The 144179-nt window shown below is 38.5% G+C and overlaps 4 protein-coding genes across 4 annotated transcripts; 3 read left to right on the top strand and 1 right to left on the bottom strand.

Moving 5' to 3' along the window:
- Window positions 1–869: 869 nt before the first annotated feature.
- Window positions 870–3260, top strand: LOC118995661 (ubiquitin-conjugating enzyme E2 variant 1-like). The gene is made up of 2 exons (XM_037058774.1): window positions 870–1036; window positions 3113–3260. Exons 1-2 carry the CDS (start codon window positions 870–872, stop codon window positions 3258–3260), a joined length of 315 nt encoding a protein of 104 aa, XP_036914669.1.
- Window positions 3261–51635: 48375 nt separating this feature from the next.
- On the top strand, window positions 51636–52019 carry LOC118995660 (60S ribosomal protein L32-like). The gene is given in 1 exon segment (XM_037058773.1): window positions 51636–52019. A coding segment is annotated over 1 exon segment (384 nt).
- Window positions 52020–56815: 4796 nt separating this feature from the next.
- GNB4 (G protein subunit beta 4) lies at window positions 56816–106301 on the top strand. Its single transcript, XM_037058781.1, has 10 exons — window positions 56816–57049; window positions 81996–82093; window positions 91892–91930; window positions 92666–92772; window positions 93804–93867; window positions 95312–95474; window positions 96317–96383; window positions 96482–96683; window positions 100081–100297; window positions 102702–106301. The coding sequence occupies exons 2-10, from the start codon at window positions 82037–82039 to the stop codon at window positions 102806–102808; spliced, it is 1023 nt and encodes a 340-aa protein (XP_036914676.1). The 5' UTR covers window positions 56816–57049; window positions 81996–82036; the 3' UTR covers window positions 102809–106301.
- A 937-nt stretch (window positions 106302–107238) lies between these two features.
- On the bottom strand, window positions 107239–142538 carry MFN1 (mitofusin 1). Its single transcript, XM_037058780.1, has 18 exons — window positions 142475–142538; window positions 142236–142354; window positions 139882–140017; window positions 138090–138252; window positions 135099–135223; window positions 132629–132737; window positions 131105–131212; window positions 127963–128116; window positions 127777–127844; window positions 120868–120989; window positions 119284–119410; window positions 119000–119104; window positions 118511–118613; window positions 117648–117877; window positions 115857–116009; window positions 114408–114604; window positions 112451–112585; window positions 107239–109391 (listed from the first exon to the last, which is right to left on the bottom strand). Exons 2-18 carry the CDS (start codon window positions 142345–142347, stop codon window positions 109310–109312), a joined length of 2229 nt encoding a protein of 742 aa, XP_036914675.1. The 5' UTR covers window positions 142348–142354; window positions 142475–142538; the 3' UTR covers window positions 107239–109309.
- Between the last annotated feature and the right edge of the window lie 1641 nt (window positions 142539–144179).

The raw sequence follows: 144179 nt of genomic DNA, 5'->3' as shown, positions 1-144179 counted from the left end.
AGAGAGGTGGGTTTGGATGCTTTTACTTCTGTCAATAGCTGAATGCAGAACAGCCAGATGGAAGAGATGCACAGGGCATGACACGGGAGAGGGGTGTGGCATGACCATGCCCTCTCCTGGCGCACCACTCTCCCAGGACCTGTGCATGTTCACCTACCCAGAAGCTCTCGGAATTGAATGAAACTTTCTATGTTAGATGTCATTTAAGAGTATATCTGATGTCCATGTGGTCATCATTTAAAAATGTTTCATTGTTATTTCCAGTCAGAAAGGCATCCACTGCCTTATTTCACCGCTTCAGGAGTAGAATGTTTATATTTTCTTCTAGATGTTTCTTAACTTTTTAAATAGAGAATTGCTTTTTAGTTTTAGTGAAACTTGTTTCCTAAGATGCTAGTAATTAAAATGTAAATACGGTGACTTTGCATAATTACAATCAGGGCAGAGATTACTAGCACAAAGGTGACTTGTTTCCTGATATGTAGGCCCATGAAACAGTTAACCTTTACTGTCTCAACATAACTTTGTTTATAAAGATATCGTTGATTCAGCTATTAAGGAAAGAAAGGGAAACTAAGAGAAAATTTTGCTACTCACTTTGGTGTGCCTTACAGCAAATGTTGAAATTGTTGGATCCTAAGATCCTTAAGAATTTCTAGCTCTGTCATTTGCCTCTGTTACTTTTCTTCATAAATCTATACAATTACATGAATAAATATTTCATTTTCCAAAGAAAAATATTTTAACAGGGGCCAGCTTCATGAGCATGCAAACTCTGCAGTTGAAAAAGCCCTGTGCTTCTACCCAAAGCAATCTATAGAGTCAACCCAATTCCTATCAAAATTCTAATGATGGGACACCGATGCAAGATGGCAGTCACCACAGGCTTCAGGGTAAAAGTTCTTTGCAATTTTCAACTGTTGGAAGAACCCGAAGAAGGTCAGAAAGGAGTAGGAGATGGCATGGTCAGCTGGGGTCCAGAAGATGATGATGTGACACTTACCAGATTGACAGGGATGATAATTGAGCCTCTAAGAACAATTTATGAAAACCAAATATACAGCCTGAGGACTTCTGGCCAAGATGGAGGCATAGGCATACACTGTGCCTCTTCACACAACTAAAATAAGGACAACAACAAATTAAAAAACAAAAAACAACCAGAACTGCCAGAAAATCAAACTGTATGAAAGTCTGACAGCCAAGGAGTTAAAGAGGAAACAGTCATCCAGACCAGTAGGAGGGGCGGAGATGGACATCTGGGCAGAGAGAACTTGAGGTGAAGCAGCAGCTTGTGGACCAGGGTGGGCAAGGCGGTGGCTGGCAGACTGGGCAGTTCCACATCGGCATGCAGAAAAACTGGGGGGAACAATTGGGGAGCGAGACAGACCATGCAACCCAGGGTTCCAATGCTGGGAAATAAAGCCTCAAACCTCTGTCTGAAAAACCTGAGGGTTGCGGTGGCAGGAGAAACCCCTAGCCTCATAGGAGGGTTTGTTGGAGAGGCCCACAGGGTCCTACAACATGCACAAACACACCCACCCTGGAATCAGCACCAGAAGGGCCCAATTTGCTTGTGGGTAGCAGGGGGGAAGTGATTAAAAACTAGCAGAGAGCAGAGGAAGTATCATTGTTCCCTCCCAAACACCTCCCCTACAGACACAGTCACAAGGCAGTGACATGGGTTACCCTGCCCTGGTGAACACAAGGTTCCACCCCTTACTATGTAACATGTATACTGAAACAAAAAAACATGGCCCAAATGAAAGAGCAGATCAAAGCTCCAGAAAAAACACAACTAAGCGATGAAGAGATAGCCAACCTATCAGACACACAGTCAGAGCACTGGTAATCAGGATGCTCACAGAATTGGTTGAATGTGGTCACAAATTAGAGGAAAAAATGAAGGCTATCCCAAGTGAAATAGAGGAAAATGTACATGGAATCAACAGTGACAGGAAAGAAACCAGGACTCAAATCAACAATCTGAACAAGAAAGAAGAAATAAACAGCCAACCAGAACAGAATGAAGAAACAAGAATTCAAAAAAATGAGGAGAGGCTTAGGAACTTCCAGGACATCTTTAAATGTTCCAACATCTGAATCATAGGGGTGCCAGAAGGAGAACAGGAAGAGCAAGAAATTGAAAACTTATTGGAAAAATTAATGAAGGAGAATTTCCCCAATCTGGCAAAGGAAATAGACTTCCAGAAAGTCTAGGAAGCTCAGAGTCCCAGAGAAGTTGGACCCAAGGAGGAACACACCAAGGCACATCATAATCACATTACCCAATATTAAAGAGAAGGAGAGAATCTTAACAGCAGCAAGAGAAAAGGAGAGAGTTACCTACAAAGGAGTTCCCATAAGACTCGGCTGATTTCTCAGAAGAAATCTTGCAGGCAAAAAGGGGCTGGAAAGAAGTCTTCAAAGTTATAAAAGGCAAGGACCTACATCCAAGATTTCTCTATCCAGCAGAGCTATCATTTAGAATGGAAGGGCAGATAAAGTGCTTCCCAGATAAGGTCAAGTTAAAGGAGTTCATTATCACCAAGTCCTTACTATATGAAATGTTAAAGGGACTTGTCTAAGAAAAAACAAAAGATCAAAAATATGAACAGTAAAATGACAACAAACTCACAATTATCAAAAACTGAACCTAAAAAAAAAAACCAGAAACAAAAATGAACTAAGCAAACAACTAGAACGAGAACAGAATCACAGAAATGGAGATCACATGGAGAGTTATCAGCGGGGTGAGTGGGAGGGGGAAAGAGAGGGAAAAGGTACAGGGAATAAGAAGCATAAATGGTAGGCAGAAAATAGACAGGGGGAGGTTAAGAATAGTGTCGGAAATGTAGAAGCTAAATAACTTATATGTTTGACCCATGGGCATGAACTAAAGTGGGGGAAGTGGGTGGGAAGAGGTGTGCAGGGAGGAGGGGAATAAAGGGGGAGAAATAGACAATTGTAATAGCATAAGCAATAAAATATATTTTAAAAACCAAATATACAGCCTTAAAATAGAACGTGCACCTAAATACCCAGAAACACCCCCTTTCGAAGATCTGTAACAAAATATTAATGTGAATGGAGCTAATAGTTCTAGTGGAGTGGTGGACCCAAGAGTCATATCAGTGCTAGCAAAATGGAAGGGTTCAGATAGGATCAAAGTTGTCCTGCAGGAGCTGAAGCACCTAACGATGTCTAAAAAAAATATGAAACTCCTTCAACCACCTGAAGGACACTGTTACAGCAATTAATCAAAAGAAAAGCCACAGGCCCACCCCTTGCCCCATTTGCTGTGAGCAGTCCTCATTTTCCACAGTAGTAAATTTTCTAGATACATCTTGTAGACCTCAAAGTACTGGGAAGGATGCTCCCATTCAAAGGCAATTTATCTTAAGATACTGTAAATGATACTAATTTTGTCCATTTGAAATATATAAGTTATGCTATAACAAAAAAAACATTCTAATGATATGTTTCACAGAACTAGGACAAATATTTCAAAAATTTATGTGGAACCACGAAAGGCCCTGAATAGCAACTACAATCTTTTTTTTTTTTTAGTTGCTCTAGAAACAGGCATGAGTTTTTTTTAATTTAGATCTATTTAATTATTGTTCAAGTACAGTTTTCTGTCTTATATTCCTAACCCTGCCCACCCCACCCCCAGTGCCCCCCAACTCCCTCCCATTCCCCCCCACCTTAGTTATTGTCCATGTGTCCTTTATACTTGTTCCTGTGAATCCTTCCCCTTTTCCCCTGTGATTCTCTCCCCACTTCCCTCTGGACCCTGTCAGCCTGTTCTGTATTTCAGTGTCTTTGTTCATATTTTGCTTGCTTGTTTGTTTTGTTGTTTAGGTTTCTGTTAAAGGTGAGATGATATGGTATTTGTCTTTCACTGCCTGGCTTATTTCACTCAGCATAATGCTTTCCAGTTCCATCCATGCTGAGCAACCGCAATCTTGAGAAAGAAGAACAAAATTAGAGGAATCACACTACCTGATATCAAACTACACTGCAAGACCATAGTAATCAAAATAGAATGATACTGTCATAAAAACAAACATATAGATCAATGGAACAGAATAGACAGTCCAGAAATAAACGCACACCATTATAGTCAATTAATATTTGACAGAAGAAACAGGCACATATGATGAGCTAAAGATAGTTTATTCAGTAAATGGTGTTGGGAAAACTGGACAGATATGTGCAGAAAAATGAAACCAGACCACCTTCTTAAACCACACACAAGAATAAATTAAAATGGATCAAAGACAAGTGTTAGACCTGAAACCATAAAAACTTTAGAAGAAAAATAGGTAGCAAAATCTCAGACATTGCTTGTTGTAATATTTTATCAGATATATTTCCCCAGGTAAAGGAAACAAAAGAAAAAAATAAATAAATGGGACTATATAAAACTAAAAAGTTTTTGCACAACGAAGGAAATCATCAACAAAATAAAAAGACAACCTACAGAATAGGAAAACATACCCATCAATACTTCTAATAAGGGGTTAATATCCAAAATTTATAAAGTACTTACAAAACTAAAAAAAAAAACCCCAAACAACCCAATTAAAAAATGGACAAAGGACCTGAATAGACATTTCTCCAAAGAGGACATACAGATAGCCAATAGACGTACGAAAAGATGTTTGATGTCACTAATCATCAGAGAAATGCAGATTAAAACCACAGTGAGATATCATCTCACAACCATCAGAATGGTATCATCAATAAATCAACAAATAGGTGCTGGTGAGGATGTGGAGACAGGGGAATGCTTTTGCACTGTTGGTGGGAATGCAGACTGGTGCAGCCACTGTGGAAAGCAGTATGGTAATACCACCAAAAATTAAAAATCTGCCTTTCAACCCAGCTATCCCACTTCTGGGAATATATCAAAAGGAAACAAAACATTAATTCAAAAGAACACAAGCACCGCTATGTTCATGGCAGTGTTAACTTACACTTGCCAAGATATGGAAGCAGCCCAAGTAGATGAGTGGATGAAACAACTATGGGATATTTACACAATGGAATATTACTCAGATGTAAAAAAGGAGAAAATTTTACCTTTTGTGACCATATGGGTGGACGTGGAGAACATTATACTAAGTGAAATAAGCCAGTTAGAGAAAAAGGTAAATGCCATACGATTTCTTTCACTCCCATGTGGAATCTGATGATCAAACTGAACTAACAAGGAAAATGGGGACAGACTCATAGATGGAGAGCAGGATGACAGCTAGTGGGGGGCAGTTAGGGGGTAGAAGGATTGAGCAAAAAGGAAAAAGGACTCACGGACTTGGACCATAGTGTGGTGATTGCTGAGAGGCTGTGGGGAGGGGTGTATAAAGGGACTAAATGGTAGTGGGAAAAATGCAATAAAGATTAAATTTTTTTAAAAAGAAAAGAAAACAAAAAGCCTTATGCTTAGAAGCGTTCTGCACTTAGTTTAATGTTTGGCTGTCACCATCTTGGAATTCTTAATACATTTTTTAAAATTATATTTTATTGATTATGCCAATACAGTTGTCCCATTCCCCCCTTCACTCCCCTCCACCCTGCACACCCCTCCCCCATCATTCCCCCCCTTTCCTTCATGTCCATGTGTCACAAGTTCTTTAGATTCTGTATTTCCCATAGTATTCCTGCCCTCCCCCCTGTCTATCTTCCACCTACCATCTATGCTACTTATTCTCTGTACCTTCTGCCCCCTTCTCCTCCTCCCACTCCCCAATTCTTAATATATTTTGAACAAGGGTCTTGCATCTTCACTTTTCACTGACCCTTGAAAATTATGTACCATGTTCTAATTTTGCCTTTCATCCCTGGAGGTACTGTATTGTGTTACATGGTTGAAGTTGGGGGAAAGATTCGACAGAGGCAAAGTAAATGTCGGGCACACTAATACTACAGGCACTGAACATAGGCACTTGCAATTTGAAAGATGAATGAATTCCTTGGGACGGTTCGAGGGAGGAGGCTCTTAGAAATAATCAGCTTTATTAGCAGGATCTTAAACATACTTTCAGAAATCACAAGAGTAGTTGCCTATGAAGGATGATGGGGTGGGGAGTAAATGGGAAGCAGCATATGGGAACTGTCAAGGGTGACAGTAATGTTTTATATCTTGACAAGAGGTTTTATGCATTTAAAAAAACTCAGCAAATGTACACTTAAATCTTGTGAATTTCATTGTTTCTATTTTTCATTTTATCAAAAGAAAAACTATTGAAGTGTATTTAATGATATTCATGCTAAAATATTTAGAGGGAAGTATATTCATGCCTATAATTTTGATGTTTGAGTTGCATCAAAAAATGAGATGGATGGAAGTATGAATAAAGGGACAAATGGATAGATAGACAGATAGACAGATAGACAGATAAATATGTGATAAGGCCAATAAAGTAAAATGCTAATGGCAGACTGGAAGACTCTGGGTGATATGTAAATGGGGGGTCATTAAAAAGTGTTGTCAACTTTCTATGACTAAAATTTTTTTTAAATAATTAACTGTTGGGAAAATAGACTTTCAAGAGAAAAGGGCAGTTTTCATTTGTTTATGAGATTTACTAGTGCCAACATTTTAGTAGACTTGGCAGTTACTAAGACAGAACAACGAAGCCAATAGTTGAATTGTGCTTTGCTTAAATTAAAAACTCAAAGATGCTCTTTTCAGATTTGCAACTCCATAAAAAGTTTATGAAGAATGCTTGTAAAGTGGAGGATTGCTTGTGCTCATCTTAAAGCCATTTAGTGCTTGCACGTGCCTACGAATTCTAAGTCCTCAGAATGATCTATAATGCATGGAGTGCACGCTCTCAGCAGTGTTTTTCCTCTTTTCTTGACGTCAGTTGGCATTTGTAAGGGTTGCCAGGGTAATAACCAGACACATCTAAAGACAAGCCTGAAAGAAAGAACTGCATACTTATTTTTTCCCTTTCAGCATCAAATACATTTAAAATTCATAACACATTCGGTTTGATGAAATTCTACTTCACAGGAAAACCAGACTTCACAGTGAAGAACTCTCGCATGAACTTCCCTCCTTTGCAGTCCTGCTTTTAATTACTAGATTTAAAAAAACTATTGCTGGACTTTTATATATGCTACAGTTTTTATCTGGGGAAAAATTGTGAGGAGGTGTATATCATAAAATCATTCTGGTAAAATCAGTAGAAAGACCTAGTTTGCCTCACACGCAGGCATGGGACAAATTGGGATCTGTTCAAAAAGAAATATTTCATATTCCTTAGAAAGTGAGTGATTTTTAAAAATTAAGAAATATACTGGGGGTATGAATCAACATGGTTAATTGATATGTTTTTAATATAACAGATCACACTAATTGCAACTTTTATATCTATAAAAGTGGAAGTTTTATAACTTTCATGTTAGCAAGTATGTTTTTATTTTGTGGCAGCACTAAATTAACCATTGTGGATTGAGAAGAAACCCCATCATAGTTGAGTTGGATTTCATTCTGTTTTGAAATACACTCAACCTAATGTTAGAAAATTAAATGCTGCCATGCATCTCAGGTATTATATTTCTGTTCGTTATTCTTCTATTTCAAAATAAGTTTGTACTCTCGTATACTCTGAAGTGTGTATATTTTGGCATTAATGAAATTCACTTATTTACTTTTCAAATACAATTGGAGACATTAAACCAATGTTGTTTTCTAGGGAAATCCTTTGGTAGACACAGAAACCTCTTTATATGCCCTGGCTGGTATAGCTCAGTGGATTGAGCAAGGGCCTGCGAACCAGAGGATCGCGGTTCAATTCCCAGTCAGGGCACATGCCTGGGTTGTAGTCCAGTTCCCTGCAGGCCAACTCCCAGCAGGGGACGCACAAAAGGCAACCATACATTGATGTTTCTCTCCCTCTCTCCTTCCCCTCTAAAGATAAATAATTAATTAATTAATTAATTAAAAAAGAAAGAAACCTCTTTATGTTTCAATAAACATTTGAAAGTATTTTACATGAGAAATAGGAACTTTTGTTCTTGAGCATGCTTCCCTCCAGCATGCCAACTATAGAGGGTCAGGCGCATATCTGCCTTCAAGCACTTTTAAATTTCTTAAATAACCCATTGTGGATTTTAGGATTGAATATAAACCTTTTGGGGGGGGGCAATTTCTATATTTGGCCTGCACCATTTTTTGGACAAAAGATTCCATAAATTTGGCACCAAGTGTATAGCATTGTACATAATGTTTTTGTATGTATCTTGAAATTACTGGATTCTAGGTTCATGTCAGGTACACTTTGGGTGTGGGATTTGATGAAGAATTCTGTGTCCAATCACACAGCTCACTTTTCTTCTGTCTTCTGGACATGGGATCATTCCCACTTTCCTGAGTCTTCACCACAGGCCTCAGGCTCAGAGTCCAAGTCCCTGGAGGTCGTTCTCTATCCTTTGTTTTTTCATTTGTGTTTGTTTTTGTTTTGTTTTGGTTTGGAATTTCTACTTAGGAACTTTCCCAGCTTCATAATGTCTTCCTTGAAAGGAATCAGCATTTTATATGTGCAAACAGATTTTAGTTCGATCCTTAAAACAAATGAATGGATTAATATATGTTGCATGGTAACATCTTCATGGGGTGGAAAAATTGCTGGCATGGGAAAAAGGGCAGGGGAGGGAAATTTTACAATTTGCAATACCCACTGGGTTATGTTAGCTTTCTCAAATCTTCTGAATCTCTGTTTTGCTTGAATTTTCAGGGTAAAAGGTATCTATCAATGAATCCTTTATGAGGAAGTTTATGACAGTGAATTAGTCGCTGAGTATTGATTGAGATCCTGCTTTGTTGCCTGGCTCTGCACTGAAATCTTTCAGTATTTGTGCCTTCCTGTGACTTTCCCAAGTATTAGGCTTCGGAGACCACATGAAGAAAACCAGTATTGCCCTGGCTGGGTGGCTAAGTTGGTTGGAGTGTTGTCTCGTGTACCAAAAGTTTGTGGGTTCAGTTCTCATTCAGGGGACATACGTAGATCGTAGGTTCCATCCCTGGTGGGGGCACATATAGGAGGCGGATCCATGTTCCTCTCTCTCCTTCTCTTTTAAAAGAAAATCAATAAATGTATCTCAGGTGAGGATTTAAAGAGACAGGAAAAGAGAGAGAGAAGGAGGGAAAAAGAGAGAGTAAAACAAACACTCTCCTCATAAAATTTTCAAGAATTAAATGAGATAACAATTATAAAACATTTAATGCAGCTCTTGGCATGCAAAAATTGCTAAATAAATGTTAGGTGTTATGATTATTATTTAGGAAGGCTTTATCAAGTGTATTTCTAGATGTCAAAGGCTGTCAATTCCTACTTTCAAGTCTCTCCATACAAATGCTGGACGTTCTGGGCACAAGTCCTGTACCTCCCAACTTTGGCTTCACTCTGTCTGCACTCAGCACCTTTTCATCCTTTCTGTAACAATGGGAAAGGATCTCTGGCTAATCTCTGGCTTAGGTTTGTACCAGAAAGTCTTCCAGGCTGAGAACAACTAGAAATCTTTGGCTCCAGGCACCCGGCCCTCCTCTCCCTCCCCCTCCCCCTCCACTCTTTCCGGCCAGCAGAAGTCATTGACTCCACACTTCCTGCCTTGCACTGTAAACACTCCCTCCAGCTGCTGTCTGCATGCACTCCATGGTTAACTATTTCATTGCTAAAGACCCTTGTCCCAGAACGGTGTACATACTTACAACATTCTTATCCTCTGAGTCAAATAATTGTTCACAGATTTTTTTCCCTCCATTTCCCACAAGCCTCCTTATGTTCCCTATTCTGCGAAGTCCATTTGTATCATTCATATGTAAAGTTAATTTTTTTGATGTTGTTAATTCCGAGAATGGTGCCAAAAATATTTTTTCTACAGCTCAGAACTGTTTATTGAGAATCTTCTATGTGTGTAACACTGTAATTTATTGATAACCTAAGGAATTGCTTAACAAGGAAAAGGGAGATGAAGAATTTGTTCTCTGGTTTTCAAAGTTTATACAACAGACTAAGAAAATTCAGTCTGGAGCGTAACTTGACAGTGTCTTGGCACAGAAGTATAGTTCAAGCTTTTGCAATAAAGATAATAAAGACAGTGTTGCGTTTGAGAGAGAATAAAATAGAGATCAATAAACCACTCAAACAACGCTTTATAGAGCGGCTCTCAAAGGAGCAAAGGGTATCCTTAGCTCTATGGGCCAAGAAACTCCACGTTTGGTTTACACATTAGAATCTTGTGAAAAATATTTGGTCAGATATCTGCAAATTGAAGTGTAAAATGTTTTCTCGTCAGTGATACTGGGGTAGAGACAAGCAAAGAAAGCCTGAATTCAGTTTAAAGCCAACTACTAATATCTTGCTGTTGACTTCCAACATCACATGTAACAAGCACTTAGTTTCCTCACGGATATTGTGTTCTATTTAAATTTTGAGTTGCCTCTGAAAATAAGTAAATTGTCTTCAACACATTGCCAATTGGCAATACTTCTTATTAGGATGTTAACAATAAGGACAAATGTCTATGTAAACTAGGCCAATTCCAGTCGTAGCAATCTCAGTTCTGAATACTCTAGCCATGAAAACCTGGGACAAGTTACTTAATTAACTTTGTGCCTCATTCCCTCATCTGTGAAATGGGATAATAATAGTAACTACCTGACAGGATTGTTGTGAGAATTAAATGAAGCAATACAAGAAGAGCACTTAGAATGGTGTGTTTGCTACATTGTAAGCACTTAGTGTTAACAGCTATGTGAATTTTATTGCTAGTTTTTAGCCATTTTACCTGAAATCACTCCGTGTGCTGAGAATGGCTTTTGAGTATTTGTATAGAAGTTCGTATACTGTAGAGGAGAAAGGGTATTCCGTACCAGGCGGTGGTACGGTATACTGTACAGTATAACAACGAAACACACCGCTGGAGTCAGTCTCTGTTTTTTTTTTAATGGAAAAGCAAGGCATGAAGGCATAAGAACAGTTTCATCATTTAAAAACATGACCATTTGAAAGTCTACTCCTTAGTAAGAACCAAGAAATGTTCTAAACTAAATGCTAAACTCTGTTAGTTTGTTTGGGCTGCCTCAATAGAACACCACAGACCACGTGCCTTAAACAACAGAAATTCCTTCTTGTTTTTCACAGTTCTGGAGGGTGGAATTCCAAGATCAAGGTGCTGGCAGGGTTGATTCGGGTGAGGACCATCTCCTTGGCTTGCAGGTGGCCACCTCCTTGCTGCATCCTTACCTGGTGCACACATGTTCCTACTGGTCTGTGATATTAAAAAATGTTTAAGTATCTGTAATGCAATCCATTTTGAACTATCATTTTTACCACATATTGAGCCTGCAACTTACTTTTTATTGTGGCCTTTACTTCCACATGGAAAGCTATCCCAGAGTTCCAGAGAAAAAACAGAAATAGTTTTTGAAATTAAAAAACATAGAATCTTTAAGTGATAATTAGGAGAAAATAGAGTAAATGATAGCATGGTTGGGGAAAAAAGGTAAAATCTATTTTAGAACATACCTTCAGGCTGTTATGCATACCTTTAGGATTATTTACACAAAGCCAAATCACACACACATACCCCTTGTACTAAGAGAAGCTACAGATATTTATACTCATTACACTTAATAACACGTATGTGTAGAACCTGGAACTGTGTGTGGTTGGTTACATTTACTCTGAACATAAAGTAGAAATGAGTCCAGAGAAAACATGAAGTGTGCTTTCCCAGAGTCCAATCCTGCCATAGAACACAGTGAATGTTGTCCTCTGGGAGAGAGACAAGCCATTTAAATTCAGAGAACAGATTCTTAACACTGGCAAGATATTTTTAGCTCAAGCTGTAGCTTAATTTGGAATCCAACTAGTTGAGGTCTTGCCTTTTTCTTGGGTTGATTTTTTTTTTTTTAGTGGCAGTAGATAGCTCTACATATGGAGAAAGAGTTCTCCAAAAGTACCATTTTAAATGTTCTTGAAGAATATATATTTTAAAACAGGTTGAAAATAATGTTCATGTTAAAGCTCTGAACGTTTTTTTTAAGCCATGGACTGTTTTTAGAGTTGTGGTGTATGGCCCTAAAAAAAAAAAAAAGATGCTCCTAATGGGTTTATTCAGCTAGGGTTCTAACAGGGTATGCCCACCTGCACAACTCTCTGATAGAGCAGCAATGCTGCCTTGATGCCAGGTGCCTGGCCTGGGAGGCCTGACCTAGATAAGGGTGTGGGGAGTTTCTGCGCTTCTTGGAGACTATGCTACTGATGCTCTGAAGGTTCCCCATGGGCTTAAGGGGTAGCTGATTCTATCAGCCATGATGGCTTGTCTGCTGCAGGGATCCCTGCTCCTGACTGTCCTTCAGAGTGGTCTAAATTCAAATTCTAATAAAATAAAACATTTAATCCCCCCAGTCACACTAGCCACATTTCAAATGTGCAGTAGCCACATCTGTCCAGTGGGCTACCATATTGGAAAGTGTAGAGCACTTCTTTCCATCACGGCAGAAAATTCCATTACCTGGCACTGGTCTACACCAACAACAAAATAACCTTAGGCACTTTTGGGAAAAGCACTAGACAGGGAGCTAACACACTCATAACATGGCCTTATTCCCCCTCTATTTTTTTCTTGACAAACACACAGATATAAGACTTAGGCTTACTATGTACCAAGTACCGTTTTAAACACTTACAAATATCATCTCATCCTTATAATAACCCCATGGGCTGGTGCAATTATCCTTATTTTCCAGATGAGGAGACTGAGGCACAGAGACATGCAGTAAGTGGTAGAACCCAGATACGAACCCAGGCATTCTGCCTTCAGAGCCCGTGGTCTGAACCACACATCCTATTGTGTTTATGAAAATCCATGCGATTTGAGAGAATTGCTTCACCTCACTCATCAAATGAGGAAAGCTAGCTGAATGCTATCTAAGGTCCTTTCCACTGACAATGGTCTAGGATTTATTCACAGTTGTCGTTGAGTGCCTACCCTTGGTGAGGAAAATATTAGATGCTGCATATAACATCACAAACAAAGCAGACATGGTCCTTATCCTTGTAGAGAGAGCAGCAGACATTAGTAAAATACACGGACAAGTACAATGGGAAGCAGTGTGACAAAGGATTGGCTTTCAGCACTGAGAGTGTTTAATGAGATTTGACCCAGGCAGAGAAGCCAGACTGGCTCTTCTGAGCAGGCAGAACTTGCTTGAGCAGTGCAGCCAAGAGGAGAGGAGACCAGGGAGCCTCCACTGTCCTGGCTGCTTTCTGGCAGTTGGGTCAGCTGTGTCCACGTACCTGCATGGAGGTGTGCTTACTGTGGGTCTCTGTGGGGAGGGACAGGGATGGGAGGGTGAGGCTGGAGATAGGGCCGCAGAGAGACAAAACTTGCCCTTCCTCAGGGCACTCTTCCCCCTGGTTAGCCCAGATTCATGTCTCCTGGGCAACCAGGGCATGTGCCTACGTCAGAGTTAAAAATGGAACACAGGCTAACATCTGTAATGGGGACCAAAAATAATTTGGGTTTCAGCCTGTGCACAGCTTACACAAAGGGGATAGTTGAGCACATGCCTATGTCAGGAATGTCAGCGTGTGACAGGAAAATGTGTGCAAAATCTCAGCCAGGGAATCGAGGCAGGAAACTTCAGGTGAGAAAATTATTTGCGTCAGGGCTTTTGACTTCACTCCAGAAAGAGCATTGATTCGCAACTTTCTGGGTGGGAAATTTTGATAAAGAAAAAACAACCACAAGAAAGAGAAGAGAGATTAGGAAACCCATTCTGACTTTTCCTCCTCTCATTTTCCTGCTGTAGATTTTCCCCAAGGCTCCATCTTCAGTGTCCTTCACTTCAGCAAACTCATTCTATTTCATGGCATTAATCAGCTCATCAGTAGATGGTGCAAATGCAGACTGAAGGCCAAAAGGGAGATAGCCTACTCTGGCTTTGAACCTGGATACTAGAAAGAAAAATGGCCTTCCTAGGGTTAACCGCCGAACAAGGGCAATGGCTGAGAAGAGTGACTGATCCTAAAGAAGTACCTTAAAATCCAGGGTGCAAACTCAATACCTAGAGTGACAGGTGGCAGGAACGCGGGACCCAGGCTGGGTGGAGTCCATGGGGAACTGAGGATCATGCCCTGCTACCATTACTCCGCTAACTGGGGCTCAATTCCTTTTTTCTATTCTTCTTCTTCTTTTTTTTTAAAAGAGAGGTCAGAAATCTGAATTTCCATGGGAAATGTGGTTATCTAATGTTATACGTTAAGTGGCACAATACGTCTGCAGGGACAGAAGTGGTCTTTTGCTGCTGCGGCTTGATAGACTTGTTATATCTAAAGAAAGAATTTGTCTGTGAGAAGGGAAGTGGTCGGAAGAAAAGCATGATGAAGAGAAGGTGAACAAGAGTGAGCAGAGGCAATGGTGCTCTAATCCTGCAATACCAGATGAGAAGGGCAAAAAAGAAACCACTCCATGTAGCAAGCACATACCGAGTCTCGTGTGTGGAGACACACGCCTCGGATGATCACCTGTTGATAACACCAGCCACTGGGATCAACCAGCTAACTCCGTCCCACTGGTTTGGTTCACAGCACGCTCCTTCTGCTTATAACTTGGTTTCCCACGATCTGTCCACAGATAGAGAATGCAAATATGAATATCCACTTGACTTGGTAGTTATACTTCACTTTCTAAAATAATAAATATATATTCTAATTGTACAAGGTTATCTCTTTCAGTTAAACCAAGGGTCTCCCCCAGGACCTCCTCATGTAAGATATGCTTGAAAATTTCTGTGTGATGATCGTATATATAATCAGGTCCTAGATCTGGAACCACGCATCCCTCCAGGGGCCTTGGCTTCTACAGTGTGAAATGGTATTTAAAGGCCACAGTCTGTGCTGTCATTCCATCCAGGCCTTTTCAGTGGTCAGAGCTCAGAAATACATATTTCTGGAAATTAAAAAAAATCACAGGCTCATACTCATATTTCCAATTCAAATTTAACATTATAAGGGATACACCCACCCCCATATATATATATATATATATATATATATATATATATATGGAGATGATTCCTAGTAACACAATTATTTGCTTTATCCTGCAATATAAAAAATAGTTTCAAAATAATATATTACTGTTAACAATAAAACTATTCAATGCATGGTTTATGATTTCTTTGAAGTTCTATTTGTCCTTAAAATATATTCCACTGAGAACATATAGTTAAAATACTGTGTCAATAACTCAAAGTAATTATTTTCTCTGTGTAGTTATATTACCAATTTGGTATAGAGTTAAAAATAATAAAATATTTAATTCAATTTAAAAAATATTTTAGAGATTTTTCTCTTTTTGATTTATCTGTTAGATATGTAACATGTTAACATAACACTAAATCTAAAACTACATAATAAAGTACACTCTGGGAAGAATTCCTTCTGCCTGCCTTTGAATTAGTTTTGATTTACCTTCCCAGTGTTTCTTTTTTGCAAGTATAAGCAGATAGGTACCGTATTTTTGGGGGCCATAAGACACCAAGGTTTTAGAATAGGAAAAAAAATTGAAGCAAAATATGTGGTAAAATATTTAGTAACATAAAGAACATAGTGTTTCACCAATGTAAATGTAAACAGAACTCAACAGCAGCATTAACAACCATTATTTCTCCCAAATGGGGGGGGGATGTCTTATAGCCCCCAAAATATGGTATGTATTTTAATCCTATCCCCTTTTTACACGATACTGAGAGGAGAGGTGAGGGAGGGAGCCTTACACTACCCAGGATGCTGTTGCACCAGCGAGGGGTTAGCTGTGCCCTGTGTCTCCCATGGTGTTGTGTTTGACACAGTCTTTGTGGGTGAGAGTATTGTGGTTATATAAGAAAAGATTCCCCTATTTATCTTTTCCCTTTGGATACTCTCAGTTCAAATTTATTACACATAAAGCCAAAGCATCATCCTTCTTGTTGAACTAACTCTGCCTCCAAACTTTCCTGTATCTGTTCTCAGAGCCTTAGTTTTCGTAATGACCCAGTATCAAAACTCTGATCAACTTGGATTCCTCCATTCTGTTTAGTCTTCATACTTTATTAATCACCAAGATATTTAACATTAATGTTTGTTGAGCATCAACTATATGCCAAGCATGGAATAAATAAGACATGATTGGTAATTCCAAAAGCTTATATAACAGTAAGAAAGACACAGAATAAATAAATGATTCCAGTATAGTATAAACTGTTGTAATTAATTCAAAGTAGGATGGAGGTGTTTGGGAAGAACAAAGGGAGTACTGAAAATTCTAACTAAGGAGGATTTCACAGAGAAGGTGATGCCTGAGTTGAATTTTGGAGAAAGATGAGAGTAGAATTTAGTCAGAAGGAAAAGAGGATGAAGATGGAAGAAAGAGCATTCCAGCCAGACAGCACTCAGAGGTACATGAGAGTAGGATGTGTTCCAAGAACTACAGATATTTTCAATATACTTGGCATGTGGTAGTTTGGCAGAAGAAGAAAGATAGAGAGACCTAATGGTGAAAAATTTGTCTACACACCATGAACAATTTTTTCTTTAACCTGAACTCTCTGGGAAGCCTTCTCAAAGAATTTAAAATTGTGGAGTGATGTAATCAGGACTGCCTTGTAAACAGATCACCCTGGGTGTTGGACAGAGAATGAGAATGGAATGAAAGAGGAAAGTCTGCAGGCAAGACTCATGCAGTGATCAAGGGTGGAATGATGAGTACCTGGGCTGGGGGCTGGGCAGAAAAATGAGGGGAAACTGACTTGAGTGACATGAAGGAGACAGAACCAATGAGACTTTGCAAGTTAATGGTGAGTCTAGGACACTCAGACTTCTGGTTTGGCCAACTAAGTGGGGGGGGAGGGCGGGGGGGGCACCATTCACTTAAAATAGGAGCACAGGAGGAGAAGCAACAGGTTGGCGCATGAAGAGCATTGATAAGGGTATGCCAGTGGAATAACACTAAGAAAAACAGCCCTGGCTGGTGTAGTTCAGTGGATTGAGCACGGGCCTGTGAACCAAAAAACTTACCCATTCAACAAATATCTAATGAGCATCTACTATGTAAAAGGCACAGTGCTTTCTAGGGGTGTGCCAGAGTTTATTTACAACAGAGAGAAGATTAGAGAGGGTGATTTAGGGAAAAAATGAGAGGGAAAAGAGCACTGGGATCAGTATTAGTAGGAACAAGAGGATGGAGCTTCCATTTCAGAGCATTAAGGAAGTAACTGATCTAAATATTCAAACAGTGTGTTGACCTAAAGTGTCTTCGCTATGAATGAATGCTGAGTCCCAGAGCATTTCAAAGGCTGATGAACTAAGTTCCTATCAGTTCTTATTGTATATAGCTTCTCGTATTTTCCTTTTTTTCATTGTTATCATGAGAGGTCATACACGATTCTCATGTTCCTTTAATTTGTGTATCTCTCCTGTGTTTGGTTTGTTTTTTTATTTTAAAATATGTTTCCTTCTTTACATCATATAAGCAAAAAGAAGAAATTGTAAATATAACACCCTTGTTTTGCTCAAAGATAAATACTGTTAATATTTCAAGGTAGTTTTTCTAGTTTTTCTTTTGTGCCTAGTAAAGGAGGGAGAAGAAAAACATAATTTTTAATTTACCAAAAGAGGATCACATTTTATATTTTTATTTTTAACTTGCTTTTAAAGACTTAAGCAGTAAGATATGAGCCTTTTTCCTGCCCTTAAAGATCCCTCTATAACATAATTTTGAATAACCTTATAACATTATATTGTGTTTTATTGTTTCCAACATTTTTTAAAATTTGATTTTATTAATTTTAATTTTTCCCATCACCTTTTATTATCCTCTATATACTCTTCCACCTCCACCTTCAACTTTTGTTATTAAGAGCAACTCTGACCATTTCAACATTATGCCATCTTACCCTTCTGTAAATATATAATATTTATTGTCAGTGTCACTTACTTTACCTCTTATCATGAACTACTTAATAATATTTTACATTTTTCAAACTTTTTTAAGCTTGTGTTTTGGTTTTAGCAAATACTGTGTGTATCAGGTAGCTTAGCTTAGTTATGCTGCAGTAACAAACAGCCCCCAAACCTTAGTGGTTACAAAAACAACAGAAATGTTATTCCTCACTCATCATATTTTTTTCATTTTGGCTACAGGTTAGCTGTGAATCAGTTTCACATGTTCTTCACTTTGGGATCTGGGCTGAAGGAGAAGCCTGGAACATGCTGGAACGTGCTGTCCTTGTGGTAGGGAGCAAAGAATGATGGTAGAATCACACTATGACTCGTCTCTGCTTAAAATTGTACATCACTCCCACTCATTGTTTATTGGCCAAATCAAGTAATATGGTTAAGCCTGATGTCAGTGGGTGGGCAAGTATAATCCTCTCACATGGAGAAAGAACAAATTTTCACATGGATGGAAACAGTAATAAAATCCACTTTAGCTCTAAGTTTCTATGGATACATGTATTTTGCTTGTTCTTTATGTATTATCTTTATGAAGCAAAAATGTAGTAAAATATTTAATAACCTGTGACCCCGCTCCACTGCCCACTCCCCACAGTGAGCCAGGCAGACTACATTCGGACTACAAGTTTTCCTCCCAAATTTTGGCAGGGGGCGGCGGGGGAAGGTACGGCAGGGTGCGTCTTATAGTCTGAAAAATACTGTAATGACTTTTTGGGTATGCATTATTTAACAACACTATAATTCTCATTGTTTTATTTTCTTTCGTGTTCCTTTCAAAATATTTTTTTAAGTGAACCCCCATTTTTATATAGCTCTATCACATAAATTTTAGCATGTACCATGAATTTCATTGCATAGCCACATGTACAGAGACAACTGCAAGGTGGTAATTTTGTTAAAGATGTAAGCGTTTGCTTTCACAAGTATTTAGTGGCCTAAAACATCACAGGTCCTGGCTAGTGTGGCTCAGTTGGTTGGGTGCTGCCCTGCAAAGTGAAAGGTCACCAGTTCGATTCCTGGTCAGGGCACATGCCTGGGTTGCCTGTTGGGTCCTTGGTCGGGGAGCATAGGAGAGGCAACAGATCAGTGTTTTCCTCTCACATTGATGTTTCTCTCCCTCTCTTTCTTCCTCCTTTCCCTCTTTCTAAAACTAAAAAAATTTTTTAAAAATAAAAAAAGAAAACCCATTATGGGTCATAAGATTACTGATACGCTCCATAAATCCATAATTTCATATATGTTTTCATAAGATATCTAGTTATTTTAATAAGAATTTATCTTTCTCTCATATATAAGATGGCTGCAGAAAAGAATTTTACCGTTATTTCTAAGAAGCACAGACTTGTGAAACAGCGAACAAGACTAGAAAGTTCTGAATTGTGGTTAATACGAAAAGGATTGTGATATCAAAGGAAAGCAGTTGTGAAAACTTACTCTCCCATCCACGCCTGGAGACTGTGGTCATCTGGGAAAAACCAACACTTAGAAAGATCCATTCCCCAGTTTAGGGCAACTGAACTTTACCTATTGTTAACCATGAAAGCAAAAGAAAGCAATGCAGAGACCCAGAAGTAATATTTCAAATCTTGGCAGCTAGCAAATGAAAAATAGATTGAACAAATTTGGCTCGTGATTCATTCTACAATTTAGAGCCACTGTCCTTTAACTTAATCTTTAGAATAAAACTATGGTAGGTTTTCATCCTTGTAACTTGGATAATGAGCCAACCCACCCTGAAGGCTGATGGCTGTGTCTAGGGCTGTTTGTTGGCACTGGATAACACTCTGACATTATGCTCCCAGCTATGTTAATTATAAGGGTTTTAGAGTAGAAATATAGAACAGAAGATCAAAGAGGTTCCCAGTTCACCACTAGTAAACAAATCGCAGTCCCACATTGCAGAAGCTTTCTTTGTTGGGGATAAAAACCCCTGAAATACTGGTGAGCTATCGAAACTCAGAATACTTTGGTGGACTATATAGTTGATAATAGAATTTTCCCCCTGACATTTTATCAAAGTATTCAAATACAGAACAATTTGATAAAATTGCAGTAACATCTCCTGTATTTATCATCTAGATTCTATTGTATAATTAACATTTTGCTATATTTACTACATTACATATAGACATTTAAATATTAATGTTTCTATCCACCAATATATCTTATTTTTTAATGCATTTCAATGTAAGTTGCAGACATCAGTACACTTCACCTCTAAACATTTCAGCATGCCTGTCATTAACTAAGAGTTCAATATTTGTATATGGGGGCTTTTTTTGGTGTGGTAAAATTATATGCAGTGAAATGCATAGATCTTAAATGTGCCATTTGATAAGTTTTAACAAATATGTTAACCTGGAACCTTGAGTTTTAATCTCCAATTAAAATGACTGTATTTTACTTTCAGGGTTGCATATTCAATCTCAACAGAAGAGCTTGCTGAAGTTTGGTATTTTCTTATAAGCTTGAGTTTCAAAGACGCCCAGACAGATGAACTACAGGCTATCTCCATGTACTCAACTATTCCCTCCACTCATTTAACAAATATACCAACAGTAGCAGACTGAAAATATAATGATAAGAATGATGCTGTTCAAAAAATTTTATTAATTAAAAAAGAATTATGCTGTTTACAATGGCATCCCTCAGAATAAGTTTTCAAGAGAAATGTGCAACATAAATAAAGAAAATGACAAATCTATTTAAAATACAAGGTTTTTAACAATATGAAAAAAAGCCATACTCCTGAGTGGAGAAATTAAACATTGCAACACAGTCCTTCCCCCCCTCGCCCACCTGCTTCATTTAGAGGCTGAAGAATATTGAAATTAAAGTATCAGTAAGACTGTACCTCTACAATAATGAAATGATTATAAAATTTATGACAGAAAAATCTAAAGTAGAAGAATAAGAGGTAATCTAACCCTGTGAAATTATTTCATGTGCCATAATCCCACCAGTAAATAACTCAGGAAAAAAACTTGGTATCACGCTTGAGTTCTTTCTTTTTCTCATGCTGCACATCTGATTCAGCATCAAACACTGTGTCCTCTGCCTTGAAAATGTCCAGGACTGACTACTTCCCATCACTTCCATTATGACCCTCCTGCCCACCTCCCTTAGAGACTTAAGAACATTGAAAGTGAACTGGTGGAGCAGGAAGCTGCTCTCAGTCTGAGACCTAGACGATCTGGAAGATGATGGTAGAACCTCTGTACCCCCACTGCAGTGCTTCTATCCCGATTTACAAGAGGGCAGCAGGGCCAGAAAAATACTGATTTTTTGAGTCTCTGTCGCTCTTAAGCCAACCCAATCCTAACTAACGTATCTATACTGGTCCTTCTCTACCCCTGCACCCCCACCCAGGACTGACGCTCCCTCTTTCTGGCCCTGCTGCCCTTTGCTCCTGCCTCTGTCACAGCACTTCCCACATGATGTGTCATGAGTTAGATATCTTAGTGGGTGCTCTCAATTTGCTGAAATCTGTAACTGGACTTCTGTTCTTTTTTTTAAATCTTTTTTTCTATTTTATTTAATCTTTTTTTTTTACATTACATTTTAGTCTCCTTACACCCCGCTTCCACCAGCAACCCTCACACTGTAGCCCATATCCTTTTTCTTTTTTGCTCAATCCCTCCACCCACTAACCGTCACCCACCCCCAACTAGCTGTCATCTGTTCTTCACCTACGAGTCTGTTCACTTGGGTCTTTATTCTTTTGTGTTCTACTACAACTTAAATATTTCTTACCCAGCCCTGGCTGGTGTTGCTCAGTGAGTTGAGTGCTGGCCTGTGAACTGAAAGGTCACTGGTTCACTTCCAATCTGGGCACATGCCCGGGGTTGCAGGCCCAGTGTCTGGTTAGGGGCATGCAAGAGGCAACCAATTATAGTTTCTCTCCCTCCCTCCCTTACCCTCTCTCTAGAAATGAATAAATAAAATCTAAAAAAATTATTTTTATCCTGGAAATTAGACTGTAAACACTTTGAGCACGAGGACCTTTTCTTATTTATCTTTGTAAAATTTACATTTGGTTCTTCTTTATTTTTTCTATTTCTTTCCATTTGTTTCAAGAGTGTTCACCTTTTATTAAAGCATTTTTAAAACAGCTGCTTCTAATGTATTTGTCATTTTGGTGTTGGCATCTATTATCTTTTTCCACGAAAGTTGACATATTACTGATCCTTTCAATGCTAATTAATTTTGGATTGTGTCCTGGGCATTTAAAACAGTATAGGGCACTGGGTCTTATTGAAATCCTATGAAGAATGTTACTATTTTTATTTTAGCAGGTAATCAAACTGATTGGGTTTAGGTTATAAATTTTGACCACATTTCTGGATTTCTGGCTACCTCAGGTTCAGGCTAGAGGATATTGGAAGAATCAAAATTCTCGCCCTCCCCCCTATCTATTTTCTACCTACTATCTATGCTATTTTCTGTACCTTCTCCCCCCTTCTCCTCCTCCCACTCCCCTGTTGCTAACCCTCCATGTGTTCTTCATTTCTATGGTTCCACTCCTGATCTAGCTGTCCTGTTGGTTTGCTTTTGTTTTAGGTGTGGTTGTTAATAACTGTGAGTTTGTTGTCCTTTCACTGTTAATATTTTTCATCTTCTTTTTCTTATATAAGTCCCTTTAGCATTTCATATAATAAGGGCTTGGTAATGATGAACTCCTTGAACTTGACCTTATCTGGGAAGCACTTTATCTGCCTTCTCATTCTAAATGATAGCTTTGGTGGATAGAGCAATCTTGGATGTAGGTCCTTGCCTTTTATGACTTCAAATACTTCTTTCCAGCCCCTTCTTGCCTGTAAGGTCTCTTTTGAGAAATCAGCTGACAGTCTTATGGGAACTCTGTAGGTAACTGGCTCCTTTTCTCTTGCTGCTTCTAGGATTCTCCCCTTCTCTTTAATCTTGGGTAATATAATTATGATGTGCCTTGGTGTGTGCTTCCTTGGGTCCAATTTCTTTGGGACTCTCTGAGCTTCCTGGACTTCCCAGGAGTCTGTTTCCTTTGCCAGATTGGGGAAATTCTCCTTCACTAATTTTTCAAATAAATTTTAAATTTTTTACTCTTCCTCTTCTTCTTCTGGCACCCTTATGGTAACTCAGCCAAGGGGGCCCCAAATAGGGATTTGTAATGGGGTCCAGAACTCAGGGTGTCCAGGAAATATTAGAAAAACATATATGTAGGATGTCCTCACCCCCACAAGTCTGAGCTGGGGGATGGGACACATGGACCAGGGCCATTGAGAGCTGTTTTCATAGCAACAGCTTTGCAGCTAACCTCTGGCATGGTCATTTAACATATCTATAACTTTTAACTGGTTTCATGGATACATTAAATAGTTGTGGCCATGCTTTGAGCCAGGGGATGGGAGTGACTTCAACCCCTGATGCAACTGGGAGGCAATTCTCCCTGGCTACAGTGCCTGTGTGAGAGCTTGGGGATGATTGGCTCCATGCCATGGGGCCATATTGCCCAGACTTACTACGGCAGCCCAGTAAAGCTGTAAGAATATGAAAATACTGGCAGATGTAACTGATTGTGGGAGGAGTCAGAAATGGTGTTGCAGAGGAAGATTGGCACTGCGATTTAAACCCAGGCACAGCAGCCATGCTGGGGCTTTTTGGTACCATGTGGCTTTGGTGAAAGTTGGGACCATGCAGCTTTAGGGTGTGCCCTTTTTGCCACGTGGCTTATGAAGCAAGAGAGACTTTGCCTGGAAGAAGAGAGGTGAAAGAATTCTTTCTGGTGGGCCATGAGAAGGTGCCACAGGGTTTTGGATTAACTGGATATTGCGGCAGCAACACAGCAGATGGTGCTGGAATTGAGAGGCTACCTGAACCATGGACTTCTAATTCTTTTCCTGAGATATGGTACCCTGGACTAGGCAAAGGGGAAAAGGAAGTACTGTGAGTTTGTGGGCATTCTAAAGGACTTTAGTATTTTTAATGAAGACAAGTCATTACTCTAAGTCTGTATAACTTTTAAAATAAATAATCCCTTTCCTTTTTACCAGTCTCTGGCACTGAGAGACATCTTCCTCTGGTGGCAGGCAAGGCGAACCTAGTACAGGGTGGAGGTCCCCCGGAGCACAAGAGTGGGTCTATTTGGGAATAGTATATCATTTGCCACCCCCCCAAGTCTGTTCTGTAACATTATGATTCGGATGTTGGAACATTTAAAGATATCCTGGAGATTCCTATGCCTCTCCTCATTTTTTTGAGTTCTTGTTTCTTTATTCTGTTCTGATTGAATGTTTATTTTCTTCCTTCTGCTCTAAGATGTTGATTTGAGTCCCGGTTTCCTTCCATTCACTGTTGGTTTCCTATATATTTTTCTTTATTTCACTTTTCATAGCCCTCACTTTTTCCTCTATTTTGCAATCATACTCAACCATTTCTGTGAGCATCCTTATTACCAATGTTTTGAACCCTGCATCTGATAAGTTGGCTATCTCTTTGTTGCTTAGTTGTATTTTTTTCTGGAGCTTTGATCTGTTCTTTCATTTGGGCCATATTTTTTTTTTGTCTCAGTGCACCTGTTACATAGTAAGGGGCAGAGTCTTAGGTATTCGCCAGGGCAGGGCAACTCACTACATTGGCAATCACTACATTGTGGTGCTATATGTGGAAGATGGTCTGAGAGGGAATAATGCCACTTCATTAGCTCTTGACCAGCTTTCAGTCATTTCCCCCACTACCCACAAGCAAATTGGGCTCTTCTGGTGCTGATTCCTGGGTGGGTGGGTTTGTGGATATTCTAGGACCCTGTGGGTATCTCCAACACACTCTCCCGTGAAGCTGGGAGTTTCTCCCACCACTGCAGCCCCCACAGTTTTTTATAGCCAGTGGTTTTGAGACTTTCTTTCCCAGTGCTGGAATCCTTGGTTGCACCATCTCTCTTGCTCCCCAGTTGTCCCTCCCAGTTTATCCGCACTCAAATGTGGGACCACCTGGTCAGCCAGCTGCAGCCTTGCTGCAAGTCTTCTCCACCCAGGCTGCCTGTCTCTGCCCCTCCTACCAGTCTGGGTGAATGTTTCTTCTTTAAATTCTTGGTGGTCAGACTTCCATACAGTTTGATTTTTCTGGCAGTTCTGGTTGTTTTTTTGTTTTTAAATTTGTTGTTGTCCTTCTTTTGGTTATGAGAGGAGGTGAAGTGTATCTACCTATGACTCCATCTTGGCTGGAAGTCTCTGAAATGCTCCTTACAAACTGTCATTCTAGAAAGGACTTTTTCAGTCTGTTGATAGCTTGCTTCTAGGCATGTCTTCTGCTTTGCTCAAATTCTAATAAAGTCATAAAAATTTCTACAGATTTGGATGTTCTTATGTCAATGGTGGAGTTACTTTTGCTAAGCCACTCTTACCAAACCAGAACTTAACTAACCTAATTGCAGTTTCAGTCTCTCCCAGGAGTAGAATTTTTAAACCAACCAATATGGAGTTTTTGGATCATCACCAGTGAGATAATTTGCCTGATAAGGTCCCCTGCCAACCCCTAAAGGAAGGAGACTTTGCCTGAAATAATCCATTCTTTTACCTTCTTACCCTCACCTTTTTTCTTTTTAAAATTTTTTAATAAAAATATTCATTTTTACAGAGATGGAAAGGGAGGGAGAAAGAGAGGAAGAGAAACATCCATGTGAAAGAGAAACATCCATTGGTTACCTCTAGATGTGCCCCAACCCGAGACCAAACCTGCAACCCGGGCATGTGCCTTGATGGGGGAATTGAACCAATGACTCTTTGCTCCGAAGGATGATGCTCAGTTGAGTCACACAGGTCAGGGCTCCCACCCTCTTTCTGTCTTTAGAAACCTTCTACTTCATACTACGCATTAGAGCATCTTTCTGGTTGCTAGATAGGATGCTGTCAGGTCCCAAATCACTTCATAAAACCAATTAGATATTTAAATTTACTCAGTTGAAAAAAATTTTTAATTATTGATTGATTTCAGAGAGAAAAGAAGGGGGGGAGAGATTGATTTGTTATTTCACTTATTTATGTATTCATTGCTTGATTCTTGTATGTGTCCTGACCAGAGTTCAAACCCATAACCTTGACATATTGGGATGATGCTTTAAGCAACTGAGCTACCTGGCCAGAGATGAATTTTGTTCTTTAACAAATGTATCCTGGTCCACTCACTATAGGGTTATGTTTTTTGTGCAAAGCTGTTGGGAATGAGGAAAAAGCATAGATCTAGGAATTAAGTTGTCCTGCATCTGAATCTACATTTCATAGAATGGAAAGTGGATTAAAACAAAGCTCACTGAAAGGATTAAATCACTTCACGTATGTAAAATTTCCCAGCATACATAATAGAAGATAAATGTTAATTCTACTTATTTTTATAATTTAGTTTCAGGAAAAAAACTGCCTTAAGAAATAGTATCTTCTTTTAGTCATATGGTGAGAATCACATAATGTGTACATTTCTTTAAGCATTATCTGACAGGCAGCTCAGAGCTCAGTGTGTTGAGGATCAGTATATTCATTTGTGGAACTGGTATATTTGTCTCTGTAGAGTAACATGGTATTTAAAGTTCCATTTTTTATTGTAATAGCCAAATTGTATAATGTGACTTTTGTAATAAAATATCTTAATGTTTTTGTATGTAGATAAAACATAGCCATAAAAAGCTAGTGTATCCTATGCCTTTTATTTCATACAGTTTACTAAATGTTTTATGTTCCTTAGTTGAAAGTTTGCAGTTATTTCCTCATAAAATAAATCACCTAGAATTAAAGTAGAGATAGTTATTTCAGAGTCATGAAAATTTGGTTACAGAATAGTCACATCTTATAATACAAATTTATATTTGTTTTACAATTAGAGCTAGTATGTTAGATCTCAAAACTGCTATTGCCTCTATGTATGACCCATTTTATTTTCAAATTTCATTCATTGATTTGAGAGAAAGAAAGGAAGAGAGAGAGAGAGAAAAAAGAAGAGAGAGACAAATATCAGTTTGTTGCTTCTCCCATTCATGCACTCATTGGTTGCTTCCTGTACGTGCCCTGATGGACTGGGGATCAAACCCACAACTTTGGCTTAAACCACCTGACCAGAGCTATATGACTCATTTAAAAAACATTTTATATAAGGTGCTGATAATATTATCAAACAGCAAGTAAGGTCCTGCTGCTTGCCAACACCCTCTAGGCAAAATTCTGGAGGCAGAAGTTGGGTAATAAAAAAGTCTTTAATCAAAAGCTACACAATATTGGAATAATAGCTTTCCACATGCATTAGTCACTTAGGCCTATCAATTAAGGCTAAAATCTTTAACTCTTGAGTTCCCCTATCATTTCCCCTATTAGTTTTTAATTATATTACTTCTGTAAGATTTATTTACAAACTAAAACAACATAAGATACAAAAGCTATATAACTTTGGAGGAATGGCAGGCTTCTGCCTCAAAGCCCATCCCCTCTAGAGAGACAAAAGAAGAATAACCCTGCCACATTCTGCCAGGCCAAACCGGTCCTAGCCTGCACCTTGAGTGCCTTCTCCCATTTAAAATACCATCCTTTGTGAAACACAGGCAGCTGCAGCGCGATCATCCAGGTATCCCCAAGGAAGAGAAAGAGAGCAGGTCTCTGCCCTTCTGTTTAAATCTTCCAGGCCATAATTCCCTATCCAGTGGAGACATCCAGCTTCTCAGCCAGTCCTGTCCTAGACTGGCAGATCCGCCCCTCCCCCTTCTAGGTTTCGGCCCAAGGGTAGGGAGATCTGTCACATGCCCGCTCACCACCACCTCTGGCAACTTCCTCCTATGGCCCTTCGCTCACTCCTTCCTAGAGATCTTATCAGATCTTTCTGCATCCGTAACATGTGGAGAATATTTTTCTAACAAAATAAGACATTATTAGCATATTCATCACTGTTAGACAGTATGCCTTTCTTTGTTAAACACAGTAGGAAATAGTTTATAGTCTAAAAACATTCATAGCACATGATGAATTAAATGACTCATTTAAAATAGGTTCGGTTAGATTTTTGAAATAATGAAATGTTTCATGCTTCTGATGAAAGCCTTCTTTTTTCACTCATACTTTCCTTAGAAGGAGCCATTTTTAAATAGGAGTGTTTTTTAACTACAGGCCCAATTTCTCCAGCTTGATGTACGCCAATATGCTTTTAAAAGAGTTGCATGATTATGTTGTGGGGCCAGATGTCTGAACAGGCTTTTTTTTTTTAAATTTGCAGGTATAAGCTCCTTTTCACAGGGCAACACAACTTCCTAATTATTGATTGAAAGTTGTTTTTGAAGTCTCAGATTGTCCCTAGTAATTTCATTTATGGCGACGCAGCCGTATCCTTATGCACCAGTTTACTGAATCTGAGGCAAAACTTTGCTTTTTAAAATTGGTTGGGCCAGACTTTTCTCCCTTCCAGGAGCATGCCCTACCTTTCTCCTCCCCTCTCCTTCCCCCAAGGCATGTTACCTTTACCCTTCTCTCTCCTAAGCTCCAAGGCTCTTCTTTTGTCTCTGTACCTCTAAATTAAGTTCCTCTGAAATAAATAAACAAATAAATAGGGCCAGTTGGGCCAGTTTCACTCCGCTCAGATGTCATTTGGGCTCAAATATGCTTGTACTTTGCCACATCAAGAAAACAGGATTAAAAAAACCTGTCTTATATAACCAGAAATTCCTCTTGAAAATCCACTGGAATCCCATGACTTATTACAGGGAATGTAAGGGAGAGTCTTGTTTTATCTTTATTTTTTCCTTACTCTTGTTTAGCTGAAAGATATATGAATACTCTTCAACTTTAGGCAAATATCAATTACTGTAGTTGGAAATTGGAAAAGCTTGATTAAGAGCTCCTCAAATTAATATCATAATTTTAAGATGGAGAGCACTGCAAATTAAGCGGGGAGATGTTCACCTAATAAGGGATTTATTAAGTGAATCAGCACTTGATTATTTAAAATTGTTTAACAGAGGAGTGGCTTGAAGGATGTTCCCAATTACAGCAGTGGAAAGAAGGCAGTTACAGAACCACACACCCCAGCCCAGCCTCCCCATGAACCCCCATGGTCCTCTCGTCTCACAAGTTTTGCTGTTTCCCAGGCTGACACAACACTATCTTCCAGATGGGCTGTCTTAGAAGCGATTCCTTCCTTCTCCTTATTTTCTTCAAGTTTCAGCTTACACGTTACTTCCTGATCCCTGGTAATAGGTTAGGCCTTGTGTGCCTTATCCTCTTCTAGCTGATCTTTAAAACAATAGTGGGAGGGAACCAAGCCAAGTGGGTATCAACTTCATAGTAAAAATGAAAGCTAGAGATTAGGAAACTGAGGCACAGAGTTGGTGAGATGGTTTACCCAGGATCATGATCGCACAACCAGTAAGTGGCAGAACTTGATAAAACATCTTCTGTTACCAGAAAGGGGACTTGGCCTGGAGCTGGTCTGCCTCAGGCCAGCTGGGAGCCTGTGGGTTTCTCGACTTCATGCAAGAAAAATTTCACAACACCAGTCCAGGTGATTTTGAGAGTACATTTATTAACATTGGGGGCAGTGAAACCAGGAAGAGCTTAGAATATTGGAAGAACAAGAAAGAGCCTTCATGGGGGCTGCTTTGGCTCTCTAGAAATGTTATAGGAAAATAGTGAGCCAAGGTGGGCGTGCTGTGGCTCACTGGGAAGTCAGAGGAAAGGGGGCCTTGAAGGCAGGTTCAGGGGGTCAGCCCAGGATGAGCTGCCACTGCCCATTGCTCTCCTGTTAGCAAGACTCACGGGGTCAGTTAGGATTTAGGAGACGAGTACCTATGAGGGAACAAGAGAGGGAAGGAAAAGTACAGGTGCACTCCCGGGAGGGAGTGTGCACGCTGGGCACTTTGTTTGGAGGGTTTTTGAAGTCTGGGAGTTTAGGGGAGATCGTAGGGGAGGATCTCGATAAAATAGTCATCAGCTTTATGGTAATACCCGCCAAATGAGATTTCTTCCCTTAGCTTCCTCTGCCCTTGTGTGTGGTTGGCAAATGGCAGTAATTGGATTTCTGCTATCTGTCTTTCTCAGTAGGATGATTCCAGCTATGTATCCTCTTGTTGGGAAGCAAATAAATCTGAGGGGATCGTAATATGGTTTAAATCACCATTTTACTTGGGTTAGGAGCAAAATATGGTATCTTAACTACATCACTGAAATACAAGTTTTCCAAAGAGTAGGAATAATACAAAGAGATTTAAGTCAGTGAATAACAGCTTAAATATGTATTTAAAACAATTATATTCAAAGCACAGGAGACGAGGTTTTATAGGTTGGAAGACAATAAAGTCTAGAGTTAGAACTGGGAAAAATGCATTCCACTTAGCACTGGTCAAACCGTTAGTAGCAGCCCTGACTGGTGTGGCTCAGTAGGTTGCATATTGTTCCACAAAGTGAAAGGTTGCTGGTTTGATTCCTGGTCAGAGCACACGCTTGGGTTGCCTGGCTTAGGCACATCCGAGAGGCCATAGGTCAGTGTTTCTCTCATACATTAATGTCTCTCTCCTCTTCTTCCTCCCTTTCCCTCTCTCTAAAAAATAAGTAAAATCTTTAAAAACATTAGCAGTGAAGAGTGTCCTGTTTTATGTTTCATAACTTAAGGAAAAAGCAGAGAACTTTAGTAGAGTCAAGGCATTTTACTAGGCTAATTAAATATCACTAGAAATATCTGAAATTTGGAAATAAGAAAAAAAGGTATCAGGTGATCTTGCAGGGCAGTGCTTTCTATTTACAGGCTTATTTCATAACCTTGCAAGGAGAGAAATTAACTTGTAGATGCAGTTGAGTCTCATCATTCTCAGTGGGGATGTACTATAAAGTTGCCATTAGCAAAGTACTGAATGAACACATACTGACTATTGCTTCTATGGAAACTAAAGGGTTACGGTAGTTTCCTGAGATTTTCTGGTCATAACATTTTCATTAACTGATCAGTAAATAACTTCATTTTTACATGTGATTCTGTTTAAAAACCATATATATGTGTGTGTGTGTGTGTGTGTGTGTGTGTACATACAGTTGTTTGTATGGGAAATAATACAATAATTAAAAAATAATAATACAAGAATAACTGCGTTTTGTGTACTTACAGCTGTAAACACACCTTTGTCCCACCCTGTGTATACATATTTATATATAAATGAGTAGACAGATGAACAATATGAAATTCACAAATAATGAGAATTGACTTTGTTTGTCATACAGAGTTATAAATAATTCCTATTCACTGTAACAGAACCCCACAGATTATGGTGTGTGGCCCTGCTGGAGGGTTAACTAATTTTATACCTCAGAGAGAAATCAATTAAATTGCCTTTATACACATGGTTTCTCAATTTGCTCTTTGAATCAGTTATAATATCCTGCTGGTTCTCTTTCATTGATGAGTAGAATAAGTTTTTATTTATCTGAGAATCATGTTTTTTTACAATTTAAAAAATGAACTTTATAAATTTTCAGAGACTAAGACACTGAGAAAATATGCCCATGGCTAATAACCAAAGAAACTGAACTAGAAAAACTCTAACACCTTTTATTTTAAGTCTAAATTTTGCAATTTTAAGAGATTAACCAATTTGGAGAAGGAATGGGTGAGAGATAATTCAAAATTACTTAAACTATGTTAATTTGTCAATGTAAGAAACATCCAAGCCTGTAAGAATTTTTATGAGTTGTTTTTTTTTGACCCAAACTGACAATTGCTGAAAAGCAAAACCTCAATGGATTGAGAAAATGCTCCAGAAAATGGCAATTTTGCACTATTTTATACATTACAGTAAAAAAGGTATAAGGGGGTTCCACAAAATCCAGTGGTGACAGATGAGGGGGGTGGGAGAAAGCAAAGCGAGGAAACCTCCAGGACTGGCTAAAAAGGTAAAATGATAGACACACACTTCTTTCCCATTGGTGGGTGCAGAGATAGTCAACAGTAGCAATGAGGGGATTTGTGCGGTGCTTGTGCCCCAGGGGTTTGGAAAAAGGGGAAGGTACCTGACATTCCAAAGCTATGTTATCATTGGTGCAAAAAGACAACAGACAGGCTCAATTAAGGCAAAGATTGACTTTTTGTCATGGAAGATTCCAGCCTACGGCAATGACTGCCCACCATGACTTGCCTTTGGTTAATAAATTTTAATTTCAGACCATCCTTTGTGGTTACTTTAGGTCTCTGAGTTCATAAGGCTGTCACACAGGCCTCTTCTGAGATTGTCAGGTTTGGTATGTGTCCCCTTTTCATCCACAGATTGTAATAAAATTTGTTAAATATTTTTACTTTAATGAGCATTTTCTAACTAATTTTACTAGGAAGGATACTATCAGAAAAGAAAAAAATTTTTTCTAAAGTCAAAATGGAAATAAGCCATCTAAAACTACAGAAAGTAGCAATGGATTACTTAAACTATTATCTGGTAAAAGGTAACAATTTTTTCAGTCTTAATAATAGAGGTCATATTTAGTATCATGATAAGCAATTGCCTAGGTCTTACAGGTTTTCTGCCTTTTGTAATTTCAACAATTTCTTCATCATATAAATCTGATACAGGTAGATGGCACAACCGTGCCCTGGAGAGAGGGAGGGTTTGCAGGAAATGCTGGAGGTGGCGGGGGTGAAGCTGAGCGTGGCACACGATGACAGATTGTCCTGCCTCTGGGGTGAGACACGGTTAGAAGGAGGCCCAGTGCAAAGACTCTGCAAGATGTAAAGGTGACTGACAGAAGGAAAAGCTTTCCTACTTCCTTTCAGAACATGGCAGCAGGATGGGGAGGTGCTGACCTGCCAGTCTAGCCTGGAAAAAAGGACATTTTGGCTGTGGAGCTGGACCCTTCCAGAGTACATCAAATTTTGGGATAGGAGATTTAAATGGAGGGTAGGGAGAGACACATGGTGCTTCTTCCCCTCACCCACCCAGTGGGGTCTGGCTCTCACTGAGGCCACGTCCCAGGCACTAGGCCACACCCCAGGGACAGTCCTGGACCACACCGCTTCTCTTTCTCAGGGATCCATGCACAGATGCACATGCTGCAGTGCTTGCTGTTCCCAGGGGCTAGGCCAGCTCGGGCCCCAGGCCCCATGGATGGAGCCCCTGCATGACCAGCTGCAGTGGCTGGCAGCAGCTCAGGCCCCTGGTGTGGGAAGCAGTTGTCACATGGCAATGGCAACACTGGTCCCCCACGTGTGGACTCCAGGGAGGAATCCTGAAGTCAGAGAGCAGTCCATTTAGCAGCCTCGTACTTCAGAAGGACATATACCAGAAAGAATGGAGTGAAACTTCTGGACATGGTTTTAGGGCTCAGTCTTTTGGGGAACAAAAGGGTTTTTTTTTCTATATTTTGCAGAAGAGAAGAACCTGGATCCAGGGAATTTCCCACTCCCCCAAACTGCGCAACATTTTAATACAGACCTTTTTACTTCCCCACCAAGCTTTGTCTTATACTTGTGTTCAGCAGCGAGCAGCCAAATCCCACTCTTCTTGAGTACAAAATCTACTACACAGTAGTAGATTTTTAATTCCCACTGAATTAATGGAAAAAATCTTTAGCTCGGGATGTCATATATTCCTCATTTCCCCTTTTTGTCTTTGAACTGCTCATGTATATGGGGTTTCCATGTATATGTAAGAATTAAATTTGATTATTTTTTCCTCCTAATCTGTCTTGTGTCTGTTTAATTGTTAGATCAGCTGAAAGAACCTTTAGGATAGAGTTTCTTCCTTCCCCTTGCTTCAAAAAACTTTAGAATAATCCAAAAGTTTTTCAGAAATATAAATGATTTTCATTTTGAATTGCAAATGAAGGATTAACTGCACTGTGATGGCCAGCAGTAGAAGAGGTTCTACCCTTGAATAATGGGTGTTTTAGTAAAGAGAGGAACTAGCCTCAAGGCCACAGGATCTTGGTGGGAGTTGGGGTTATGAAGAAACAGAGTAAAAAGAGAATTCTGTCTTTTTTTAAGGTAAATATTTCTTATTTTAAAAATAAGATGTACTAGGTCTGACTGATATTGTTCAGTTGGTTGGGCATCATTCTACAAAGCAGAAGGTTGCTGGTTTGATTCCAGGTCAGGGCACATGCCTGGGTTTCGGGCCTAATCAACTGATTGGTGTTTCTCTCTAACACTGATGTTTACCTACCCCTCTTTCTCCCTCGCTTTTCTTCTCTTTAAAAGTAAGTAAATAAAATCACTTTTAAAAAACAGTAGGATTTACTCATTTTTTAAAAAAAATATAGAAAAGTTCACGAGAGAAAATAATAATCACTCGCCACACTATCACATAAGAGATAACTTTTTATTCTAACAGTTTACTCTATGTCCTTTGTCAACATAAAAATGGACACAAACTGGTAGGGGATTTTTGTTAAGGGCTTAGTTGAGCAAAAACTGACTGATGATGATTGTTGGGAAGCAAGCTCTGGAGAAAGACAGTTTGTACTTCCTTCTACACATTTGGAATTAAGGGGGAAACTGTAGGGAAGATGGCCTGGAGGTGGGAGAAATCCAGGTAGGGAAATCTATATGATTAGATCACAGGATAGTTAATAAATTAGGAGCTTCCTGAAAGTGGTTATCTCACAAAGATATGAAAAAGAAGATTACTCTGGCATTTCAATGGGGTGTTACCCTATACACACAAGAACAACGGACAGGGTTTGGTTGAGGCAAAGAAAGACCTTAAATTATAGGCCTGAGGCATGACTACCCATCCTGACCTGCCCAGTTAGGAATTTGTGATCAGTGTTGAGGGCAAAGGGGAACTATCCAGAACATAGCTGTAAGGAAGCAAAAGGTGTTTTACTAACTAATGCAAAGAGGCTCCGGGACACACCCGAAGAGCGGGGTGTGTTCCAGGATGTGGTGTAAGAGCAACAAGGTTAGTCAAGCAGATAGCCATCTGGACAGTCACTAGGGAGGGAAATTTTGCCCCTGTGCACGAGCTCAACTGACCAATCAAGTAAAGGAGCACAAGCCAGTGCACGAGTTAACTCACCAATAATCAGTAACCCTATTGTGCCCCTGAGCCAACCGCTAACCGCCACATCTGCTTCTGTATCCAGTTTGCTTGCGCACCTCCATAAAACCCCAAGCCTGTAAGCGTTTGGCACGACTCTCATTTGCAGCCCTTGCGGGCACCGTGTCTCCAGTGTCTCCGGACACTTTGAAGAGTTTGCCCCTGTGCAGGTTAAACTTGGCCAATAAAGTAACATCTTTGGAACCCCGAAAGTCTCCGACATTTGTTCTCGTGGTTGGTGAATGCAACAATCAGATCACCCTGTGAGGTTACTTCTCACCACTGAGTTCTGTCAGATTTATTATAGAGCCCCTTTTGTTCACAACTGTACTCACATTCTTCTCACAGAAGTTTACTATATCTAAAAGTCGGGTGGAGATGACTGAACAAGTTATAGATGCTATGAGCAAGGGAAGACCAGGGTTAAATACGAGGGAGTTTGAGCAGTCATTTCATTAGTGAATATCTTCAAGTGTTGATGTAAGAATGTCCAAACCTGTAAAGAATTTTTATTAAAAAGATGTGTTTGAGCCAAACAGAGCCTGGATGCAGAATCTCAAAGACTGAGATCAGTGTTTCCTATAGCAGCTGCTTGCGGCTTCTTTTATGCACTTGGAATTGAGGAGGGAGCCCAAGGAAGATCACATAAAAGCAAGGAGGGGATTAAATTCCAGGACAGTCAACAAGATTGTGTGCTCTCTTGAACATGGTTTTGGCTTATTTCAAAAGTTTGTCAAGCTACAGTCACAGAAACAATAAACAGGGCTTGCTTCAGGCAAAAGTAAAGCTTCTACAAAAGACATTATCTTCCTGGGGTGTGAACATACACCATGCTAGTTCATGATCAGATCACCCGTGAGGTTACATCCATAGAACCCCTTTTTCATCCACACATGTAATAATACATTTTGATTCTTATATAATATCTTATCTGCTTGACCATGGATAGTAAACACAAATCCCACTGTACTTAAGGACAGTGTAAGTAGTGGGTGGGGACATGCGTGCTGTGAGATAAGGCTGTACAGGAGAAAAATTATGGCATTTCCTGGGCTCCTCTTAGAGGAAGTCAGGACCTTGGGAATGATGGAGGCTAGTTTATGTTGGAGAGAAGGAAAAACAGAGACAGTGAGAATTAAAGAGGACATATGAAAAGGTGCTCAGAGTTATAGACCTGAAAATTGTTACTGCTGCTATTACAGGGAACCAGAATATCTGAGTTCAGCTACGAAATGTGTCCGATGCCTTTAAGCAAGTTACTTCCACTGGGGCACTTGTTATTCCTTTGTAAAATGGGCTTCACTATCTTTAGGATTTCTTATGTTTCTAAAATTCTGTACTTCTATGACATGAGAATATGCAATATTTCTAAGGGATACTGGATCACTTAAGGGTATTTAAAACTGTAATAAGCCTGATGTTTGCTATTTAGAAAGTTTGTAGCTATCTAAGTGCATTTTTCCAATATGTGCTCTTATCAATTTTGCAATAACTGCTGCTGATATTTTATTTAAAAATTTTCCATTTTTCTATGTGTACATATTTTTGTATAAAATTTGGATTATATGCCCTGTCTGGTGTAGCTCAGTGGATTTAGCATGGGATGGGAACCAAGAGTTGCTGGTTCAATTCCCAGTTAGGGCACATGCCTGGGTTGTGGGCCAGATCCCTAGTGGGGGCCACGTGAGAGGCACCACACATTGATGTTTCTCTCTCTTTCTTCCCCCCTTCACCTGTCTCTAAAAACAGATAAATAAAAAATAAAATCTTTTTTTAAAAGGTTGAAATTTGATTTTAAAAAATTTTTGGATCATACTTTATTTGGTGAACTTATTTTTACATTTAGCATATTGTGAGCTTTCCCCAATCAAAAATAAGATTTTATTGGCTGCATATTATTCTGTTATTTGGCAACATCATAATCTAGTTATAATTATTCCATTATTTGTTGAATATCTTATTTATAATTTTTCATTAACAAATTTTTCATTAATCAGTGTGTGCATTTTTAATTATGCATTTTAGATAAACTCTTACCAATAGTATGATTGGGTCAAAGAGTTTTAGTATGCTTAATATGTATTGCCAAATTGTCCTACAGAAAGAGTTTACTAATAAATATCCACATGAATTTGAAATTCTTCTAGCAATGGTTTCTCCATTTGACTTCCTTAAGTCTGTGTTCAATGGTCCAACCCATAGCTCTGTTATATGAGACTAATACTAACTCACCCCAAAAGGACATCTATAGGTGACTAGAAAAAAGTCTCCTGATCATAGGTTGCCATTCCTTGGCCCCAGTAGAGTAAAGGTGGAAAAGATGCCATTACTTTGAGAACATTCTTGCAAGCACTTAAACATTAGTATGTTTTTGCATTTTTTCAAACCCATATTAGTCCAAATAGTTACCGGACACCGAAGAATCTCAAATGACTAGGACTGAAATGAAAAGAGAGGAAAAATGATTTCCTAATGTTAAAGATCTTAGAATCCTCATGAAAAAGACTTTATTCATCAGTGTTTCTCAAACTCAAATGTACTTATGAATTACCTTGTGGTCTTTTTATTTAATGGAAGTATAATTGACACACAACATTACATTAGTTTCAGGTGTGCAACATACTGATTCAATAGTTGTATATATTGCAAAATGATCACTACAATAAGTCTAGTTAATATTTGTCACCATACATAATTACAGATTTTTTCCTTACGATAACTTTTAAGATCTATTTTATTAGCAACTTTTAAATATGCAATACAGTGTTAACTATAGTCACTATTCTGTATATTACATCCTCATGACATTTATTTTATAACTCCCAGTTTGTACCTCTTGACTCCCTTTATCCATTGCTCATCTCCCAACCTCACCATCCCGCCTCCTGTGCCATCAGCAACCACTAGTTTGTTCTCTGTATCTATGAGCTTGAACCCAGGGGCAGGGGTGGAGTTGGTTTGGTTTCTTTTTAAGATTCCACGTGTAAGTGAGATCATATAGTATTTATCTTTCTCTGACTTTTTTCACTTAGCATAGTGGTCTCAATGTCCATTAGTTTGTTGCAAATGACAAAATTCCATTCTTTTTAATGGTGGAATAATACCCCATTGTTTAAGTATGCTACATTTTCTTTATCCATTCATCCATCTATGGACACTTACGTTGTTTTCATACTTGTCTGTTGTAAACAGTGCTGCAGTGAATACAGGGGTGCACATATCTTTTCAAGTTAGACTTTTCTTTTTCTTTGACAAATACCCAGAAGTGGAATTGCTGAATCATTTGGTAATTCTATTTTTAAGTTTTTGAGGAACCTCCATACTGCTTTTCATAGTGGCTGCACCAATTTACATTCCCACCAACAATGCACAAAGGTTTCCTTCACTTTCTCATCAAAACTTATTTCTTGTCTTTTTGATGATAGCCATTCTACCAATTGTGAATTGACATCTCATTGTAGTTTTGATTTGCATTTCTCTGACGATGTTCATCATTTCTTCATCTACCTGTAGGCCATCTGTAGGTCTTCTTTGGAAAAGTGTCTATTCAGATTCTCTGTCCATTTTTCAAAACACATTGTTTGGCTTTTTTTTTCTTGCTATTGAGTTGTATGCATTCTATATGTTTTTTTAGATATTAACTTGCTATCAAATATATGATTTGCAAATTTTCTCCCATTCAGTAGGTTGCCTTTTCTTTTTCTTAATTTTTTTTCTTTTATTGACTCTAGAGAGAGGGGATGGGAGTGAGAAAGAGAAGGAGAGAAACATCAATGGGAGAGAGAAACATCCATCAGTTGCCTCTAGCATGTGCACCTACTGGAGACTGAACCTGAAACCGAGGCATTGTGCCCTGATGGGGAATCAAACCTGCAGGTTTTCAGTTTGCAAGGCAACTCCCACACAACCAAGTCACACCGGCCAGAGAAGTAGGTTGCTTTGCATTTTATTGATGGTTTCCTCGGCAGGGTTTATTTTAAAAAGGTAGATTGTATTCCATAGGTTGAGGGGCAGAAGCTTTGTAACAAGCTCCGTAGACCACTCCTTCAGTAGGCAAGTCCTTTGACTATTAAGAAAGGTAAGAGTTTTGGGTACCAATTACTTAACAGGCTCATTATAAACACTTGAAAAATGTTTAGAGTTGTTTTTTTCAATATTATTATTAATATGCACAACAATTCTTTTCTTATCCTGCAGTAACAATGGCAAATTTACTTCAGGAAATCGTCCTTGAAAAATACAATAAATTTCTTCTATTTGGAAGACAGAATAGCTATTCTCCCAACATATGCTGGATGACACTGTTTCTTTTCAATGCCTTATCTCTGAAATGCAGAGTAGAGGAGGGATGAATTCAGAGAGAAGTAAATTTGACATCTTTTGCTTTCCAGGGTCTTCATCGCTTCGAGTGACTACAAATATTGCTCCCTGACTCAGTGAATATATTGGACCAATGAATCTATCAGACCACTAATAAAACTCCTTTGAGAAGTTGGGAGAGAAAATATTTTTTTCTGTTCTTTTTTCTCTTAGCTAAACAACTTTAACTCATTATTTTTCTTTTTTTAAAGATTTTATTTATTTTTAGAGAGAGGGGAAGCAAGAGAGAAAGAGAGGGAGAGAAACATCAATGTCTGGTTGCCTCCCACACGCCCCCTACTGGGGACCTGGCCAGCAACCCAGGCCTGTGACCTGATTGCCTGATTGGAAGTTGAACCAATGACCCTTTGGTTTGCAGGCCGGCACTGAATTCCCTAAGCCACACCAACCAGGGCAAATTCATTATTTTTCTTTGAACTTTCTTAGACTTTCAGTACAAGTTTTTTGTCTCTTTTCCTTCATTGGCCTGGCTACTCGCTTTCTTTTATTTCTTTTCTTTTCTCTTTCTTTCTTCTTATTTATTTATTTATATTTACAAATGGGATCCATTTAGGTGGAATCTTCTGTTTAAGAACAATGATCTTGTGATAACTCAAAGCCTGTGAGAGAGGTGAAATGAATCAATGATTTTTCTCTAAATGGAAAAGAAAAGCTCAGAAAGGTAGGTTATTTGTTCAAGGTCACACAGCTCACAAGTGACAGAGGCTTTGTATGAACTTAGATTTTTTTCAATGTCATGTTCTTTCAGGCATGCCATGCTTACTTGCAAATCTGGGAGATAAAGCAAGCAGACAGATTATTATAATTTAATCCAACATGGGCAGTAGTGACATAAGTATACAAGTGTAGTATAAACCACATGCTGTGAGGATCGGAGACAAGGAGAGATGTGTTCAGCTGGGAAGACCACACATGGCTTTGAAATGAGTCTCTCCATGAGGTACTTAGTTCATGACATAGCACTAGAAAAACTGAAAATCCCAGGACCTCTCCTCAGAAGCAGGAAGAGCCAAGTTTCAGACGAAAAACCATAAAGACAAAGTTGGAAAGGGCAGGTTAGGGCCAGCTCGCAGAGGTCTATGCATGCCAGGTGAGGCAGAAGCCTATTCAGTGAACCACTAGCAGCTGCTGCAGATTCTTATCAAAGACGTTGCTTAAGCATAGCTGAACTTTAGGAGAACAACTTCAGTAAAAATCAAAATTTAATAACGTCCATGATATACAAAATGCCATGCTAATTGTGGGTCAGGAAAGACAAAGATCTGGGAAGTTTCTATGTTTTTAGTTGATCCGGGATGGATTTATTAGGCAATCATTGTCAATGCAGAAAAAACTAGGTCTGATTTCATGGAAAAGAATGAAGTTGGAGACATTTAAACTTGTTTAAAATTTATATTTCAGCTCATATGTGGGCCCAAACAGTTAGCACATCCAAGCAATCCCTCCCAATACTAATACTTGAGATCATTTAAAAATATATATTATTTAGGTATTCAAAAAAGGCAACGTTAAAAACTCGTTTTTTAATTGATTTGAGACAGAGAGAAAAAAAGAGAGAGAGAGAGATCTGTTTGTTGTTTCACATAATGATGCATTCATTGGTTGATTCTTATATGTGTCCTGACTGGGGATTGAACCCACAACCTTGGCGTGTCGGGATGATGCTCTAACTGAACTATCTGGGGCCAGGTCTAAGAGTTTGGTCTTCAAAATAAAAGAAAAAAGAACAAATCTATAGTAAGTTTTATTTTTGGAGTTGCTATTTCATCAACTAAGCTGAGATGAGACAGTAATTCATTAGATAACAAAGTTGTTTTTATTTCTCTTTAAATTTCTTTCTGAGTTAATACAAATCTGACTCATTGTCACAAAAAAAGAGGAACCTTCTTGTAGAGGCTTGTGCAGCTGCCCTGGGTCAGTTTCTACAGAAAAAACTTGTCTTTGAACAATGCTAATAATGTAAATGTTAGTTAATTGAATTCTGGTTTTGATGGTAACTAAATCAGATTTTTTAAAAATATTAATAAATTGGACTGGAATTCTCTTTGAAAAAATTTGATTTTAAAGATGAAGCAACCTACCTGTTACTTGAGAAAATGCAAATTTCAAAACACTGACTCCAAAACACATGTTCCAAAACATTTGCAATGAAAAAAATCCACAAAATTCTCAAAAAATAAGATAGAGTAGTATGAATATCTATAATGAGCAATAGTACCATGTTGTAGAAAAAGAAGGATTAATATCATTCTGATTCAGGTCTTTTAAGCCAGGAAATCCATCTGACAGAAAGGTTAGTAGCTTCAGTTCATTTCAGTCAAATCAAAACAGAAAGAGCAGTAAGTAGTTACTCCAGATAAGACAGGGCCAAAAAGGAGCAGCAAAGAAGTTCAAGTTCCTTAACTGAGAAGGATTTGGTAAGCATTGGGGCAAGTTGGGTGATGGTGGAGTCACCTGCCTGATTTTTATTATGTGATACAACTAAAGATACAAAAACAAAAACAAAAAAACAAAAAACTTATGAGGCATTTGTTAACCAGAATTTTTGCCCTGATTATTTAGAAGGAAATAGAATATTCAAAATGAAACTTAAATTAAAGCAGTCATGTTACTGTTGGAGAGTAGCCTGCAGTCAGACACAGGAACACACCGAGCAACTGTTGGTCAGAAAGTTCTGGCTTCAGATGTCAGCCCCACCATTTATTAGATGTTCCGTTCAATATAGAAAAGTCTCGGGAACTAGGATATTGCTTCAGGAGGGACATGTTTCAGCCACATTTGCATAACATTTTTCTTAGGTTGTGTAGTTGCTGGGGTAGCTGTGAGGGCTGTGGGAGATGGAAGTGGGGGGTAAGAAGGGTGGGGGCCTGAACCCACCATGCCCACCCTCCGGCCCTGCCTCAGGACCTTGAGCAAGATTCTACTCTCTCTAAACCTAATCTCCTCCTTTGAACCATAGGAATAAGATACACTTATAAGTCTGCTGTAAATAACATGAAGTACTGGCTCCTAAATGTTCAATAAACATAAATAAACTGAAGAGATATCGAAAGGGAAATATGAAATGAAGATATCTGTTCCAAGGAAGATTGTTTCTATTAGGGAAGTGGGTTTTTTTTTTCTTTCTGTTAGGGAAAACCTTAACTCTGCCTTGTTCCTACAGCACTGTAGGTATATATTTTCAGATATTTAGTCCCAATTGCTAATTTTTTTCTCTTTCATGTACTTTAAAGAAAAGCAAAGCAATTCGTGTTTAAACCAACATTACTCTACTTGTATTCTTGCTCAAATGTGAAGGGCTGGGCTTTCCCACAGAGCATTTAAAACCAGGTGATGATATCACACCCATGAGCATGCAGCACACACTATGAGAACAGAAGTTGGTTCTGCCCAGTAGTTTTCTTCTATCCTTGGTCCCTGAGGAGAGTGAGCTGTTCTGGAAGCCCTTATTCACTGCAGTCCCATGGATGGCAAAATAGTAGAGAAGTCCCCCTGCCCCTTCCCACACCACATTAAGAACTAAAATGACAGTCAAAGGGAACGTAACTGTTGCGGCAATTCAATGATCGTAAGTTACCTCAGAGTAAAGGAAAAGTATAAATACTGTTCCAAGATTTTACAGGGGTGTCCAAGTTTTAGCATCTCTGGGCGACACTGAAATAAGAAGAGTTGTCTTGGGCCACACATTAAATACATTGCAACACATAATCACAAAAAATATGTAACGTTTTAAGTAAATCTACAATTTTGTGTTGGGCCACATTCACAGCCTTCCTGGGCTGCATGTGGCCTGTGGGCTGCTGGTTGGACACCCCTGTACATGTACCCTCCTTCCACCCCTGCTTTACCACGTCACCTGTCAGAAGACTCGGGTACTAGAAACATTACTGCTGACTCAAGCATTTTGTTAGCCTGATTCTATTCATTCTAAATAACTAAGAAGATGCAGTTTTTGCTTCTAGTCAAGATAGTGAATAGGTAAACACAGTCCTCAAAACTTCCCACAACCACATCACAATCTCAACTAAACTATAGGACAACCATCACTCAGGACCACCTGAAATCAAGCTGAACAGAAGTCCTATAATACCATATCGAGACGGGGAGGAGGTGAGGAGATCAGCATGGTTCAAAATCAGGAGGGATATCTTAGCTGTGAAGGTCCCCGCCTATAGAGCAAGGGGTCCCAGCCCCACACCAGAACCCTCAGTCCAGGGTTCCAATGCTGGGATGAGAAATCCCAATAACTTCTGGCTGTAAATACCAGTGGAGATTGTGGCTGAGTGAGATGTAGGGCTTCTGGAGTCCCAAGTGTTCCTTTAAAAGGACCATTCACTGACTTACTCAGACCCACTCACTCTGAGCTCCAGTGCTGGGGCAGCAGCTGGAAAGTCACCAGGGGCATATGGGGGAGGAACTAAAGTGCCTGGCTTCAGGATCAGGGCTGGAAAGAGAGCTTTCTCCTAGACAGAGGTGCTGGCAGAGGCCATTATTCCTTTGCTGAATCCTCCCCACCAAGAGCCGGCAGGCAGGCTTCATGTCTGTGTCTCCATTAACCTGACTAAAACTTTTCACCTCAACCTGATGATTCCCTTAGGCTGAACCATACCCATATTTCATGCCCATCCAAGCATTTCCAGTGGCTTTCATGCAAATGGCCTCTCTTGGCTCATAATTCAGACTTTCCTAAAATTTCTCAAACAAGCAGTATCTGGTCTCTCTGTACCCTATACCCCTTGCTAAGTGTCCCCAGGCCTGCTACAAATGATAGCCCAACTCAGTTCACAGGGTGGTCTTTCCTGGACACCTCTGAGCCCAGCACAAGTAGCAGCCATGTGTAAAGTGCTCTGTAGTTCATATTGGGTGGTGTTCCTGGGAAGGGCACAGCCAGCACCTGATCTTGGTCTATATCTCCTGGGATGCCTCAAAGCAAGTGCACCTGGTGGACAGCTTTAGACCATGCCAGATTACAATTTACCACCTTCACAAGCAACATAGTCAAGGGGTGGACTTGGTAGGCACCAAAGTCCAAGTTTAGTGAATCCTGCTCTGTGGGATGTGCCCTGGCATAACAGCTCCTCCTCTGTAGTCTCAACTAATCCTCAAAGCTGATTGGCCTGGGGGGAGGGGGGGGCGGTCAATCTCTTCCAATGATGTGCCAACAGCAATCAACTCTCAACTATAAGAGAACAATGCATACAGCACACGCTGGGGATGCAACTGGAGCAACTGGCCCAGGTGACTGAAGAGACTGCACCACTGGCCCATATAGCACACCTACTATATAAGGCATCTCTACCAACACCGAAAAATATAGCAGCTCTACCTAATGCATAGAAACAAACACAGGGAAGCAACCAAAATGAGGAGATTAAGAAATAGGTCTCAAATGAAGAAAACAAGAAAAATACCCAGAAAAAAGAACTAAATGAAGTGGAGACAAGCAAACTACCAGATACAAAGGTCAACAGAATGGTTGTAAGGATGCTATATATAGTGAGAACGTCCAGGAACTTAGTGAGAATTTCAATGGTATTAAAAAGGGCATAGAAACCACTAAAAAGAACCAGTCAGAATTGAAGAATATACTATTTGAAACAAAGAATATATTATAGGGAATCAATAGTAGAGTAGATGAAGCAGATCAGTGATCTGGAATACAAGAAAGCAGAAACTATCCAATCAGAACAGAAAAAAGAAAAAGAATTTAAAAAATGAGAATAGTGTAAGAAGACTCTGGGACAATATCAAGTGTACAACATTTGCACCATAGGTGTGCCAGAAGGAGAAGAGAGAGAGCAAGAAATTGAAAACCTATTTGAAAAAAAAAATGATGGCAAACTTCCCTAGCTTGGTGAAGGAAATAGACATACAAGTCCAGGAAGCACAGGAAGTCCCAAATAAGATGAACCCAATGAGTTCCACAACAAGACACCTTATAATTAAAATGCCAAAGGTTAATCAGCTTAACAATAACCCATAACCTTCGGACCAACTTAACACGCAGTCAGTCAAGTATGGTGGTGGTGGGAGCCAAGAGTTGGAAGCAACCTGGATGCCCATCGGTAAATGACTGGATCAAAAAGCTATGGTACATTTACACAATGGAATTCTATGCTGCAGAAAGGAAGAAGGAGCTCCTACCCTTTGCAACATCATGGATGGAACTGGAAAGCATTATGCTGAGCAAAATAAGCCAGGTGGTGAAAGACAAATACCAAATGATATCACTGTTAACAGGAATCTAAACAAAACAAACAAGCAAGCAAAATATGACCAAAGACACTGAAATATGGAACAGGCTGACAGGGACCAGAGGGGAGAGGGGAGAGAATCACAGGGGAAAAGGGGAAGGACTCACATGAACAAGTATAAAGGACACATGGACAATAACTAAGGTGGGGGGTGGAAATGGGAGGGAGGTGGGGAGCACTGGGGGGCAGGCAGGGCTGGGAATATAAGACAGAAAACTGTACTTGAACAAGAATTAAATAATAAATAAATAAATAAATAAATGCCAAAGGTTAAAGACAAAGAGAGATTCTTTTGTAAAAAACCAATTTATTTATTTATTTTCAGATAGAAGGGAAGGGAGGGAGAAAGAGAGGGAGAGAAACATCAGTGAGTGAGAGAAGTTGACTGTCATATACCCCCCAACTGGGGACTTGGCCTGTAACCCAAGCATAAATAAAATGCCCTGACCAGCAATTGAACCAATGACTTTTCAGTTTGCAGGATGACATTCAACCTACTGAGCCATACCAGTCAGGGCACAGAGAAAATTTTAAAAGCAGCAAGAGAAAGACAGTTAGCCTTGTCTGGTAGGGCTCAGTGGGTTGAGCACTGGCCTGTGAACTGAAAGATCACCTGTTCAATTCCCAGTAAGGGCACACGCCTGGGTTGCAGGTCAGGTGATACGGGGGGTGCAGAAGGCAACTGATAGATGCTTCTCTCACACATTGATGTTTCTCTCCCACTCTTTCTCCCTCCCTCTCTAAAAAAGAAATAAAATACTCTTTTTTAAAAAAGGATAACAGTTATTTACCTATGAGGGAGCTCCCATGAGACTGTTAGCTGATTTCTCAACAGAAACTTTGAAAAAAAAAAAAGAAACTTTGAAGGCCAGAAGGGATTGGCACAAAATATTCAAAGTGATGAAAAGCAAGGACCTCCAGCCAAGATTACGCTACCCAGCAAAGCTCTCATTTAGAATGGGAGGACAAATAAATATCTTCCCAGGCACAAAAAAAGCTCATCACCACCAAGCCAGTGTTACAAGAAATGATAGGGTCTTCTTTAAAAAGAAGAAAAAAAAGATAAAAATATGAATAACACAATGGCAATATATACATATCTATCAATAATTTCTTTAAATGCAAATGAATTAAATACTTCAATCAAAAGACATGGTGACGGAATGGACAAGAAAACAAGATCCTTACATATGCTGTCTACAAGAGCCTCACTTCAGATCAAAAGGCATACCCAAACTGGAAGTAAAGGAAAAAGATATTTCTTAAAAGTGGATACAAAACTAAACCTGGGGTAGCAATACTTATACCAGACAAAATAGATTTTAAAGCTATACTAAGAAAGAAGGATCCCAGAATTCCACTTCTGGGTATTTACCCAAAGAAACCCAAAACAATAAATCAAAAATATATATACATCCATATGTTTATTGCAACACTATTTACAATGGCCACGTTATGGAGGCAGCCTGAGTGTCCATCAATAGATGGATGGACAAAGAAGTGGTGCATATGTCCAATGGAATATGATTCAGCTATAAAAAATAATGAAAATTTGCCACCTGCAACTGCATGGAGGGACCTAGAGGGCATTATGCTAAAAGAAATAACTCAGACAGAGAAAGACAAATGCTAGATGATTTCACTTATATGTGCAATCTAAAAAATAAAATAAGCGAGCAGAATGGGAACAGATACATAGATACAGAGAATATTTTGAGAATTGCAAGATGGAAGGGGCTTCGGAGGATAAGTGAAAAAGGTGAAGGAATTTATAAGTACAATTGGTAGTTACAGAGTGGTACAGTATAGCATAGGGAATATAGTCAATAATATTGTAATTACCGTATATAGTGTCAGATGAGTAATAGATTTATCAGAGTGATCGCTTTGTAAGTTTTGTAAAAGTCTAATCACTGGGTTGTACACATTAAACTAACATAATATTGTACTTCAGCTGTAAGTTTAAAATAAAAAATTTTAACTAAGAGATCTTTTTGTCTAAGAACTCATTAAATACTTACAAATGAATGGGTGAATAACTGAAGTTGCCAGTGACCTCTCCTCAGAGTTCTGCATTCATTAACTCATTCCTTCATAAAACAAACATGATGGATCCCTAGTATGTGCAGGTACTGTGCTAAGACTATGTGTCCATAGCCGTTTGATTAAGTGATAAAACATGAGTCCCCAAGGAGTGAGATTTTGGCATAAAATAGTCATGCAATGGTAAACCTCTAGATCATACAAAATAATATATTGTACTTTAGAGGCTGTAGTTTGGGGCATAATTATACAAGAAGGAAACTATGTATAATATAACTTGACTATGTTACACACTTGACCAAAACTGAATTTGCTATTATTAACTATTTCACTTGGCTTTCTCAGATGGCTTTATGTGGGCTTTTGGAAACATGATTAAAATATCCTGGTCCACTTAGAGAAGATGCCTAAGGATGTCTGAACTCAAAACTCATTTTTATTTAAATATTCTTTTGAAACTTCCGCCAAGATGGAGGCATAGGTGGAAACACTGTGCCTTCTCCCACAACCAAGTTTGAATACAACAAAAGTTTTGGAGAACTAAGACACACCCAGAGACCAGAAAACCGAATTATACGGAAGTCCGACAGCTACGAACCGTTCAACGGGGATGGCACGAACAACCCAAAAGAGGGTGCAAGAACTCAAAGTCCCAGAGCCAATAACTCTAAGCAACCAACAGATTGCCAGCCTCTCAGAAGCCCAATTTAAAACACTATTTATCAGGATGCTCACAGAATTGGTAGAGTACAGTCACAAATTAGAGGAACTTAGTCACAAATTAGAGGAACATATGAAGGCTAAACTAATTGAAATGAAGGGAGATGTCCAGGAAACCAATAGCGATGGAAAGGAAAATGGGACTCAAATCAAGGGAGTGGACCAGAAGGAAGAACGAAACATCCAACCAGAAAATAGTAAAGAAACAAGAATTCAAAAAAATGAGGAGAGGCTTAGGAACCTCCAGGACATCTTTAAACGTTCCAACATCCGGATTATAGGGGTACCAGAAGGGGGAAAGAAACAGCCACGAGTGGAAAATGTATTTGAACAAATAATAAAGGAGAACTTCCCCAGTCTGGCAAAGGAAATAGACTTCCAGGAAATCCAGGAAGCTCAGAGAGTGCCAAAGAAGTTGGACCCAAGAAGGAACACACCAAGGCACATCATAATTACATTAGCCAAGACTAAAATGAAGGAGAGAATCCTAGAAGCAGCAAGGGAGAAGGGGACAGTCACCTACAAAGGAGTACCCATCAGACTGTCAGCGGATTTCTCAAAAGAGACCTTCCAGGCAAGAAGGGGCTGGAAAGAAGTATTCCAAGTCATGAAATCCAAAGACCTACAGCCAAGATTGCTTTATCCAGCAAAACTTTCATTTAGAATGGAAGGACAGAAAAAGTGCTTCTCAGACAAGGTCAAGTTCAAGGAGTTCATCATCAACAAGCCCTTATTATATGAAATGCTAAAGGGACTTATCTAAGAAAGAGATGATGAAAAATATCAACAGTGAAAGGACAGCAAACACACAGTTATTAACAACCACACCTAAAACAAAAGCAAACCAAGAGGACAGCTAGATCAGGAGCAGAACCATAGAAATGAAGAACACATGGAGGGTTAGAAACAGGGGGGTGGGAGGAGGAGAAGGGTGGAGAAGGCACAGAAAATAGCATAGATGGTAGGTAGAAAATAGATAGGGGGGAGGGCGAGAATAGCGGGGGAAATATAGAATCTAAAGAAGTTGAGACACGTGGTTATAAACTAAGGGGGGAGAAGGGTGGGGGAGGGAGTGTGTGGGTGGAGGGGAATGAAGGGGGGAATAGAACAACTGTAATGGTATAATCAATAAACTATATTTAAAAAAAAGAAAAAAATATTCTTTTGAGCAAGCACATGTGTTTAAAATCATTCACTTAATCTTAGAGGTTTGTACTTAAGAACAGGCTTATTAATGTTTGTTGTTATTAATACTGAGAATAGTGTTTCTACCACAAATAAAAATGCTTAGTATAATAGTTGACCTTCCTTCCTTCCTTCCTTCCTTCCTTCCTTCCTTCCTTCCTTCCTTCCAAGCAGAGTTTGAAGACCAAGCTAAGTGGCTTGGTATTATACCAAAGCATTAGTTTCCATCAGGAAATTATTAATATTATTCAATTATTCCCTCTCACCTTTCATTGCTAAAGGGAAGTGACATACTGTTGACAGCTATCAGAGCTCTTCATGCTTTATTGGAAAGTCATTTGAAAAATTACCATATCACTAAAATCAAATCTCAAAAAAATTCAAAAGTCTTTCAGAGAACTTCTAAGATAGGCATAAGATAATGTCGTTACTATATGTTCACTTTCTGCCTTCTAGCATTCAGATACTGGTTAAAGGGGAAAGGGGCTTGAGCAAAATGCGGTGTTTCTGAGGAGGAGCTAGCCCTTTATATTAGCTTCCTTCTCTTCTCCAAGGAAGGGCAGCCTGATAGAATCACTTGGAAGGTTCTCCATCTCTATAAGCAAAGGAGGCTCATTTCCCAGCTGGATACCTGCCTGGTCTTGGATTTGCTGATCTGTGGAGGAAGGTGCTTTCAGAGCCCTGGAATAGAGTGCATGGTCTTGGAGGCATTCCAGGCATAGAAGGGCAAGCAAGGGCAGTCCCTCCAATGTCTTGGGTTTTGATACAAAAGGAAGTCAGAGGAGCCCATTAGGAGAACAGTGCTGACACAGAAGGCAAAGAACCTACTCACAGAAAAGCAAAAGAGTTAGGTGGAGTGAAAAGTACAGTAAAATAGTAAAAGGTGAATCTGAAAAGATAGGCTGAAAGGATAGCCAGATTATGTAAGACCTTGCATATTAGGGCAGGGCAGTTATACTCAATTCAGTAAAAAACTGGAAACCACTGTAGTATTTTTTTAAGCCAAAATGGATCTAATCAGTGATCTGGGTTAGGAAAATCAATGGACAGAAGTGCATGGACTGGGTCAAGGCAGGGAAAGGTAAGAGGTAAGAAACATGCATGTGTGATGCTAAAGAAGATTAAAAATTAAGCACCTTTATGAGATACCACTACATACCTATTTACATGGTTAAAACTAGAAAATATGTGTATATACTGACAATATCAAGTGCTGACAAAGACTCAGAGCAACTGAAACTCCCATACACTGCTGGTAAGAATAAGAAATGGACCAACCACTCTGGAAAATGATCTGACAAGTCCAAGTCTCTTATAAGGTTAAATATACATTGACCCAATGACCCCCAAATCCCACTCATGGTTGTCTATCCTAGAGAAAGGAAAATATATGTTAACATAAGATCCTAGACATTGGTGTTTACAGGAACTCTATCATCATTGCCCCCACATGGAAAACACCCCAAAAGTCCCTGAGTGGGTGAATTGATAACAAAGTGTGGTACCTCAGTATCGTAGAACACTACTGAGCAATGAGGAAGAAGGCATTATGCTGAGTGAAAAAAGCCAGTCTCAAAAGGTTCCATATGGTATGATTCTATTCACACAATATTCATAAAGAGACAAAACTATAGATATGGAGGACAGATCAGTGATTGCCTGGGGTTAGGGGAGGGAGGTGAGGTAATAACAATCATAATAATAGACTAGCAGGAGGATGTTTTCAAGGGGTGATGGAACCATTCTGTATTCTGATTGTACTGGTGGTTACATAAATCTGTACATGTGTTTAAAATCATAGAACTGACCTGTCAGCACTGTGTCTGCAGAGCGAGTAATTAATATTCTGCCACCTTGGGAAACAGGAGGGAAAGCAAGCCTGGCAGAGGTCCCCATTCCATTCACTGCTCAGTGGCTGGTGATTGGAAGACACTCTGCAGCAATGTTCAAGCCCTGGCAGGAAGGCCTCTTTCCAGGACTCTGGTTCACAGTCTCTGCCTCTTTCTTGAAGGCATCATGGCTGCCCTCAGAATCCTTTGGAAGCTCAAGATAGTAAAAAAGAAGACCAAGAAGTTCATCAGGTACCACTCATACCCATGCCAATGTCACTGATGGAAACCCTGAGGCATTCAGAGTTGGATGCAGTGGAGATTCAAGGGTCAGATCCTAATGCCCAACACTGGTTACAGGGGCAACAAGAAAACAAAGCACACGGTGCCCAGGAGCTTTCACACCATCAAGGAGCTTGAAGTGCTGCTGATGCGCAACAAAGCTCACTGTGCCGAGATTGCTCACAACATCTCCTTGAAGAACCTCAAAGCCATCATGGACAGAGCAGCCCAGATGGCCATCAGAGTGGCCAACCCCAATGCCAGGCTGTACAGAAAAGGAAACGAATAGATAGCTGGTGTGCATGCTGTGTTTGTATTGATAAAAACACAAAATTCTTCCATCAAAAATAAAAATAAATAAAATCAGAACCATACACCTAAAAAAAGAAGTCACGTTTATAGTATGATAATTACAAACACTAAAATTCCAAAAAGAAAGCAAAGTAAAAACAAAAACCAACAAATTAGGAAGAAAAGCAAGACATTTTCCATTGTTTGAAATATCTGATAGAGAACAGCAGCAAAAAGAAACAAAGTCAATGCTAAATGGGATGAAGAATAGGAAAAACAGAATCTTAAGTTAGTATTTGGATTCACTGGTTAATTCAGTGAATTATGGGTTAGTGAATATGCTTGTGGCAGATCGTACTTCCAACATGGCTGCAACAATATGTGTCAGCCTTCATGCTCTCCAGGAACGCTGATACCCCTCCATCAAGAGATTGGTGTCCCTATCTTTGAATTTGTGACTGCCAAGACCAAGAGTGTATGGTAGAAGCTATGATGTGAGCTTCCTGAGGCTAAATCATAAGAATGCAATGTACCTCCTTCTTGTTCCCTTAGAATACTTGTTCTTGGAACCCAGACACTATAGTATGAGGACTTTCAAGTAACCTGTGTGGAAAGGTCTATGTGAAGGTTCATGGAGGTCTCTGTCCACAGCCCTGGCTGATCTTTCAACCAAAACCCAGTACCACTTGCCAGCCAACTGGGCAAGCCCCCTTTTTTAAAAAGAATTTATTTATTTATATTTAGAGGGGAGAGAGGGAGAGAAACATCAATGTATGGTTGCCTTTCGTGCGTTCCCTGCTGGGAGTTGACCTGCAGGGAACTGGCCTGCAACCCAGGCATGTGCCCTGACTGGGAATTGAACTGCGATCGTGTGGTTCACAGGCCCGTGCTCAATCCACTGAGCTACACCAGCCAGGGCCTGAGCGAGCCCTTTTGAAAACTGAGTCAAACTAGTTGACATTGCCTGGGGCAGAGAAGAGTGTGTCTGCCAAGCCCTGCCGAAATTGACTGTTATGAGCAGAGGAAATGAATGCTGTTATTCTAATCTACTATGTTTTGGGGTGGTGCGTTACACAGCAATAGATAGCTAACATAATGCATTTACTCACTTATCAACACCAAAATCAGAGTGCCTTCCTGGTTTGTTCAAAAGAATTTTGGGGACAGGATGAGTCCTAAAGGAAAAGAGTGTGGGATTGATTAAAGACGTTAGACACTGGGCATAGTATTAAGTGTTGGCACTCATGCTATCTGCCAATCCTGTTAGAATCCAGAACTCTCATTTCATATATTGAATAAGACAAAATTCAGGTGGGTTGTGACCTTCCCAAGGACAGACAGATATTTAGTACCAGAGCTAAAGATCTAAATCTGAACTTTTGATTGCAGTTTAGTATTCTTTTCACTTTGCCTGTCCCTTCCCAATAACAGATTCCAGAGACCTGAATCACAGGACCTAAAACAGCTAATATATGCCTGGGTGTTTCTACTTCCTCCTCCTATGCTGGTGACATACATCATTAGTTGAATACAGCACTCTCTCTCCTAAGGCCACTGATGTGCATGTAGATAATTGGACCCAAATTGCAATTAGAGACCCTGAATAGAAACATACAAGAAAGATCCTATCACTGACTTGTTATCAGGCGTCAGAAGAACACAGCAAAGGTGGGCCCAAAATATAAGCTATAAAATGATATAATATCAGAATGCATTGTGCACAAGCAAGAGGGAAGGCTTTGGACATGACTGCTCAGGATAAAGTTGTCTGAAAAAAACCTCACAAATTTCTTACAGAATCTGCTTAGGAACACCTTCTTACATCCTTGTGGAACTCTGCTCCAGATCCTATCAGACGATTTCCGTTTAGTATTTTTAAACTTATTTTGTTGTAGTTGAAAGAAAACCTTTACTTTAGTTCTAATGTTGTGTGTAAATAGTTTGGCCTCATCTTGAGTACAATAGAATTGGAACATGTACAACAGGGCAGTACGGAAAAATTGTACACTTTGGTGGCTCTGTTCTTCACAATGCACTTGGCAGTGTCGCAGAGCAAAGTAGGCTCAGAAAAAAATAGACTATTTCTAGGACGTGATTTAAAAGCAGAGGTTACAAACCCGTGGCATTGTGGATTTTAGGGTAACTCACTGAGAACAAGATTCAGATTTATCTAATATAAGACCAAGAGCTGAGCTCCTGTGAACCACATCATAGGAGAGCAAAACACTGCAGTAGTAACTGTACCTGGAATGATCATTGTCCTCTTTCTTGGATTCTGGGTAGGGCATGGATGCAGTTTGGCATTGGAGGTTATTTGTGTAAGATAAATAACCAAGAGCATTCATTCATTCATTCATTCATTCATTTGTTCATTCACTAAGTACCTAGTATGTGCAAGTATTCTGTTACACAGTATGGGGAGTACAAAGATGAAACAGGCAGAGATTTTGTCTTCAAAGGTTCTCTAGCAGGAATGCCACCGTCCTTTCTTAGTAGAATAGAATTTGAGAACATGAGTCTAATTAATGACTCAGAAATCTAAGTATTGTCCAGTGGCGCCCAAACACCAGAACCTTGGGTTTAATCATTAGAAGCAGGATATATCACTACAATCTCCTACACAAACCAGCAATCTTCAAAAATATTAACAGCATGTCCTTCCTTCTCTCCCCTTTTTCTACATTCATTACATTATCATTTGAAAAAATTACTAATTGCTGCATCACTTAGATGCAATACTCTGATGTTAGGAAATTATTCCTGGTAACAAAACTCTTTTCATCGTCTCTGCTTTCAGATTTTTTGAAACACAGGCTCATCCTTTAACAAGTGTTCTTTTCAGAAAAGTATGCAGCAGATGTGGCAAAGCAGAAATGTAATAATACTCGATGAAATGGACTAGTTTGGATAATATTTAAACTTTCCTTTTTTGTAGTTGGGCTTTTTTTTTAATCACAGAACTTTTTCTGTCCACATAAAATTTTCAAGAAGGTTAAGGTCATCGTTTTGTGTACTTTATTCTCAAATCTTCAAAGATCAGTAAACTTCTTCTTAGATCTTTTTCAAGTTTTTGTGCTTAGAAGCTCTTGATTTATATTTTCCCTAATCTTCTCTAGAACAGAATATCTCAGTACTTTCCACTGGATTTTCCTAAATACCAGCAACTTAGTTTTCAGCTAATAATCTAACCTGACCACTTCTCAAAAGACTACAATATCTGTTAAGGATCAGTATCCAAGAGCAAGACAGAAAGAATCTAAAGTGAACTTTGGAGTCAACCCAGTTTGGGTCCCTCATTAAGCTCTGCCACTCCCTGTGCGACTTTTAATGAATTATTTAACCTCGATGAGCCTCAGTTTCTTTATCTGTAAAATGGGGATACAACACACATTGAAAAGTCATTACGAGAATTATGGTAAGCATGGTACAAGAAAGCCAGGGACCTGGTGCTTAATAGACACTCATTAAATAACAATTTCCCTTCACTTCTTCCGAAAAAGGGCAACGATAACGCTCAGTATTTAATCATTAAAACATTAAAACAGTTACAAATCCAAACCACTCAGATACCAATCAACTTTTCTGACACTTTGATATTTAGAAGATTTGGGACTTCCCCCCCTTTCTTCTTAATGGAAGAAAAGCACCACACCTTAGGGAAAATGAAAATTTGCGAGAAAGCTACCTATAATTTCAACACTCTAGCCCCATGACTCTTTCCAAAACAGTCACTTTTTTTCACAGTTGCCATCAGAGTGTGTTTTTTATGGCATCATCTCTTTTAAGGCGCTGAGAGATTTATTCCAGGTCATAATGGGAAGCTGCTGAAGAAGGAATGGAAGGCTGTGGAGGGGTTCAAGTTCACTTATGGTATCGTTCAAATCGTTCTCCAGCAGGGAAACTCCACAAAGAGCTCCTCTGCGGTTTTCCTTACCCAGGGCTATTTCTTTAAATTGTTTGACGTCAGAGAAGGAATGCTATAGCAACAGTGTGTCCAAACTGAAATTAACTCAGAAGAAAGATGGGGGTGGAGAAAGGAAAACCGCTCCCTCGGTGGGTACTGACTTCAGAGCGAGTAAATTGGGTAGATGCATTCACTTTATGACATTTTAAACATCTAATACCCAGAAAAATGGGGGGGAAATCAGGCCGGTTGAGAAGCCTAGGATGGTTTAAGGCAGAGACGAGCGACGTGACAGGGTTATTTGAAAGGCCTGCTCTCATCCAGGGACAGTAGTGAGGAATAACTTCCAAGTATTGATCATTTATTCAGAGGAAGGCTCTTGTGTAAATGTTATCTCATTAAGTATTTTAGCACCTGTATCAAGCAGATGCCATTTCCCCTATTTTTCAACCAGGAAATGGAAGTCCTGACGAGGTCCAGTCGCACAAATAGCGACGGTAGACCTGGGATTGCAATGCAGTTTTGTGTAACTCTGGACTTCAGCTTACTTTCTTACATTTGCAATTTCATAATGTTAAATCTAAATGAGACATCGGGGTCTTCTAAGCCAGCCCCCCTATCCTGCCCACTGGCCAGCTGAGGCTTTGCGGTACCAGGAAGGAAACTGGCCACACCACTTGGGCCCTACTCAAAAGTGTGCGCCGGCGTCCAGGCGCCACGCCGACAAGAAAACGAAACTGCCCGGGAATTAATGTTTTTCTTCTTCTGGCAGGAAACGAGACAAAAAATAGGAAGCAGAAGCTGCGCTCTGCGTCCCCTCCCTTCGCCCCCCACCCAGGCCCCGCGCTCGCTCCAGGGCTTGCTCGCGCCCGCAGCGCGTTCGCGCTGGTTCCGCGCGCCTCGCGCCTCGCGCCTCGCGCCTCTTGCCACGTCCCCGCCCCGGCCCCCGCGCGCGGCAGAGTTGGCAGCTGAGCGGCGCTGGCCTGGGTGTGGCCGGCGGATCTCCGCGGCGCTGGTCTCAGCGGTGCTCTGCGCTCTGCACGCCAGCTCCGCGCGCGTGGGGCTGCTGAGCGCCCAGCGGACTCGGGCAGCGCCTGGTCGACGCCGGCCGGAGCTCACTCTAGGTAGGCGGTGCCCGAGCGAGCTGCGGCTCGTCGGCTCGTCGGTGCGCCCCACGGGGGATCGCGGGCTTCCCACGGGGGGCGTGAGGCGTCGCTGGGCCGCCCCGCCGGAACCGGCCCGGGGAGCGGCGCGGGGCCAGCTGGGCTTCTCCTGAATCAGAGACTAGGGGCTCTGAGCGGTAGACCCTGGCGGGGAGGGACGGGACAGGCGCGCCTGAGTCGCGCTCTGCTCCAGCGAGGGGACCGTCCATATCCTTAGCTTCGTGACCCCCAGGTTTCTCTCGACGCCTCGAACCCTGGCCTCCTGGGGCAGAGTGAGAGATCGTTCTGAAAAAACCGGTTATCTGGGATTGCCCAGAAGGGTAATTGGGTGGAGAGCTCTGTGAAAGCTCAGAAAAGTTCTCCGAGTACTAAAAATGAGCCCATTGGTTTCGTGTTAAATTTATTTTGGAAACGATATGATGCCCTAGCATTTTGGGAGTGGTTGGGTGAAATTAATGGATTTCAAACACTCGTAAATTCAGTACATAATAAAATGTTTTCCTTTAATCCTCACATTCTTTTTCTGCTGCAAAACACAAATGATTAGCTTATACTTTGAAATTTTTTTGTTATGTGGTAAGAGAAGATTGACTTTCCAAGAGCTTAAAAGCAGATGTTCATTTGTTTATAGAAGCAGTGCATTGTTATTTCGCATCTCTCTTCCCCTTTCTCCACTCCTTTTCTCTTCTGGTAAAGGATGTGGCCGCATTTGCCTGCCTCTCCGCCACTGGCAAAACAGCCAGCCTGTGGATTAGCACCCTACTGGGAAGTTTTCTTAAGACATTTAATTGTTGATTCGATCTGGGGTGTATCAGCCCATTTTCGTGTTGTAAACCGAGATGGTGACCTTTAAGTACATCGGTAGAATAGAGATGGAGCGCACACTGCTTATTTAAGATGAAAGCGAAGTGATTTCTAGTCAGGAGGAAAACAAAGGTCTGTGTACACATGATTGCATGCCTCGAGTCTCTGCCAGGCAGAGTGTAAGACTTCCGTGTGGGGCTTTGGGGTTATTACTGATGTTAGGCCCTGTCGACATAAGACTGTCCAAAGCTGTAGAGAATTTTTTATGAGTTTGTTTGAGCCAAATTGACTACATGTGGGGAAGCAAGATGTCAAATGCTTCTGGAGAATTATGGTTTTGCAGTTTCTTTTACACATTTGGAATTAAGGAGGGAACTAAGGAACCCTATGAAGGAACCTGTGGAAGAAAAAAGGCAGGGAAATCACTGTGGTTGGATTACAACAGAGGCTTTCAGCCTTTTCCTCTCATGCCACACATAAAATAATTACGAAAATTCTGTGGCACACCAAAAAATATGTATTTGTTCTGATCTGACAAAACATAGGTATAATTTTGATTCATTCACACTGGACAGCTATTGTGTTGGCTGTTGTCATTTAAAAATGTGACCATCTCAGGGGAAAGAGGTCAGTGCCCTTGATCGAATAGTCAGGTATTGTAAGTTTTTAAAATTCTTGGGGCACACCAGTTGAAAATTGCTGGATTGCAGGATAGTTAAACAAGGTTACGTGCACTCTTGAGGGCGTCTGAAAAGGGCATTTCAAATGTGTGTTAACCTCAGTGCCCAAGAACAATGGCCAGGGCTTGCTGGAGGCGAAGATGACCTTTTAGTTGAGCAATTACAGCCCTGAGGTGTAACTACCTATCATGACCTGCCCAGTCAGGAATTTCTGATCAGATTGTTCTGTGAGGTTACCGTCAGTTAGATTTATTACAGAGCTCTTTTTTTTTTTTTTTTTTTTTTGCCCAGAGGTCTGAAAGTTTATTGTGTGTTTCAGTATTTGGTTAAAGATCATTTTAAGATTTCTTTGTTGCATTTTGGTTTGTAGATGAATTTGGAACTGAAATAGAAATTTTTTAAATGTTGTTTTCTGAACATGGTTAACTCTCTTGTGTGTGCATATTTGTAAAATTATAAAATTAGTTCATATGGCTGTAATATATTTAGATTTATGTCTTTGTGAGCCATAGGTATTATTTAAGAAGTTATTCTGAGTCATTTCTCTTTGTTAACCTGAAGAATTGCTTCTTTTAGTATTTTTTCAGCTTTACTGAGATATAATTGACATATAACATTGTTTACATTTAAGATGTACAATGTGATGATTTGATACACATATATATTGCAGAATGATTACCACAATAAGGTTAACACATTCATTACCTCACATAATTACTTTGGGGGGTGCTGAGGGCATTTAGGATATATTAAGATTACTCTCTTAGGAACGCTCAATCGTGCAATAGAGTATTGTTAACCATAGTCACCATGCTGTACCTACGATTCCCAGGACTTACTCATCTCCTAACTGGAAATTTGTACCATTTAATTGACATCTCCCTAGAACTGTTTCTTTTAAGTCATTGGCACTTTAGTATGTCAGCACATGTTTTTACACTTTATAAATAGTCTCTGGGACATTTTGAAAATTGAGAAGTGCAAGTAAAAGTTAGACATTTTTCTTCCCTTACCAAATACTGCCTGGGATGGTGTGATTTCTCTGATTTCTTTCAGGCATGTATTGAAGTTCACTGTGTGATTAGTTTCTTTAGCTTGCTAACTAGTTTAATCTGCATTCATTATAAGAACATCTGTCTATTGAACATCTGGGTCAGGGGCAGTGCTATGCATTATTCGATTAATATCTCACATTGACTTGGCAAGAAAGGTGTCACACACTTCTCTAGGTAAGGAGGCCACCTCTGAGCTGTGCCGGTGGTCATGGAGTTAAGGAACTCAGTTGGGAGTCAAGGCCAGACCTCTCCATCCCTGGAGTCCATGCTCTCTGTGCCACACTGACTTAGAGCCAGGGCATGAGGAATGGTCCTCAATTACTAGCATAAGTCATTAGCATATTTGTAATATAATGTCTTTTCCAAGACATGTTAGAGATGTAGGCTTGTTCTTCCAGCATGATCATTATTATTCATCTGTGTTATTACACAGATTCTCACATCTGCCATTCTCCTCTGGCCTGTTTTTTTTTTTTATTTCTGATTAAATGTCTAGCTTAGAGTTCAAAATGTCCCTCTTGCTATGGCAGAATTTCTTTTATTGACATTAGTGGAAGGTAGTGGTAGTTCAATTACTCTTCCAAAATAATAACCCCATTTCAGTGTGGGTTCTCTAGAGCCATAGATATAACTAATTGGGATGATTACAAACAGGGTGTTAATCTGTTTTGGAATTTGGTAACCCTTTGATATCCCTCAAATTAAACCAGAAGATATTTGGATGGCTATTTCTCCCTGTAATTATCTCATCCCTCCTGCAGCTTCAATTTCAATTTCTATGGAATCATTTACATTATTATACAAATATTCAGTTATGGCTCCCATCTATTTTTTTTAATCCTCACCCAAGGATATTTTTAATTTGATTTTATAGAGAGAGGAAGGGAAGGGGGAGAAACATTGATGTGAGAGAGAAACACCAGTCAGTTGCCTTCTGTGTGCTCCTGACCAGGGATTGAACCTGCAACGTAGGTATATGCCCTGACCAGGAATCAAACCCAAAATCTTTTGGTTAATGAGATGACGCTCCAAGCAACTGAGCCGCCTGGCCAGGGCTATCTCTCATCTTAAATAAGATTCTTTCTTGATCCAGTATTCTGCCCCATTTCTCCACTCCACATGTGGAAAGCATAGTTTTTTTTTTCATAGAATGAAAATAAATATAGGACTGATTGCCAAAAACTATTGGATTGGCAAAAAGATCCATTATGTTTTTTCCATAGAATAAAAGACAAATTTTTCATATTCACCAATAACTTCATTGATTTGGATATTTTGAGTGTGTTGGCTGTCTTCCGCTATTGGCTTCTAGTGGGTAGAAGTCAGAGGTGCTGCCAACAATCTTCCAATGCAGTCCCACAGCAAAGAATTATTTGGCCACAATGTCAGTGATACCAAGAAACTTTGCAAACCACTTTTGACACATTCAATCAGTCATAGCACTTTCTCCATACACTGCGGGAATCTCGTTTTGCATTTCAGTTGCGTTTTTACCTTTCTTAAAATAGTAAAGCATAATACACCAAAATGTTACTTATTGTCTACCATCTTCAATATTAAAATGGATACACAAAAATCCAATAGTTTTGATAATTGTTTTAAAAAATGTGCGCTTTGAAAGCTGTCACAATGCAGCCTAACAATTGTTCTGAATGAAGTTAAAGACAACTAAGCACTACTAGAGCCATTGTATGGAAAAAAGTAAATGAACTTCTTGGCCAACCCAATAGTTAACTACAGGGGATGGGTAGGAACTAAAAAAAGGGATAATGGAGAAAATGGCTCTGATTATACCTTTTTGTATAGTTTTGAGTTTTGGAAACTTGTCAGTGTTTTATATGTTCAAAAATGAAATTAACAAGATTGGGTGGGGAAAAGCCTGCACCCTGCAAACTGAATACAAATAGCAACAAATGAACCAAATGTATTTCAATGTATAATATCAATTCTCAGGAAAAAAATGAGTCCAAGTATGTTTCTAACATAGAACTTTGACTATATACACACCTTTAATCTAAAGATAAAAAGGACTTTCAAAAAAAATCTTGAACCCTGTGTAATAATCTATTACTTATAGTGGTAAAGATGAGACATAGCAGTTCTGACACTATGTTGTCTATATTGTAGGATTGGGCAAATGAGTAAGCTTATTGATATTTGGGAACCTTGGGTTTTAACTGAGGGAGAAAGGATATAAAAATGAGAAATGGAAGAAGGCAATGAAGAACTCCTTGGTGTTGGATTGGGATTAGGTTTATTAATGTGAATTTGTGATTAAAATGTACACACATTCATAAATACATACGCATAGATATCCCAGTTTTGTCTAATGAAAGGGACTAGAAACGATGGCGTCCTAGCAGCATTTAGCATAACTAGTGCTCAGATCACAGTGGCTGGTTCCAGCCAGAGCTGGGGCAGGGAAAGGGTAAGATGAGCCTAACACACAAAGGAGTGTCGAAAAAATTGACAGAGGCCTGTAAAAAGGACATAGGGCTAACTTGAATGGTCATACTGGGAAAATTTCAGCAACAAAATGAATTGATTATAAAGGTAACAATTGATTATAACCCATTGAATAAAATGAGAAGTCACAGCCATGATAAATAAATAAAGTGAGGAAAGGGGGAAAGCCCAGCTAAACAGACCGTCAATAAAAAAGTGTGGAAAGGACAACAGAAGTCAACAGTTGGTGCCTATCATGGTGAAGTCGGGCTAGTGCTATTAATGGAGAAAGTTGGGTAGAGAAAATAATAGTAATACTATTTCCTGTGATCTCTTTAGAAGTTAATGATCGTAGGGAAAAAGAACTTCACGGTGGAAAAGTCTAGCAAACACGACCTCAACCAACTGATCAAAGTAGATCAAACAACATCACCAGTAGTGGGATAGACATACTTCTCTTGATGTGTTTGATGTACAGACATCATTACTTTTCTGTAGTATTTCTAAAATTCATAACCAAAATCAAACCACAAGGAAATGCTCGAGGAACCGCAATTGAGGATTATTCTACAAAGTAACTGGTTTGTACTCTTCTAGTGTGTTACTGTGCAGAAAGACAGAGAAAGGCAAGGAAGTGGTCCGGATTAAAGGAAGTTTAAGAGTGCTGACCGTGAAACGCAATGCGTAATCCTGGATTGGATTGGAAAATCCAGGTTGCTCAAGAATATTATTGGGACATAAAATTTGAATATGTATTGTATAATAAATAATGGTATTGTATCAATGTTAAGTGTCCTGAATCTGATGGTTGTGTTACAGCTATATGAGAATGCCCTTTTTAGAAGATATTCGGTAAATTATTTAGGAGTAAAGCGTCAACGGATCTTCAATATACTCTCAAATGGATACGTGATAATATGTGTAGAGAGAGTGAGAAAGATAGAGCAAATATGGCAGATGTTAACAATTTGTGATTCTAGGTGAGGATATAAGAGTGTTTACTATACCACTTTAGCACTTTAAGTTTGAAATTTAAAAAAAATGAAAAGTTAAAAATAAGCCTTTAAAGATGTTCCCCAAAAGTCTTTCAAAGGTTTCATGTAGGCTGCCTCCACTCCTCATCTCCTGTCTTCTTCCAAACAGCCCCCCCCCATCCCCCCGCCCTGCCCTGGCCAGCAGGGACTTTATCCTTGGTGTGCCACAAGACCATTCTTCTCGAGTCACCAGAGACGTCACTCTTGCCAAATTAGATCTCTTGGCCACATCTGATGTGGGTGATAGACAGATAGAGCTCCCTCCTTATGGAAGCATTTTTTCCCTTGGCTTCTGGGACCAGTGACTCTTGTTCTCATCCTGCCTCTCTGGCTGTGGTTTCTTACTCTCCCCATCTCAGCGAGTGGCTCCACCACCCACCCAGTCACTTGTGCTAAAAATCCTGAGTTATCCTTAATTCCCCTGTTTACTCATCCTATATCTGCTGCTCCATTGGCAAGTATTATGGACTCTTAACTTAAAAATTATTCCAAATTTGGCTCTTTCTTATCACCTCCACTGCCCCTCCTCCATGTCAAACCACCAGGTTTCCTGGCCTGAATTATTGCAGTAGCTAACCAGTCTTTCAACTTCCAATCTCTATCTCCCAGCAGCCAGCACACACGTCAAAAGATGTAAGGCAATCAGATTATATCTCTTAGTCATCTGAACCCAATACTGTTAGATAAAGTGTGAAGTTTTCCCTATGGTCAGGAGGCCTACGTGATCACATGGCTGGGTTGCTGCTCACCTGCCTAATGGTTTCTGCTTTGCTCACTTCCCTCCAGCCTCACTGTCCTGTCTGCTGTTGATTGAGCAGCACTCCAGGTTGGCTTCTGCCTCAGGGCCTTTGCAGGTACTATTGCTTCTACCTGGACTGCTGTTCCCACCCCATTTATCGCATGTGTCACTCAGTCATTTCATTCAGGTCTTTACTTAGGTTAAGTTATTTGAAAGTAGTCGTCCTTGTCACCTTCTAGTTTCTTGCAGTATTTTTTTTTTCTCCTGGATTGTACTTATCTGTACTCAAAATTGTCATTTATTTATGGGCTTGGTTATCTTTCTCCTAGACAGATATAGAATAAAGCTCCATGACAACGGGAGCTTTTGTTTATTTTGTTTGCTGCTGAACCCCTAGAGCCTGGAATGTGCCTGATATGTGTTTGGAACTCAGCTATTTATTTATTTTTTTATTTACTCTTTATTGTATTTTTTCCGATTACCATTTAGTCCTAGCAGCGTGGCGATTGTGGGAGTGGCGGGAACTCAGATATTTAACTAAATGGATAGCTACCTGAATTGATGCTTGCCAACTCTTTTGCTGTGTTTTCTCTAACCCTATTTCAAATGAAGAGGACTGTCTCAGGGAATCTTAGCACGTTAGTGCCGTTTACAGTTTTCCGGTGCCACTGCCAAAGCTGCTCTGGAAGCCAACGAGATACCAGCGTTGTTTCCCGCAGTTTCATCTTTCTCTTGTCTGCCCTCTGGTGGAGGTAATACGGACCAGCAGCAGGTCAATAGTCGGGTAGGAAGAAACGAAGATGGAAGAACCTCGGTCACAAACTGGATAGTTTACTTTTAAAATACAAAGATTAAAAATTTTTAATTTTAGCTTAGCCCATAGATTAATCATAATAAAATTAGAAAGGAAGAAAAGAGGCAATAGTTAGATCTGAAGAGATCTCTGACTTAGATGAAAAAATACAACTATTTAAACTGCAAAATGTTTTGATAATTTCAGATAATTTCTGTTTAAAAATACTTTTTTCTATTAATATATTTTAAAAATAAAAATCATGATATTATTTGTTGAGACCATGTTCCAATGGCCACTGTGATGAGCATGTTGCCCCCATGCACTAACTTAAACTCTCACAGCAAATCAGTGAGTTACGTAATATTCTCATCTCCATTGAATTGAATGAAGAGACTGAGCTACAGACAGAGCAGGACAGGAGGTCGACCGATGCCACATAATAAATATCCAAAGCCAGAATCCAAAACTCTGTCTGTCTCGTTTCAAAACCCAGCGATACTTATCATTTCACATTAGAATCTGACAGGTGACCCAGTACCAAGCCCTTCACCTCTCCCCAAATCTCTTTTCCATGCTTGAGCCCTTCAGAGACATCTTGCCACCTGAACAACCTGCTTCTGTTTGCCCTCTCCTGGTGATGGGGTGCTCACTCTCTGATGAGGCAACCTGTCCAATTTCTGGACAACTCTCATGACTTGTAAAAGCCCTTCCTCCTCCAGGCAAATCCTCCTCCATGGATTGATTCAAGATTCAAAATTGGTCCTGAGTAGACTCGCTCTTGATGCTGTTAAAATATTTTAAATATTTCCCTTGTTTAGTTCAAAGGCATCTTTCTCCCAGCTGTCATAAGAAAGTCAGTTGGCCTCTGTCGACTCTTCTACATGGCCGTTCGCATAGCCCTCTGGAGGAGGCGCATTCAGACCCCAGCCTTTGGGCACTCGAGGCAGCACGCTGAACTATGCTGCTTCACTACGTTTTGCTAATGTCCTCTGTGTGGTACAGGCGCCAAAGAATTTCCTTTGGTGCAAGCGTTGTGTCAAAAAAAAAGTGCTCGATAAGTTTCTCAACGCCACTTTCCAGCGTGCATCACAGAGAGCCCCTTTTTCTGAGATTGCTGAGAACTACATCTTATTTAACGTTTTGAAGTAGACATCACATGATGTCAACACTTGTGTACTACTGACTTGCTAAAATAATATTAAAATTTTCCTAAGGTCTACGTTTTCTATTTAATGTGGTATATAGCTTTAACCCCCCACCCCCATTTTGGTTTGAGCAGATTTGGTTCCTGTGCCCTATAGTTATGACCAAGGACACGCAGCATATACTTTGCTGGGTCAGGGCAGACTCCCACTGGATGCTTATGTATTGCACTTGCAGTTGGAACCCCCAGAGGGAGCGTTTGTTCGGAGGGTAGCATTAGTGTTGGCATCTTTGCAAGTACTTGGAGCTCTAACGTTCTGTTTTTAATAGGCACATAATGTTTCATTTTACAGACGTACCACACTGCTCTCCTGTTGATTTAGTTTTGTAATTTTGTAGTATATAAACATTTGGTGATCACTACCCTTAACTGTCATTTTTACCTACTCAAAAATATCTAGTTTTTAGGAGCCTTGCAGGTTTTGCTTCATCATCTAACCTGGAACAAGTCCTAACTATAGAGAATCCGTACCATAAACTGAGGACCCTACCTTGGGAGGGACAAAGATGAGAATAATGGTCCCTGTGCTCAAAGAGCTAGTAATCTCTGGGTTCTCACCCAGGAAAATTTGATATTTTTGTTATGGTGACATCTAGCAATGGCTTGACTCCATTTTTTTCCCTTCAAATTTTAAAAATATATTTATTGATCCTCTTACAATTGTCCCAATTTTCCTCCTTGGCCAGCCTCCACCTGGTACCCCCATTCCCTCCAGCAGTCCCCTCCCTTAGTTCATGTCCATGGGTCATGCATATAAATTCTGTGGCTTCTCCATGTCCTACACTGTACTTTACATCCCCCTATCTATTCCGTACCTGCCAATTTGTACTTCTTAATCCCTGTACCTTATCTCTCATTCTCCTCCTTCCCCTCTCAGCTGATAATCCTCCAAATGATCTCCATATGTATGATTCTGTTCCTGTTCTGCTTGTTTGCTTAGTTTGTTTTTTAGATTCAGTTGTTGATAGTTGTAAATTTGTTGCCATTTTAATGTTCACAGGTTTGATCTTTTTCTTACACAGTTCTCTTTAACATTTCATATAATAATGACTTGGTGATGATGAACTCCTTTGGTTTTACCTTGACTGGGAGGTGCTTTATCTGCACTTCGATTCTCAATGATAGCTTTGCTGGGTAGATACTAGGTTGCAGGTCCTTGCTTTTCATACTTCTTGCTAGTCTGTTCTTGCCTGTAAAGTATCTTTTGAGAAATTAGCTGACAGTCTTATGGGAACTCTTTTGTAGGTAATTCTCTGCTTTTCTCTTGCTGCTTTTAAGAATTCTCTTTATCTTTAAACTTTGGTATTTTAATTATGATGTGTCTTAGTGTGGTCTTTGTTGGGTCCAACTTGTTTGGGACTCTGTGTGCATCCTGGACTTGCATGTCTATTTCCGTCCCCAAATTAGGGAAGTTTTCCTTCATTATGTTTTCAAATAAGTTTTCAATTTCTTGCTCTTCCTCTTCTCCTTCTGGCAGCCCTATGATTTGGATGTTGGGACATTTGGAGAAGTCCTAGAGGCTCCTTATTCTACTTGTTGTTTTAAAATTCATTTTTCTTCTTGCTGTTCTGATTTAATGCTTTTTCTCTTCTTTAGGTTCCAAATTGTTGATCTGATTCTCGGCTTCATACCCTCCACTGTTGGTTCCCTATCGATTTTTCTTCATTCCACTTAATGCAAATTTCATTTCTGCCTGGGTCTTTTTTATGCTGTAGTGGTACCCAGTGATTTCTTTGAGCATCCTGATAACTATTGTTTTGAACTCTGCATCTATTAGGTTGCTTATCTTCATTTTGCTTAGTTCTTTTCCTGGAGTTTTGCTCTGTTCTTTCACTTGGGCCATATTACTTTATCTCTCAATTCGGCAGCCCCCCCGCCCCCCGTGTTTGTTACTGTGTATTAGGTAGAGTTGCTTTGACTCACTGTTTTAGTAGTGTGGCTCATTGTAGAAAAGGCACCTGTAAATTGTGTGGGGTGGAGCCTGAGGTCATTGCCTGGGTGGGGCAACCCATTTCACTGCTTTGTGGCTCTGTGTTGGGGAGGGCTCAAAGAGGGGACGCTGTCTGGCCTCTGGAGATTGCCCCTGAAGAAGCTGTCTCCCCAGCATTTGCACTTCACTTTCTCCCCGAATGCCACTGTGCCCTTCCAGCTGTTGCCCTGGTGCTGAATCCCAGAGCAAGTGGGTCTGCCTAGTCCTAAGTTCATTGGGGCCCTTTAAGAAGAATCTCTTGAGAATCCTGAAGTTTCTTTGCTACCCCAATCCCCACTGGTTTTTACAGTCGGAAGTTATGGGGACTGATCTTCCTGGCTCTGGAACCCTGGGCTGGATGATCCCATCTGGGCTGGCATTGCTTGCTCCCAGGGTGTCCCTCTTGATTGTTATCCACCACGCATGAATGTGGGGCTGCCCATTCCACTGCCTCTCTGTGCCACTCCACCTCTCTGTGAATCTCTGTGTCTCTGCCCTCCTACCTGTCAGGACAACTGTGGCTGCTTTAAATCCTTGGTTGTTGGACTGCCATACAGCTGGATTTTCTGATAATTCTGGGTGATGCTTGTTTTGTAGTCTAGTTATAATTTTTGCTATAGTTGTATATGGAGGTAAAGTGTGTTTCTTTATGCCTCCATCTTGACTGGAAGTTTCCCTTTCAATTTTTGAGTTCCTCACTTAAACAATTCCAGAAATTGTTTCAAGTACAAAAATTGGGCTTTAACTATTTGGTAATGTAAAATTAAAACACACTAGTGCATCTTAAGCTGACTAAGGCTTCGTTGTGTAATTAGCATATGACATAGATTGTATATTATATTTAATATAGTTAATGAGGGTTATACAGACCAGCTTTTATAAGAAAATAATTTAAATTTTTTTTACTTTCTAGACTTCTGTAAATGGAATTATATATTTAAATGGAAAATGGAAATGGAAATTCATCAGCAGTGTTCTTCATTATGTTCATTACTTATTAAATGGGCTTCTAGGGAAGCTGTTGTGGTTGTGTGGGGCACGTGATAAACTCTTAGAAAAATGTCTCCTTGCCATATGGTGTAAAAAGCAATAACAGTTGGAATTTTAAAAAATTTAAACTTGGATATTAGTTTTCACGGTTATATATTAACCTTGCTCAATGAAAATTTATCAATAAGGGATTCCATTATGCGTATTAATTATTTATGCGCCACTATGGAATCTTTGGGGGGAGATAAACAAACTCAAAGTCACACACAGAGTCCTCCGTGCCCTCAGATGTAAAGAAGAGGACAAGTGTTGGTCTGTAGATTTCCCCCAAGGGTACGTGCTAACTGAGCTTCAGTGAGGGAACATCGTTGTGGGGCTGTCAGAGGTAATAATGGGAGTGTGAGGGGTAAGGAGTGGGGTGTGTTCCCTTAAGGCTGCGGAAGGGCGATGCTGGGGTATGTGGTGCTAGTGCTGCAGGATGAAAACATCAGTAGGAAACTCGGCAGTAGAAGAGAGCTAAATGTGACTACATGTAACCCAACACGAACACACCGTTCAAGCGCGCTTTGACTGATGGATTCAGAGAACGTTAGTGGTGAGGGTAAGGAATTGGGCATGGAGTGGAATCCCAAATAGCTAGCCTGGGTTATTAAGGTTATTCATTAGCTGTTGGTCTAAACCCAAGAGAGCAATTGCATGGTACCTCGGTAAATACGTGTGATCTTGAAGTAGCATCATCTTAGAACAATATCACACACTTGCTTTTTAATTAGTAAAACTTCCACCTTTTTATCTTGTTCCTAGGTGTTACGGCTTTGTGTTAGAGAGCATGAAACTGCACTGGGAGAAAGACGCTGAGTGCTAATTATGAGGTCTGTCTGGAAAAGCTCAAACCATTGTTCATATAACAATAATGGTTTGTATGACATCAATATAACCTGGCAGCCAAAGAGAGTGGACTGGAATGCACATGTGTGAACAATGACAACTTCACTGGACGAGTCAGTGGGGGCAGTAGATGCTGTAGAGTGAGCATGTGCACTGTGTGGCCATCGCATTCAGAATGAGAATGACTGAGGAAATAGAGCAATAGATTTGCATCAAGTTTTGCATTAAGCTTAACATTCCCCCACAGAAACTATTGGGATGATTCAGAATGTCACAGCTATGGGAAGCTGGTGATTGGCAGCTTCATCATGACAATGCGTCTGTTCATGCATCATGTCTTGTGCAGAGTTTTTTGGGGAAACACCAAATCACCCAGGTGACTCAGCCCCTCTACAGCCCAGATTTGGTGCCCCATCACTTCTGGCTTTTCCCAAAACTAAAATCACATTTGAAAGGGAAGAGATTTCAGACCATCAATGAGATACAGGAAAATATGACGGGGCAGATGATGGCAATTGGGAGAACTGTGTGAGTCCCAAGGTGTCTACTTTGAAGGGGACTGAGGCATCACTGGCCTATGTACAATGTTTCTTATATCTTGTATCTTCTTCAATGAATGTCTCTATTTTTCATATTACATGTCTGGATACCTCATTGACAGAGCTGATATGATTGGTAACTTCTTCTTATTGGGAGCTTTAAATATTTTACTTCTTTTAAAGTGATGAATACATGGAATTGCAGCTATTGTGCCATGAATATGTTAACCGCACAAGTCCCATCTGTCCAGTGAAGCCCAGTCAGCAAGTAAGCTAGGTCATGGCGTCTGTTAGGCACTGAGACATTTGCTAGGTGGAATTCTCATGTCCCCAGTTTTTTGTATTTTCATTCTTTAGCAGTGAAATTCATTAATTTTTTTTTTTAGATATAACTAAGAGTGATAGGTAACCAAGTCTAATAAGTTTAAGGATTTTTTTCCTGGTTAAACAAAAACAAATTATGTGATTTTTAAATGATACAAGACTGCCCTGGTTGGGTAATTTAGTTGATTAGAATGTCATCCTGATACTCCAAGCTTGCAGGTCTCATCCCCAGTCAGGGTACATGCAAGAATCAACCAGCGAACGCATAAATAAGTGGAACAACAACTTGATGTTTCTCTTTCTCTCTCTCTTCCTCTTTCTAAAATGAATCAATAGAAAATTTAAAGTGATACAAGACTATGTGGACTTATTGATACAGGATGAACCTCATATGGTCCTATAAAAAAAAAGTCCAAGAGATGATAATACTTGGGTGGAGTCATATAGGAAAAGATAGGCTGATAAGGTTATGATATGTAATTTACAAAATCATTTATTTTCCTAATATTTGGCTCACAAAGTCTTAGAAATCCTAAAACTAGAGGTGTCTCTACTTAGAGAATGTTGTTTTAAGACAGGAAAAGCTCTGCTCTTTTACATGGCTGGCAGAGAATTTATCAAACGTGGTGCTTTAAGAGGTAGTACAGCTAAAAATACAAGCACACTACAATGATTTCAGCAGATACGCAGATAGTGGTTTCAAAGTGTATTGCATAACAGTCAAAGAAAACCTTTCCTGTACTGTTCTCATGAAACATTTGGTTTTGGTGACATAATACTTTAAACATGTGCTCTATTGTAGCACTTGCATCCTAATATAATTGTTATTACTTATCTGCTTTTCTTAATGGAGTGGGTCCATTCCTATGCCTGTTGTGGGTAGATGTGAAATACACGTTTATCAAGTGGAAGAATGGATCACATGGTGATTTAGATGGACAGTACATCAGGATAGTGCTCATTTCTGTATTTTATTTTATGTTTTAATGTATTATTGTTATTCTATTACAGTTGTCCCAATTCCCCACCTTTTGCCCTCCTTCACCCAGCCCACCCCCCACACTCCACAGTCAGTCCTCACACTGTTGTCCACATCCATGAGTTATTCATACATGTTCTTTGACTAGTCCGTTCCTCTCTATCCATCATTATCCCTCTCCACCCTTCCCTCAGGTCGCTGTCAGTCCTTTCCATGTTTCCATCTCTCTGGTTCTATTTCTCTCATTGGTTTATTTTATTCATTAGGTTCCTCTTATACGTAAGATCATATGATATTTGTCTTTCACCAATTGCCTCATTTCACTTAGCATAATATTCTCCAGTTCCATCTATGCTGCTGCAAAAGGTAAGAATTCCTTCCTTTTTACTGCTGCATAGTATTCCATCATGTAAATATGCCACTGTTTTTTGATCCACGCATCTACTGATGGGCACTTTGGCTGTTTCCAGCACTTGGCTATTGTAAAAACTACTGCTATGAACATAGGGTTGCATAAGTTCTTTTTAATTGGTGATTCGAGATTTAGGGTATATTCTGAGCAGTGGAATCACTGGGTTAAAAGGCAGTTCCATTTTTAGTTATTTGAAGAAATTCCATACTGTTTTCCACAGTGGCTGCACCAGTCTGCACTTGGTGTTCTAAGTTTCTCTTTATTCCACATCCTTGCCATCACTTGTTGTTTTTTTGTTTTGTTAATGATGGCTATTTTTTAAAGATTTTATTTATTTATCTTTAGAGGGGAAGGGAAGGAAAGAGGGAGAGAAATATCAATGTATGGTTGCCTCTTGTGTGTCCCCTGCTGGGAACTGGCCCGCAAGCCAGGCATGTGCCCTGACCGGGAATCGAACCGCGATACTCTGGTTCGAAGGCCCGTGCTCAATCCACTGAGCCACACCAGCCAGGGCCGCTATTTTTTTTTAATGATGGCCATTCTGACCAGTGTGAGGTGATGTCTCACTGTGGTTTTAATTTGGCTCCCTCTGATGACTAGTGATGCTGAGTATGTTTTCACCCATATGGGCCACCTGTATGTCCTCCTTGGAGAAGTGTCTATTCAGGTCCTTTGCCCATTTTTTAATTAGATTGTTTGTCTTCCCGGTGTTGAATTGCATGAATTTGTTATATATTTTAGACATCAAATGCTTGTCTGAAGTATCATTAGCAAATATGTTCTCCCATACAGTTGGTCCCTTTTCATTTTGATGTTTTCTTTAGTTGTGCAGAAGCTTTTTAGTTTGACGTAATCTCATTTGTTTATTTTTTCCTTTATTTCCCTTACCCTAGGAGATATATCAGCAAAAATATTGCTGTGTGGAATATCTGAAATTTTACTGCCTATGTTTTTTTCCTTTAGGAGTTTCATGGTATCATGATTATATTTAAGTCTTTTCTCCATTATGAGTTTATTCTGGTGTATAGTGTATGTTGGTGGTCTAGTTTCATTTTTTTGCATGTACCAATCCAGTTCTCCCAGCACCATTTATTGAAGAGGCTATGTTTTTTTATTGTATGCTTATGCCTTCTTTGTCAAATATTAATTGGCCATAGAGACATGGGTTTATATCTGAGTTCTCTGTTCCATTGGTCTATGTGTCTGTTCTTATTCCAGGGGCAGTGTTTAGAATACAGTGGCTTTGTAGTATAGTTTAATATCAGGTATTTTGTTCTACTTTGTTCTTCTTTCTTAAGATTAATGTGGCCTTGGGGTCTTTTTTGAGTCCATATAAATTTTTAAAATACTTGCTCTGGATCTGTGAAATATGCTATTGGTATTTTAATAGGAATTGTGATGAATCTTTAGATTACTGTGGGTAGTGTGGACATTTTAATGATGTTCATTCTTCCAATCCATGAACACAGTAAATGCTTTCATTTACTTGTGTCTTTCTTAATTTCTTCCTTCACTGTTCTATAGTTTTCCTAGTACAGGATTTTTACCACTTTGGTTAAATTTATTCCCAGGTACTTTGTTTTCCCTGTTGCTGTAGTTAATGGAATTTGTTTCTTAGTTTCTTTTTCTAATAGTTCATTGTTGGTGTCCAAAATGCCCTAAATTTCCGAGTATTGTCTTTATATCCCACTATTTTGCCATATTCACTTATTAGGTCAAATAGTTTTTTGTTGGAGTCTATAGGGTTTTCTATGTACACTATCATGTCATCTGTGAACAATGACAGTTTTACTTCCTTCTTTCCAATTTGGATGCCTTTTCTTTCTTTTTCTTTCCTAATTTCATAGAACTTCCAGTACTGTGCCGAATAAGAGTGGTGAAAGTAGACACCCTTGTCTTGTTCCTGATCTTAAAGGGAAAGCTTTTAGTTTTTGCCCATTGAGTATGATGTTGGCTGTACATAGGTTTCTCATATATGGTCTTTATTACATTGAGGTACGCTCCCTCCATTCTCACTCTGCGGAGTGTTTTTATCATAAATGGGTGCTGGACTTTATCATATGCTTTTTCAGCATCTACTGCTATAATTATTGCCTTTCCTTTTGTTTATGTGGTGTATTGTTTATTGATTTGTAAATATTGTACCATCTTTGCATCCCTGGGATGAATCCCACTCGATCATGGCGTATGATCTTTTTAATGTATTGGTAGATCCAGATTATCAGTATTTTATTGAGGATTTTAGGTTCTTTGTTCATTAGAGATACTGTCCTGTATCTCTACAGTAAATTTCCTTACTACCCAAGGAATATGCGAACCCTAGACTTTAGAGTCCTCATGTTTCTTAAAGAGTAAAGCAGAACCAAAGACAAATAGATTATTTTAAAGGTGATAATGGCTGCCAAAAAAAATCAAAGTTTTTCCAGATGTATTATTTCCCTTGAGGAAAAGGACCCAAAATACACCCAAAATACACCAAAGAGTTGTTTATGATTGCTCTGTAAAAACATTTTAAGTTGTGAGTGTTGAGATGTAGAGAATTTGTATATGGGACCTTCTATGTTTTTTTCTCTATTGCTTCTTTTCACATGCTGAACCCACACTTCAGGAACATTCCCCCCACAATTCAGAAATGGGAAATAATTTAGCAAAATGGAAAACCATTAAGTATGGGAATGATTTATTCTATAATTATGATTTCCATCTAACATTTTATTTTTTTAAGTACTTAGATGTTTTGTTTGACCAGGAGGATAATATAAATGGCATTCAAAGGAACTTTTTAATGCATGAGTACATGCTTGAGCTTTCCTCTAATCACATGGCTTCAGATTTGTGTCCTTGTGTAAACCACAATTTAGACCTTCGGTTCTCGAGCTCCAGGAGGCATCAGCAGAATTACCTGGAGTGTTGGCTAAACCCAGATTGCTGGGCTCCAATCCCAGAGTTTCTTATTCTTTAGGCCTGGGAAAGGGCCTGGAAATTTGCATTTCTAGCAAAAAAGTTCCTAAGTGATGCTGATGATTCTGGTGGCTACTCTCTGAGAACCACTCACCGACTAGCTATTTGGTTACATTAGCGGTTATCACTGTTCCTTCCCTTACAGTCCCTCAGGGTATAACATTAGTAATAGTGCCTCATTGTAGACATTGGAGTGTGAACGGGCAAAGTGCTGCTGGGGTGGGTCAGGTACCTTCAGGAGATGGCTGGAGTTCGAGGAAGCCCTTCAAAGGATTGGATGTTTTCTCCTATCCTCTCCCTGCTTGGAGTCCTTCTCCCTCTCCTGGCCCCATGAGAGATCCTGGTCTATATAGAGGAGTCCATATTGGCTAGGGATGAGAGTTCATACCTCTCCCAGAAAACAGAAGAGCACAGACCCTAGACGGAGGGAGGAGGCCCCAGAGCTTCTCAAGGAGTTGAGAAAAAGAAGTGTCTACATTGCTGCTTAACTGGGATGCTGAGGCTGTGAGGAGAATTCTTTCTGGTGATAATGTATTTTCCTTTTTTTGTTTGAAGTATGATAGTGTTATATTTACTGATCCATCATATATATATGTGTATATATATATATATATATATATATATATATATATATATATCAGCCTGAGGCATGTTTATGATTATAGCCCCTTCATAGATTGCCCATGCTGGGCCAAATGAACTCTCATATAATGTTCCGATGACAGTTTGCAGAGTGGACTGACTGCATGGGATGGTTCTGGGCCCTCCTTTATTTTATTTATTTTTGTAAGATTATTTATTTGAGAGAGGGGAAGAGAGGGAGAAAGAGAGGGAGAAAAACACTGAATGTTATCTCTTGAACGCCCCCTCCTCCATCCAGAGACCTGGCCCTCAACCCAGACATGTGCCCTGACTGAGAATCCAACCAGCAACCTTTTGGTTTGCAGGCTGTTGCCCAATCCACTAACCCACACCAGCCAGGTCTCCAAGGACATTTTGTAAATGTGTATTGTTTAATCCATAAAACAATCTCCTGGGGTAGATTGGTCTCTGCTGTACGGATAACAGAATTAAGACTCAGAGAGGTTAAACGGTTTCTGGGATCACAAAGCGATCATAGCCACATTCCATCTGTTAGGTTGTGTGAACTTGGGTGAGGTCCATAACCTTCCTAACATAGTTTTGTTTGTAGAATGAGGAAGCTATTAGCACCTACTTTTTAAGGTTGATCTGAGATTGTTAAATGAGTTACTACGAGAAGTTTTGAACCGTGCATGACACATAATAAGAAGTGTTCAATAAATGTCATTTCTTGCTTGGCAACTGCTACTTGGTATCATTTTAGTTCTGGGTTGTTATGCTTTTGTACCAAAATCTTCCTTTTATATATGACAGGTTAACAACCTCTTTTCCACAGTTTGGATATCCAAAATGCCTTGAAAACTGCAATTTTAAAAATAGATCATTTACTGGTAAACCCTGATGTGATTGAACTTGTCTGGGGCCACAACCTGTGCTGAACTAACATGAAACTTGCCAGTCTGTGTTTTTCCCATCTGGTTGTGAATGTGCTGACATTTTGCTGCCGTTCTCCTTCTTGATATTGGAAGTGCTTCCCTGGGGTCCATTTGGGGTGTTATGGGATATATGGCAAACACATTTTTTAAAATCTGAAAACTTCAGCCCTGGCCTGGTAGCTCAGTTGGTTAAAGCATTGTCTCAACATGCCAAGGTTGTGGGTTTGATCCCCAGTCAGGGCTCATGTAAGAGTCAGCCAATGAATGCATAAATAAGTGGAACAACAAAAATCTATGTTTCTTTCTCCCCTCAAATCAATAATTGAAAACTTATTTAAAAAATAAAATCTAAAAACTTCCAAATTCTGAAATGCATCTGGCCCTAGGGCTTAGGGTAATGGATATGGACCCGTGTCTGTTTTTTTTCTTAGACTGCAGAGCCCTGGAGAGCTGGGACAACATCTTATTCACATGTTGCCCCAATTCTTGGGCACATAGTAGGCATTCTGCCAAGGTTTGGTGAAAGAATGAACTATGCTTGAAAATAACAGTTAGGTGAAGGGAAACAAACCTGATGCTGAGAGAAGCACCTTATTTGTTTCCTGAAACAATAACAGACTGCCTTTGCTTGGCAAGAGGCAGAATTGGTTTGCTTTCAGAAGCCTTAAAGATGTTCATTATAGGCCCTGGCTGGTGTGGTTCAGTGGATTGAGTGTGAGCTATGAACCAAAGGGTTGCTGGTTTGATTCCCAGTCAGGGCACATGCCTGGGTTGCAGGCCCAGTCCCCAGTGGGGGCCACGTGAGAGGCAACTACACACTGAAGTTTCTCTCCCTTTCTTTCTCCCTCTGTTCCCCTCTCTCTAAAAGCAAATAAAATCTTTAAAAAAAAAAGATGGTCCATGTAATGAGAAATTTGGTAGTAAAATAAAAAACCAAAACTTAATGCCTGGGGACTTCTAGCCAAGATGGAGGCATAGGTGGAAACACTGTGCCTCCTCGCACAACCAAGTTTAAAGACAACAAAGTTTTAGTAACAAAAATGCAACCAAAACACAGAAAATTGAATAGTACAGAAGTCCAAAAACAACGAACCATTCATCCAGACTGGTAAGAAGGGTGGAGTCAGCGGCTGGCGGAGTGGGGACATGCAGGAAAGTGGCCAACTGACCCAGGCATGCAGGCGGTGGTTGGCAGATCCCAGGTGTGGGATGGCAATGGGTGGACCCAGTGAGGGCACAAGGCAGCTGGCTGACCGTGGTCACATATTCACACTCAGATAAACCAGACAAAGGTGCGAGCAGTGAGACAGATGTATAACCCGGGTCCCCAGTGCCAGCAATTAAAGCTTAAAAGCACCAACTAGAAAAACTTTCGGGGTCAAGGTGCTGGGAGAAGCTCCCAGGCTCACAGAGAGTTTGTCGAAGAGACCCACAGGGTCTGGAGGGTGAACAGGCCCACACACCCGGGAACCAGCACCAGAAGGGCCCAATTTGCTTGCAGGAGGCAGCAGAGGGGACCATATTCCAAGAGAGATTGGAACAAACGTCATTGCCCCTCTGACTTCACCCCCACACACAGTGTCACAGCCCAGCAACTGGGTTGCCCTGCCCTGGTGAACACCTAAGGCTCCGCCCTTCATACAAAACAGGCACAAACAGACCAAAACATTATGGCTCAAACAAAAGAACAGCTCAAAGCTCCATAGCCAATACTTTTAAGCAACCAAGAGATAGCCAACCAATCAGACGCACAGTTCAAAGCACTTGTGATCAGGATGCTCACAGAACTGGTTGATTTTAGTCACAAATTAGAGGAACAAATGAAGGCTAACCTAAGTGAAATGAAGGGAAATGCATAGGAGACCAATAGTGATGGAAAGGAAACTGGGACTCATTCAAGGGAGTAGACCAGAAGGAAGAAAAGAATGAAGAAACAAGAATAAAAAAATTAGGAGAGGCTTAGGAACCTCCAACATATGTTTAAATGTTCCAACATCTGAATTATAGGGGTACCAGAAGAAGAAGAGGAAGAGCAACAAGTGGAAAACTTATTTGAACAAATAATAGAGGAAAACTTCCCCAATCTGGCAAAGGAAATAGACTTCCAGGAAATCCAGGAAGCTCAGAGAGTCCCAAAGAAGTTGGACCCAAGAAGGAACACACCAAGGCACATCATTATTACATTACCCAAGATTAAAATGAAGGAGAGAATCCTAGAAGCAGCAAGAGATAAGGGGACAGTCACCTACAAAGGAGTTCCCATCAGACTATCAGCTGATTTCTCAAAAGAAATCTTACAGGCAAGAAGGGGCTGGAAGGAAGTATTCCAAGTCATGAAATCCAAAGACCTAGATTGTTCCAAGATTGCTCAATCCAGCAAAGCTTTCATTTAGAATGGAAGGGCAGATAAAATGCTTCTCAGATAAGGTCAAGTTCAGGGAGTTCATCATCACCAAGCCCTTATTATATGAAATGTTAAAAGGACTTATCTAAGAAAAAGAAGATAAAAAATATGAACAGTGAAAGGACAGCAAACTCACAGTTATTAACAACCACACCTAAAACAAAAGCAAACTAAGAGGACAGCTAGATCAGGAGCAGAACCATAGAAATGGAGATCACATGGAGGGTTAGCAACAGGGGAGTGGGAGGAGGAGAACGGGGGAGAAGGTACAGAGAATAAGTAGCATAGATGGTAGGTAGAAAATAGATAGGGGGAGGGCAAGAATAGTAGGGGAAATATAGAATCTAAAGAACTTGTGACACGTGGACATAAACTAAAGGGGGGGAATGGTAGGGGAGGGGGTGTGTGCAGGGTGGAGGGGAATGAAGGGAAGGGAAATGGGACAACTGTAATGGCATAATCAATAAAATATATTTTTAAAAAACCTTAATGCCTGTGTTACTGTTTCAGCATCTCTAATTTCTGTTTCTCTCTCTTATTCATTCACCCATTCAGCTCTAATTTTTTGCTGACTTCTTGAGAAAGAAAGCTACCTGGGAATATCTGTATAAGGAATACTTGGGATGGATAGGCAAGTGTGTATTTAAATTCCTTGGAAAGAATGATCATGAGAGCTTTAAACACTTGGCCCAATTCCTTATGGGTTTAGGGTGTTTTGAATTTTATGAAGTATAGGAATTACAGATCAGAATTTCAAAGAGAAAAGTAGAATATTATGGATATAATTATAGTAACAAACTTGAAATTCACTTTTCTGATGAATAGACTTAGTAAGCAAAAGTAGTTTATGCTTAAATTTTAAGTGCAATTTAAAATAAATTTTTGTTTTATATGCTTTCATAATCAGAATGAAAATTGTTAGTAGCTAAGATATTTGTATTTCCTTGTCTTATATAGATTGAAATAGCTATTCACTAACACAGCAGTATAATTGTGCCGGCTACATAATGCTTCCTTTAATAAAAATTCTGTGGGTATTTGAAGAAATAGAGGAAGAAGGCAGTTTGAATTATGCAACTGTGGGTTTTTTTTCCACTTTGTTTAATAAATTGGCTGGGATACAGTGGCCCATTGGTATTTTTTGATATTTGTAACTGGTACAGCTGAACTTTTAAAAGATAACTGATATGCTGCTTTCTGCTCAACTTACAATGCTTTCACTGTGACAGTTTTCTAAAATGGGGTAAATGAATCAAATACTCTTGTTGAAAAGAACTTAGTCAAAAAGTTACAGTAATTGAAAAAGCTTATATCAAACTGATTTCTGTTAAATTGTTAGTTTAAAATTGTTTTAGTTGGCAACTTCAGTACCACTTCAGAGTTGAAGTGAGTGAAGGATGGATACCTGAAAATATTCTGATGGAAATTTGGTATTGGGGTGGTCATTTGGGGGTCCAATCATGAGCTGAGGGTTTATAAACTGAACCTGGGGCTTAGAGAAGCCGAGAAAGTTGTTCTGTAGAAAGAGGAAAAACAAAGTTAGTGAAGAGAAAAACAGGGCAGTTAGAGGAAGAATACTGCTAGTTTTCAGCCTCTGGTCTCTTCTCATTATATTCATGCCTTTTGGTTCTGTGATTCAACCTAAATCTTTAGAACAGTTTCTCCTTTATTTGTTAAGCTATTTCAAGTTAGCTTATTTGCTGTAGAAGAAAGTGTCCTGGGTGCTAGGGATATAGCAGAGAATAAAGCAAAGATCCTGTATTAAGGAGTGTATATCCTATTAGGAGGGAACAGACATCTAGAGGGTGCTGAGTCTCACAGTGACCATATGGAGACACGGAGAGGGGGCTAGGTGGGAGCATGAGTGCTACCAGCGAAGGTCCCTCTGAGAGGGGCCGATACAGCAGAGTGAAGGGAGCAAGCAATGAAAACATTGGGGGTGGGGCTAAAAGCATTTCAGGGAAGGGAAGAGCAAGTGTAAGGACACTGATGCTGAAGCCTACTTAGTGTGCTCAGGGAACATCAAGAAAGCTTTGGTGTGGAGGATCACAGTGAGAGAGAGAGGCTGAGAGAAAGAGAGAGAGAGAGAGAGAGAGAGAGAGAGAGGGAGGGAGGGAGAGAGAGAAAGAGAGAGGGAGGGAGAGAGAGAGAGGGAGAGAAAGTGGGTAGACAAGCAGGTCAGAGGGGTGTGTGCAACGGTTGAGGAGGGCTCGGTGGTTCAAGATAAGGAATAAGGCTCTCCTCAGAATGGAGTGAAAAATCACTGTCGGATTTAAAGCAAAAGAAGGACTTGTGTTTTAAAAGAGTCACTAGCCCTGACCAGCGTGGCTCAGTTGGTTGAGTGTCTTCCTGGGAAGCAAAAGGTCATGGGTTTGAATCCTGGACAGGGCATGTGCCTGGTTTGCAGGCCTGGTCCCTGGTCGAGGCATGTGCAAGAGACAACGGGTTGATGTTTCTCTCCCTCTCTTTCTCCCTTCCTTCCTCTCTCTAAAAATAAAATATGTAAAATGTATTTAAAAAAGGATCACTAGTTACTACATATAGAATAGACAGGAGAGTGGTCAAAAGCAATTTAAAGGAAACTAGGGGAGAGAGAATGGTGGCTTGAACCAAGGTGGTCAAAGTGGATATAATCAGAGTTGGTCAAATCCTGGAAATTTTTTGAAGGATGAACTGACATGCTTTATTGATGGTGTACATACAGGGCATGAACGAAACAGAAGTTAAACAGGACTCCCAGGTTTTTGGCTTAAACAGTTGGAAGGATGGAATTACCATTTACTGAGAAAGGGAAGACCCAAGGTGGGGAACAGTTCCATTCTGAAGTATTAAGATGGAAGTACCTGTTAGACATCTAAGTGGGGATGTCTGCTGGTGCCTTTTTGTGAAGTACTTCTCATTGGACTCCATTCATGTACTAATTCTCTATAATTCAGTCTTGCAAAGTACAATTCAAGATTTCTCTTCCATCCTCTGATCACATATCATCATAAAATCCTTTGTAAATAGTCAAGATCTGTATTTACTAATCAATCTTCAGTCTAGTAATAATTGACCATCTCATTGGAGTTTCTGAAGGACTGAAAAGAAGCTATGTGTGAATATTTTTCAAGCAAATTAATATGTAAGTGGAGAATTTAATTAATCTCTCTCTGTTTTTTTTATAGTTGCTTTGTATTGTTAATTTTGGAGTAAACAAATTTAAAAAATGAGTGAACTGGAACAGCTGAGGCAGGAAGCCGAACAGCTACGAAATCAGATTCAGGTAAGAGGATTCTTTTTCATTTTTTTTTTAGAAAAAATTTTAACACTTTTATTTCGTACCAGTAATGAACCAGATTTGTTCACTAGGTTATCAGTCTACATATGTTAAATAGTTTATAAGACTAGAAATGGTCAATTTGTATTTATCATGCCTCTAAAGACCTCCTCAAACATCATTGCTGAAAAATAGATATGTGGAGTAATGGCCTCTGTGTCCAGAAGTTAATTTTATATATGTAATACCCGCTAACAGACAAACAGAATTCTTTGTCACAGACTTGGAATCATAGTTTGATATTTGGTGCAATAGGAGGTAGGTTATCACATTGTAATATACTAAAAATTATTCATCTCTAAAACATTAGATCGCAAGATGGAGGCATAGGTGGAAACACTGTGCCTCCTCACACAACCAAGTTTAAAGACAACAAAGTTTTACTAACAAAAACACAATCAAAACACAGAAAATTGAACTGTACGGAAGTCTGACAACAACAAACCATACAGCCAGACCGGCAGGCCCCAGTGGCTTGTAGGAAGCAGCAGAGGGCACTGCCATTGCCCCTCTCTGACCCCACCCCCACACACAGCGTCACAACCCAGCGACCTGGGTTGCCCTGCCCTAGTGAACACCTAAGGGTCCGCCCATCATACACAACAGGCACAAACAGGCCAAAACATTATGGCTCAAGAACAACTCAAAGCCCCAGAGCCAATACTTCTAAGCAACTAAGAGATAGCCAAACTATCAGATGCACAGTTCAAAATACTGGTGATCAGGATGCTCACAGAACTGGTTGATTTTAGTCACAAATTAGAGGAACATATGAAGGCTAAACTAAGTGAAATGAAGGGAAATGCACAGGGAACCAATAGTGATGGAAAGGAAACTGGGACTCATTCAAGGGAGTAGACCAGAAGGAGGAAAAAAATGACCAAACAGAAAAGAAGGAAGAAACAAGAATTCAAAAAAATGAGGAGAGGCTTAGGAACCTCAAGGACATCTTTAAACATTCCAACATCTGAATTATAGAGGTACCAGAAGGGGAAAAGAAACAGCCACAAGTGGAAAACTTATTTGAATAAATAATAAAGGAGAACTTCCCCAGTCTGGCAAAGGAAATAGACTTCCAGGAAATCCAGGAAGCTCAGAGAGTGCCAAAGAAGTTGGACCCAAGAAGGAACACACCAAGGCACATCATAATTACATTAGCCAAGACCAAAATGAAGGAGAGAATCCTAGAAGCAGCAAGGGATAAGGGGACAGTCACCTACAAAGGAGTACCCATCAGACTGTCAGCGGATTTCTCAAAAGAGACCTTACAGGCAAGAAGGGGCTGGAAAGAAGTATTCCAAGTCATGAAATCCAAAGACCTACAGCCAAGATTGCTCTATCCAGCAAAGCTTTCATTTAGAATGGAAGGACAGATAAAGTGCTTCTCAGATAAGGTCAAGTTCAGGGAGTTCATCATCACCAAGCCCTTATTATATGAAATGTTAAAAGGACTTATCTAAGAAAAAGAAGATAAAAAATATGAACAGTGAAAGGACAGCAAACTCACAGTTATTAACAACCACACCTAAAACAAAAGCAAACTAAGAGGACAGCTAGATCAGGAGCAGAACCATAGAAATGGAGATCACATGGAGGGTTAGCAACAGGGGAGTGGGAGGAGGAGAAGTGGGGAGAAGGCACAGAAAATAAGTAGCATAGACAGTAGGTAGAAAATAGGGGGCAGGGCAAGAATAGTAGGGGAAATATAGAATCTAAAGAACTTGTGACACGTGAACATAAACTAAAGGGGGGGGGAATGGTAGGGGAGGGGGTGTGTGCAGGGTGGAGGGGAATGAAGGGGGGAAAATGGGACAACTGTAATGGCATAATCAAAATATATTTTAAAAAATAAAACATTAAATTGCAGAAAAAATTAAAAATTTTTAGTGGCATAATAAAGACATGTCTATCCTCTTTTACTCTTAGAAATTAACTCAAAACAGCAAAGACCATAAATAAATACAAGGTCCATCTTTAACACAATTTAAAGACACTTAGAGCTTCATAGTAGAATGGGGAACAGTTGTCAGACGTAGAAGTGCCTCAGGTTATGGGAGGGCTCCGAGAGGGTTTTCTGCATCTATAAGTCTCACACAAAGTAGGAAGGGCTCCCTCAGGGACTCCAGTGATAATTCCAATAATCCTTTCTTTGGAAAAACGGATGCTTCCCTGGACTGGGGAATATCAAGGTAGGCAGAGTCAAAAAAAAAAAAAGGATATAGACATTCCTCCTTTTAGGAAGCCTCTTGTTGACAGAGTGTAGTAAGGAGACTAATTGTGTGTAGATTGGGGTGGCTGACTTCTTGTCACAGGGAAAAAGGAAGGGCTAAAACAATTTACAAGTATAAATAAAGAACTTTGGCACAAAACAGGGAGAAACTCTTGATAGTTTGGAATCCTGCTGTGGCGATCTCCAATATGAACTTTTTGCAGTAGGTATTTCAGAAGAACTCATTTACTTTAAAAGTGAAGAGTAAGAAAAAAGCACAGCCTCTCCACACAGAGATTACAAGACAAGCCGGGAAGGAGTAGGATAAACAAGAGATGGCACAAAGCACGCACTGGATAAGTGTTGATTCTGAGTGGGTTGAGATAATGATTGGTCTTGCTGCCAGGAATTCAAAGAAGCTAGGGAGTTAGATGTGAATAATAACTTGGAGTTGATCAAACTTTAGGTGTCTGAACAAAGCTGACAAAACAGAGGAAGAACTTATTTTGCCTGGGATGAACAGAGAAGGCTTCATGGGCTAGTCCCTGAATCAGATGTTACTGCCACCACCAGAAAGGATTCTTCACCATCTCTAGTTTTTGTGACTTGCTCCAGGTGCTGAGCAAGATCTATTGGTTCACCAAGCACATGGTCACATGCTCATCTCATTGTTAGAAAACCCATTCTCTGTAGTTAAGAGCTTGATTTTTTCCCTTTTTTGGTAAATTTTACAAATAAGTAAAATCATATGGTATTTATCTTCTTCTGTCTGACTTATTTCACTTAGCACAGTGCCCTCAAAGTCAATTCATGTTGTTGCAAATGGCAAGATTTTGTTTGGTTTAATGGCAGAGTAATATTCCACTGCATATATGTACCATCTGTACTTGATCCATTTATCTGTTGATGGGTGTTTAGGTTGTCCCCACATTTTGGCTATTGTAAATAATGTGGAAATGAACGTAGGATGTGTACCTTCTAAAGGTAGTATTTTTTTTCAGACAAATAATATTATTCAGAAGTGGAATTGCTAAATCATATGGTAGTTCTAATTCTAATTCTATGAGGAGCCTGCATACTGTTTTCCCAAGTGGCTGCATCAGTTCCATAGTACACCTCACCGGCAGTACACAAGGGTTCCCTTTTCTCTACATCCTCACCAACACTTGTTATTTGTTGTCTTTTTAATAATAGTCATTCTAATGCATGAGGTGGTATCTCATTGTGGTTTTAATTTGCATTATCCTGATTAGTACTGATGTTGAACACCTTTTCATGTACCTTTCTTAAGTCTCATTTTGAAAATGTCTATTCAGATTTTCTATCCATTTTTTATCAGATTTCTTTGTTGTTAAGTTGTATTGAGTTCTTTATATGTTTTGGAAATTACCCCCATCATGTATTTGATTTGCAAATATTTTCTCCCATTTGGCAAGTTGCCTTTTCATTTTGTTGATGCTTTCCTTTGCTGTGCAGAACCTTTTTAGTTTGATGTAGTCCCACTTATGAAAGCATTTAATCTATTTTGAGTTAATTTTTGTGTTTGTGTAAGTGATCTAGTTTTATTTTTTGCACGTGCCTGTCTAGTTTTCCCAACATTGTTTGTTGAAGAGACTGCCCTTTCCCTGTTGTATATTTTTTCCTCTTTTTTGTGTGAATTAATTGATTTTTATGCATGGACTTATTTCTGGGCTGTCTATTCTGTTCCACTGATCTCTGTGTTTGTTTTAATGCCAACACCATACTCTTTTGATTACTATAGCTTTGTAATATAGTTTAAAATCAGGGATCATGATGTCTTCAGCTTGTACTTGTTTCTCAAGATTTCTTGGCTATTTGGGGGATCTTTTGTGGTTCCATACAAATTTTAAGATTGTTCTATTTCTGTGAAAAATGACATTGGAGTTTTGATTGTATTGAATCTATAGATTGCTTTGGGCATAATGGACATTTTAACAATGTTAATTCGTCCAGTCCACGAGCATAGAATATCTTCTCATTTATTTACATTTTCAGTTTCTTTATCAATGCTTTATAGTTTTCAAGTGTTTTGTCTTTCACCTCCTTGGTTAAATTTATTCCTAGATATTTCAATTTTCAAAAAATACTTTTGATTGTTATTGTTGTTCAAGTACAGTTTTATGCCCTTCCCCCAACCCCTCCCCACCACCCCAGCCTTCCCTACCTCCCTCCCCTGTTTCCACCCCCCTTGTTATTGTCCATGTGTCCTTTATAGTTGCTCTTGTAAACCCTTCACTCCCCCAAAACTGTTAGAATAAATGAATTCAGTAAAGTTGCAGAATAGAGAAATCAGGATACAGAAATCTGTTGTGTATTTATATCTTAATAAAAAACTATCAAAAAGAGAAATTAAGAAAACAGTCCCATCAACCTTTGAGTAAGAAGTTGAAGTATCCGAAGCTGAGCCAGACCAGTCAGGGCTGTTGTATTGTCAACATGAGCTCTGAGAGGCAGGGTTTCAGGTTTGTCCACTGCCGCATCCAGGGTCCCTGGAATAGTACCTGACACACTGTGTTCATTGGCTTTTGTAATTGAATAACTGAATTAGGAAGATGACCTAAATGATATAGTTCATTTCATAAAGCTTAAAATTAGAGGACCTTTTTCTTTTTTTTAGAATTTAGTCTTCACGTCTACCATTTTTGGTACACCGCTCAGGTCATCACTGTCATTTCTGGAAATTCTTTTCATTGTAGGAAAGTGGGCTAAGTCATTCCTTGCCAACTGAGGTTTCTGAACCCACAATTTGACTAAGAATGAGAGAGTCAAATCGTATGTTTGTGTAACTACTTATAACACCCTGACATAGAAATATTCTAAGTGTTTATAAATAGGTTGAAAGGGCAGCCAGACAGATTGTGCACTCCATCCAGGGTTTGCGGGAAGTGGAGGCAGGTGTTTCTCCCTGGGCTGACTGGAACACGGTGTCTGTTTGGGACAGTTATTCAACAGACACATGTGCACCCTCTTTGCACAGGAACATGCAGAGCACAGTGGGAAAAACAACGTTAAAGAGGATACTACCCTAACCTTTGGGGGAAAATATTGTTTCAAGTCTAGAGGAGGAATTAATGGCACTTCTGATTTTCCCATGTGTACAGATCCTCTAAATTTATTATTAACTGATAAACTTGGTTGAAAACATTTTGTTTCTTATTATATATGTTCTTTTCCTGCCTTTCCTTGTTTTGTTATATTGATTTCTGTTTCATTATCTTCCTTTTGATAATTTTCTTCAGTTTGTGTAAAAATTTAAGGTGTCCGAAAGTCTACCCTATAATGCTTAGTCATAAACACCACTTTATATATTATTAATTAATGCTATTAATATGGAAATACAGATGTGACTTAGTATAAACTGTGGCTATTTATATAAAAATAGTTTTTCCTGAGATATGTCTATTTCTCATGTTGGATCTTAAATATTTTATTTCTAATAGCATCTGTATCCAGTGTACTTGGAAAGCATTTTCAGAGAAGTGTTATGCATTTTAAAAAAATATTTCTAAAATGATCTGGGTACACTATCAATATCTTTCCTATCACCTCAACTTCTAGACGCCAGAACAAACAGAAGGGAACTCAGAACTCTTGCTTTTTGCCGAAGCTTAGTAACAAATGTAACGGTGAATCCTGTGGCCTTATTAAATCAACTTTGTTTTTACTCAGGGGATACAATTTAAAAATCTTTTAATTATAAACCCAGTATATGCTTGCACAGTAAAATACAGTTGAGAGTCCATTAAAAATCAATTACCACAGACAAATGGTTTTTCAACCAGGGTAACAAGACCCTTCAGCAGGGAAAGAACAACCTTTCCACAAAGTGGTGCTGGGACCACAGGGCACCCACATACAGCAGAGTGAGTCTGGGCTCCTACAACACACCAGGTGTCAACACTGACTCAGTGGTGCCCCAGTGTAACAGCTAACGGTAAAATTCGTACAAGTAAACACAGTTGTTCATCTTTATGACCTTGGATTAGGTAATGGTTTAATATGACACTAAAAGCACGAGCAACAAAAGAAAAAATAGATAAATTAAAAACTTGTGTGTCAGAGGACACTATCAAGAAGATGAAAAGACAGCCTATGGGAGAAAAGATTTGTAGATCATACATCTGATAAGGGTCTAGTATTCAGAATACTAGGCCTGCTACAATTCAGCAATAAACAAGTAACCCTACTGAATACAAGCAAAGGAGCCCTGGCTGGGTGGCGTAGTGGGGTGGAGCATCGTCCTGTGCATGGAAAGGTTGCAGGTTTGATCCATGGTTGAGGTGAATATGAGAAGCAAGTGACCTATGTTTCTCTCTCACATTGATGTTTTTCTCTCTGGCCCCTGCCCCACCTTCCTTTCTCTAAAATTAATAATAAAAAATATTCTCGGGTGAAGATTTAAAAAACATAGGCAATGAACTTATATAAACAGTTCTCCAAAGAAGATATACAAATAGCTGGTAAGCACAGGTAAAGGTACTCCGCATGAAAAGATGCTCAATATCACTAATCATTGATGACATGCAAATCAAAACCACTAGATACAACCTCACCTCCACTAAGATGGCTGTACTAACACTAATTAAAAAAAGAAGGAGACAGCAACAGTGTTGGTGAGGATGTGAGGAAATTCGAACCCTCATACATTCCTGTTGGGAATATAAAACTGTGTCACTACTAGGAAGAAAAATTTGTCATTTTTTAAGTTAAACAAAGAATTACCATGGCAACCATCAATTCTACTTCTAGGTATATACCCTAGAGAATTGAAAATGTAAGTACACACAAAAAAATTGTACATGAATGTTTGAATCATTATTATTCATAAAAACCAAAATGTGGAAACAACTTAAATGTCCGTCAATTAATTAATGGATAAACACATGTGATCTATGAGGGAGACCCAAAAATAATTTATTTTAAAAATTGTCATTTTAAAATAAATTCAAAAATTTATCTAAAAATTGTCATGCTTATTTAAAAAAGTGTATATTTATTGTCGCATGTTTAAACTTCAGTCAACTTCAAAGTACTCACCATTTGATGCAATGCTCCTATTGAGATGTTTCTTCCACGGCTCAAAACTGTTTTTGAACTCCTTGGTTTTGATGCCTTTTGGTACTTCTGCTGGTTTTTTATTTCACTTCTTCCACATCAGCAAAATGTTTCCCTTTGAGGACTTTTGTCATCCAGGGGGGAAAAAGTTGCTTGGGACCAGATCAGGTGAATAGGGAGGGTGGGGCACATGGTCGTGCCATTTTTGGTGCTTGTACACCACCCATCATGAAACGGGCAAATGTGTTCAAAGAGTCTTCAAAAAAATTCGCTGAAGCCAGATGCAGTCTCTCATAACGCCAGTGGGTACACTGATACAGATGGGTTATTAACTTGATTTGAAGTAAAACTTCTGTTATCATAAAGAATTTGAGGACTTTTGGCCAAGATGGAGGCATAAATAGACACTCTGTGCCTTCTCGCACAGCCAAAAGAAGGACAACAACAATTTAAAAACAAAAAATAACCAGAACTGCCAGAAAATTGAACTATATGGAAGTCAATAACCAAGGAGTTAAAGAAGAAACATCCAATAAATAAATAAATAAATAAATAAAATAAAGAATAAACATTCATCCAGACCAGAAAGAGGGGCAGAGATGGGCAGCCCATAGGAGAGGACTCACAGCAGGGCAGCTGCTGGGAGAGTGGGTGGTCCCACACTCGAGTGCAGATACACTGGGAGGGACAACTGGGTAGCAAGGCAGAGCACGCAACCCAGGGCTCCAGCGAGGGGAAATAAAGCCTCAAACCACAGATTGAAAACACCTGTGGGGGTTGAGGCTGCAGCAGGAGAGACTCCCAACCTCACAGGAGAGTTCCTTGGAGAGACCCACAGGGTCCTAGAACGTACACAAACCCACCCACCTGGGAATAGGCACCAGAAGGGTCTAATTGTGGGTAGCAGGGGAAGTGACTGAAAACCAGCAGAGAGTGGAGCAAGCAGCATTGTTCCCTCTCAGAGCCCTTCCCCACACACAGCATCACAACGCAGAGATGTGGTTGCCCCACCCGGGTGAACACCTAAGGCTCTGCCCCTCACTACGAAACTGAGGCAAAAAAAAAAAAAAGGCCCAAATGAAAAAACAGATCAAAGCTCCAGATAAAAACACAACTAAGCAATGAAAAGAGAGCCAACCTATCAAATGCACAGTTCAAAGCACTGGTGATCAGGATGCTCATAGAATTGTTTGAATATGATCACAAATTAGAGGAACATATGAAGGCTAAACTAAGTGAAATGAAGGGAAATGCACAGGAAACCAGTAGTGATGGAAAGGAAACTGGGACTCAAATCAAGGGAGTGGACCAGAAGGAAGAAAAAAATGACCAAACAGAAAAGAATGAAGAAACAAGAATTCAAAAAAATAAGGAGAGGCTTAGGAGCCTCCAGGACATCTTCAAACGTTCCAACATTCGATTATAGGGGTACCAGGAGGGGAAGAGGAAGAGCAACAAGTGAAAAACTTATTTGAACAAATAATAAAGAACTTCCCCAATCTGGCAAATGAAATAGACTTCCAGGAAGTGTAGGAGGCTCAGAGAGTCCCAAAGAAGTTGGACCCAAGAAGGAACACACCAAGGCACATCATTATTACATTAGCCAAGATTAAAATGAAGGAGAGAATCCTATAAGCAGCAAGAGATAAGAGGACAGTCACCTACAAAGGAGTTCCCATAAGACTGTCAACTGATTTCTCAAAAGAGACCTTACAGGCAAGAAGGGGCTGGAAAGAAGTCTTCAAAGTCATGAAAGGCAAGGATCTACACCCAAGATTGCTCTATCCAGCAAAGCTTTCATTTAGAATGGAAGGACAGATAAAGTGCTTCTCAGATAAGGTCAAGTTCAGGGAGTTCATCATCACCAAGCCCTTATTATATGAAATGTTAAAGGGACTTATCTAAGAAAAAGAAGATAAAAAATATGAACAGTAAAATGACAACAAACTCAGTTATTAACAACAACCTAAAACAAAAACAAGAACAAACTAAGCAAACAACTAGAACAGGAACAGAATCACTGAAATGGAGATCACATGGAGGGTTATCAGTGGGGGAGTGGGAGAGGGAGAGTGGGGGGAAAAGTACAGAGAAAAAGTAGCATAAACGGTAGGTAGAAGATAGGTGGAGGTTAAGAATAGTATAGGAAATGTAGAAGCGAAAGAACTTAAATGTTTGACACATGGACATGAACTAAAGGCAGGGGCAGGGAATGCAGGTGGGAGGGGGTGTGCATGGTGGAGGGGAATAAAGGAGGGAAAATGGAACAACTGTAACAGCATAATCAATAAAATATGTATATTTTTAAAAGATGACTAAAATGGTTAATTTGATGTTATGTGAACTTTCTCTTAATAAAATATGTTTGCATATTTATATTTGCAATGAAAATACCATTTTAAATTATATCTAGTGACTTCCACATGTAAATGCATTATAATTTTCTTTCTTTATTTCAGGATGCTAGGAAAGCTTGTAATGATGCAATGCTTGTTCAGGTAAAGTTTTTTTTCCCCCCTCAATTTACTTTACTAATTCATACCATACAGCTTCACACCAATGCAAATGACATTCAGAGTTTTTCATTAATGTCTAATTGAAAAAGTGAGATCTCTAAAAATGCTGTAATTTGTCAGGTGCTGTAAAAGTGCTTTAAAAGCATATTTGTTATAAAAGAAGTCTATGGAGAATAAATACAATGAAAATATGTAGGTTCTTACATGTTTCTTTGAAGGTAGCTTCTTGATTCTTTATGATATACTCTGAGCTTTTTTAATGACATAAATTCTTAGGAAGTTTTTGTTTAATTAACATTAATTTCATTAAGGAAATATTTTATATGCTTGACAAATATAAAACTGGCTTTCTTATAGACAGTTAAAATGATAAATGTTTTACTCTTAGATTATCTGCTGATAGATTTTTATTTGGGCGTCTTTTACTGAAGTTGGGAGAGATGTCTGTTCTGCTTAGTTGATCGTCTACAGAAGCTATTCCTGCTGGAAGGTGTGCAAGTGGCACCATTTTAAATCAGCCGTACTGTTCTCAAACTACATACTGCTCCTATAATTACCCCATGGCAATATTTACATTAAATTACCTTTGATTGCTCTAAGTTTGTTTTATGTCAAGCTTTCTTGCCTATTACTATTCTTGCCTATTACTAGTTTCTACTTCATTTCCTGAGCCACGACTAAGGAAACGAATAATATCCTTCATGTCTCATTCTAAAGATCACATCAAACATGGACACGGTGGGTCGGATACAGATGCGAACCAGACGCACACTGCGGGGGCACCTCGCTAAGATCTATGCTATGCACTGGGGATACGACTCAAGGTGTGTGCTGCCGTTTTCAAACTGTCCGCAGAATTATAGGCATTAAAAATCATCATTTGCATGTCCTTAAATAATTTTTAGTTAACTGCATTTATGAACTGTTTGCAAAAAATGCATCTAATATGAAACTTCACTTTCAGTAAAAACAGTGACACTTTAAAAGTTTAGAAATATTTACTATGGAAAATAAATGTATCTCTTAAAAATATCCATTATCTAATTATCCAGGTTAATTGCTTGGGACTTCTTTTCTTTGCAGTTGGGTATTATACTTTGCTTTTTACTATGCCAAAAGCAGTTCTACTGAAATTTCAACAAATAAGCGTGTATTATTGAATATTGCTATTTACAAGTTACTGGGTATTACTCTAATTATTACCTAAATTCGCAAAAGATCGGAGTACAACGTTAGCTCTCCGGGTTGCATTTTTCACGATGGCAGTCTCTCTTGTGAAACTACTTGCTTAATTCAAATAGCAGTTGTATTTTTCCCTTGTACTTTCTTTTGGTGTTAATCTCACACTACTCCTCTGACTTACAAACAGGTGTAAATATCTTACCTACCAGATAGATGGTACAGCCTCAAAGGTAGGCTGTATTTTCTGTGTTGTACCCATAACACCCCATTCACAGGCTTTCGATGGATATGTTCGGTTGAATGAAATATGTTTGTTCAGCTTCCATGTACTCTGTTGTCAATAAATTTAAATCAGTGAATACACACCAGTCAGCCCATGCCTATCAGGATCTCGAACAAGAGCTTAGACTGCTGTGTCTCTGTAACACTGAGGAATCATAACGGAGACGTTGTTAGCACAGTGTCTCAATTTTGGTAAATTTTATGTTATGTTGAAAATTTTGGCATGCAGAATAAATTTCTTTTAAAGTTGGGAAGATTATTTTCTAGTATCAAGTTTTTAATTTTAAAAATTGTATGTATTTTTGAAACTGTTCTACATTAATGCCATGTATAACGAATTTAAACTACTTTTTCCCTCTAAGTGTTGAATTATTTTTGTTCATTCTTCTAGGCTACTGGTCAGTGCTTCTCAAGATGGAAAATTAATTATTTGGGATAGCTATACAACAAATAAGGTAGAATTTCTTAATCATTCTCTGAAGCAACATATTATTTGAAAAGGTGTTCATCAGTTCTTTCCTTTATTCTATTACTCCCAGTTGTAATTTCCTTCTAACATAAATGTATTCCATTCATTTTAATCTAGCTCCTTTCTTGAGTCTTAGTGTTGATTTTAATATTTAGCCACTTTTTTTAATTCCCAAGAACTGCAGAAATATTGTTCAATATGTTTTACTAGACTCTCATATTTTATATTTGAATATTAGAAAAGACTGTGCATCAGTGTTATAATCAAATGATTTCTTAAACAAATTGCCATTTCCCAAGGTGACAGTGACCCTGAGATTTTGATTGTATCTGTGGGTAAGCCAGAATGCTAGTGTGAAGCTTTTCTTTGTCCACTCTGGGTGTTGATTTGTGTTTCCGGACAGCTCAGAAGAGACAGTAAATTGGAGGCAGATTGCAGCTTGCTTAGATCTCTTGCTGGTAGAAGCCAGTGGGTCACCCTAGTCTGTCCCCTGGAAGGCATTCTTGGCATGTAGGTGATGAGTGGTAGTGGAAAAACTTCGGGAAAACATTCCCAGGTCAAATACCTTTAGATTCCGTGTACACTTATATCACTGTTTTTCATTAAAGTTTAAAGAGCGTCATTTTGTGAAGTAAACAGTATCTTCAGCCTGGTAGAGAATTTAAATGTGGCCAAGACAGATTTGCATTCTAACAGTTTTTCTATATTAATTGGCATTGAGCATGTGTCTTTCAATTGTATCTTCTACAACAACCAAATTGTGTATTAAAAATATTATTTTAGGTTAAGTGAGAGCACAGTAGTAATCACACAATGCGTTGATTCTCTGTATGGACCGGTTAGCCTCGCTAGTCCCGTAGGCATTAAATTTTGCTGCCTGACCTGCAGATGACTGGTGTTGGGCAAGAAGACAGCAGGCACAGACAGGTATGAGGATCAGTGCAAACTGTTCCCATGTTTCAATTTGAGCCCAGAGTGAGTGCCCTGTTATTAGAAGGACGGTCTCTCCATGGGAGAACTATTGTAATCAACTCTGATACTTACATCACTTAATGATGTGTTGGAGGAAATCCCCCCTTTTGCACACTACTGCAAAAACAAAGAATTTTAGTACATTTTTTATCTTAAACATTTTACACTTAATACTCAAAATTGTTATATAGCTTGAAAAATCCTTGTTTTTGCTTTCTCTCTTTAAAGAATAATTTCTGAAAAGAGCAGTTAAATTATTTATAATAGAGAAAATAATATGCATTTCAGTGTGCATTAGTATTTTATTTTTGTTTCCTTTCTCAATTCTTTGCATTCTCTATCTATTTTGCCTTAATTTTTAGAGGTATTTAATTGTTGGTATGTATTTGCTTCATTGTAAACAGGTGAGGGACTGTCTCACTTAGTAACAGTGTTTGTGCGTTCTGCTTCTCCCACAGATGCATGCTATTCCTCTGAGGTCCTCCTGGGTGATGACCTGCGCTTACGCCCCCTCTGGTAATTTTGTGGCCTGCGGAGGACTGGACAACATCTGCTCTATATACAACTTAAAGACCAGGGAGGGGAATGTGAGAGTGAGCCGAGAGCTCCCCGGTCACATAGGTGAGTGCCGCTGAGCGTAGTCCTAGTTTTCCTAAAAAAAAAAAAAGTACTAGTTCTATAAAGATGATAACTTTATTGTGAAAATTCAAACAATAATGAAAAATACAAAAAAATCTGCAACCATTTAACAATTATGGGATTTTGGTATCTATACTTAAGTACATAATTGAAAGTATATATCTTTTTGAAAGTGTATAGTAAGATAACACTTATGAAGTATTTTTTACTGTGAGAGCACGTTGCTTTATCTGCCAGAGTGCACACCGCACATAGCTCAGCGGTATAGCTTTTGGTTAGCAGCGTTAACTAGGAATTTTTTGCCAGTCCTTGGGATTTTGCCTCTCCGAATTCTTTGCAATAATATTTGGCCGTACTTTTTACAAAATCTTTACAATGGCATTTTCCTGCCATTCCAGAATTTTGAAATGCTGGTGAATTCTGAGCATCCACATGGCACCTTTTTCATGAAGCCTTCACTGGGGCGGCTGTTCTAGTTTCTCCCCATACTTCCAGTCACTCTGCAGGGTACTTAGCCCCATCTGCCATAGATTATGATATGTGAGAAGAGTATGTCTCTCCTCAGCGAACTCATAAGCAGGAGGGACTATGTTTTACTCAAGTTGTAACTTTCAGAGGGGCCATCATAATGTCATTGTCACAGTGAATACCTACGAAGGAGTTAGTGGGTAAAATTTCATTTCAGACAGCATGGAGTTGAAGTAATTAAAAGTAGGACGCTAGATTGTATTAGCAAACACTGTTATTTTTAAGAATAAACATTAGTATTTCATATGCTATTTGAGTTAATCAACGATAACCTAAAATGTTACTCTCTGCTGTAGGCTACTTGTCCTGCTGTCGTTTCTTAGACGACAGCCAAATTGTTACAAGTTCAGGAGATACAAATTGGTAAGTTTATTCCAGAACACTGATTTTGGGGGTGAGGGTGGTAGAAGGAACTAATGTAAGAAGACATGAGAGTCATGTTTATTCATTTCTAATTACAGCGCTTTATGGGACATCGAAACTGCCCAGCAGACCACCACGTTCACTGGCCATTCTGGAGACGTGATGAGTCTCTCTCTGAGCCCTGACATGAGGACCTTTGTCTCTGGCGCGTGTGATGCCTCCTCCAAGTTATGGGATATTCGAGATGGAATGTGCAGACAGTCTTTCTCTGGGCATGTGTCAGACATTAACGCTGTCAGCGTAAGTGCATAGCATTTCTAAGGGAACTTTACTGTGCCTTTGCAGTGCCGAACTCTATAGCATGATTTTCACAACAAATTGCCTACCAGGACTTTGAAGAATAATGTTCTTACAACATTGAATTCTCAAAGAGTAAGGGTTGATTCAAAAAACAACCCAGAAAGGTTTTCTCCCTAGAGCAAGGTCTTCATTTGCAGATGAACAATAAGCTCTATTTCCAGATGTGGAGGGGTAGATCATCTTGAGCAAACGAGGTAGCTGTCCACAGGTGTGTTCAAGCTGTTCACAATATGCCCGTATTATCCGTCCGATGTCTGTTCAATCCGTAGGATATCTCATTCGTAATATTGGTAATTTGCCTTAGTTTTTTCCTGGTGTTGTGGGTTGAACTCCAAAATTTTAGATTGAAGTCCTAACCTCTAGTACCTCAGAATGTGACATTGTTTGAAAATAGGGTTGTGCCAATATGATTAGTTGAGATGCACTGAATTAGGGGCCCTAATGCAATATGACCAGTGTTCTCAGGAAGAAGGGAACTTTTCGAGACAGCAGGCAGAGAGGGCAAACCCTGTGAACAGGTGCAGGTTGAAGACAGACAGCCACAAGGCAAGGAGAAGCTGAACAGATCCTTCCCTTGCTGCCCTCAGACACCTGGATCTCAGACTTCCAGCCTCCAGAACTCTGAGATGACAATAAATGTTGCTTCCGCCACCCAAATTGGGGTTCTTTATTATGGCAGCCCTAGCAGACTAACACATTCGGCTAGAGGGTTATTGGTTTTATCTACTCAGAAAACCATCTTTGTTTTCAGTGATATTCTCTGTTGTTTTGTTTCATTGATTTTCACTCTGATCTTTATTTTTTTCTTTTCTGCTGCTTCCTTGGGTCTCATTTGTTTTCCTTTTTCTAGTTTCTTCTCCCACCCCTTTATCTAGTTTCTTAAAGTAGAAGGTGACACCATTGATTTGGAGCTTTGTTTCCCCTAATTTCGGAACTTAAAAGTTATGGATTTCTTTCTAAGCGTTGCTGTTAGCTGCATCCCACAGATTTTTATGTATTGTATTTATATGCACTTGGGGAGTATTCAAATTCCCCTGTTACTGGGTGGAGAGTTCCACAGACATCAACTTGGTCAAGACGGTTGAAATTGTTATTCAAGTCTTCTGTATCCTTACTGATTACTGTCTGTCTTTTCTATTCATTATTGAAAGAGGGGTGTTGAAATCTCCGATTGTGCATTTGTCCATTTTCTTTGTAATCTGTTGGTTTTTTGCTTCATGTATTTCAATCTGTAAACCGTTAGAATTATTATTAATGAATTGGTTCCTTTATCATAATGAAGTATCCCTCCTTATCCCTGGTAATGTTATTTACTCTGAAATCTTTGTTTGATATTAATACAAATACCCCTCATTTTCTTTTGATTAGTGTTAGCCTGGGCATATCTTTTTCCTTTTACTTCTTAAATAGAAGATTTTATTTATTTTCAGACAGAGGGGAAGGGAGGGAGAAAAAAAGGAAGAGAATCATCCATGAATGAGAGAAACATCAATTGGCTGCCTCCTGCACGCCCCCAACCAGGGACCTGACCCATAACCAGGCATCTGCCCTGCCTGGGAATTGAACCAGGGACCCGTTGCTTTGTGGAACGATGCTCAACCAACTGAGCCACACCAGTCAGGGCAGTCTTGCTTTTTCATAGTGTGATGATTTCTGCCTTTTATAGTTTAGGCCCAAAGCTGACTTAATAAGAGTTGAATTTAGAAAGTAGAAAAAAAATCATTATTTGCATGTGATGTGTTTAGCTATCTAGATACCCCCCAAAAGAGTTCAGTGTGTTTTCTGGATTACAAAAAGTATTATAAAATCAATAACTTTGCTATATCAGTAATAGCCAGGTAGAAGAAAAAAGGGAGAAAATCCTACTGAGAACAGCAACAAAAATTATAAAATAGACAAGGAATTAATTTAGCAAGAACTGTGCAGAATCTAAATGAAGACAATTTATAAAACTTTAATGGTAAACATTTTAAAAAATATCATGTTCCTGAATAGGAAGAGTGAATATATAAAAAAAATCATTTATCCCTCAAACTAATTTTCAGGTTTAATACAAATTTTAATCAAGACCCAAGTGAATTTTTTTGAGATGAGTCTGAGGACTATGGAGAAAAAAGACTTCTTCATCAAATATCTAAAATTCAAGGGGAAGAAAGGAGAGGACAGGTTGATTTGAAGCAGAATAAAATGTGTTGCCAGATAATAAAATTTACTGTCAAGTTACAATGATTTTTTTAAGTGTGATATAGGTACCAAAAAAGGGACAGACAGAAAACTCAAAATTAATATGTTTGAGTATACAAGAGTTCAGAGAATTATAGATGTCACAACAAAATGAGTAGAAAAATTATTTCACAGCTATGACAACTGATTAACTATTAAGAAAATTAAATTAGATCCTTATACTGAATGCTGTATATCAAATAAACACCAGATGGCTAAAAATTAAGATGTGAAAAATGAAATTATTAAAGAGGGAACGAGAAGAAAATATAATTGAACATCAGGTGACAGTCTGGGAAGGACTGACTCTGTTTATAAAAAATTAAATCTTGAAGGGAAAGGTAACCAAATTTGACTATATAAAAATTAAACATTACTTTGTTTTTAAAAAAGCAAACAATATTAGAAGGCAAATGATAAAATATAAAATAATATTTAAAACAAATTTAGGTTCTTTATTTCACTCCAACAAATCAACAAATGAAGTACTAACAACACAGTAAAAACTAAGCAAAAGATATGAACAATTAGTTCACAAAAGTAATGACGATAGCCCTGAAATATATGACAAAAAGTTGTTTCCTCTTTATAAAAGAGTCAACATTGAGTTTCACCAATAGAATCCCTATTTGTGAAAAGGGATTCATAAACTAATAATGCATAGTTTTATTAACTATTAGCTGAACTGTATAACCTTGCTTAGCTGGATTGATTCATGTCTTCTTTCATAAAATCTTTCCTGTTTATTTCTCATAATGGGATTTTGAAACATTTAAGAGCACACATGTTTACGGAATTTAAATTCCATCCATAGTAACATCTACATTTAAGTATTTCAATAAGACACGTGGAGGAGCAGAGCCAGTATTTACTGAATACTTGCTCTGTGCTCACCAATAGGCTGTGCACTTGGCAGTTATTTCATTCAATCCCAACCAACTGGAACTAAGGCCCAAAGTGCCTGCGAGTTCTCAGTGCTCGACAGGATTCACCGGGTCACAAGCTGAGTTGGCATTTGAATCTAGATCTGTTTTTCCCTGGTGCAGTATTACACTGTCTCACATGATTTTCTGTACAATTCTATGGAGTAAATGCTTGTTGCTTTCCTTTCTAGTTTTTCCCAAGCGGATATGCCTTTGCCACTGGCTCCGATGATGCCACCTGCCGTCTCTTCGACCTGCGTGCAGACCAAGAGTTGTTAATGTATTCCCATGACAACATCATCTGTGGGATCACCTCCGTAGCCTTCTCAAAAAGTGGGCGCCTCCTGTTAGCTGGCTACGATGACTTTAATTGTAATGTGTGGGACACACTAAAAGGAGATCGTGCAGGTTAGTTCCTAAGTCCACATTATGTGGTGGTTTTGTCTGGGAATATGAAGAGGTTCCCATCTGTTGTTTGAGGCTCCTGGACACCCTGGATGTGGGGGATGGCAGCCCAGTGGTTCTTAGGGTCACTGTTGCCCTTTGAGTTGTTACGGTCCAGACAGCATAGTTACATTTCTGTTTTCTGAACAGTTAACATCTAGTTCTGTCATTAACTTCTTTTTTTCGAATACAAGTGAAAGTTTATTCAAGAAGTCAGAGGTAGAAAAAGTGAGCCAGCGGGGCTACATGAGCTCAGGAAGTAAGTTACAGAGGCAACAGGAAGGGCCTTTGGAGCTTAGGAGAAAGAGAGCAGAGGTGCAGACCTTGAGGGAAGAAGAGGGATAAAGATATATGAGTGAGCCCGGGCTGGTGTAGCTCAGTGGATTGAGCGCCAGCCTGCGAACTAAGGGATCACGGTTCAATTCCCAGTCAGGGCACATGCTGCAACAGGCCAGTTCCCAGCAGGGGATGCATGAGAGGCAACCCTACACTGATATTTCTCTCTCTCTTTCCTTCTCTTCCTCTCTAAAGATAAATAAAATCCTAAAAAAAAAAAAAGATATGTGAGCGCACACGTGCAAGCACACCCTGGAGAAAGAAGGGTTGTATGTGAGAGAGAGGGAGCATGCAAGGGAACATGCATTTTTTTTTGTTGTTTAATAAGTTTTGATATAAAAAAGAACTGAATATAACTCAGTGTGCTCTTTTCAAAATTAGTTTCCTTACAACCTTGACAGGAAACATTGTAAGTGCTGTGGACTGTCTTCCTCTTGGAACAGATCTTGTCTGGACGGGACAGAGCCGCTGTCCTCCCTTAGCCCCACACTCTGAGTTCTGTCCTGCAGCTTCCTAAGTGGCAGTGTACACGTCAGTCACTGGGGACTGTCACACGGTCCAGAGGGTGATTGATTTCGTTGTTTTTTTTTTTAGAACTAAGGTTATACTTAAAGAATCAAAAAGTTCTACACGGCATGTTACCAAAACACAGTAGTCCTGACAGCAATCTATGTGTTCTGCTTCCAGAAGTAGCTTAAGTAGCTTAACTTTTAGGCATTAACTGTTGAGGGTCTGGCCCTATCATTCCCCCTCCCACCACGTTCCACCCAGCCACATCCTTCTGGTCTTCCGATTTTTCCCATTTTGTGAATTTTGTTTAGATACCAGAGTTTACGTAACTGTGACTTTTTTACGCGGTACTTAGTGCTGAGCCATGAGTTATATACTATGACTTCTTTTGCTATGCATCTTTTTCATGTTCTCTAGGGTTAAATTAATTTTTGGCTTATTCTTAGTTTCAATGTACTTCTCAACTAATAATCTTCAACCTTTCGGCCAGTTTTGGTATGTCTCGGAGTGGGTCCATTTTCATTCTCTGTGCCAGGTATTCAGTGGGCCTTTCAGTCCGGCAACTGGTACCCTGTAGTACTAGGAAGGCGGGGTTATTTACTGAATTGCTGTAATTTCTCCTCCATTACCATAGTTTTCCATGGACAAAACTATGAATAGTAAAATGCCAACAAATTCATAACTAAAAAAACAAGCTAAGCAAACAACCAGAACAAGAACAGAATTATAGATATGGAGGTCTTTTGGTGGAATATCAATGGGGAGAAAAAGGGGGGAGGAGGAGGAGAAGGGGAAAAGGTACAGGGAATAAGAAGCATAATTGGTAGGTACAGAATAGACAGGTGGGTTAAGAATAGTATAGGAAATGGAGAGGACAGAGAACTTACATGCCCGACCCATGGACATGAACTAAGAGGGAGAGGTTGCTGGAGGAAAGGGAGGTGCCAGGCGGAGGGAGGTGAAGGGGGTAAACAGGGACAAGTGTCACAGCACATCAATAAAACACACTTCAAAAAACAAAGCAAATGAAACTAAAACTAGACGGGTTTGATGGCTTCAGAAAGCTATAACCAAACATTGTAGTGTTTGGCAGTTAACCAAATAAAGTAACTGAATCGTGTTGGTATTTCTGGAAGTGGTGATACGAGGCAACTTCATTCTTATCTTTTGTTCTCGTGGAAAAGGGTCGTCTTCATTGAAAAATTCTTGAAAATAGCATGGCTCAGTGGCAACATTTGGAGTAGCATACGCTTATGTAAGCTGATGTTTATCTGTTGTCCTAGATATAAGAAAGCATAACTGTGAAATAATTTTTCAAAAGTAACAGAATTTGACACACCTCAAAAATTCACGTAGCACAAAGAATTGTATTCTACGTATGTGTCCAGCCTCCCCCTGCACTTGGTCTCCGGACTCAGAGAAACTTGTTCACTTGGAAGCAGTAGCCTCCTAGGTCTCCACAGACCTCTGTTTAATTCTACAACTTGCCTTTGCTAACTCTTTCCTGAACTCTGTTTTTCAGGTGTCCTTGCTGGGCATGACAACCGTGTCAGCTGTTTGGGTGTGACTGATGATGGCATGGCTGTGGCGACAGGCTCCTGGGACAGTTTTCTTAGAATCTGGAATTAACAGTGCATACAATGTTTCCATTCTCTGTGGATATCTGGAAAAATCAGTGCTGCAGCCTAGAGCTGTGAAAAAAAATTCTACCTTATATTTGCAGTCGAAGATTTTTCTATTGAGATTATATACAAAAAGCAGCTTTCAGTAAAATACAAAACAGGAAAAAAATGATGAAAAAAACAAGGCAAAGGTGCTTGCTGAATCAAAAGGACCAGTGTATTGAGTTGAGCTAGTTTAACCATGATGAAATTTTGCTTTTACTCAAGTTTGTTTTCTTGTGTAGAACAAAGTGTATACATTATAGCATCGTATCATGTTTGTTTGCTTTTTAAAAACTGCATTTTTAACTTTGTATACATCAGAAATGTCACATTTTTGTCTTTTAATGGAGGAACCAGGCACAGTATTAATAGATTAGTCCCTTATGTGTGTGTCCTTGTATTTGAAGAAAGTCTCCTTGAATTCTGACCTCCTGGTTGCCTCAAGTTTTAAGAATTGCTGACAGGGTAGGTACCTGAGAGGACTCCTTTTCAGTGTCCTTCATTTCTGGTGCATCTTTTGCCATCCTGTCAATTTAAGTAAGTGCTCATTTTCAGCCCTTTGAGGGGAAGATAATCTGAAGGCTAGGGAATAGAGATCTCCCTATAAAACTTCAGACATACAAAAGAAACTTTATGAATAGGTAGACAGCAGTAATCACATATAAATGGTTCATGGCATTTTAGAGATTGTGATCACACACTTTGAGTAATCCTCCAGATAGCTAGACCTCACTATGGACTTCATATTCAAGAACTGAGTTTGTAGTCTACTCATTACTCCAGAACATCAGTGAACGTCTGCACCGTCCTAGCATCTGGAGCACTTTTCCCAGTGCTCCCCATCAGTATGCGTCTAGAGCTAAGGAAACGCGACAGATGCCTTTTTTTCAAAGTGTAAAATCTAGCCAATCATTAGACTGTGCATAGTTGTGACAAGGTGGCTGTAGGAATTTATGTTCACCTAAAATCTGACCTGATGTAAACTGTCTGTGCCTTCAGGTTTTAAGAAGGAAACATTTCAGCTCTGCTCTTCTGACTTTTCTTCCCTGAAAACAAAATAACTGGTTTCTTAGTGGTGTGACTGTGTTTCAAAGAGTGACTCCATTTTAAATCCAAAAGAAAAATTCAAAGAGCAATTCTAAAGGAGCCAGAGGAAAATACTAAGCAATTCATTCCTCTGCTTGTCAATGGTATAATAATGTGTTGTCTATTACTAGAATGGGCCTCCCTGGATTTAAACAGATACTTTCCTCCTTGGATTTTTCTCCTACAAATAAATCTAAATGATTGACAATGGAAGATTGTTAGTCTTGCTTGATGGTGCATTGTGTTTTGTTAAACTGTCCGCTACTGTTGAGATAGGTCCCCTGTAATCCTGAATAGTTCCAAATTTTGTGTGTCAGTTTTCATTATGTTGTGAATGTGCTAATAAGTATACCAACTATAATGAAGTCGGTCTTAACATTGTTGATATTAAAAAGAGAGTAAAATGAATAAAGGAGGATGAAAATATGGGGCCAAAATAACTTGTAGATGGGAGGCACAACGTATTTATATGCAGATTTCTATGAACTTTATCCTATTAATGTTTGTGGACTATTTATATTACTTGGTATAGAGCCGCTCTTTAAGATCAGGCAAAAATATGTTAAAGGAATGTGCTCATTTCCAAAAGGGGGTGAGGGTTTGCCATGCAGTTCAGCAATTCATTCCTAAATCCTAATCAAGAAAGCACTTCTGCCACGTGCGAAACAGAGCATGTCCTTCTACTCTGAAAGTTATTCTAGGAACCAAACACCTGAGAGAGGCACCCAGACTGTAATTCTATGATCTTAAACATGCTGGTAAAAATGATTTATTGTCATGTTATTAGTTTCTACACATAGTTTAAAAGCAATTCCTGTAATTAACTGTGTATTAGGCAACTGAAACCTACCCAAGATTGTGGCTTGTTATATATGTGACCAAATGTGACCTCATTACCACATTAACTTACTAATTAAACCTTTGCTTTCTAGTAATATGAGTTCCACTTGCTAAGTATTTTTACTTGCAGTTTGAGTTCAGCTGATTGTCTATTTAATTCTGTTGTTCATGAGACTTCATGAAATCAAAGAGAATAGTAGTACATAACACATAGAAACACTGTGTAGTTTGAATCTTGGTTTTAGAAGACTTAAAAAATATGGCCAAATGTAGTTTTAAGGAATTTGTATTATCAAGAATATTGCGGTTATCTGAGACCTATCAATTTTTCTTTTTACCGTGTAAGAAACAGATTTTACTTATGAACTTTGTTTTCTAAAGATCTGACAAGAATATTTTAAAGGCATGCATTCTCTTCTAAAACGACTTAATTGTAACATGCCCTATTGTTAATCAAATCATCCCAAAAACCTGCTCAAAAAGCACTTCTTGCTACCATGAGCTAGGTCCCTCCCTAGCCCTTGTTTCTATACCTGTGGTCCCAAGCTCACACACACCATGAGTTCCACCTCCACAGAGGCAAAGATTTGGGCTTAACATATCAACTACGAGGGACACTAGCTGGCAGTTCCTCCTCATTTTGATTTAGATTCAGCTAAATGACCGATTAATAATAGTGCTTGTCTCCTAGGCATGATGGCTGCAGGGGCTTCTGGAATATGGGGTAGACCATTTTAATCTATTAAGAGAAATAGATCTTCACTTTTCCAGGTGATAAAAGTTTGATGATTATTAAAAAATACTGTGCAATATTATATAACTGACCTTTTAAATACTTAGATTTAGTAATAAATTAAGATTGTCCATTTTAAAAGTGAAAACCTTCAGGGAAGTTTATACTTTGAACACTGGTGAATGTCTCACATTTAAAACTGTTTAACAAAATCGATTGTGGTTTACTTGTTGACGTATTTGAACTTATGAAAACTGACTGAACAATCTCCCCCAAAAAGCCAATCATTATTTTAATAATGAAGATTTTCTTTCTAGAAACTTTAGGGTGTGTCAGGATTAAAGAAAGCATTTAAAAAAATTTAATTACTATGTTCAGCTTCTAGTTCCCTTTTTTGCCATCGTAGAAAGCGAAATTTTAAACTTTCTCCTCTCGTTTGAATTTTTCAAAGAGCCACAAGCTAGACTATCTTTCTTGTAAGGAAGGATAGCACAATGAATAAAATTGACATTTTAAATTAGTTTAAGTAGAATGTAAAGTACACCTTATTTACTAGTTTTTCTCTTGTTCATTTTGGGTTGCCCTAAATTTAGTGCTGTATTTTAAAATATTGGTTACCATAGGTACTCATGAAAATGGTTTGTATTTGAATGTCTAAGTTAGCATTGTTTTAAAAAAGTAATTTATTAATCAGATTGATGGTACACCTTGTATTTAGCAAATTTGTTTGCATGTTGATGAAATATCTTGTCTTTTTTTCTTAAGTCCAATTACTGATCCTATAAGTTATATGAAAATGCAGCATTATGAAAAAATCAGTTGATCTAACTGGTGTTCAATGTACCCAACAAAAACCTTACATCAGACAGTATTTATTTCTTAATTAATAGAACTTCAGAGATACTTGATATTTCAAGACTTTTCTTTGTTACACAGTGGTGCTCTATTCTATTGTGTTCTTTACAAAGCATCATCTAAACACTGAATTTGCATATTCTTACCCAAAGGCATCCACATCTAAGTGGGTTTTTTAAGCTGGTTACAATGTTTTTCTTCACCTGCAGTGGTTCCTACACACTTGTGGCCAACTGACTGGGAACATCAGTAGTATGATTATGGGAAAGGTGAACGTACTGGACTTTAAACCAAACATAAGATGGATTTGTCCCATGATTTAACAGTATTCTTGGATCTTCCTTGCACACTGACTGATTCATTTATTTGTGCAGTAGCTCTGTGAAACAGTGTTGGCTGTGAATTGATATTGTAATCAATAAAGTGCTTTAACCAGGTTTCCTGTGGCATATTTAAGCCCCAGATCTTTTACACTCCGAGCCCAGTATTTCCTGCTCAGTCCTAATTCCTTTATCTAAAATGTGTCATGGGCTACAGAACACGGAAGGGATCGGAGTGCTCCTGACCTATCCTTTTGTACTATGTTAGCTTACGTCTAGAGGATCACAGATTTTCACTAAAAAGTAGAATCAAGTCATTCTTTCTCTGGTACTCCCTTAGGATAAACCATTCTATTGCTTATAGGATTGATTAGAAGTTTTTACTTTCATCACCACAACCTTGGAGAAGGATGAATGAATAAGGAAGCTTTCAATCTGTGGCCAGGTGTGCTAAAAAAGTGAATCCAATCAAATGTAAGTCAGTCCAACCAAGAGAGCTTCCATTGTAAAAATGAAGAGTAAAGCTCACTAAATGCCAGTATAAATGCTACACTGATCAACTATCAGACAAACGAGTTTTATTTTCACCTTGAAGTTTGCATACTTAAAAAAATGTACTTTTGTAAAAAGTCTGAGGTTATACAAAGTTTATAAATATTCCTGCAAACACACACAGTGAACAACAACTCTGAACTACATCAACTGTAAATTACATGATTTCTGTAGGATTCACAGGCTTGGTTGTAAGTGCATTTAGTTCTAGGCATAAAAGTTGGGTTTCATTATTTTAGTGTTCCATTTCCAACACTCACAGATTTTCAAACTTGATCAGGTGGAACTGCATTCAAACTGGTGATGGAAAACTTATTACAAACTTACATACCAGAACCACAAGTCCAGGAGTTCCCAAATGTTAGTGTGTCATCGGGATCACCAGGGGACTTGTTAACAGCAGATCACTGGTCCCCAAAACTAATGTTTGATTCAGTATGTCTGGGGTAGGATCCAAGAATGTGCATCTCTTACAAGTTGACAAGTATATTGCTGATCCAGAGACCAAACTTTGAGAACCACAGTAGTACACTAATGAGGTGATACCAAGCCACTATGCTGTTTCAGAAATTCAAGTACTATGTATAAAGTTAAGGATTTGAACTTGTAAACTAAATTAGCAGTACCCAGTCTTAGACATCAATTTTTCATGTTGCAATTGTTACCTGATTCACACATGTTGGTGGCAGGTACCTATTTTTGGTTATAAAGCAACAACAAAGGCTATCAGTTATGATTTATTTGGATTTGACACTTTATCTTAGTATCTGATTGGCATAAAAAATTTTTTTGAAAGGCTTCTACAGCTTAAATGATATTCTCCTTAAAATATCCTGAAAAATAGTTTTGCACCTGCTGTGAAAAGACAGAATGGCATCCAGGAGCCTTGAAGGCACAGAAAAGTAAATAGTGAGTCTTTAAAGAAGAAAAGAGCCTGAAAAGATATCCCTCCCACAGAAAAGCGTGAATATATGTATTTGGCCAAATGCACCGTGTCCTCTGTGAATGTGCATTTCTAACAAGCATCCAGGCGATGCTGATTTGGCGGTCCTCGAGGCTACATTTTGCATAGCAAAGCCCTAGAATATAATTTTTAAGTGTTTCCACATCAGTTTCAATAAGTTTTTAACACAAACACGCACAATACTTGAATCCATAAATACTTCATTAAGCTAAAAAATACAGTATTAATTTTTAACCATGCCCTACAAATTCATACAATTCAATAAAAGTAAAGCCACCCTGGGGGACAATCCACCAGTATCCTCAGCAAGTACCTTCTATAGAATAGTTCGTACATGACTATAACCACCCAAAATTCAGACCTCCATTTCTGGCTATCACTTCAGACTTCAGAGCTGATATAGAAACCTTTCCTTGCTGCTGTGATAGCTGAAGCTGAAAATGTTCTTTAGAAACATCAGCAAGCTATTTCGACCCAGAAACTTTTAGAAGAGACTATTTAGAACAACAAACCTTTATAACCTTTACATCAGTTTTAATGGGAATATAAGGAGTAAAAAAGAGCATATTTATTAGTGTTTTGCATACCTGCCAGAATGGCAAAAATGACTGTTACTTGCAAGATAATATACTCAAGAACATCTTACATTCCTTTTTGGTGGTTAGAGCAACGCAGATATAAAACAAAAAAGTGACTATTCCCATTTAAGTGACATCAAAAATTAGTTTTGATAAAGATGAAGGGAGTATTCTCTAACTCCTGGATGCCAGGAAGCAGAGTTTTTCAGAATCAAAAACGAAGAGAGCCCTAAGTAAGAGCAAGGCCCCACCCCTCAGGGGTCACATAATTAGTTCTGTTGCTTTTAACTAATTCATCATTTTAACACATCAAACAATTTAGCCTGTTCCTTACCTAAAAGTGAAACTAAAGAAACATAATAACACTCTTCAGAAATGCAAACACCCTGAGATAGATCATTATCAGAATCTACACAAGAATTTGCTATTTAGGTATAGTGGGTACAATTCATATTTAAAATAATTTCATAAAAATAACTGTCCCAAATCATCCAAGTTACATTTTCTCTTATGATGATCACCAAAGCGATCTCTATTGTTAAGATGCTTCTTCATTGCTTGAATGTAGAAACTGCTTCGTAAAATTCTCCAGCTCATTTTTAAGTCGAACAGCTTTATTTCTATTTTAAAAAATAAACAAAACACCAAAATATTTATTAAGGTTCTTAAGAAAAAAATGCATCCCATCCCATCTTAAAAAGAAAAAAGCCCCTGGCCTGCTGCTGCTACATTTGGCTAAACTAAGACTGAACTATGAAACCCCTTTTTATTTTTATTTATTTATTTTAAAAAATATTTTTTTTATTTATCTTTAGAGAGGAAGGAAAGGAGAGAAATATCAATGTACGGTTGCGTCTCAAGAGTCCCCTGCTGGGAACTGGCCTGCAACTCAGGCACGTGCCCTGACTGGGAATCGAACCACGATCGTGTGGTTTGCAGGCCTGCGCTCAATCCACTGAGCTACACAGCCAGGGCTGAAACCCCTTTTTAGAGTACTATACGTGCCAATGCAGCTTTGCAGGAAACAGAGTCCAATGTTCAGGACTTCAAAGGATGAAAAGCGCAGGAAACAGTAGTCCTATCACCTTACATAGGAGATAGAGCCTAAGTCCTGTACCATCAGAACTGTCCTTGAATTTAAGTTAAGCATAAAGTATAAAATAAGTGCTTTTATATATGAACCATGATATACCAAAATATTTTTTAAAAATTCTAGAATCATACTTGATGCAGCCAAACGTCCATAAAAAGAGAGGAAAACAGGAACTAAAACTGACCAAAGAATACAGATTTGTGTCTCCCATTCTCGTATTATGCCAGGGCACACACACATACTCGAATGAGTACATGCTTGAGGTCATATAAGTTACACGTCCATATGAATGTCACTGCAAATTTCTTTGGACAACTCTTCTTTTAAAAAAAAATTATTTTTTTCTTAGAAGGGGAAGGGGAAGGAGAAGGAGAGAGGGAAGGGAAATATCAATGTGTGGTTGGCCTCTTGTGAGCCTTTTACTGGGGACCTGGCCCACAACCCAGACATGTGCCCTGACTAGGAATCGAACCAGTGACCCTTTGGTTCGCAGCCTGTACTCAATCCACTGAGCTACACCAGTGAGGGCTGGACAACTCTTCTGAAGTACCAGGGCAATTATGTTTTATCTGAATGGCTGAGCTAAATCCAGTAACAATGGAGATTCCAATTATGGCATTTTAAAAAAATTTTCTCTTAGAAAAAGGACAAATTAGCAGATAAAAAATATTCATACTTATTCCAGTTCAGCCAAAATCAGAAAGTACGTAAGTGCTAATATTTTTTTATATTATATGTTATGCCATAATAAGATGAAAGACTATTTAATAACCTCCCTAGGTTAAAAAACAAATAAAAATACTTCTGCTGGACATAGTTTCACCAATTTGGGAAGCTATAACTTAACAAGAGCAATGAAACATATGGGTGTGTCTGTGTGTGGGAAAGGAGGCTGGGGTCTAAGACACAAGCAGTCAGTCATCTTCTCCAGCAATTCTAAGACTGAGGTGCAATGAGAATGTGACTGTGGATCCGATCAAGACACCAAGGAGAGACACAACCACAGGTGGTTTAAATATGAGGTCTGTCCAGAAAAAGTCCAGCCATATAACGAGAATGGTTTGCGTTACATCAGTGTAACCTGGCAACCAAGCAGAGTACACTGGAATGTGCATGCATGAATAATGACTTCACTGTACTAGTCAGTGTGAGTGGTGGACACTGTTGTGTGAGCATGTGGACTATGTGGCCATCTCATTCAAAATGACTGACTAGAGAAATGAATCTGCATCCAATTTTGTGTGAAGCTTGAACATTCCTGCATGGAAACTATTCAGATGATTCAGTAGGCCACAGGTATGGGCCACCGGTGACTGGCAGCCCCATCGAGAACAACATACCCACTCATGCATTACATCTCATGCAGAGTTTTTTGGTGAAAACATCAAATCACCCAGCCAGGTGACTCAGCCCCTCTATAACCCAAATTTGGCACCCTGCAACTTCTGGCCTTTCCCCAAACTAAAATGACCTTTGAAAGGGAAGAGATTTCAGACCACCAGTGAGGTTCAGAAAAATATGACAGGGAAGCTCGTGGCAATTGGGAGAACTGTGTGAGGTCCCAAGGTGCCTACTTTGAATGGGGCCTGAGGCATCATGTCCTATGTACAATGTTTCTTTTTTCTCTGTGTACAATATTTCTTGTGTCTTGTATCTTCTTCAGTAAATGTCTCCATTTCTCATATTACATGTCTAGATACCTTCTGGACAGACCTCGTATATGTCCCAAAATTTGGGACACAAGGACATCTTCTCCAGTTTACAGACATTGCAAACTGCTCTTATATGGACAACTGTATGTAGTATGTACCCTAGTAGACAGCTGCAGGGATTAAATGATGCTTATGGACTCCCTCAGACTCACATGTGAGCCAGCAACTGGGTAATGAAGGAGAAAATTAAAAACTGCCAAGAAGTACAGACCACATGGCAAAACTTCTGATCTTGTCCCCTAATGCAGAATTTATTTAGACCCCAAAGAATCCATGATAAATCACATTAAACCAGAATTCCATATTATACTAAAATATATTTTACTTTTATAGCTTCAACTGTAATAGTCCTCAGTGAAAATGGAAGCTATGGGTCTTGGATATACAGAACTGAAAGTATCGATACTTGTAATTATAGAACTTGTGCTCTCAAAGGGGACTAATATTATTCTGGCCGGGGAGCTCAGTTAAGTGTTGTCCTGCTATGCTAAGGTTGCGGGTCCCTGGTCAGGGCACATACAAGAATCAACCAATGAATGCATAAGTAAGTGGAACAGCAGTCAATGTTTCTTTCTCTCTCTTTCTCCACTATCCTGTCTCTAAAATCAATGTGAAAAAAGGTGGGGGTACTAATATATCTTAACTGAGAGTTCTAAGTTTAAATCTAAAAACATCCATTTACATCAGACGTTTTTTCTTGCTGAAATTAGCATTTACTGAAATTTCAATACTATAGAATTAAATATGGAAAATTATAATTAAAGTCAACAGGGAGCTAAAGTTTTAATGCAAATTCACTAGTGGTTTACATAATTATATCCTGTTTATGAGACCAATAAATGTTCATATTACTGAGAAAAAATGGTTCAAATACCTTAACAGCTTTGAATTGTTTTGAATTTCCTCCAACTGCTCTATCTCTTTGGAAAATCTAGCAATTTCTTCTTCCAGATGTCTTTGTGTAATGTCAACTTGTTGGCACAGGCGAGCAAAAGTGGTTGCCATTTCCCTTAAAATAAAAAACAAGTCACAAATGTCTTAAAATGCATGGGCTTTTAAAAAAAATCATATAAAAGGAGGTCACAAGTTTAAAATATACTTCAAAATGTAGGTATCAAAGAACAAGATGCTAAGAATGGGATGGGGGAGGTACGGCACCTGTAAGCTGAATATGACTATGGGTGTAATTTTATCTGGCCTCAAGTCCAGTGCTCAACAGACAGCATCACCTCTGCTATACGGCTGTGAATATGAACAAGCTATAAAAAGGCAAAAGATAGCTATATTTCTTCAAAAGCACAGTAAGCCTTACTCTTAGCTGCCATAAAAATAATTACTGAGAACAGGAAAGAAAATTTAATTAACTACTGTGACTTAGGCAAAACTACTTTAAATCATAGCAACATTTAATCATGTTTCTAGAACTGAAGGGTATTAATTTGTATTAATTTAGTTTATATGCTAGTTCATACATTACCTTTGGCAAACAATGTATTTGTATTTCGTAACTGGGAACATGCCTACTAGGTGTGTATCTCTGGAATGCAAGTAACTGTCTTGTTTTTCTATGCAACTAATCTCCTGTGCATCTTCACCATGGCCTTCTCCCTTTCCATTCTCTCCCCACTGCAACAATTACCAATGCTGAACAAATGAGGCATCTTTCATTATCTTAATGTTTTATTAAATTAATATTTAGCTAATAGTTTAACTAATTAGTTAACGTTCTCTCCATTAGAGTGTGACATCCTCTAAAGAAAGGATCAAGTTATTTTTAACTATTTTTTAGACATTATTTCCCAGAATGTCTAGCACAGTTATTGTCACATGGCAATGAATAAATGTTTGATGATCAGATGAATGGAAAGCTTCATTAACTTTGCTGTTATGTACATGAACCTCAACTGACTTCTACTGGAGACCCAGCTATCTTCACTAGAGGAAAGATCTTCCTTGATGTAAAATTAAACCTATTATATAAAATCTGAGCTCAGTAAATATTTGGTAAATGAATAAATGAACTACTTCAGTAATCTCAAGTCCATTCCCTCATTTTCTCCATTCTCTATAGCTGTTAGCACAGGCTTTCGTCTTATGTCTGATACAGTATCATCTCCCAGCAAACTCTTGTCTCCTTAATCTAAACCACTCTGTACACACACCACTGCAAAGCTATCTGTTCTACAGGTATGTATTAATGATATCACTTCTGTTTCCTGACTATCTAAATCCCTGTCCTATTGTTAGGTTCGTACTTGAATGTACTCCCATCCCTCCATACATACACAAGCTCTCACTAAAATTCTTTCATGTTTCTGAACATACTGCTTTCCCCCTTCCCTCTATGCCTCTGGTTTAGGCTGTTTTCTCTGCCTAGATCTTCCTATTCCGAACATTCTACGCCTCCTCTAGAAAAACTTTACTGATCCACTAACCTTCCTGATTTCAGATTCTAAAGCCTCTAATATTACTTATCACTTTTTACCTTTTATCATAATTGTATACATGTCTTCTATTAAATTGCAATCATCTGGAACTCAAGAGAACTTTTTAATTCAAATACTATGCATACTACATCATATACTATGCAGGATATTATGCATTGATTTAAATGGAATTCTATATATTTCTACTAAATCAATGAAATTAATATTTATGATATATAAAAAAAGACACTCAGTGGATCCTAGTATTTATTAGACTAATAACAAATGTGTTCTTTCACATTGTGATAGTTGAACTACACTCTTACTTGTTGTGCATTTTCCCCATTTACGTCACACTTCAAAGAAACCCTGTTTTAAGAGCTAAAGATGAGTTTTTCAACTTACTGCTGTACTTGATGGCTGCAGTTTGCACTTGTGAAGCTAACAATCATCTGCAGTTTTTCAGTTGCATAGTTCACAAACTGCTGCTTAAAAGCTCTCTCCTTGGCTCGGTTGGTCCAGGTCAGCCTTTCATAAAGATATAAAGCTCCATACATACTTAACGAAACAGATATGAGTTTCCAGCCTACAGTTTTCCAAACCTGCAAAAGATAAATTTACAGCTCAGTTTGAGAAAGAAAAACACTTCTGGTGAGATTATACTACACGTAGGTCTTTGAGTCAGATCCATTTTTAAAAAATATATATTCCTGCCCTGGCTGGCGTAGCTCAGTGGATTAAGCGCGGGCCTGCGAACCAGACGATCGCGGTTTGATTCCCAGTCAGGGCACATGCCTGGGTTGCAGGTCGGTTCCTTGTAGGCCAACTACCAGCAGGGGACGCACAAGAGGCAACCATACATTGATGTTTCTCTCCCTCTCTCCTTCCCCTCTAAAGATAAATAAATAAATAAATAAAAATCTTAAAAATATATATATATATATTCCTGTTTAGAGAATCTGAAATTATCAGAAAATCAAACAAGCTGAAAAAAGAGTAGCACATAAATATCAGGCAAGAAGTTTTTAACCTGCTAGACATTTGGTAAGTTGATTCAATATATCTCAAAAAAGGAGATTAATTTCTTTCAGGTCAGAGGTTTCAAACAGCAAACTATGTAAGTGTATTTTGTTAATGATATTAAATTTTTTTAACCTAAGTACTACTGAAAAGTAATCTTTAATACTTTAAAAGCAGACCCCTTTGGTATTTGGAGAAGATTAGATAAGGAATCTGGTTCATTCTGGTTGCCCCGTGCACAAATATCAATTCTCTGTGTGCAGTGATAGGAAAATAGTTGGGAAGCATTATTTTAAGGAACAGCTAGTTGGTGATATTTCTTTCCTAAAGATGTATTTTTTGAAATTTATATTATGGTAATAACTTCACTATATATATCAATCATTATGCTGTATACCTAAACTAATACAATGTTATATATCAATATTTTTCAATTTAAAAATATTTTTTAAATTTTAGACAAGAGTTGTAAAACCCTTCTTAATTCACTAATTTTTTTTTAAATTTTATTTACTGATTGATTTTAGAGAGAGAGGGAGGGAGACAGAGAGCATGAAACATTAATTCTTATTTGTTCTACTTATTGATGCATTCATTGTTTGATTCCTGTAAGTGTCCTCATTGGGAATCTAACCCACAACCTTGCTGAATGGAGATGATGTTCTGATCAAGTGAGCTACCCAGCCAGGGCTTAATTCATTAACTTTAACCTACAACTTTTCATGACATTTTATAGACCCGGGAAACAGAAGTAAATATACATTTCTCTTTGTGATCTAGCAAAAAGCTCTGAAAATTACAATCTTCACTATAATAAAAAGTCCCTTTTCTTACCACTCCTCCAACAACGATGATGCCCATAGATGTTCTGGATGTAAGAGAAGCTAACCCTGTTATTAAGGTAACCATGAATTCTTCTTGTGATGCATTATCTGGTGTTGCTGGATTATTAGGAGCAGTGGGTGTAGAAGCTAAAGATCTGGGGAGCTAATAACAAGGAAAAAAGAATTATCACAATTAACTACAAATGAAATAAAATTTATAAAACTCTACTACATTTGTTTTAAAATTATAGTAGTAAATTAATGACAAGAGCAATGCCAATTAATAATTTTACCATAAACATATGAAGAAAATTAAAATGGTCTGAAACTTATTTTTATGACCTAGATATCATAAAGAATAATGAATTTTCATAATATACAATGAGTCTACCCATAACAGTAGCCCTCAACTCTCAAGAAAAATTAAGACTGTATTTTAAAAAATTCTCACACCAGAAATAAACCCTTTAAAAAAACTGAACTTGAACATTAAACCTTTTACACTTAAAAATTCATCATAAGACAATTAAAAGATAAGCCACAGACCAAAAGACCATATTTGGAAACCACATTATCTGATAAAGGACTTGTATCTTGAATATATAAAGAACTCCTACAAGTCAGTAAGAAGCCAAATAATCCAATTAAAAACTGGGCAAATGACTGGAACAGATATTTTATAAAGCAAAGTACATGAATGGCTAAAAGCTCATGAAAAGATGTTCTAAATCATTAGTCATCAGGGAAATATAAACAAACTACAAAGAGATACCACTTCACCTGCACTAGGAATAAATAAGATTGATAGTAACAAGTCTAGATAAGAATGATGAGAAACAGAAAACCTTAACAAATTGCTGGTAGGCATGTAAAATATTGCACCCATTTTGGAAAACATTTGGCAGTTCTTCAGAAAGTTACACATGGATTTGTCTATGGTCCAGCAATTTCACTATCATGTATATATACCCAAAACAAGTGAAAACAGATGTCCACATAAAAACAGAACATGAGTGTTCACAGGATCATTATTCATAACAGCCAGAAAGTATAAACAACTCAAATATCCATTGACTGATATCTGGATACATAAAATGTGAGAGGTGTATAATGGAATGGTACTTAGCCATAAAAGGAATGGAGTACTGATACACGCTACATCTGTGCACAATGATGACCCTTGGAAACATTCTGTTAAGTGAAAGAAGCCAGTCATAAAAGGCCAATTTTTTAAAATTCCATTTATAGGAAACTTTGAGAAAGGGCAAAAAGATAACTACTGACTAGTAGTAGGGCTGGAGGTGGAAATGATGACTGACAGCAAAGGGCACAAGCGTATCTTTTGGGGTGATACAAATGTTCTAAAACTGGACTGTGGTGATTCACAAATATTCTGAAAAATTATTGAACTGATAAATTCCAAAAAGTTTTTTAAACCTATATTAATTCCAGTTTATCTTAAGTCTGAAAACAAAAACATTTAAGATGAGAATATAAAAAAGTTTCAATTATATAAGTAGAATGATCTGTAACAGTACAGAAGGAAAACTTTCAACTTGGTTTTCTGCTATGCGTAATATACGTAATTCAGAAATGGCTCCATGTGATAGATATTAGTTCACAAACATGCAAATTCCACATAGCTCACCCCAGTATAGAAAATCACATAAGCAAAACACAAAAAGAGAATCTCAAGCAGTAAGAATCAAAGACACATATCTGTGTAGGAGTACAGCAATAAACACCTGATTAAAAAAAAGACTACGCCAAACAATAAAAGCAAAAGGGACAAAATCTGTACCTGAAAGAGAGGCTCAGATAATCCTAGAAGCACCCTCTGCGCGTTCGTAGGGCCCAAGAAACGATGGACAAGGGAAGACCAGCCCAAGGAAAAACGAAATACAATATCCTCTTGAAAATCTGAACATAACTTGTGGCAATTTAGGTCATAGCTAAGATCAAATTTCTTGCAAGGAATCAGTGTATGTAGTTTATTCTGTATACCAGCTGGAAGCAATGGCTTTAAATTTTCTAAAAAGAACAAAATTAGGACATTAATTTTAAAAAACAACAGTAAGTGTGGTGACTGGGTAGCGGTGGGGGGTGGGGAGAAAATAAGGGAACTAAATAGTAATAGGAAAAATATAAGAATTAAAAAAAATAAAAACAATAGTAAATAATGTTCTCATTTCACTTATTTTTTAAAAATATTTTACTTATTCCCTGGCTGGTATGGCTCAGTGGACTGAGCGCTGGCCTGCGAACCAAAGGCACAGTCAGGGCACATGGCTGGGTTGAGGGCTGGGTCCCCAGTAGGGGGTGCTTGAGAGCAACCACACACTGATGTTTCTTTCCCTCTGTTTCTCCCTTCCCTCCCCTCTCTAATGATACATAAATAAAATTTTAAAAAATTGTTTTTTATTTTTAGAGGGGAAAGGAGGAAGGAAGAAAGGAAGAGAAACATCAATATTTTAAAAAAAGATTTTATTTATGCCTTTACTGATAATCAAACAGGCGACCCTTTGGTTCGAAGGGCAGAGCTCAATCCACTGAGCCATACCAGCTAGGGCTGTTTTACATATTATTAAATATCTAAAGAAAAATACATCCTTTACCAACAAAATAAAGAAATACTACACATGAACTTGTGGGCATAACTATTACCAATAATTTCTTGTTGTGATTGAAGCATTGAAGTGTTGACTTCACTGGTGCACCGATCAGCCAAATTTCTTCCCATACCATCTTCTATATGCTTATTTAATTCCTGGTAAAAACAGTAAATGTCCACATCATTTTTTTCTCTAGAATAGAAAGTTTTATAAAGTTTTATATTCTCTAGAATATAAAAGTTTTCTCTAGAATATAAACTTTTTATAAAAGTTTTAAACTTTTTATAAAAGTTTTATAAAGTTTTATAAAAACTTTAAAAATGTAGTAGTGTTAAAATAATCTTATTCTAAGAGGGTAACTTTTTAAATGTATTTTATATACAAAGTAATTTACATTTATTACAAGAGTGCACAGGAAATGGTAACAGTTCAGCTGTGTACTGACTGACATAAGGACACTAAAATAGACAGGTTAACACATCACAGTATAGAATAAGGTGAGGGAACTATCTGAATAACTTTTAAGTACAATTTAACTTACATTTTTATATACTTTCAATACACTTGGAGTAGGATGGAACTCAGAACAAAATTCATCAACCAAAACAGAGAGTCGACAAATTTCATCTGTCATTGCACATGACACCTGAAAATATGAAAAAGAAATCAGTAAACAAAATTAAACAAGTTCATCAATCACTCAAAAATTCAAATTGAAAAATAAAAAGCACCAAAGTATTCCTTTTAAGCGACAGGAATAACATTTTTAGCATTATGAAAACTATTTCTATTCCATTTTTTAACCTCAGAGCTCCTGCTACCCACCTTGTTTGCCACCTCCTCCGTAACCTCCCGGATTTTCTTCTTAACATCCTGTGTTAAAAGGTTCATCTGGTTTCGGATAAAGTCCAGTCTATCAATTTGGTCTTCCCTCTCTTCCAATGAATAAACTCTATCATAGTATGAACGTAATTAATATTCAGGGGATAGTAAAGTCTCAAAGCAATTAAGCAAAGGCACTCAATTATGTACTAAACTATCTATTAGCATAACAGAAGAAAAATCTTGTACTTCAACATTGAAAGGATTTAAATATTTCACTTTAAATAATTTTACAGATGACGACTTAAACGACTGTTTCTCCACCCCAAATCCCACCAAAAAATTAATAAGGATTCTAAGCCTCCAAACACTTCATAGATACGAACAGAATTCAATACAGACTTTATTTAATAAGAAAGGGCCAGCAAATTGGCCAACTCCGCAGCTACTAGTTTCTGTTAAAGTTTTCTTGGAATGTAGCTGTGCTCATTCATGTACTTATTGCCTACATGCCTGTTTTTGCTCTAAAATCGCAGAATGGAATAGTTACAAAACACAGTATGGCCAACAAAGCCTAGAATATCTGGACTTTATCACTCTAAGGCATTATGATTATATAAATCACCCTCAAATCACATCTTTTTTGTGTCATGTTTAGTTCAATGTCCTGTTTTTAAAAATTAATAAGGCCAATCCAGCAGACCAAATATTTATTTTATAGAAATAGTATATAGAGCCTGCAATCAGGTTCTAATGTATTATCCTTTTGTTATATAAGCTGGTAATTCTCTAATTTTTAAGATAATACATTCTCAGAAATGTGTTAAAATTAGGCAGTAAACTTAGATACGAGAGGAACTGTTCCCAGCAATATCAGATACATTTAAAATTCCAATTGTATGTCATCTTGGACTTTTATTGGCTTAAACTCACTAAAGGTTCAATTGAGGCTTAACATCATTATATTTGTCACATCAAATAACATCCTGGTCATTTCAAGTGTGACAAAGTTGTAACAACTACCCTTTTCTTTGATGGTGTTGGCATTTTCAAGCATTCATTTTCATTTTTATAAAGTAATAAATGGAATAAAATACTGCAATACAGTATGACATATGGTAATGCTTACCAAACTTTCTGCCTGGCAGGTAATACATCACCTTGTTTGTCTGCCAGCTGATACAACACCACCACTGGCATGAAAGAGTGATTTCAAGAGATCAATGTATGAATATATGAGAGACAGGTCATGTGCTGAATGTGAAAAGGAGGGTCATCTATTTTGACTTCTAGAAATTTAGTTTGAAAAATGCTTCTTCCACTGCTGTAAGATATTTTAAAACCACTAAACGTTTTAAGACCACAGCTCATACACAAGAATACTGAGATGCAGGGAATGCAAATGATGTGTACAATAAATAAATATTTAGTTTCAAATATTTAAAAATGTGCAAGTAGACACTAGCTAAACCCAGAAGTTTTATTTCAGTAGGAAAAGTATTCATAATGGAATTATTTAAAATTTTAGCCTAAGGAATTCACAGACATAAAACTTACATTTTTATTCTGCAATAAATGCATTCATACCTTTTCTCTGCCGCTGCCACGTTTATTGAATCCATTATGTCTTGCACAGTATCTAGTATCTGTTTAGCTCTGATAGTGTGCTGTTCAAACTTTGTTTTCACTGCTGACTGCGAGATACACTCCTGCGAGGGGCCGAAGCCATGACACATTACTGTAATTCCATCCCAACAATTTTAGGAATTTTAACACAAAAACTTGCTGTTTATAACTTTAACCAAAACAGAAATTAGGATACAAAATAAAGGCATGGTAAACACAACTTAAAATTACAAAGGTTAAAAAAAATTACAAAGATTCAAAAGTAAAAAAGGCTTTCAAACAGCAAGTTCAAATCTTTGTGTAATTTTACACAGTAATGTGCAATGGTTTTTGTATTTTTGAAAGTAAATAACCAAGTACTATTTTCAATGTTAAAAAGGCTTTTCTTCTAGAATTACTGATTTTATTTATACCACCTTTATTCTACTTCTAGCCTAAATTTGTCTCATACTTGCAATAGATAGCCCTAATAAAGTTCTTGAGTTACAAACTCGAATTCCACAATGTCAAAAAAAACTAGTTGAGCCCTGGCTGGTGTAGCTCAGTGGATTGAGCACGGGCCTGTGAATCAGACGATTGTGGTTCGATTCCCAGTCAGGGCACATGCCTGGGTTGCAGGTCAGTTCCTGGCAGGGGCCAGTTCCCAGCGGGGGGATGCACGAGAAGCAACCATACATTGATGTTTCTCTTCCTCTCTCCTTCCCTTCCCCTCTAAAGATAAATAAATAAATATTTAAAAAAAAAACAAACAAACTAGCTGAATGCTGGGATTCACATAAAGTTATTAAAAAGCTCTTTTGTGGACTAATTAAAACTTGAATAATTTGAAGAATACTCTTTAACAAACAACCTAAGTAATCCTTTAAATTGTTTACAGAAAGAGTCTACAACTACTTCAAACATAACTGTTATTATCATTGGACTACGTATGTGCATACAGGTCCTGACGACGCCCTATCATTAATTTTACCTTCAAGCTCATGAAGCTCATAACCTGTTAACAGTTGTACAAATCAGAATTTGATGATAGAATATTTCAGTATCACATATAGTGGTAAATATTTATTGTGAAATTTTAGTTTCAATTTTAATATATGTGCATATTAGTTATTTAAAATATTTATGGTGATTGATCATTGGATGTTTAAAAAATCATTAAATTAAAATCAGCCTTTCATGTTTACATCACAGAAGGTCAAACTCTGTACTGACAAAACACTGGAAAACAACTACAAGTATTTATAGAATAACACTATTTGATCTTTGAACAATCAAGAAATGTTCAACTAGGTCACAACATCAGTAACTTTAATAGGTGTTTTGTAGCATGCCATGTTTATTTCTGTGGTGAGTTATTAAAAATTAGAAATATATCCCAACTTCAGTATTTCTCTGGATTTAATGTTTTGTACTAGTTATATTTCTAGTATAACTTTTTATACTAGATATGCAAGGGTGTATGTCCCTCAAAACAGACTATATTTATAAAAAATTGTGCATTTAGTTGTACATGTTTAAACTTTAGTCACCTTCAAAGTAATCTCCATTTGATGCAATACACCCATCGAAACATTTTTTCCACTGCTCAAAACAGTTTTTAAGTCATTGATTTTGATGCCTTTTAGTGCTTCTGCCATTTTTTTATTTCACCTCTCCCACACCAGAAAAACGTTTCCAAGATTTTTTTTTTAATCCAGGGAAACCAGAAGGTCACTTGGGGTGAAAATGGGTGGACAGGGAGGGTGGGGCACAGGGGTTATGCTGGTTTTTGGTCAAAAACTGCTGAACACTCAGCATAGTGTGGGGCAGGTGCATTCGTAGTTATACATCATGAAACAGGCAAACATACTGAGTCTTCATTAAAAAATTCACTGAAGTCGAATGCAGCCTCTGACAACAATGTCTTGTCAGCCAGTAGACTGATACAGAGAGGCTCCTAGAACACTCACCTAGCAGAGGAAGCCTGTACTACAAAGGGCATGCCCTCCAGAAGACAGTTCCAGGGCTTCGGGGGGGGGTCACCCCTTGTATACAACTAGGACAAAACTGTGGTCATTACTTCCTAAGTTTTTACTATCCTTTGTTAAAATAAATAATTTTCAAGATTTAAAGGGTATTTACTTAATACTCTAGTCCTATACACAGGTTGGGGCAAAAGCAGGTTTATAGTTGTGGGTACATGAAAGAGAGCTTATTCTTTTATTTGTTAATTATTGTATTATTTTCTGTATGAGTAACTGTAAATCTACTTTTGCCACACCCTGTATATTACCTTGAAATCAGTACCTTACATTCATTCAATGTACTATTTATAAAGTAGCTTAGCTTTCGGGTCTCTGAAATGGTTATTTGTTCACTTCACAAAGACAAGACTTAAAATGTCTTTTGCCACTTTAGCTGCCCTCTTCAGGATTTGTTTGAGGTACAAAATACAAAGCAAAAATCCTTCCTCTAGCTGTAAGCACATGAGGGTAATTCATTAGTGAACAGTTTTTAAAGCTTTAACTCGGAGACCACTCCTTTCTTCCACTGCAGGGCCTCACTTCTGCTGACGGTTAGGCTCATTGATACATCACTCCACATCGCTAACCATGAGGGTAGTGGTGGTAGGAAGTTACAGTATTCCTGCTTAGTACATGCCAAAGTAAACCGCTAACCATTAAGCAATATCAAACTTTGAAAGTGTAAACTTGTTTTTTTAACAAAAAACAAGTGAGGAAAACAAGTGAGTAAAACTTATGTTTTACTTTAAATACTGCCTCATTAATTGCCAAATTAACTTCCACAAAAACTATAAAGAAGCATTAAAATATTTTTAAAAGAAAAAATGTTAAAAAAACTTTATGTTCCTCGATGAAGCAGATCTAGGTATCAGCAATGAAGTCTTCAATTTGTAGATAACAGCACAGTATTAGAGCTAGACTAGACAGGAAAGAAAATATCTCCAAAAGTTATTAGGAATATAAAGGTTACTCCTTGATTCAAAATATACAATGAAAAAGAAGTATAAAGAAGAAAATATGCAATCTTCTTCTAATTAAAAAACCATCCCACCATGGTGTTTCCACTGATCAGAAAAAAATCAAGAGTCAACCTGCAAAGGAAATACTCTGCTTTACTCAATTATTTCTCAGAACCCTTAATAAACTAATATGCTTTGGATCTCCATGGGGAATACATTTATCAGAAACTCCAATTTTCCAAGAATTTAATACATTACATCAAACCAACTTAAATTCCATCTTGTTAAAGTATCTGTTAGGCTGTTTTATAACTTACTAAAGATTCAGAACCAAAACAATAATCCTAACTCAATTAAGATAGTTTTCAGATTGTCTAATAACATTTAAAGAAGCCAGCTGGTAAGCAATTATATGTAATTACACCAATAAATATTAATATTTATATATAATTAAAACATAAAATAACTTGTCAAGACCCTTTGATAACAGACCCCAAACACTCAATAACATACTACTCAACACTCTCAACTTATTATTCTGAAGTACTATTTTTAAATAACAAGAAAGTAATAGAAAGAACAATGTATATGTCTTTCAAGTAAATATACCAAATGTTAACATTCAACCTGATTTGTTCACCTTCCTTCTCCGGCTATATCTATATAGAGAGATATTCATATATTTTTACATATATGTGTGTATATATTCCTGCTGTGTCTATAACCATACACACACACACACACACACACACACATATTCCTGCTGGACAATCTGATAGTTCATTGCAGCCATCACACCTTACTACTAAACACACAGATTCATGAGACAATTATTGTATTTAGGGCATTTATCAGTGGAACAATACTGTTAACCTAACATAGAGTCCATTTTCAAATTTTAGCAGTGGTCCCAGAAATTTGGTTTACAACAAATTCATTGACATTTTACAGAGGTTATTTATATATTTTTTCCATCACACAACCAAAATTATTAAAAGGTAATGGCCAAAGAACTGAACAGAGAGATTTAGATTTCTCAATGGCCTTTAGAATATACACCTGTTTAAATACAGGTAGAAAACAGAAAGAAAATGTATTAATGGAATTAATGTTGATTTTGATTGACTTTACTTGATTTAATTTCCAAGCCTTATTTAATTTGGTTCTCTGTTTGTTCACTAATATTTAGTTCCCTTGAACCAAATGAATCTCAAATAAATTGATAATAAAAATCAGACTGATAAAATAATGGATTTCAGTTTTTCTCTTCACAAAGATCATTAAAACTACAAAGAAAGAATTCTAAAAACAATGACAAAATGTGTATAAAGGCCACATTCTGTAATATGGCCATATTCTGTAATATGGCTTTGAATGCAAAGAAAACAGATCAATGAGTAGAAGTTGGATAAAAAGAATCAAAACATCTAGCCCTGGCTGGTGTAGCTCAGTGGATTGAGCATGGGCCTGCGAACCACATGATCGTGGTTCAATTCCCAGTCAGGGCATATGCCTGGGTTGCAGGCCAGTTCCCAGCAGGGGACTCTCGAGACGCAACCATACATTGATATTTCTCTCCTTCCCTTCCTCTCTAAAGATAAATAAAATTTTCCCTAAAAAACAAAAAGTAGAATGCACTTTCCACAGAAGACTGCAGACTGTCTCTCCAGCTGGAGCTGGAACACTGAAGACGTGTCTGGGAGCAGGCTGGTGTGGACCACTGAGTAACTGCCTGGCTGAAGAGGGTCCTGGCCCCGGGGCCACCTGGCCCTGGGCGGCCTCACTGCTGTGCTGTTTCCACGGCTGCACTGCAGCACTGCTGAGCTGGACCACAGCAATGCTGTTTTCACAGCCATGCTGTATAACCACTTAACTGTTTGCACTAAATAAAGCTTCCTTCTTCAAAAACAAAAAATTGAAAAAGAAGAAAAAGCAAAACACAGTGACACTTAAAAAAATGTTTGGACACCAAGATAAAATTTTTGGCCCATCTTATTAATTCTTTAGATAAATTCAAGTAATTTTTTAAGAAGATTTTATTCATTTATTTTTAGAGGGGAAGGGAAGGAGAGAAGGAGAGAAACATCAATGTATGGTTGCCTGTCTTGTGTCCCCCACTGGGAACTGTCTTGCAACCCAGGCATGTGCCCTGACTGGGGATCGAACCACGATCGTCTGGTTCGCAGGCAAGTAATTTCTATCTGATTCCATTTTAGATCTATAACAGTTTCAATTAAATGTTCAAATTCTAATCCTGACATCCTCCATGAGTTTATTTAAAAGCTCCTGCTCATAAGCTGTTTCTTTTCATATATAATTTTTAGATGTCCAAACATACTTTTACAATAAAAAATAAACCGCCAATTTTCTTCTCTAAACATTAAAAAGAACAGCTCCTAAGTCTGCCTGATTATTGCAATCAGTTGGAAAGCTTTGAAAATATACTCATTCCTAAGTCCATCTCAGCCCCACTGGATCAGACCCTGGAAGAGTACAGGAATCTGCAGGTCTCTAAAGCACCTCACGTAATTCAGCCAGGTTTGGGAACCAGCGCTCCATAGTACATCTCTGGTTCTTCTCATCCCCACCTCTTCAAGGAGCTATTTTGGGAAAGCTAAACTGTTCCAAGAACCAGTATATAAGTGTGTAATAGAACAGTACACGATTTGGTAGGAGAAGCCAATGACAAACAGGGAAGAGATGGGAAGAAGGAAAGGAAGATCAATAAATAAGGAAAGACAAGGGAAACAGAACAGATCCTCTCCCAAATATATCTCCATGGATAAAATAACGGGTAAAAGTGAGGAGTGCATTAAATCTCTTGTGAAAGCAGAAGAGAAAAACAATACACAACAATGATCTTTTGGTAACTGAGACTTCATGTATCCTATAGTCTGAGAGGGCATCTGCTGATATCCCAGGGGGTCTCTGAACAATTAGAGAGATCTTACCTTAATAGTTGGTAGTGGGTCTTCTTTCTTAAATACCTTTTCTTCATCTACCTGAATAATCTTTCTATCTCTCACCAAATTAAAGATGAGGGACAGTGAGCAAATATTTAATTCTGCCTAGTACATTTAACATTCACGGTCTTACTATTAAGGCAGCGCTACTGCTTATAATGAAGAACAATTACAGATGGAAGTTTTTTCAGTTCTGAATTCTCGTGTTCATTCATGGGTAAGGATATGCAAACTAGCCAGAGCTAAATAGGAGTTCAGATGTCTTTAACATCTAAAGAACTTTTCAGTCAAATGAAGGATACGTTTTAGTATCTCTGAGTAGAACACCTACACCAAGACAGAAAGAAGTATCCTCCCCCCTCCATGCTGCAAACACATTAGCTATACATGTGTCTCAGTAATTCTGACCAGATTCCCTAAGTACAGGACCTGTATCTTAATTATTTTTGTATTCATTCATGTGTTCAGGACATTGGTATAAAACGTGGAAAATTAACAGGTGACAACATAGTTTAGAAATGTAATAAATTTTCATCAAACACCATCAACTATGTTCTGTATCTCCCTATAAATGCAGGGTACAAAGGAAAAAAAGATGATCTTCACTCTGCTCTATTATCCATTCCAACAGCAATTGCATTTGCTTAGTCTTACCCCAAATTACTCTATAGAGAACTTCCCTTAATGCACAACACAAGGAATATTAGAAAGTAGCTTCTTGTAGGCATAAGAACAAAGAATAAGAAAGAAATTAAAATCTTTAATTCTCAATTCTTATGGCTCATCCATGTTGCAGGGACTTCCATTCTTCAAACTTTCCTCATTGCACTTGCTATGTAACTCCACTAAGTAACAGCAAGGCTACTGACAAAGACAAATAGTGAAAATCACTCTCCATCCAATGCCAGGGTTTTATATTAACCAACACATTCACATAATTCATACCTCAAAGATTTGTTCAAAATTCTGAAATTCTTGTAATCTTGCCCGAAATCCTTCAGCAAGTGCCCCACCTGTAACAGTTAGGTGAAGATTTAAAAACCTAGTCTATAGAGTAAGACAGGGTTTCTGGCACGCCATTTTCATCATCTACACTTGTATTTCGAAAGGAACTCTATGATGACTACCTACCGCCTTCTGGCATGCCCTGTGCTTTGTGCATTCTAGCATTGAGGACCTCCTTCGCAGAAACAAAGAAAATACGATTCTGTGCTTCTAAAGGACCCACGACTTTGAGTTCCTCCACCAAAAAATGTAGGCATCTTTCTGTGTGCTGTCTGCGTACCTAGAGCAAAACAGGGTATTAAAAGAATTGTTAAGAATTAAACAAATATAATCACAACTGACAGCTACAGACCTAAACTCCACTTAGAGTGATATCACAGTAATAGTTCCCGTATACTTAACAAACCCTAATTATAATTCTAATAAATAAAGTGTGATGCTTGCCGACAGGCTATTTCTGTTAAAGTAATGACTGTTCCTCTGAACATTTAATTTAAAGTTCTGATGGGCCATCAAACATCACATAACCATTACAAAACATATTACAGACAAATATTAGTACTTCATGGCATGGGAAGATGTTCCTAGTTCTGTACTAAGGATGTACATTACACTACCAGGAAATGAAAAGTGTATTGTGTATTTATGTAACTTAACAGGTGGCATGCAGGCCAACACCTATAAAAATGGGTGGCATTTTTTATTTCTTCCTTATGCTTTTTGTATTTTCCAAATTTTCCACAATGAAGTTATGAACACCTTTGAAACCAGCAAATAGTGCTACAATAAATTAGCTACACTGAAGCAATTTTTATTTTGAAGTCAGGATATAAACAGTGTATTTCGCTTCTTAATAATACTTGGAATTAAAGTTGGGGAGAATGCATTAGCTGGTGAAAGAGTTACAATGTTAGGTTTAAGGTTAGCACTTGGGTATTAAAATTAGGACCTAGGGTTAGGAATAGTTAGGGTTTGGTACTAGCTTTTAACTACGAGAAGAAATTTCTATGTTAATACTTATTAAAATTAAGTATTTTTTTAAAGATTTTATTTATTTATCCTTAGAGGGGAAGGGAAGGAGAAAAGGAGAGAAATATCAATGTATGGTTGCCTCTGGTGTGTCCCCTGCTGGGAATTGGCCTGCAACCCAGGCATGTGCCCTGACTAGGAAGTGAACCGCGATCGTGTGGTTTGCAGGCCCATGCTCAACCCACTGAGCTACACCAGCCAGGGCAAAATTAAGTATTTAACTAAGTATATAATATTAAGTACTTAATACTTAATAAAATTAAGCTACATAATAATGGAGAAAAAACATGTGTGGTTCTTATTTCCTAATTCTCTGATGATTAAATGAGATCCCAATTTCAAAGAGTGTGATATTACAACAAGAGTTAATAATACCAGGATATAAAGCTTCATATAAAGCAAAATTCTAATTCGGGAACCATGATGGAATAAGGTAAATTTATTTTTTATGCATTATGTATATTACAATAAACATACACTACTATCAAAATCATAAAAAATGGTGTCAAGTAATTTAAATAAACATTATTTATAGACCAAATGTTAAGACACTGTACTCTTTTTAAGGTCTTTTTTTTTTTAAAACCCTCACCCGAGGATATGTTAACTAATTTTCAGAGAGGAATGGAAGGAGGGCAGAATGGAGTGAGTGGGGTTGGGGGGAGGGGAGAAAGAGAGAGGCGGGGAGAGAAGCATCAATGTGAAAGAGAAATACTGCTCAGCTGCCTCCTGTATGTGCCCAACGGGGACTGAACCCACAACCTAGGTATCTGCCCTGACCGGGGATCAAACTCACAACTTTTTGGTGTATGGGATGGCACTCCAACCCACTGAACCACCAGGCCAGGGCTCTATTCTTTTTAAAAGTTTCTAGCCCTGACTGGTGGGGCTCAGTGGGTTGGGTGTTGTCCTGCAAACCAAAAGGTCGTTTATTCAATTTCAGGTCAGGGCACATGCCTGGGTTGTAGGCCAGGCCCCTGTTTGGGGGCCTGCAGGAGTCAACCAACAGATGTTCCTCTTGTACATCAATGTTTCTCTCCCTTCCTTCCTCTCTAAAAATAAATAAATCAAAAACAAAGTTTCTAAAACCTCCAGCATGACAAAAATACCAAGTGTTGGTGAGGATGGATATAAGTCATCTGAAACTGTCAAATCAGCTGGTGGGGAGTATAAAGCAGTATAAGCACTTTAGAAAACTCTTCGGCTGTGTTTACTAAAATGGCATATTCTTAATCTGTAGTCCAACAATTCTACTCTTAGATATACACTCATAGACTACTGGTCTCTGCATTATTGACATTTTGAGTCAGGTAAATCTTTTTATGTCAGGTTGGGGATGGGTTATTCTATAATTTAGGATGTTCATCATTATCTCTAGCCTCTACCCATTAGACGCCAGCTGCACATTCACCCAGCTGTGACAACAACGTCTTCAGACATGGCCAAATATTCCAGGGCATCAAAACTGACCAATCTCTCATACTGAGAACCACTGGTATACACCCAACAGAAATATACACCTATGTGTTCAAATATATATATATATTTTTAAGAATGTGCACAGCACTATTATCCGTAATAACTAAATACAAGTAATTTACCATACACCGATCACTAGCAGAATGAATAAATCGACCAGTTATTCACAGGATGAAACACTATACAGCAGTGAGAATGCTCTTCAACTATGCACAACAGTATGATTGGGTATCACAAAGTTGAAAAAAAGAAACCTGACACAAAAATGTAGATACAATATGGTTCTATTACATAAAAAGTTAAACTGGAAAAATCAGTCTAGGGTGTTAAAAGTCCAAAGTGATTACTGTTGGGAGGAAGAACAGAGGATGGAAGGGAGGTGCCCCTGGCGTGGTGAGAATATTCTGCTTCTTGATCTGGATCCTGACAAAGTTGTGCTAAAGTGTAAAATTTAACGAAACTGGACACTTACGATATGTACACTTTTTCTACTATGTTATACGTCAATAAAAAATTGAAAGAAAAAAAAGAAAAGGGGAGTTTCAAGATCTAAAATGATTAGATGGTACTTTTATAACACAATTTTCCTTCAAAGTAGGTTAACACCTATATCAAATACTGACTCCAGATTTTCTATACTTACATGTTTTTCTCTAGTGAAAGAACAGCTGCTTATGATGAGCTGTATCATGGGTATACAGTTTCTTCAGATAACAATGTACATGTCTATATTTCAAGTATTAAGAGGGAAAAAACTTACATCTTCCATGTATTCTGGCTCTGATGCAGAGGCATCCCAACGATTATTCAGAATGAAAATATTAGGCTTGGAAAGTCGCTCATTTACCTTGTGAAAAAACTGTTTTTCCTAGAAAACATAAAACAGCCAATAGTACGTTCACTTCTAAAATCTATTTTTGTATTTTTATTTATAATTGAGGTTCTCTTTTAATCTAAATTTCGGAACCATTTAGACAACAGTGATTAACACCCATTGATAAGGATCCCAAAGCACTACAAGCATTAATCTTTCCAAAGATGAGAAAATTATAATATAAAAAAAGGAAAAGGAAAGATTTTCCTGCTCCAGCCATAAGTCTTTTTCGAAATTCAATTTAACACATATTTTATCTGGCTCTGCTCTATGCATGACATCAAAGTTACTACTGGTCATGACAGTCTAAATTTTCAAACGGCTACCTCAAATCTTTTTTAAAATTTAGATAAATTAAAATAATAATGTAAGATAAATGTACAACACATTGTAATAAGCAACAGAGGAAGGTATGTACCAAAAATATTGTAAATAAATGCTGGGACTAATCCAAGGAAGGAGATACCATCATCTAGTTGAAATTATGAGAAGCTCCATTAAGAAGGTGGTGATAAAGACGGATTTTTTGAAAAAAGAAAAAGTTGGAAAGGGGGAGAATTATGGGCAAAGAACAGCATAAACAAAGGCACCAAAGTTAGAATACGTATCAAAGTTTGTTTACCCAACTCCCCAATAGGAGTTATTCTAAATACTACAATTTAAGCATTTCTCTACTTTTACACTGTCAGGCTGTAAGCAACCGGCAGTGCTGTCACAGCAGCCTGGTCTCTGTGACGCAGTCTGGGCCACTGGCCACACAAACACTAATCAACACCACGACAAAACAGAGGTCTCGCTGGTAACATGTGGGATATGTGGTATTTGACCATCTCTATGCTTTTGATAAGTACCAATTTTTAAAAATTGTAGTATAGTTTTAGATATTAAGATTATCTAAAAATCTGGATTTAGGGGGGAATTAATCTGGCTCTAGGAAATGTGGGACAATCTTCTAAGTTTGACGGTAGTTTAGAGTATACTCAAGTTAAGCTAGGGAAGAGTTAACAAAACTCAAAACAGAAAAGGCTTGCTTGCCAGATGTGGGAGTGAGGTGGTGGTGTTACACTTTACTCAGGAGACTCAGTCAGTATCCTAACAATTCTGGTGCCCGTTCCTTCTGAAACTGGCAAATAACCACGGCAAATGTCAGCACCACACACATATCACACCCTGAACTCAAAGATTCAGCAGAAACTAGTGCCATCAAACCCTACACTGCTAGTCAAACCTTGGGAACATTCAGACCACAATCGGCCCTTCCCGTCCCATGGAAACACAAACCCCTTTGTTCACCCTTGACATTAGAAGTTCTTTCTAATCCAATATTTGGATTTCTGTGGCTTTTCAGAATTAAAACAGACCCCATTTCATTTCCTACCACTCAAACATAATAATATAATCAAATCCTACCGTGTTCATTAACGTTGATTCAGAGTTGGCAACCAACACAAAAACATCAGCATCTAAGCAAAACTTATCAATCCAGCTATCCAGCTCTGTAGTGACATCTGTGCCTGGACTGAGAATAAAATAAAAATTATATAACATTTCTTTTAAAAAATGTGGATTGTAGACAGTTTCCAAAACTTTTGTAAGTAGTTTAAAGCCTAAAGGATACTTTCTACCAGTCATCTGTAGGAAGTCTAGGAGATCTACATTACTTTCTCACCTATAAGAAAGCAGTTGTGGGAAGGAGACAGCCTGTGCTTTATATAATTCTACCCATTTACTCCACTGACAAGGAACAAGGAACTGACAAGGAACTCCTAGAGCCTATCCAATTGACAACAGGTGGTAAAAAAATTAAAAATTACCAAAGACAAGTAACTTCATGGTTTTTAACAAAGCAAGTAACAAAGTTGATAGTTCAATCTCTTAAATCTTTATGCTTTAGAAGGCTAAAAAAACAAAGCTACTGCGTAATCAAAAATGAAGGTGCTATCAGCTATGTCCAGTATATCTCAGAAAAGACTAAGTGCTTATAAGCATAAGTCATGAAAAATAAAACTACCTCTGCTAGACATAAATTTAATATACAACCTATACTATAAAATTATCAAATTGACAGGTTGACAGTTGGTGTCATGGATACATTCTAGCTATGAAATAAAGCAAATTAGCTAATATTACTATATTTAAACCAAATAATTTTATTTCATAAGCATCCTCTCATTCATTGAGCTAGTTCTGTTGATTGAAAACACTCTTGAAACACTTGAAACACTCTTCCAATTAGAAGGAATGCCCATCATCAAAAACAAAATGGCTTCCACAGAACACTGAAATTTTAACTGAAGAAACCAAACACATGAAAAATTAAAAAAATCATTAACCACCTTTTTTGGTTAATGGCATTGCTTAACAGATATGCATTATTATTTCATTAAGCACCACTTTAGTAGGATGATTTAAAGAATATATACAAATGCAGATTAATGAGAAGAGTTAGGAAAAAAAATTCCAAGAGTACTTGATTAATTTTTGAACAATAAAGAGCTTTATGAACTGTCCAGCAAAGTTATTTTGGGAAACTGGGTCTCAAAAATAAATTCATTACTAGTTTTAAAAATTAACTATTTAGCGCCCTGGCTGGTGTAGCTCAGTGGGTTGAGCCCGGGCCTGCGAACCACATGATCACGGTTTGATTCCCAGTCAGGGCACATGCCTGGGTTGCAGGCCAGTTCCCTGCAGGGGACACACAAGAGGCAACCATACACTGATATTTCTCTCCCTCTCTCCTTCCCTTCCCCTCTAAAGATAAATAAATAAAATCTTTAAAAAAAATTAACCATTTAGCATTCTCTATCTATAGGGTTGGCCAAAAAGTTCATTTGGGTTTTTTCCCCATAAGATGGCTTAGGCAATCCCTGGCTGGTGTAGCTCAGTGGATTGAGCCCGGGCCTGCGAACCACATGATCACGGTTCGATTCCCAGTCAGGGCACATTCCTGGGTTGCAGGCCAGTTCCCAGCAGGGGATGCACAAGAAGCAACCATACATTGATGTTTCTCTTCCTCTCTCCTTCCCTTCCCCTCAAAGATAAATGAATAAAATATTAAAAAAAAAAAAAAGATGGCTTAGGCAGCACTTAGTTGTCTTTAACTTCATTTGAAACAATTCTGTTAGATTGTACTGTGACAGCTGTCATATCAGCATGCTCTTAAAAAAAGAAACATCGAAATTGATAAATTTTGTGTAGCTATTTTAATATTGAAGAGGGAAGAAAATACACATTTTTGGCTTATTATTTCAAGAAAGGTAAAAACACAACTGACATGCAAAAAAAGATTTGTGCAGTGTGTGGGGAAGGTGCTGTGACTGATCAAACATGTCAAAAGTGCTTTGCAAAGTTTCATGCTGAAGACTTCTCATGGGGTGATACTCCATGGTTAGACAGACCAGTTGAAGTTGATAGTGATCAAATTGAGACATGAAATTGTTCTATTGGTGACAGATAGCCAACATACTCAAAATAGCCAAATCAATAATAAAGTTACTGGTGAAAATGAAAAGTGTGTCTTTTATTGTATGGAAAAAACCATACAGGCTTTTTAGCCTACTCAACAGTTACCTAGAACTAGACAATCTCTAAGGCCCAGCCACTCACACAAGCTATGAAGTCAGAGTAGAGAAACAAGTAAGACAAGAGTGGCCATCCTTGAAATTTGTTATAATAGAATTGCACTGATAAATTGGCACCTTTATGATATCATTAAAATACAAAAAAAACCACACTGTCTGTCCCTTAACAATATAGAAAATGAGAACGAAGCAGCAGTTGGACATTTAAAATTTTTATGTACTACATACCAAAGCAAGCAGCGTTACTCTAACAAATACACCTTTACAAAAAAGAAAATGCAATTCATATGTAACTTTACCTGTCTACTAAAACCAGGTCATCTCTCAAGAGGGCACATTTTGCCTTTGGCCAAAACACATGCACGAGAGAGCCAGCTTTCAAGTCTTTGTCCATATGCAGGGCATGGGCCAACTGATTAACTGTCTAAAATGGGAGGGAAAGAAAAAACAAAACACTTAAAATAAATTTCAATAAAAATTAAAAATACTATGATCTGGCACATTTATTTTTTGCAAATATGCACAAAAACCAGAACTTTAATCTGAAATAAAACCATCTGAGCAATCTTGAAAAAGCTGAGTTTTAAGATTTCCAAGCAGAAAAAATAAACTAGTACCCTTAAAAACAATGTACTCATACCACTCTGCAAAAATTATCAGAGTTGTAAACATTCTAAACACTCCCCAGAGTGGAACTTTGGCAATGGAATCCTATGTAATCCCTGAAATTGATATTGTATATAGAAAAAGAAATGTATAATATATCAAGAGAGGAAAAAAGCAACACCAGAAACAGCACATGATATAAAGCCATTCTCTAATTTAAATAAAGAGAAACATAAAGGGTTTCCACTGGTTTCGGGAAGTGAGTTTTGTTTGGAGTTTTTCTTTCTGTCTGTTGTACTTTCTCACTCTTACAAAATGAATGCATATTGATTAGTGATAACAGGGAATAGAAGAAACATCATCCCCTTTCCGCCACAAGGCATGACCCAGTTCAGCCCAGCTCAAGGTGCAGACAAACTTCAGGGCTGGTGCTTGAAAGACAGAACTGTGGTGCCTAAAAGAGCTTTTCAAGTAGATAAGGTGCATATGAACATGTGATAGTTGATATATGCAAAATAGAGGTTTCTGCTTTCTTTGCCCCTTTCATGGTAAGAGCAGGAGTGAGTTCTGAGGTGCCAAATGTCTTTAAGACATATGTCTACCCCACAGAGAATTCCCATAGAATTCAATTTCAAGATTTAAAGTTTTTCTACTAACCACACCAGCCTGCAGCTTGACACAGTAACTAGACTAGCTATTCTACACCCATCTTAAGACAATTTAAGATGTTCAAGAACCGAGGTTTGACTATGATCAATTTGGGAGGAGTTTTACTGAACATAAATTGTACTTCAATAAACATGACTCTAAAAACTTAAAAAAAAGAAATATTATTAATCATAGAAGCACATCAACACATACACCTTCTAGTCCACTTGTGATCTAGTCCACATTTTAAAGGGAAACTTTTATTTTCAAATGGATACAATAGGTTTGATCAGGGCTGAAGTGAATCTCTATCAGCACAATGTTAGGTAGGGTTTTTTTATTGTTTACAAATTTTTAATAGAATTATATACACTTATACTAAATTCTTCATGCCTCACTTACAAAAATAAAATAAAAGCATCTATCTACAGAACTATGGTGAAATTTGAGTTATTAGAAGTACTCGGAACAGTTCATGGTACATAGCAAGTGCGTAATAAAGTATTAGCTATTACAGTTGCATTTCTCTTACTAAGAAGTAAACTTACTTAGCATGAAAACAAGGCTCAAAGTCTATTTACACCTTGAAGCAGGCTACTACTTGAGCTAAACAAATTTACATTTTGGAGTAGAGGAGAGGAGTAAAAGGACAGGAAGGAAGAGGACTGGAAGCAGACAGCGTAAATCAAGAAAAGGGAATGATTACCTTAAAGTATCACAGCACGCTTGACCTGAAGATCTAAAGCCACGAGTAGTCTGAATTCTAATTTGCTAAAAATCTTGATTGCAAAATAGGTGGTCCCTTCATTTGTATGGGTGAAAAGTTTAAAAATATTTTCATAAACTTCCTCTCATTCCTCATAACTAATTGAAGGTCACTACACAGATGAGTTACCCGACACAGGTCAAACAGCAAACTCACAGAACAAGAACCAGACCCATGAATTCACCTACAATTTACCAAAAACTAAAAAGTTCAAACATTGAACTTTTGCATTTGTGGGAGAGAAGTTACGACTTAAGAGAAAGTGACCTTGGTGAGAAGCAATCCCTTTACCCAAAGCTTTCATTCCAGCCAGTATCTTACATCCAATTTTCTTTCTTTTTCTGTTTTTTTTTTTGCTGAAGGAAATCTAGTGGCACTAAATCCCTTAAGAAATTTATAAAAGGTAGATAACTGTCATTGGCTCTTATCTGATAAAACTGTAACATTTATTCATGAATATATTTACTAAATACTCCAAGGTAAAAGTTTCTAAAAGCACACACGTATCAGAAACAAATTCCAAGGGCCCAATTTTTTTAAAGTTTTCTTTAAAAGACAAGATCTGAGATTAAATCGTAATAACATACTTCAACTTTTTACTGGGACATTGTTTTAAAATTTTAATAAGCTTTTAACTTTAATTTACTTATGTTTCAACTTAAGGACAGGGTTTCTTCGCCCAACAATTTAATTCTGAAGCAAAAGAATTTTAGAGAATCTAAAATATTAGTGATGGCTTTAAAGGACACATGGACAAAACCAAGGGGGAGGATGGAAGCAAGGGACGGAGGTGGGTCTGGAGGCGGCAGAGGGGAGGGGTGGGCAGAAAATACAGACAACTGTAATTGAACAACAATAAAATAAGTTACAAAATAAAATAAAATCTCAAAATAAATAAATAAATAAGTAAAAAACTATGAATACAGCCTTGGCCAGGTGACTCAGCTGGTTGGAGTGTCACCCCATGCAACAAAAGGTCGTGGGTTTGATGTCCTGTCAGGGAACACACCCAGGTTGCAGTTTGATCCCCACTAGGGGTGCACCTGGGAGGCAACTGATCGGTTTCTTTCACACATTGATTTTCTCTCTCACATCAATGTTTCTCTTTCCATTCCTCCTTCTCTCTGCCCCCCCCCCAAATCAACAAACATACTTTTGTGTGAGGATTTTTTTAAAAAAGCCATGAATAGACACATTAATGGTTCCATTAAAATCTTAAGTTTTTTAAAGGGCATTTTTTCAGCTACGTTGCTAAGGTCAAATGTTATACCTTCACACTTTTTTTTTCATCTGATCCTTCTGTCATAAGGTAGGCTTTATCTCCATCGGTTCCTTCAACACTCAGTAAGCAATTGGTTGTATGGCCAATCCCACTGGGGAGGACTTTATCCCACAACATTGCATTTATAACAGAGCTCTTTCCACTGCTTGTCCTGAAGAAAAAATATTCAAAACCATGAAAAACAAAAGATAACAGTAAAAATTTTGTTCTTTTATTGGGCCTAAGACTGACTTTTCTAGAATTCAAATGTTGCTAAAATTTTATTAGATTCATTTTTCATGAAAGAGTGGACAACTTGATTTGCATGAATATTAGCAATGTACACTGCTGAAAGATAAAGTAGAGGAAAACAAACCCTCCCTTTCCCATAAAGCTCTCCTTGCCTTCTCTATCTTTCTTGCTTCTTGTAACAATTTGAAATCACAGCCCCTAACTCTATGACACTACCCATTATAAGATGGGGCCGAATGCCCCATGTCCTTAAATTTAGACTGGATCCTTTTCACACCCACAACTAATGCATATTTCTCCTCAAGTAGGGCAGCCGAGGCATCATGCTCCAGGAGGCCTTTGCCCTTCCACTCCTACTCCACCTTCACCTGAAGTGGGGCACCTCTAACAGACCTACCTCATCCTTGACTCTTAAAAGCCCTGAGAATATGATTAAGTGGGAGAAGCAGACAATAAAAACATAAACAAAAGCATAAACGAAAACAACGGAGCCCTGTAAAACTATTTGAAGAACATAATGAACAAGGTGCTCTTGTAGGGCGTAACTGAGGAAGGATACTTTAAACAGAGTGGTAAGGGAAGGCTTCTAAGGTAGTAACATTTAGGATGAGATCTAAAGAGAAGAAGCCAGACATACACAGAACAAGGCAAAGAGAATTCTAGGCATAGGAAATTGTAAGTGCTAAAGCCCTAAAAAGGGAAATAGTTCAAAAGGTGTATGAGGTTTAGTGAGTACATAAATGCCTCTACTGGTACATAACCCACAATATTTGAGTAACCAACTATAAACCCAGTCATTTATTTGTCTTTGCAACCCTGGTGCCTAAGAGTGCATGGTACATAGGTAGTTAACAAAGGATCCTTAAATGAATGCAGAAGCTGTGGCAGAGCTTCTCTATAACTCCAGCTGGTTACATTAAGAAATGGCACTTACGCCCTACCTAGTTTGGCTCAGTGGATTGAGTGCCAGGCTGTGAACAAAAGGGTCACCATCACCAGTTCAATTCCCATTCAGGACATACGCCCGGATTATAGGCCAGGTCCCCAGTAGGGGGTGCTTGAGAGGCAACCCCACACTGATGTGTCTCTCCCTCTCTATTTCTCTCCCTTCCCCTCTCTAAAAATAAGTAAGATTTTTGGGGAAAAAAAAGAAAAAGAATGTAGGCACTTCCTACTCTCTGGGAATCATGGGATTGAGAATCCTTTTGAGAGACAGACCTGATAATCAACAGAAGCTTAAAAGAATAAATTACAAATTATGGGTATTATCTGTATTTCTATTCTTATAACTGGCCAATTCTTAGAGATAGGCATCCTTTAAAAATACAAAAATATTATTGACCTTCAAAAAGCTTCATTTTATACCAGGAGCTAAAATGAACAGATTCTCTTACCTGCTAACAGCTTTAACATTTAATATAGCCACAAACTGTTGTGGGGAAAAGGGAGAGGAATATCACTCGCTGAAACATCAGAAACAAAGCTGAAGCAATGACAGAAAAAGCTGATTTCTGGAAACTATCCTTGAGAAGAAACAATAAAGGATTACCTGCCGAAAAAGGCAACTTTCATGTGTCTCCGAGACAGCACTTCACCAATAACAGAAAGCTTGTTTTTGTATCTCTGCATTTCTGCTAGATCATCCTCAGTAGCTACTCGATCAAGTTCTGAATTCCTGTACGTTGCTGCAAAAAATGCAATGGTATTAGAAAAAGTGATACAAATAAGTTAATTATACAATGAAATACATGTAAGATATGCATGTACTCTGGTTCTGTTCTATATTAACATGCCATTTGAAAAGTAAAAATGCTCATATCTGGATAGCTAGTAAAAGGTGAATGCCTCCTTACAATGGTTCATAAGAATTCTGTCTCAAAAAACGTTATTAAGAATTCTGTCCCAAAAATTATTAAGAATTTAAAGGGACCAGTCAAAAGTATATATTTATTATTCATCTAGGTCTCAAAAATAAAAAACCACCAACTAAGACAAAAATGTATTTCTGAACAGAGAAACTAGTATATAATACTGTTACCCCATCCTGACTGGATCTTCAAATCTTGAGCTGAGAAGAGGGATAGATATGCTAAGAGTGAAGTTTGAATGGGCGCACCCAGGAAACAGATATGGTTCAAAGAGGTCTCCAAGCTAGGGAAGACTGCTGCCTTACCACTTCTTATCTGCTGGGCACAGGGATGACACAAACAACTCATCCTACAGGAGGAGATCTGCAGATTGAATCTGACCTTAGCCCCAACCTCCATTCCTCCAAGGATAAGGCTAACTTGAAAAGCAGAAAACCTTTTCATTTTTTTAAATTTAGGATTATACAAGCTTACAGTTACATTTTTATCATCTTATTTTGCAGGTAAATACGTGAAAGATTCATTTGGTTATCTAAAAGGTCCTAAGTAGAGACAATTAATGATAAATTTCCAAGTACTCATCTAATTCAACTTAAGCTTTACCTATCTTATACTTTTCAAAGGGATAAATAAAATATGTGTAATTTGGTAAGTAAAGTTAAGACTGGCTTAAGTACAATTACATTCACCTTTGTTTTCCATTTTATTCTTCTATGTTCTTCCTGGTGTATTAGTTTGTTTCTTTTTTGAAACATTTTTTCTTGAGGTTCTAAAACCAGTAAAATTGAATTCAGATTTTTAAGCAGCTAGCCACTAGCTCCTAGCATGATGATCAATAACTAGTTCATTACACAGAAATTAATAAATTTAACTTCATCTTCACTTCCTATCAACTGTTTTAGAATAAAATACTATTCAAAGTCACTGTTGCAACACAAAGAGGACTCATAAACATGGACAACAGTATGGTGACTCCAGGCGAGAGGGAGGGAGGGTGGGTGGAGGTGGAAGAGGGTACAATAGAGATAAGTGGCAATGGGGAGAAAACACAATGAAAAAAATTACATTAAAAAAAAGTCATTGTTCCACCTCAAATTTTTCCCAAACTAAACGTAAAGATTCTATACCAGTACTTTTTCCCCTCACTCCAACAAAATTTGAAGTGAGTCAGGTTTGGTAACACAGACGTGATAACAAGGTATGACACCTACCCTCAAGGAGCTCAAAATCTGGTGGGGGGGTGCTCAGGAGGGAAAAGGAAATTTGATTCTAACCAAACTATCAAATGTTTCCCCACTGTCACTAGAGTTTACAAAATCCCTCCCTTTTCATTGTGTCCTTCAAGGTCACATAATCTTAAGAACCAGAAAAGTGTTCAAAATTTACCTCTAAGGCAGTATTCCCTAGTAAGCCATTCCCATCCACTTCTGTTTGAACAGTTGCACTCATTTTAGAAAAACTTTTTTGCCCTTTCCCACAGCGTCCCAGCCCCATGTGAAAGGATGAAATTGGTCTGAGATAGGGGCTTAACTACTGAGCAGGGGAGACGGCAAGTGTAACGGCTAACTGTGGCTGCCTGATTTTCGGTCTGGGCATTTAGTAGCCATGAGATCTTGAGCAAGTTGCTTGACTTTTTTGTGCCTTGGTTTTCTTAATCTGTAAAATGAGTATAATTAAAATTGTTTGTCAATGTTGATATGAGGATTAAATGAACTGTTGTTACTGAAATGAGTTAATATTTATAATATAAATTTAATTATAATTTAAATTTATTTTGCACGAGTTATTAATAGTTTTTAATGTTATTAATATAATAAAGTGCTCATAATAGTACATACAAGCACTTATTTCTTTGTTGTTAATATCATTTAATCTTCCCTCCTTTGGAGGGCAGAAATGGGTTTTATTATTAGGGTATTTCTCATAGTATATAGCACAAGGCCCCAATATTTGTGTTCAACAACTAAGGCTGAAAGAATAATGCAACTTTGTATATTTTCAACAATTATTATTTGAAAAACTTAGAGAAACTAACCTTCAATAAAATATGATCCTTCAGTAACAAAATCCAGTAACTGATCAAAAATTACGGTAATTGCCTTCTTAGCCAGCACAAAGTGCTTCAGTGGAGAAGCAGTTTCTGCCATTATGGTACTGGGGGGAGAAAACAAAAAGTTAGAAATGTACAAACGAATCCTGGCAAGGTAGCTGGATTGGTCAGAGGTCCTCAGATACATCGAGGCTGGGGGTTCCATTCCCAGGCAAGGCACATACCTGGGTTATGGGTTAGATCCCTAGTTGAGGCGTGTATGGGAGGCAACCAATCGATGTTTCTCTCTCACATCGATGTTTCTTTTTCTCTCTTCCTTCTTTTCTAAAATCAATAAACATATTTAAAATTTTTTAATTAAAAAAAAAGAAATGCACAAATTACACTGGATCACAAACACCTGAAAATTTAATGACACTTTCAGGCGACACTGATTAACAACACAATGAAGTAAATTAAACCAACTGCCAATTCTTTTAGATAACTGTTCTTTGGAGAGAAGGTTTTTAGACAATTAAAGATACTTTTGGGTAATATGCCACGAAAATAAGTGAACTTTATTGGCCAAAATCTTGGTTGCAATTTCCACTTTTATTTCCCTGTGGTGAAGATGAAACTGTGGCTAAACTGTGACTACACGTGACTCTTAAGTGTATCAGGAACGGGGTTAGTGAGAAGCCAAGTTCACAAATAAGTTATTAAGTCTCTCAACCTGGAGCTCTAGGTGGAGGTGGATATGCAAAGTGAAGAAATAAAATCCCGAGATCATAAATCAATCCTGGCGTTTAGAAAGAAGCAGTTCTCATCACAACAAGGACGCAGGGCTTCACGCAAGCAGTGACGTTTCCAGCCAAAGTACCAAGAACTTCAAGGAACAGAAGTTTAAAGAAAAAGAATTTTTCCCTGGCAGCTTTCGTGAAAAAGACACGAAAAACGATTAAGCACCAGTGTCCTGGTGTGGATGTGTGGGATGGAGCAGAGTGGGCATAAGGAAGGCAGAGTTTTCCACAGGGTCAGAACAGACCGAGGGAGGAAGGCGCTGCGTGGGAAAGGCAGGGTGACGGCAACAACCCGGTTCAGCCCGGTGACAACACCTACCTCGGGGGAAGGCCTTCCACGCCGAGCACACCGGCCACGGGAGCCCCGCCGGGGGGACTAAGGTCCAGACCCCACCACTGCCCAGCGAGCGCCGGCTCGGTCCGGGCTCCCCACTTCCCGGGCTCTGGCCTCGCGGGATCCACGGGCCAGACCCGCCCGCCGGCCCCGCTCGCTCGCTCCGGGTCCGCAGGACCGCGGCGGCGACTCGTCACAGAGCACCCGGCGCACGACTGCCTGCCCCGTCCCCAGGCGTACCAAGGTCACCCCGAACGAAGTAAGCCGGCCGGCGGCCAAGGCAGAGGGCACTCACACGGTCCTGGCTCCGACTCCTCACCGGCAACCGCAGATCAGCCAACAGTCCCCAGACCGCCTCATCCTCTTAAGGGAAGCTGGGAAGCTGGGAAGAGCCAAGAGGGGAGCCAAGAAGGCGGTCACTTCCGGTCTCTTGCCCTGCCTGATTTTGTTTGGCTCTTTGGCCGGAAGTGCACCTACGCAAAACGCCATTTTTGTTAAAGGCAGAAGCCGTTTTGTTGTGGGCAAAGAATGCTAATGCTACTTGGATTTGTTGTTCATCCTCGTTCTCCCCCTACTTCTGCTTACTCTCTTCCTTTGAAGTTTGCAAACCTCCGCCTAGCCTAGTCATAGCTAACTGCCAATGGCTAGTGTAGTGAGGGAGAGCTGAAGAGAGGTCTGGTGATAAAGGATTGGGGGAAGCAGACCAGAGGGATCTTGGCTTGCTGGGCCAGCAGCAATAAAGGAGAAAATATTTTGACTGCTCCACCGCTCTCTGTTTTGTGCACTTGGGTTTCTGGACTTGGAGCACAGCTGTGA

The sequence above is a fragment of the Sturnira hondurensis genome, unplaced genomic scaffold (genome assembly GCF_014824575.4).
Source record: "Sturnira hondurensis isolate 20B ecotype Veracruz unplaced genomic scaffold, ASM1482457v3 Scaffold0010173, whole genome shotgun sequence".
NCBI lineage: Eukaryota > Metazoa > Chordata > Mammalia > Chiroptera > Phyllostomidae > Sturnira > Sturnira hondurensis.
This window is presented reverse-complemented; position numbering and strand designations above follow the sequence as displayed.

Bases quoted from the DNA above. Each gene is read 5' to 3' on its own strand.
- LOC118995661 (XM_037058774.1), top strand. From the start codon at position 870: ATGGCAGTCACCACAGGCTTCAGGGTAAAAGTTCTTTGCAATTTTCAA. The intron at 1,037-3,112 runs AACAATTTATGA...TTCTAGTGGAGT, and splicing joins ATGATAATTGAGCCTCTAAG to GGTGGACCCAAGAGTCATAT.
- GNB4 (XM_037058781.1), top strand. From the start codon at position 82,037: ATGAGTGAACTGGAACAGCTGAGGCAGGAAGCCGAACAGCTACGAAAT. The intron at 82,094-91,891 runs GTAAGAGGATTC...TCTTTATTTCAG, and splicing joins AGCTACGAAATCAGATTCAG to GATGCTAGGAAAGCTTGTAA. The intron at 93,868-95,311 runs GTAGAATTTCTT...CTTCTCCCACAG, and splicing joins ATAGCTATACAACAAATAAG to ATGCATGCTATTCCTCTGAG.
- MFN1 (XM_037058780.1), bottom strand. From the start codon at position 142,347: ATGGCAGAAACTGCTTCTCCACTGAAGCACTTTGTGCTGGCTAAGAAG. The intron at 132,738-135,098 runs GTAAAGTTACAT...TTTTATTCTCAG, and splicing joins GACCTGGTTTTAGTAGACAG to TCCAGGCACAGATGTCACTA. The intron at 112,586-114,407 runs GTAAGTTGAAAA...TTTTATTTTAAG, and splicing joins TGCAGCCATCAAGTACAGCA to GGAAATGGCAACCACTTTTG.